Source organism: Notolepis coatsorum (assembly GCF_963971535.1).
Source record: "Notolepis coatsorum genome assembly, chromosome: 13".
NCBI classification, from domain to species: Eukaryota; Metazoa; Chordata; class Actinopteri; order Aulopiformes; family Paralepididae; genus Notolepis; species Notolepis coatsorum.
In genome coordinates this window covers 93,578,557-93,700,452 of record NC_140177.1, presented here as the reverse complement: position 1 = coordinate 93,700,452, position 121,896 = coordinate 93,578,557, and the positions used below count along the sequence as shown (strand labels likewise).

The 121,896-nt window shown below is 43.1% G+C and overlaps 1 protein-coding gene across 1 annotated transcript; it reads right to left on the bottom strand.

Annotated features, from left to right (window-relative positions):
* Positions 1–2,208: 2,208 nt before the first annotated feature.
* LOC311239080 (segment polarity protein dishevelled homolog DVL-3-like) lies at positions 2,209–75,053 on the bottom strand. Its single transcript, XM_084327312.1, has 15 exons — positions 74,494–75,053; positions 68,758–68,827; positions 54,776–54,891; positions 39,077–39,189; positions 36,874–37,009; positions 33,588–33,681; positions 32,794–32,863; positions 28,216–28,355; positions 24,099–24,175; positions 23,307–23,374; positions 22,282–22,431; positions 18,193–18,324; positions 11,644–11,811; positions 11,156–11,356; positions 2,209–2,927 (listed from the first exon to the last, which is right to left on the bottom strand). Exons 1-15 carry the CDS (start codon positions 74,652–74,654, stop codon positions 2,575–2,577), a joined length of 2,049 nt encoding a protein of 682 aa, XP_084183438.1. The 5' UTR covers positions 74,655–75,053; the 3' UTR covers positions 2,209–2,574.
* Positions 75,054–121,896: the final 46,843 nt, after the last annotated feature.

Below are 121,896 nucleotides of genomic sequence, written 5' to 3'. Positions count from 1 at the left end.
AGACCTACCATCTGCCTCCTCTCCTGCTGCAGTGAGGCTGACAGTGTGTTAGAGGGAGTGAGAAGGAGAAGAGGGAGACATTTAAAAAAAATATATATATATATAACACAGATGCACAGATGAAAAAGAATGTAAACTATATTACATTTTTTTTTTTTCATATTTCATATTTGATATTAATTCATATTTTAATATTAGGGAGGCATGGCTTCCGTTGGCTTCCATAATGATTCGCCACTGGTCCACACGCATGCGCACTATGAAGCCCCTCCCAACAAAACAAGGTACAAGCCCTGACGCCCCGCAGTCAAACCGAGTACAAGCCCCGAAGTCACCTCAAACCGAGTACAAGCCCCGATGCCCCGCCCAGACGTTGGGCTTGCGGCTCTGCAGATATACCCTACTCGTTCTGCTCACAGGGGGAAAAGGCGCGGCTGAAATGTAGACGCCGCACCCAGAAGAATATGTTGCGATAAGCTAGAAACGGGTCAACTGATTTGTATTGCACGAATTGTCCTCAGTTGTCGGTTATGATGCTGTATATATATATCCTGTACAGTGTGAATGGGTGTTGATGCAGTGTTTTCCGGCTTGCAGATTCCATCCAATTCAACTGGATTTATCAGCCTTGGAATAAAGTTGTTCTATATTCAAATGAGGCTATTTCCACTTTGATTTAGGTGTTAGGCTTTCTGAAATTGGAAGCACAACTAAGCAACCTCTTGCTTGGGGTTGTCACTCAGAAAAGGAAAATATATATCCTGGCCGGCCCTTCACTGTTCAATGAGGGGCAGTGTGGAAGGGATGCATGCCATGCTGCATGGTTGAGGGTGGAAGACAGACTGGCTTGGTTGTAGCATCATCCTCTTCGGTAGAAATATCTGTACCTTGAGAGTGCCTATATGTTTATATACACAGATTATACATACTAAAGATCAACATGTTTATAATACCAGACATGCAGTTATGGAAAGATGCACGCTTAAAAACTAATGTATAGAGCTATGTCAAACTGCCATTACATCAGACACATATTACCAGTAAGACAAGTTTCAAAAATAAATTAACAGCGATTTTACAGAAATAAATAATTTTATGATATATTTGTCTTTTTTTTATCCAAATTAGGGCATTTGTGTGATGGTAGGGGAGAGTTGGGACCTCTGTGACCTCTAGCCTTCTGTAGAGCTTCATTCATGTAGAGTCAGACAGACAAAAAATATCTTTACTGTCATTATTATTCTTTGTTTTGGTGTTTCTTGTACAATGTGCATGGAAGTATTGGTTTAATCTGATTGTACAATGATTTTATGTTTGAATGTGTTATGTTATTTTTAGAGGACCCCCAGGCAGATCGTTGTTACTGTGGTGACAACTAATGGGGATCCTAAATAAACTAAATACATGTTGACCTGCTTGCACATAACCACACACACACAAACCAGGTTGTGAACGGGTTCATCGGTCTCTCTCACACAGCAAAACATGACGCAACACACAGCAAGTAAAGTCATAAAACTATATTTATAAATAAAAAGACATTTTTTCCTCAATAAAAGAGTAGTGTGAAAGACATGGTAAGAAATCGTTTGTTCACTATACATTATCGCAAGACAGAGACTGGAAAATGCTCTGGTTAAAAACAGATGAAAATGTAGTGTATAAACAGGACTCCTGGAAAAGCTGGAAGTTCATTGTTTAGTGTTTAAAAATGAAACAATTTGCAACCAGCTACGTATATCATAAAAAGAAATGCATTGTTACAGAAACAAGGGTCTTAATTCTCTTGCACTACATACAAACGTATCCCCATTTTCTGTCTCTTCTCTTAAAGTCAAGCAAATATTACAAAATAAAGAATAAGGTTAACGGTTAGTGTTCATTTCTGCTTTCTCTCACTTCGCCTTTTCTCTTATTTTGACACATCATCTGTTGTTAGAGGTCAGTGAGGGGGGTGAGGCTTTTTTTCTCTTCTCTTTTTTATCTCCCCCTCGGTTCATCTGCAGCGGACATGTTTGGGGAGGTGGGGGTGGACAGGAGGGGACGTTCAGATAAGGATAAGGCAGAGAGAAAAGGAAAGAACAAATGAAAAACATCCACATAGGGGGAAAAAAATGCAGTCATCTTCCCCAGCTGTTGGTTGGTTGGTTGGTTGGTTGGTTGCCCCCACCTCCCTCCCTCCCTCCTTCCTTCCTTCCCTCCCTCCTTTGCTCCCTGTCCCCGACATAAACTCTTCCCCCCCGCAGGGAGGAGAAACTCAGAAAGGCGCTTTGGTTCCACCTGCGGGGGGGGGATTCTTCACTGAAGAAAGTATGGCCACTACATCAGGAAGAGAAGCGCAAGAGAAGAGGGAAAAACTCTAAGCCAAGATAAGGGGGAAGGGGGGGCTTGATCCCATTTCAATTCTCAACAATCAAAAGAGTGGGAACCAAGCCACCGAGTAACCATGGCAACTTCCGGAATCCTCCCTCCCTCTTGCCCCTTCTCCCTGTCCTTCTCAGCACTGAAAAAAACAAACAACCTAAATAAACATCGCAATCTGCCATTTTAACGGGTCGGCCTAATGACGCCACGTCACATGACATCAACAAAGAACTCTCCGGAGTTTCCCACGGCCATGCGCAGGGACTGCCGTGAGGCGGTGAGCTCCGGAGGAATGGTGACGAGCTCCCTACCGGGTGGGGCACCGGGGGCTGCCATGGGGAGGTGCACCGGCTGGGGGGGCAGGCCAGGGGGCCCGTAGACGAGGCCAGGGCCATAGGAGAGCGAGTGGGCACTACGGTGGCTGAGGGAACTGCGTACACTGCGCTCACTGGGGGGCGCCAGCGAGCGCTCGCTAGGGGCCCGGTGGCTCCTGAGCTCCGATTCACTGCCACTCCCACCAGACTTCCTGCCCTCCGTCTTACTGCAGTTAGAACCACTGCTTCCTGTGGGGGGGGGGGGGGGAGAGAGAGAGAGAGAGAGAGGAACGTAGAGGGCAAAGAAAACAGGGAGAGGAGAGAAAGAGGGGGAAGGAGAGGTTAAGAAAAGAGAGGGGGGAAATAGAGGTAAAGAGAGAGTTAGGAAAAAGAGAAGAGAAAGACAGAAGGAAGGAGATAAGGGATGATGGGGAACAGAAAGAGGCGCATGGTTAGTGTATCATTAGTCGACAAGGAATAATCCTTGTACAAACTGTCAAAAGCAGAACGAGCTAGTTGAACATGTTCTCCACATATCTTATGCCAGACGTCTTATCTGAGTGATCTAAAGCAGACAGTCTCTCCCAGCTGGGTGCCAGTGGAGTGATGTCAGACCTACTGACCCAGAAAAATGGAAGACTCTCAGGAGAGAAGCATGACTAATACAGATATGGTCCATGTAGATTTATAAATCTTTACTGGCCAAAGGGCTCAACCGTTACTAAAGGGCAATTAACTCCACGACCTTGTTGACCATTAACCTGTTTTTCCTTCAATCCCCTAAAAAAGGAGTTGGCAGACGGTCCACTTAGACTCCCCCTTAGTTGATGAGCCGACAAATCAGTCGTTATAGTTTCAGGCTTTGTTGAAATGCAAAGTTTTGTCAACAAACAATGCCAGTGAAATGCTTCTTCTGCAAGCCTCCCCTAGACTGTTTGAGCATCAGAGAAAAAATAAAAATAACTCAATAAAAATCAATAAACAATAAAACTGTTAACCCTTTAATCGCCGTTGACGGCGCTGAAACACGTCATTCCCCGCCATGCTTATTCTGCCGATGACGCTGGACAGAGTCTTTGATATCAATATTTCAAAAATCTGTGATCGAAATCATATTTCTCCCCCGGAGACATTATATGTACTGGTGAGCCCCTGTCAACTCTCTAACGGTTCAAGAGCGCCATCTGGTGGCCGATCGGCAGATCGCCCAGGGAAGAAACAGGGAAGTGGAAGCTGGTGCTCATTTCAATTTGGTCCGATCACTCGCTATAGGTCCCGGGACTCGAGCTCGACACAATGGATATCGATCCGTTGCCAATAACTCGATAAACAACATGATTTGGACGTATATACTATTATACAACCTGGAAATGGATCGGGTATTTCTATATCCCATAATAGAAAAAATTCTGTTCCACGCTCATCTCCCAACGGCGAGAGGACGCTACGGTGAGTTTCAGCGTTATTTTGTAATGTCTTCTATACTAACTGCTCCAATGATCATATCACCCACACTAGATGAATGATATAACGTTGCCCACGGAAGTATAAACGACCCCCCCCCCCCCATCCGGTCATCATCAGATCATACGTAGTAACTTCTAGAAGTACGTCCATTTGAAAAATGTTATCTCGCGCCGATTGCTATCGAACTGTATACAATCATCAATATAATGCATTTAGGGCTATAAATCACGTTCTGGAGAAAGCTGCAGAAAACGATAAAAACATACTTATACTTTAGACCGTATTTTAGTATGAATATGTGAATGAAAAAGTATAACGTTGCTACACCCTGAACAATAGATATAAGACTTTGAATGGGCCATGGTAATGTCAATTTAGCAATACAATTTAAAAAGTTATAGCCCTGCAAAGAAGGGGAACTTCTCCATGTTAAATAGGGCTGGCGAGGGATGGTAAATTATGAATTTAACCCCGGCGATCAAAGGGTTAATAAACTCAGTTAAAAAAACGAATGTAAGGTCCCGTAGTATAAATAGTTGTAAGTAATGAAAATCATCTAGTCACTGTATTTTCAGCACTGGGATGTCTGTTATCCGCAGAGCTTTTCCATCACTGGATCTGAGATCCATAGGTTAACTCATTCAACGCCAGACCCGATGATAGTCGGGTTAACTCGCCGACCGTTCAGCGCCAATCATGAGTATAGTCAGGTTTTAATCGTTATTTCTTTTATTAGCGATATCCATTCATTTTCATCCATCCAGCCTGATGTTATCATTGGGAATGGGTCTGAGCTCGCAAAAGGGCAAATACCGCCGCCTACGCCTTCCAGCTGGTATTGCACTCCATTAGGAATGGTGTAGTTTCTGGGACGATCCGAGCCGTGCGGGCAGGGTTTAAATACTCTGGCGAGGTAGGCCTATACAACGATGGCATGGAACAGTAACCCCGCCAGCCCGTTCGTGTGTAACGCTCGGTAATGTGCGACGGACCTCCACGAGCAGTATTTGGAATGGCAATGAGATAATTGGATTATTTCTTTTGCATTACATCAGATACCGGGTAAGAACACTATATATAAAAGCTTGCATTGATCGGATATGTCTTTCTACCCCGATCGAAGCTGTCTGTGTGTGTGTGTGTGGCTGTGTGCCGTTGGGTGGGAGGAGGTGGCGGGGGAGCCCTGCGGTCCAGGGCTCTTTTCATTCTTGCATGAGGAAGGATAATAATGATCATCTAGCGTTGATTTCAGGAAGATTCGATAATCAGGCGAAAAATGACAACGTGTTTACTTACCGGTAGTGTATTCCACTAAAGGGCTATTATCGCGTCTTTTCCTGGAATTACTAAGAATCACCAAAACTATATTCAAAACGGTATAAAACGGAAATGTACTGATGAAAAAACAATCCGTTTTGTACATGTTGACTGGAAGCAACTCATTGATAATCGACGGGTGTATTAGACCCATAGCTATAATTTAAGATATATTTTAAGCACTCGCAAATCTCGCAGTCCCCCCATTGATTAAAGGATAACTCCACTATTTTGGGAAATTAGCTTATTTAACATCTTCCCTGGAGTTAGACAAGAAGATACATACCTTTTTTGTCTCTGTGCGTGCATTTTAGCTTTGGGAATAGACGCTCCGTTAGCATAGCTTAGCTTCATCACTGGAAGTGAGGCAGGACAGTAGCCTTACAGTGCCTTACAGTGTATTGCAAGGTCTGACATTGACCAAACTTGATATGCATGACCTTGGTGGGCTCTAGGTCAACTCCTGCAAAGGGGGTCAATGTCAGACTTTGCAATCAAAAGTTAGGGGGCTAATAACCCTTGCCATAATTTCAGTGCGCCCCCTAACTTTTGATTGCAAGGTCTGACATTGACCCCCTTTTCAGGAGTTGACCTAGAGCCCACCAAGGTCATGCATATCAAATTTGGTCAATGTCAGACCTTGCAATACACTGTAAGGCACTGTAAGGCTACTGTCCTGCCTCACTTCCAGTGATGAAGCTAAGCTATGCTAACGGAGCGTCTATTCCCAAAGCTAAAATGCACGCACAGAGACAAAAAAGGTATGTATCTTCTTGTCTAACTCCAGGGAAGATGTTAAATAAGCTAATTTCCCAAAATAGTGGAGTTCCCCTTTAAAGCGGTGGCGTTCTAGCGCCCTCTCGCGCATTAAGCGATGGCGCAGAATGAGTTAATGCCTATGAATAAATGTATATATCACAAACTGAATAAATGTAATTATTCTGCCAACTGTGGTTAGTGCTACCTCTGCCATTTGTTTTAGAGAAGATCTGAGAGCGTGAACATTAGCATGAATTTGTGGCACACGATGAGAGCTGAGCAGGGAAAACAGGGACAGAGTGGCAACATATGGTTTCAGTGGAATTATGTTGCTATAGGGAGCAGATTGGACTGCAGTTGATTTCCTAGATGATTTCAACTTGACAACATACACATTCTGAATGGACTGCATTTGATTTTGTAACAGCTATTGTCATCAGCAAACGCTGCAACAAGAAATAAACTTGGAGGGCGGCTAAGTGGCGCAGTGGGCAAGGCACTCGCCACTAACGCAGGAGATGCTGGGTTCGAGCCCAGCTCTCTGCGTTGCTTCCGGCTTGGCTGGTCGTTCATACTAATACAATTGGCAGTATTAGGGGGTGGGAAAGCCGGTGGGTGGGGATCGGACGTTGTGGACAGCGACTCCTACAGGTCGGTTGGTGCGCCTGTACAGCAGAATCAGGAAGTATCGGGGGCAGTGAGCCTCCCACGCGTTACTCCTCGCAACTGAGAGATTGCGCTGTGCAGGTGAAAAGATGCGACGGCTGCCTCCTCGTGTACCGGAGGGGACACGTGATGCAAGGCTTCGTCCACATTGCAGCCGACCAGTGGGAGGAATGGTCTAGCAACGTTCGAGACAGGGGAGGGAAGAATTGGATAATACGAAATTGGGATGGGAGAAAAATAGGAAAAAATGGGGAGAAAAAAAAGTAGATAAAATTCTTTAAAATACTTGGGTCCAAGCCGTTACCTAAATGGCTGCATTTATATAAATGGCTGCAGTTATATAGCACTCTTATCCAAAGTGCTTTACAACCTGCCCATCAGGAGCAATTAGGGGGTTAAGTGTCTTGCTCAAGGACACTTCGACATGCTGCCCGGGAATCGAACCGGGAACCTCTGGATTTCCAGACGACTGCTCTACCTCCCGAGCCACTGTCGTACATAGCAAGCCAATTCTACTGAAACTGTATATGAAACAGTAAACCGGACTTAAAGAAACGCGTCGGTAGGGCTGGGCGATATGGCCGGGCGATATGGCCTCTAAATGATATCACAATGTTTTTTTTGCTCCATCATGATACACAATATATATTGCGATATTTTGACATTTCCTCTAAAGCACTTTAAAATGATTGATTTAACCCTTTGATGGATACAGTCACGCCAATATGATGATTATATAAACCTCTATATAAGCCTCGTCAATAAACCCCCCCCCCCCTTTCCCCACTAATGGAACTGGTGTCGTGGATCACTCCCTTGTGAGCGTTTCCAGGGTTATTGGCTAACGTTAGTTAGCTTAGCTTAGTTAGCGGCTAACTTAGTTACCGCCTCTCTGTCTCCGGGTGTGTGTGCTAAGGCTGAGCCCGAATGTTCGAACGTTCGTTCGTTACGTTAACATTCGAATTCTAACAATTGGCAGTATTAGGGGGTGGGGAAAGCTGGCGGGTGGGTCCTGGGCGTTGTGGACAGCGACCCCTACAGTTCGGTCGGGGCACCTGCTCAGCGAGGGTAGGATCTGGAGAGAGGTAGTGCGGCCTCCCACACGTTACACTCTCCCAGTGAAAATCTGCGCGGCCAGGCTGGCTGCCGGCTGGCTGCACATGCGTCAGAGGAAAGCATGTGACAGTCTCCTGCCTCTCGGACCAACAGTAGGGGAAAGTGCGCAACAACCAGGAAGGGGGTTGGGAATTGGCATAACGACTAACAGTGGGATGTGAGAAAAAAATCGGAAAAAGGAGGGGGAAAAAGATATAAAAAAAAAATATTCAAATTCTTAATGTTTAATAAATCTTTATATATTTATTTTATGTGTCTATTCATTCTGTTTAAACCAATGGGGGTTTTCTTCACAGTTGCAGATAAAGATTAGGCTACACTAATATTATAGTATTAAAAAAAACTGCTAAGTTATATTCATTAACACTTTGGATGCCAACGACGCTATAAGTCATTAGTTCATGCCGCTAGTTGAGTGCCGCCAACAACATATCGTTTGTTTGTCGTATTTTTTTTTATTGGTGATTTTAATTCATATTTCATCAATCGAGCCTCACGCTAGTGTTGCAGAGTCTCTCTGAGCTCAATTGGGAAGATACCGCCCCCTATCGTCTCTCCCTGTGTAACTGCACCCCATTAGTTTAGACTGATGAAGGGGGGGGGGGGGGGCAGTTTCCTCATTTTATTTTTCCGTCAAGCCAACTGAAGAGACCCAAGTTGATCACTGGCCCGGAAAACACGTGGAATATATATTACAGTACCCAACCCTGAATCAATAAACGCGATCGAATGGCGATCAGGAATTGGAATAATCTTTTTGGATAACATCTGATCTGAGGTAAGGAATCTATTTGACCAGTCTTGGGATAATCAGAGCTTTTTTCACAGATATATCAACGTGTCCCATATGTGTGTGTGTGGCTGTGTGCGTGTGTGTGCGATCAGGAAATGAGAGAATCGATATTTCAGCCCGCTTCTATAGCGTGCATAAGTACACATATACTATCGATAATCGAGCGTTTATTTGAAAACGATTAATAAATAAGTCAAAAAATGACAACGTTTTTGTGTATGCCAGAATATTCCAGTAAATGCCGTTTATCACGGAATCTATATATTTTCCTGAAAAACTAGGGCTTTTCAAAATGCTATAAAACGGAGATTAACCGATTAAAAAACAATCCGTTTCGACAATGTTGACTGCAAACAAGTCATTGATAAACGACGGGCAGATTAGACGCATAGCCATAATTTAAGACAGAGATTATGCGTTCACAACGCTATCATTGAAGTGGGCGGTGGCATTTAACCATGTTTTACCATGTTCACCAGTGGTAATCAAAGTGTTAAAGAAAGTTGATTTAATAAAAAAGAAAGACTAATTTAATCAGATTAATCACTTTATTCAAATTGAGGATTTAGTTTGATATTTTAGAATATTTTTTCATATAATTATTTTTTTTTATTAAAAACGAAGGTTCGAACGTTCGTTCGAAAAACCCTGACGAAGTTCGAATCCCAAAAACAGGCTTCGGGGACAGCCTTAGTGTGTGCGTGCGTGTATGTACGTGACATAAATTGGGCGAGTGTGTCTGTGTGAGGGAGAGAGGAAAGTGTTAAAGTAAGTCTCATCTCAGCCGCGGCGGCTTAGAAACTGACGTGAGGTTTTGTGCAAAACATCACGATGTCCACGGTATGTTTAAAAAGTGTATTGTTAACACTTTGAGAGCCAGTCCGTGTTTTCCTTTTTACCCCCTTGAATGCCCAAATCCACTCCAATGTTAACGTTAATATCGCCTAATCTATGTTTTAAATTATGGCTATGTGTCTAATCTGCCCGTCGCTTATCAAAGACTCATTTTCCAGTCAACATTGTCAAAGCAGATTGAAATCGCTTCATTTCCGTTTGATAGCATTTTGAAAATCACTCGTTTTCGCGGAAAAAACAACCCATTCTATGATAATCGCCTTTTACTGGAATATTCTAGAACGTTGTCATTTGTCGGCCTATTTATGAATCGTTTTCAAATAAACGCTAGATAATCGATAGTATATGTGTGCGCACGCACGCTCGTGCCGTGCGCTGATAATCGATGCTCTTATTTCCTGATGGCTTTTACAGTCAAAACAGCTATATCACATATAGGGGAAACGCTTATATATCCGTGAAAACGAGTCTGATTATCCTAAGACTGATAACATAGATTCCTTACCTGAGATCAGATGGTATCCAAATGGATTATTCCAATTCCTGATCACCATTCGAAAAAATCGATCATTGTATTGATCAACGTGTATACAGTAGAACACATAATCCCCGCTGCTCTTCAGGCTCCGGAGTGATGCCGGTCGATGCCGGCTGCGTGAGTGAGAAGTAAAATGTGGAGTCAGAAATCCTTTCTCCCATTCACTTTCATTGAGTCCAATCCAAAAGGGTGATTTACCATCTGGGAGACGATAGGGGGCGCTTTTTTCACATCTGAGCGCCGGGGGTGCCTGGAACTCCAACGGTAGGCTCGCTTGATGCAATATGATTTCAGATCGCTAATAAATAATAAAAAAAAACGAATAAAACGAATATTCTCGTGATGGGCCTTAACCCGGGGGGTAATAACCCAAGAAAAGCCGTGAGTGGCATTCAAAGTGTTAATGAACTGTACCCGATATTTATTTAATATCATCATATTGCCCACCCCTACGCGTCGGTCTCAAACAATCATGAGTCAGTCCTCTACCCCTCCTAAACCAGGCTAAAGATGGGTACTTATCGGTATCTCAAACCCCACCCTCTTTTCTTGATCCTCCAGTCACAACTGTCGCTTTCCTCAGACAAACAAAGCTCATCCAGCGCATCAGAAATTGAAGCACTGCATTTGACACATGGAAAGATATTCAAGTGAATGCTCTAAATCTATACTGTTCAGTGAAAGTACTGGATCCGGTCGGTACTCCGTATCGGTTAAATGGTTTGGGACTCTGCACTGGTGCCGTGCCGTGGGTGCATCCCTAAACTACAATAAACGAGACAGGTGAGAAAACGCCCGAAACCCCCCCAAAAAAGAAAGTCATTGAAACATACAACCCTTTCTCCAAACATTCTGGACACATTTTTGATTCCGCTGAATTGAGGAAACTTTGAGCAGAGGAATAAGCTTCCTATCCGCCAGGAAAAACATCCTTTGTGGTTTCTTCCCCCTCCGGGCTCCACTCACCACTGTGTTGGCTGCCTGCGCTGCCGTGCTGGGGCGTGTCGTGGGGGGCCTGGGGGTTGTAAGGGTGGGGCATGGGGAACTGGTAAGGCAGGGTCATGGGCCACGGGGCCGCTCCAGGGTGGGGCAGAGGAGGGAGGGTGTCCTGATCCGAGGCGCCCCCGCTGGAGCCGTCGTGGTCATGGAGAGAGAGATGGGTCATGTCTGGGGGGGGGGGGGGGGGGGGGAGAGAGAGAGACCGACACAATTTTGTGAAAAAGGAGATGTAACACTATATTTTACACACCTAGAATACTAGTGCTGTAATAGACCTCACGATCCCCGGAATGAATAGCTTTCGTCTGTGAGAACACACCTTTGCAATTCTTTGAAAGTGAAAGCCAAAAGAATATGTTTTTCAGTCTGAGAGAGGGAGGGGAGGGTGAGGTAGAGAGAAAGAAAAGAAAGAAAGAACTAAAAATGAGAAACGGGAGACCAAAGAGCCGACTTACTTCCACAGAGGTCTCCGAAGATGTAGTAGCACTGTTCAGAGAAAGTGATCTTGTTGACGGTGTGTCTGATGTAGCCGGCTTTCAGCAAGTTGCTGGCGTACTTCCTGGCTTCACGGCGGTCTGAGAACCCCTCCACGTGATGGAACAGCCAGTCCACCACATCAGAACCTGGGGAGACCAACACAAATCATTACCGGTATATATATATGATTTTGATCACAGGGTATTTGCACTTGCAGAATATTTAGAGAAAGCTTGGAATAATGTGCCTTGGCATAGATTCTACAAGTCTCTGGAACGCTACTGGAAGGATGGAGCACCATTCATCCAAAAGATACTCCCTCATTTAGTGTTTTGATGACATCACCCTCAACATAGGGGCCCCACAGGGCTGTGTTCTGAGTCCCCTCCTCTACTCCCTGTACACGCATGACTGTGTGGCTCAGCGGAGCAACAATACAATCATCAAATTTGCTGACGACACAGTAGTGGTGGGCCTGATCTCTGCAAACGACGAGAGGGCCTACCTGGAAGAGGTCAAGGTCCTGGCGGGATGGTGCCAGGAGAACAGACTCTCCCTGAACGTCAGCAAAACAAAGGAGATGATTGTGGACTTTAGGAGGTCGGGGGTCAAGGACTACAGCCCCCTCAGCATCGACGGGGCACCGGTTGAGAGAGTGAACAGTTTTAAGTACCTCGGAGCCCACATATCCGAGGACTTGACATGGACCACACACATTGACAGTGTTGTGAAGAAGGCACGACAATGCCTCTACTTCCTCAGGCGCCTAAGGAAGTTCCAAGTCAGTCAGAAGATCCTTAAGAACTTCTACTCATGTACAATAGAGAGCATCCTGACTGGCAACATCACCTCCTGGTTTGGGAATAGCACTGCACAAGACCGAAGCAGACTACAAAGAGTGACACGTTCAGCGGAACGCACAATTGGAGGGGGGCTTCCCACCCTCCAGAACATTTACAACAAGCGGTGCAGGGGTAAGGCTAAGAGAATCATCAAGGACTCCAGCCACCCGAACAACTGCGTCTTTGAACTGCTGCGGTCAGGCAAGCGATACCAGAGTCTCAAGGCGAGCACAGAAAGACTCAGAAGAAGCTTCTATCCCCAGGCCATCAGGCTGCTCAACGAACAATAAACACTTAGCAACAACCATCAAATGCACACAGCACACACATCCACACACTCACTTTAAACAAACACACTGCAGCACCCACTCTCCACACTTTAGATCACCTAAACACACTTTATATTTATTGATAAAGGATTTGCACTACAACTCGTACACCTTACTGTAAATTGTACCTAAATTGTACCTCATCCCATTTCTGCTTTGCACTATATAGTATTGTATATTAGTATATTGCATAGTATATGGTAACTCAGTTACTTCTAGTCTGCATCGAACATTGTACATATGTCTATACTGAACACTGGGACCTCTATTTTTACTTCTTTTACATGCTACTTTATTTTATTTCATACTTATCTTGTCTAGCACAGTCTCTGGAGCGTAACAGTAAGAAGCATTTTGTATAAAAGTATTCTGTACTTCTGTATGACAACTATTAAAGAAACTTGAAACTTGGTGGAGTGCTTTTTAACACGTCGGTCCAAAATCTCCAATAGTTCTTTTCAAGTCACTTCAAAGATATTTTCCTCTTGCCATCTTGATCCAAAACTAAGATCAACTGGGCCTGCTCAGCATTTTTATACATGCCGCAGAGCAAGACAGGATGTCAATTACTTTATTGTATCATGCAGTACAATCTCTGCATTTGTTGTTTCTCATTTACATTTAGTCATTTAGCTGATGCTTTTATCCAAAGCAACTGACAAGTTCTGTACAACAAGTCAGCAGGAAGGGTACAACTCTGGCAGCTAAGGCTAAGTGATATTGTTTGTCAGTGATAACAGTGTCGAACATGAGTGTTACACTCTTGAGTGCATAGTAGTATAAACATATTAGCACAGTAGGTAGTAGTATAGGCATAGTAGATAGTAGTGTAGCCATAGTCACAAAGTACATAATAGTAAAATACAGTAAGAAGGTTAGTAGTTTTTTCTCCACTAATTTACTCAGGTTTTTCCTTTTTTTATATAGCTTTATTAACTCATTCCGGGCCAACAGCGCCCTCTGCTGATGGCCCTTCCGTGCCAACGCTATATCCAATGGAGAATAGGACTTATTTGCGAGTGCATAAAACATATCAAATATAATAGCAATAGATCTAAATAACAGTGATCGTCAATGAGTTGCTTCCAGTCAACATGCACGAAACAGATACTTTTTTCATACATTTCCATTTTATACCGTGATGAATATCAATATATTTCTAGGGCGTTCTGTCTCATCTCAATAAACTCCAGCAAATCGAGCTTAAATGTATTTCCTTAGAAAGCGTGCCATTTGTCGCTTGATTTATGAATTGTTTTCAAATAAACGCTACATTATCGATAGTATATGTGTCCTCATGCACGAAGAGAAGCGGGGTCTGAAAAATCGCTTCTCCGTACTTTGGTCGACACGAACCTCACACACACGCTCCGATGGCGGAGAAAGGAACATCTGATTACCCCAAGATTCGTAACATAAAGGCCTTACCTCACATCTGATGTCATGCAAAAAGATTAATCCAATTCCTGATCGCCATTCCAAATATCGATTGCGTCCATTGATCCAACGTTATAGTCCAAAACACATAATTGAATCTGCTTCCAGTCCCCCCAGTCAATGCAATAGTATCCAGCTGCATGCCCGAGAAGGGAAACCCGGACCGGAGTTTTTTTTCTGATGCACATACCCAGCCAATCCAATCCAATGATGTGCAATACCATCCGGGAGATGATAGGCGGCGGTATTTGCCCTTTTGCAAGCTCAGACCCATTCCCAACGATAACATCAGGTTGGATGGATGAAAATGAATGGATATCGCTAATAAAAGATTAAAACCCGACTATACTCGTGATTGGCACGGAAGCGATGGCGAGTTAACCCGATTATACTCGTGGTTGGCACTGAATGGGTTAAGGTAAATGTTTCCCAATTCATTGTATTCTCATGACGTGTTTTGCCAACCAATTGGCCACAGCCATTTAATGATAATCACCTGTTTTGATTAAAATAACCTGTTCTTGGCCGACCAAGATGTCTGTGATCGAATACTATGAATAGACATGTAGCAATATTACCTTTTCACTGCAGATATCGATTCAGAGTACTAAACTTTTAAGTATAACAATTAAATCTTTAACAAAAAAACTTGAGAACAGAGGAAAGGAACAAAGAAACAATAGAAAGGAAGGAGTCTGTATAATAGTATATATATATATTAGTGCTGTCAAACGATTAAAATATTTAACTCGATTAATCGCATGATTGTCCATAGTTAACTTGCGATTAATCGCAAATTAATCGCATTTTTTTTTTAATTTTTTTTTTTACCTTAAACAGATCTTTTTCAAGTTCCAAGTTTTAATACTCTTATCAACATGCGAGTCAACAAATGCTTGCTTTGTGCAGCCATTTAACACAAAAGGATGACCCTCATGCATTGCAAATTTGCATCAAATTCAAAACAGAGTGATGCACAAAATAACTTAAAAGAAAATAATAATTTAAAACAATGAATAAAGTGTGCATGAAATAATAGGGGAAAGAAAACGTTAGGAACTTGTTACATTCACACACACAAGGGCTGATTAATCACACACCCCCCTCTCTCCCTCACACACACACTCTCTAGCTCTTTTTCTCTTTTGCCCCTTCCTCATCTCTCTCACCCCCCTCTCTCTCTATATCTCACACACACACACACACACACACACACACACACACACACACACACACACACACACACACACACACACACACACACACACACACACACACACACACACACACACACACACACACACACACACACACACACACACTTCAGAAACAAACATAGTATCAATGAGAGCATCAATAATACACCTGAGTGAGGTCTAGTAAAAAAAAAAAAAAAAAAAAAATTTTTTTTTTTTTTTTTTAGTTAATCTTGAGTTAAAAAAATTAGTGGCATTAATAGAATCGGGAGTTAACGCGATATTAACGCGATATATTTGACAGCCTTAATATATATATATATATATATATATATATAAAAATAACAAAAACTAGAATATGATCGATGATGCAATAAAATGGTACAAAGCACAGTTCTAAGGAGGGCATAATAGGTCCTCTGTGTCCTCAATTCAGGGTTTGTACACCTTTTCCAAGGCAAAATGCAAGCACTTTTCAAGCATCTTATGCGGCTGTGGTAAATTAAATATTTACTCAAAATGATTATTTCACTTCTTCCATCACATTAAATCAGATGTTATTGTGCTAAACAACCAAAATTATGTAGACTTGGCATCATATATAACTGATATATAGCTGAGCCGATGTGTTATGCAGTATGCCGTGTATGTCATAAATGTCATGATGAATTGAACATGGGGGACCCTGATGTAAACAAGACGAAAGTATTGCTCTGGTCTGCATCCCCTTAATAATTGTGTGTATTGAGCCGTACTGTATTGTACCCATTCTGCAATCTGTTAATAAAGTTTTCAGGGAAGAGAAATGAGGAGCTATCCCAAATGTGGTGAGGTATGCCACTTTATTCTCCCCACAAGTAAATTGCTTTGCTATCTCACTGTCAGGAAACATTGTTTGAAACATGGCCCCCATGTCATTACATGAATGGTAGGAATAGTGGCTGGTTACAGCTTTTGTTGGCCAGCATATTTCAGCTTGAAGTGTTGGATTAGAGGTAACAAATGATTTAATGGTGCCTGTGGTGTTGCTGGTTGACTGGTTCTTGGATGAGCCTGGGGATGGTAGAGGGGCAACTCCACTGCAAGCTCCTCCACTGGCTGCTCTGGCTCTCACTACACTGCTGGTTGTTGATGTGGATGTAGCTGTGCTGCTTGATGCATTGCTTGTCTGCTGGAAATAATCCACTAATGCAGGACCTGGATTTAGACGTGCTTTCATCAGAATTTGATGCTTCTTCCCTAAATAAAAAGGAGCAGCATGTTATAAATAAAACAAAGTGTTTTATTAATTTAATCTCACTGGTTGCACTTAACTTTAAGAGTATTTATTGTTTAATGTTGACATCTAATCTAAATGGATCATTATGATATTATAAATGTATATTTCATTTTCATTTATAGGCTACTGCCTATGAATTTTAGACTGAGCCTAATGATGGCCTGGAATGAACCAACTACCTTAACATTATTATCCATGTAATTAACTGTAAAGGTCACGTTAGCTGTTCGATTGCATATTCCATAAATAAACATGCTAAAATTGGCCTGGCTCGTCACGTTTGATTGAAAACGTTATTAACAGATTGCAGAATGGGTACAATACACTATGGCTCAATACACACAATTGTTAAGGGGATGCAGACCAGAGAAATACTTTCGTCTTGTTTACATCAGGGTCCGCCATTTTCAATTCATCATAACATTTATGACATACACGACATACAGGTAGACAGTACGTTACTGCGTTCCAGACTACAACTGCTCCACACCAGTTCCACACCAGTCTCCGTAAATGTTCCGTTATAAAAATAAAATACCATTTCAATACACAACAAGTTTTTGTGTTTTGAAATACATGAAAGGAAATTAGCTAATGTTGATTTGCCTAACGTTACATGCTACAACACTGCGGTGAAAAACAGAGTCCGGTAAACACGAGTTTGTAATTCCATTAGTGTATTTTGCCTGTTACTTGACTATTTCGATTATTGAAGTGGTATTTTTATAACAAACATTTACGGAGACAGGTGTGGACTGTGGAGCACTTGTAGTCTCGAACTTAGTTACCTGGCGAGCCAGGCCGAGACACGTTAATAACACCCATGGCTCAGTGGCTCACCTTTCAACGTGGCTCGAACGTGCAGACTCCCCCAATCCCCATGGTAAAAATCTTCAAGTCCTTTCTGCATATTTTGCACACGGCTACTCGAGGATGTTCTCCTCTGAATTATATTTGATATCTCCGAGCCAGAGCTCATTAAAACGGCAGCCTCCCGGCATTTTGGCCACACACACGCGCGCTGTTCTCAGATGGCACAGGTAAAAACACTACGGGGTGGGGCCGAGCCACATTTCATTTTGCATGAAAGGCGAACGCAAAATAGGCTCGCGAGTCGCTCCGACTTATTTTATTTCTTTGTCTAAAAACCAAACTATTCAGTCAGATAGCGATTTATTATTAAAGTATAAAATGCAATTACAATTTCAATAACTTTCCAGCACTTTATACACAATTCAAGCACATTTAAAACCTTGAAAACAGCACATTGAAATACAAGCATTTTCAAGGATTTCCAGCACCCGTACGAACCCTGTCAATTTAACATTGTACTTATTCAATCCATCATCCCCATCGGATGTAATCTAATTCTACGGTAGAAAAAGTGGTCCGCTACTAATTTTAGAATGTGATAAATGGCACAATAAAAAGGGACATGCCGTACCGATGAAGGCATTGGCAATGGTGATCTTCAGCCACATTCTGTCTCGCACCTCGAGGCCCGACTCTGGAGAGGCCATCGCCTTAGCAACCGTTGCCATGTCGCTGTGGATGGACAGGTGGAAGTCATCAAACCCTGCAGGAGAGAAGATGTGGACAGTTATGTTAAACAGACTAGACTCAAAACCCACTTCTAGGTATTAGCTTTTCCCTGATGTACACCGACTCATGCCCTGTTTGCCTGTGTGTTTGCTTGTGTGTCCTCCCGTGAATCTCCTGTGATTGTTGTCTATATGTTGTCTAGATCAGTGGTTCTCAACTGGTCTAGCCTCGGGACCCAACATTTTCCTTAGTCATTAAATACATTGGGGACGAACCACGGATAAATCCGTGTTTCGAATCCATGCTTAAAGGACCAACCACGGATATCTCCGTGGCAAGGTTGTTTTGGCTTTTATTCCATTTTAATAACCTATTCAAGGTCGCAGCGCGGCACTGCAGATGTACCCTACTCTTTGAATTCGACAAAGTGCATTACCGGCCAGATCCTCTTAGGGGCGCTATCTCGATAATGCAGTGTTCCCTGTGGCAGAAGTTGTCTTTTTTTTTCTGGATTTCCAATGTAGTTTTCTACCTACCTGACCTATAGCCTGTTGCACGGAATACGTTTTGGATCGCGGATTTCACGACGCAGTAAAGGAATTTATCATCAGCCAATGGACATATCGATCTACCAGATGGCGATCGATAACTGGGAAATGCTCGGGGGGATCCAACCGGCCCACGGTAAGATCTTTTTCACGTAAATTACATGCTGATCAGGGCTTGTTATGATACTCAACCAGCCGATCAGCGTATGTGGCTACTGAGACGAACACGGTTATTGGTAATCAATAATCAGAAATGACGTCCCCCGCCCCCCCCCCCCTTTCATGCATTCATGCTTGACGATCGTACCGATCATATGCAGTTTGAGTTTTAACTGTAGCTTCTGTATAACCGAAATGCCATTGGATATAACGTTAGTAGTAGGGATGCTCGATATTGGCTTTTTTACCGATACACCGATATTGTCCAACTCTTAATTTCCGATACCGATATCAACCGATACCGATATATGCAGGGTTCCCCCCCCCCCCAATTTTTTTTTAATAATTTCAGGTAATTAACATTACATACCGGTATCTCTTGTTGTGGAATTAACACAACATTATGCATACTTTTGACAATAAATAAAATCAGAATTTGCTCTTACTTGCTTGCCTGTGTAAATAAAGGTTATAGAAATGTAAAAAAAAATGAATAAAAACATTTATTATCTTTTTTTTTTAAACCAATACCGATATTTTCCGATATCACATTTTAATGCCGATATCGGCCGATAATATCGGACATCCCTAGTTAGTAGCTATTAGCCCTTTATCCAGCCTTCCAGGAAATATACTAGATCCCGTATAACGCTTATATTCAAGACGCTATAAAATGAGAACGTATTGATGACATTTTTTTTTCTTTAAGCCATTTTGAAGGGACGGTTTATGGTCTCAATTGACAATGAGAATGGACAGATAGCAATACTATAAAGTATAGATTTAGCTCTACAAACAGCCCCACGGACTGTGCAAGTCTGTTTACATATGCTGGCCGTCTACAGTGATTTTAGACGCATCCAAATGGCCGCCAATGTGTTAAGTCGCGACCCAACTTTTTTAACCACTATGATTTATTTCAAAAAAATAATTGCAGTAATACACACTATTTCATGCACTGCTAAAAACCCAATGAAATAAAATAATAATAAATAATATGCTTCTTAGCAGATTCCTTAGCTTAACATAACAGACCTACGTTTGGGGGAACTAATGGGATAACTGGGGTTGCAACAAAAGTGCAACTAGGGCTAAAAACCCAATGAAATAAAATAATAATAATAAATAATTATGCTTCTTAGCAGACTTCTTAGCTTAACATCCCAGGGAACTAATGGGATAACTGGGGATGTTGTTTGCTCCTGACAAGAGTCTCAAAGTCTGGGATGATGGTAGACAAAGCAACTCTGAGGTCATGCTCAATGTCCAATCTGTTCCTCTGCTTTGTCTTCAGCTGGACCAGAGCTGAGAAGCCACTTTCACAAAGATAGGTAGTGCAAAAAAAAGAACCCATAATTTTTTTTTTATTATTATTTTTTTTTTTACACACACATTTACACACACTCAAAATGGCCCTGCGACCCACTTTTGGGTCACGACCCACCAGTTGAGAAACACTGGTCTAGATGTATCTATGTGTATCTACCCTCTGTACAGCACTTTGGTTGACATGTGTCATGTTTAAATGTGCTCTATAAATAAATCTGATTGATTGATTGATTGATTGATTGATTGATTGATTGATTGATTGCTTGATTGATTGATTGATTGAGAGAGCCTCATGTTCAGACCTGGTCACCAAAACGTGGAAAAGTTTAATAATGGAGAATAGCCTGAATATACATTAGAAATTAATGAGATGTGGTTTAAAAAATAACAATAACACACACATTGCAGAATATTTCAATCAGAGTTGTAGAATTTAACTGTAGTTTTGGTAAATAATCTCAAAGAATTATGTGAAATCCCAAAATGTGTTCTTTTCATGTTCATTCTGCATGAGCACATTTTCTTTTTTTATCCACTTTTTCTCCCCATTTTTAAATTTTTCTCCCATCCCAATTTTGTATTTCCAATTCTTCCCTCCCCTGTCTTGAACGTTGCTAGACTATGCCTCCCACTGGTTGGCTGTAGTGAGGATAGAAGCCTTGCAACACGTGTCCCCTCCGGTACACGAGGAGGCAGCCTGTCGCATCTTTTCACCGCAGCAGCTCAAACTCTGTGGTGAGGAGTAACGCGTGGGAGGCTCACACTGCCCACGATACTTCCTGTTTCCGCCGCACCGGCGTCACCCAACCGACCTGTAGGAGTCGCTGTCCACAACGTCCAATCCCCACCCACCGGCTTTCCCACCCTCTAACACTGCCAATTGTGTTAGTATGACGGCCGGCCAAGCCGGTAGCAACGCCGAGAGCTGGGCTCGATACCAGCATATCCTGCATTAGTGGCGAGCGCCTTGCCCACTGCGCCACTCAGCCGCCCTGCATGAGCACATTTTCTATTCTGCTCAAAAGTAATGCTCTGTATGCATATCACAATAAATCTGATGAATGGGTCTTCTATTTTGGCACTGATCTCAATGAAAAGCAATCGACTCAATCTCAACTCTGACTCAACCGGGTGTTTTGAGTTTGTTTTGGACTCGATCAGGGTATCGTTGACTTCAGCCCTGATTACAATCAGGCATGTGATTGTAACCGACAACGAGAGATTTGTCATCTCTTTGTACAGGGATTCAAATTTTAAAAAGGATCCACGTCCATTTCGGTTTGAATTATGGCATTGTGTTCAAATAAAAGGAATTCTTTTTGAAAGCAAGAACTCCCTATCCCAGCAACAGATTACCATGGAAGATGAGGTGAGCGTCGAGGCCAAGCTTTTACAAGAAGAGTTATGGCGCAGATGGAAGTAAAGGGGCTAAACAGGGTTACGGTTGGAACAAAGACAGTCGTTGGAATGCAGTGAAAATAAGGCAGGGCTTCTCCGACAACAAGACTTCCCAACACGTCTTTGGCTGTATTACTGCATGTAGTCCAGGGCTTAAAAACGAACACCATCCTGGTGAACTCGAGGTTGTGGCCGGTAATTATGTTAATTCTACTAGCTGCTTTGGCAGGTAGCCAACTGGTATAGCCTGGTGTCATTCTGGATCCTCAAGCTACTTCAGGCTCCATCAGAGCATACAAATAATACTCTCCTGTGTTTATGCTCTGATGAAGGTCGCAGAGAAAGAATAATGAAAATTGAACTGTGTCTAAAGTTCTTTCTCTTGTTATGGACTTGACTGCTACCTCTAGCATTTCAGAAAGGATGGTGGACGTTCTACTTAAATGTAAAGAACTGAAATCGTGAAATATCAAATGGACATTCTAAACATTCAGTGAAAGGCCTCTATTTTGAGAGGGTCTCTAGAAGTCCTGAAGCAACACTTCTCTCTCTCTTACGTTCAGTCTCTGGTATGGAGCTGCTGATGGAGGAGCTGGTGGAGGTGACTGTGCTCATGGAGGGGCTCATGCCGTACGCCGGGTACACCCCCGTCATGGCTGCTGTGTGGGACACCCAGGCAGCAGGGTCTATGGGCCGGATCGGCTCACCTGGAAGACAGAGGGGGGAGGGGTTGGTTAGGAGATCAGCTTGATGAAGGCTAGATATCGGTGCGGCTGCAGTCATATTTAAATCCTTGTATCTCCTGAAAGTCAGATTTTCAGGAATTATTAAAAAAAATAAAATAAAAAGTATGTTACAACCTTATGTATATTATAGGTTCAGATAGATAGTAAACTGAACAGCGAGGATGGAAAGCTAGGGTTTGTCGGGTGGAAGTAGGATGCAAAGGATTTATAGCACGGTCGACTTTATCATTATTGGGAGAGTTGGGGATTTCTTAAGCGGAGTTCGCGAAATGTGGTAAATGTCATGAGATGCCGGAAGAAGCAGTGAAAGGCAGTCAGTGGATTTAATTGAGGGAAAATAATGTCAGCTGGGGGCCAAAGTAAACAAAGGATACAAATATTATATTGGTATCAAGAATTATTCTATTTTTGACATAGGATAACATAAGGAAGTTCAGCGTGTGGATATCATGGAGGGGGTGGTTCTGGAACACTGGAACTAACTGTTGAGCCTTCACGAGGTGTCGTGGGCCTAATTTGATGAAACACCAGTGAAGGGAGATGCCCACTTGATAACCCTGGTGATATGCTGGCTCTCGCTGCCTATCTATCTAGGCTACATGTTGAGATGTGGTGGCCATTGGGGGCCATGTCATGTGGTAGTAGGGTATGTAGCATCGGCATTGCCAATACCTGGAGTTCACATTTTACCCCCCCCCCCCCACACACACACACACCTTTGTCTACTATGAGTAGCATGTTTGGTAAGGGGATTGGGTTTCTTGAGCATGTATCCTTATCATTTAGATAGATCGATAGATCGATAGATCGATAGATAGATGGTGTTTAATACTCACTCCTGGGCAAGGCGAAGCAGCTGCGAGGGTTCGGGTCCCAGCACTTAGCTACAGTCAGTGTGATGGGCCTGACAACAAACAAGAGTTCACACACACAGGCAATTAACACAGGCTTGACAGAGTACACACAGTACAACTAAGTACAGGGTGAGACATTAACACTACCAATCAGCCAAATGCTAGTACATTTTGGCTTGTGGCTTGTGTTTTAATTAGTGAGTATTTCAATATGATGCACCCTGCCAAGTCTGCTCTATGTCTTGTCTATGATGTCAGTTCTCTACAATATCAGAGGAAATATGCCTTTTGGGTTTATTGCGTTTATACTTGATTTTAATGGATGTGGTGACTTTAGAGCATCTTAATATTTATTTTAATTGTCAAATCAACTCATTCATTGATTGAGTGAGTGAGTGAGTGAGTGAGTGAGTGAGTGAGTGTGAGTAAAATGGTAAATGGCTACATTTATATAGCGCTTTTATCCAAAGCGCTTTACAATTTGTTCCTCACATTTTACACATTCACTCACACACCGACAGCGGAGGCAACCATGCAAGGTGCCAACCTGCTCATCAGGAGTAATTAGGGGTTAAGTGTCTTGCTCAAGGACACTTCGACACGCTGCCCGGGAGGAGCTGGAATCTAACCGGGAACCTCCGGATTACCAGACGACTGCTCTACCTTCCGAGCCACTGTCGCCAGTGTGTGTGTGTGTGTGTGTGTGTGTGTGTGTGTGTGTGTGTGTGTGTGTGTGTGTGTGTGTGTGTGTGTGTGTGTGTGTGTGTGTCTCACCCTGGCTTGTGCACTATGTCCCTCAGTACTCGAACTGCATCATCGTTGCTCATGTTCTCAAAGTTGATGTCGTTCACCTATAAGAATGTAAAAGAAACATTATAATAATGTTATGATCTCAAAGGGTGCAAAAGAAAACGTATGATCTCTAGGGGTGCATAAAAAATATGATATGATCTCTAGGGGGTGCAAAAAAACTATGTTATGATCTCTAGAGGTGCATACAAAATATGATATGATCTCTAGGGCAGGGGTTCTCAACCTTTCTGCTGCCAAGGCACCCCTGTGTTCAATAAAATATTCCAGGGCACCCCTACATACGATAAAGACTTTTCCGGTCCTGTCTTTTTTGCTACAATGATGACAAAAGTGCTTGCTTTCAAAATAATGTTTACAGAAAATAAGCACTCAGTGGAAATTTCTAGCTCAATGCGATGTCTGCTGCTGCTGGCTAATAATACGGTCAATACGCAGGGAGATCTTTGACAAGGCAACACGCATGTCATCCTCAAGGCTCAACTTGGTCCTATATTTTGTTTTCAGAGCTGTCATGGATGAAAAGCCAGCTTCACACAGATATGTGGTGCTGAATGGTATCAACACCTTAACTGCTGCATCATGAGATACTTGGTACTCAGTACCACACTCTGAAACTAGCTCTCCAGGTGGTATCAGATGAGATTTCAATGAGTTCTTCCAAGAGTTTGGATGGAGATGTGTCAGGAAGCTTTGTCTCAATGTTGTCTGTAAAGTTTTTTTTTATCCAGAGTAACTTGGTGATCCGTTTCTGTGTTTTATTAACACCAAGTTTCATAATGATTTTCAGATTTTGAGAAATGGTCAAACTTATCCAAATATGGTATTTTCATGGAAAACAGTGCAGCTGCAACAGATAGCACTTTAGTGATAATTTTCTGTAATCCAAAAAGAGTTTTATTTTTTAATCTCAAGGCACCCCTGGCAGCTCTCTGCGTCACCCTAGGGTGCCGTGGCACCCCTGTTGAGAACCGCTGCTCTAGGGGGTGCAAAAAAACTATGTTATGATCTCTAGGGGTGCATGAAAAACTATGTTATGATCTCTAGGGGTGCATAAGTTAGGGATGCAAGGAATCAACATTTTATCTAATTGATTACACACTTAAAGTACTGTTTTGTAGTTCGTTTTTTTACATAGTCCAATCTATGATAATTGCTATATATTGGTTAATAGTAGCCTGGCAGATACCCACATACTGGTCATACAGTCACTTTCTATTTATTTGGAACATACAGTGAAATCTAGGCCTGCTAAACAATTTTCTATATACATTTTTTTTATAGTTCATGATTAATTCAGCGAGTAATCCTTTACTCTAATACACATTTGCAACGCTAGCATAAAGCGGTGACATGGTTAAAACATTTTCATTACTTATGTCTCATGCCCTACTTGCAATGGACTAGTACTACCCAGGGACCACAAGTCATTTGTAATAATTGTAGTCGTGATCTAAATCCCATGTGAATCTTTCATGAAGTTTGTCACAAAGGCTGAAGTCAACAAATGGTCTTAAGACTTTGTCGACTAATACATTTGTTGATTTAATCAACAAATCTGTAAAATGGCAGTTCCTACATGCAATCCCGCAGACTGACCTCTTTAAAATGTTTGCTTACCCGAGAGGTGCTTAACATTCTTAAGGAAATAACTCATTGAGAGAGAATGGAAAAAAGCATGATTTCGTAAAAAGAAAAACTGTTTGACTAACAAAGTATTGGTCAACTAAGACGAAACTAACCGATTAAATGGACTAAAAACAGGAAGCCCTACTAGACACTTTTGCAGGTAAACAACCAGACTACTTTCTATTCTGAAAAGAAATGTTCCTGGTAGAATGACGACGGTGTCTGAGGAATGTATGGTGGGTTTCCTATCCTGCTTATAAACGAAGTGAGATTTTTTTTTAAAAGGAGTCCATGCTGCCATCTAGAAATACTTTTTAGCACGTGGCCTCCTAACTGTTGTTTTTACTAACCAAGGTCCTGGCACTACAGCCTAAACACACACTTTCCTGGGTCACGTCTCTGGTATACAGCTGAGCAACACCACAACATTTCTGTCTTTCTCACCTAACAACTCACACACACACTCTCACTCTTTTATTACTATACTTATGAGGACATTCCATTAACTACATTCATTCCCCATCCCTCACAAATATACTTAACCTAAACCACTGTCCTCGCCAAACCAAATCAAACAAAACTCTTAACCCCTAATCCTAAAATGGACCCCATTTCAACTATTCAAACAGAGCTAAAATGTTCTCAATAAGTCCTCCCCTACTGTATGTCCAAAACTCACATGGGTCTCGCAAGCATACTTATACCGTTATTTAAAGGTAGAATCTGTAATAATGTCAAACAGCGACCTCTTGGCAAAAGAGCCCCCCCCCTTGGTGTTGCATTCTGTATTCCATGTTTTGTTTTGGTCTGATGTGTGGGTTAGAGTTGAGTCTCTATATGAGAGGGGTTGCTAGTGCTACTGCTGGCCATACCTCAGGCTCTGGCAAGAGAGGTCTGGAGAAACTCACAGTATAATGAGTTACTAAACTCCAACCCATACATCAGCTCAAAATAAAAAATGTAAACAAAGTGCAACACCAAGTGGGACTATTTGTCGCTGTTTGGTGACATTACAGATTCTACCCTTAACCTGTAAATTATCCATAGTCATGCAGAAAATGTACAATTATCTGTAACTCTCCTATATGCAGATTATTTGCTTATAACGCTCTACAAACGTCCTCATGGCAACATTCCTAAACTCACACCGGTATTCACAATTTTTGTAAATATAAGTACACACACCCTCATATCCCACAAATACACACACCCTCATATCCCATGAATACACACACCCGCAGCAGCATGTCGTCTGCCCCCCCCCCCCCCCCCCCACACACACACACACACACACACACACAGTTGCTGGAGAGCCAATTCAAGTAGTCTCACAATTTAAATATCTTGGTATTATCCTTGACTCTACATTATCATTCAAAAAGCAGGTAAAAAGAGTAACCCAGACTGCCAAATACAATTTGTCAAATTTCAGATTCATGAGGAACTGTTTAACATCTACTGCTGCCCTTCTTTATATGAATGCAATTATCATTTCCCGTCTCATGTACTGTATGACTAGCTGGACCCATGCAAAAATCACAACCATTCTCTCTCTGTATAAACAGGCCCTCAAGGTGCTGGACCGAAAACCATATACTTATCACCACTGTCACATTCTCAACAAGTACAGAACCTCAGCTGGGAAAACCTCACGAAATACACTGATGCCTGACTACTATTCAAGATCTTACCCTCAGTACTTTTATCAAACAAAAAACATCTTATAATAGGTCCACAAGATCTACCTAGAGGGGACTGTACTGTGCCGTTTAGGTCCAGCTCCTTCAGTCAGTCCTGTTTTGTAGTCAGAGCCACTCAGTTCTGGAACACCCTACCAACTGAAATAAGACACTGTGCTACCTACCACACCTTTACAAAAAAACTCAATACCTGGTTATTAACCAATCAAACATGTAATCACTTTTAATCATTTCATTGTGTATTTTATTATTGCTTTTATTATTTGGTTGGAAATACTGTGTTGTACTGTTAATGTTTCTGTTCTAGGTGTATTGTCGGTCTCATAACATCTTGCCAAAAGGACTACAGTTACGAATTAGCCAGCTGGCTAAAACTGACACATTTACAGAAATGTTTATCAATGTGTACTGTCCTTTTTAAAAAATAAACTCAACGCGCGCACACACACACACACACACACACACACACACACACACACACACACACACACACACACACACACACACACACACACACACACACACACACACACACACACACACACACACACACACACACACACACACACACACACACACACACACACACACACACACACACACACACACACACACACACACACACAGCAGCAGCATGTCACCTGGCTCCATGCGGACACACACACACAGCTGCAGCAGCATGTCACCTGGCTCCATGCGGACACACACACACACACACACACACACACACACACACACACACACACACACACCTGCAGCAGCATGTCGCCTGGCTCGATGCGGCCGTCTGCCGCCACGGCTCCTCCCTTCATAATGGAGCCAATGTAGATTCCTCCGTCTCCTCTCTCATTGCTCTGGCCCACGATGCTGATACCCAGGAAGTTGTACTTCTCTGTAAGAGGAGAGGAGGAGAAGGGAAGAGAAAAGAACAGATGAGATGAGAGGAGAGAAGAAAAGGGGAGAGGAGTATAGCAGAAGAGAGGAGAGTATAGCAGAGGAGAGAAGAGGAGAGAAGGGGAGAGGAGAGTATAGCAGAGGCGAAAAGAGGAGAGGAGAGAAGGGGAGAGGGGAGTTAGTGGTTGAATTTACACAATCCCCATTCAACATAGTGCAGCGATGAGGACCACATAGACTAGGGATGTGCAACGATATCCGATTAGATGTTTTAAATTAACCAGATATTCTTAAAAGGTTAAATAGTTCATTCACATTTCTTATATATAATTTTGTATTAATCTTATCTGTAAAAATGTTAAATAAAGTGAACATGAGACAGTGCATTTAGAGGGAGTAAATTAGAGAGTAAATGATTTCTGTCAAAACTAGCATTTTTATCGCAGCCCCAGAAAAGATTTTCATCTATACTAGCTCTCCTAAACACATTAAGACCTTTCACTACACTGGGCATGCACAGGCCTCAGTGTGTAGTACTTGAGTTAAGTTCTAACAGTGTGTGCCTGTGTATTAAACTGTCAATGGGGAAGATGAATTGAGTGCGCGTGAAGTAGCCTACTATAAACTGTGTGAAGTAGGCAACACGGTGGAAAACTTAAAAAAAAAAGACAGGCCAAAGCCAGAAGAGAGCTGGCGATTATCAAAGGACTGGTTGGCCATGGATTATCAAAGGACATACAATACTGATCAAGAAAGACCCTGGGAATAACGTTATGAAGTAGCAAGAGGCAGATGGCTCCATGGCTGTTTTGTGGGCTGTTTCAGACAAATTAACAAAATGGTATGGTACGCATGCTTTTTATTGCCATTCTCTGAGTAGTGTTGATGATCAATAAGGATGATTGACGATGAGCATCACTGTAAACCCCACAGCTAGTGGGAATTTGTGCTGAATTGTGAAATTAGTTTGGTCAATTATAAGTCCCATCGTTGTGGGCATGTAGTGTTTACTTGGCTCCATTGTCATGTCAGAAGATGCAACTATACTGCATATGTATATACAATATCGGTGCAGATGGTGATGTTTGTTTTGGAAGTGAGAGTGGTTCTGTGTCATAATTTTTACAATCTGTCTCCGTCTGTTCACACTACTAAGCAACCACAGATTTAGTAAACAAAGATGGGGTCTGTACTGTACTGTGGACATGGGTTTCACCAAGCTAACCAGTTTTCATCCACTATGACCACTTGACCACTATGCACATCCCTAATGTAGACTAACCAATGAACATAATAAAATATATGTTATATATAAATAAAATAATCTTGTGCTTATTCAAATTAAATTCCCTTTGAGCATTTAATGAGGCTGATTGGGCAGCTTTTGTTTCCCATATATTCCCAAATGTGCGAGCTTTCTAGGGCTGTCTTAAATACTTTGAAGCTTCACGATCGATGGCACAAGCTTCGAACATAAAAAAAAAATCGAAGTTAAAAAAGAAAAAGAAAAAATATCTTTTTTTCAAAAACAAGATTTTTCAATTTTTTTTTTTACTTCGATTTGTGTGTGCGCGTGTGTGTGTGTGAGAACTACCCATCCCAGTTAGGACAGCCGAATCCCGTCCAATCTTTCGCCGTCGACTAAAGACTCACTTCTTCAACCATTATCTGAAATGATTTAAAAAAAAAAAAAAAAAAAAAAAAAAAAAAATCTAACCATGACTAACCTTACTGTCATGCACTTTTCCTAATAAACTAACCTACACTGTAACACGCAACACTTTGATAAACATTGTTACTCAGCTGATAGAGTTGTACCCTTCTTGCTGTCTTGTCGTACAGAACTTGTAAGTCGCTTTGGATAAAAGCGTCAGCTAAATGACTAAATGTAAATGTGTGTGTGTGTGTGTGTGTGTGTGTGTGTGCGCGTGTGTGCGAATGGGGCCATTGGGTGGGGCCGCGTGAATATTAAAGGCAACCAACTTGTGTTCAGCTTTTCGTTCAGCATTTCTCTGATTGGCCACACGGCCAATCAATCAATCCACTAGCACACGCCTTTGCGGCAAGAGAGACGCGGCAGAAGCGCTGGTCGAACCAGCGGTGTTCTGTTGTGTGACTGTACTACAGCGGTGTTCTGTTGTGTGACTGTACTAAACTCTTCCACCACATGACCGACATTTGACATACAGTACACCTCCTATCTATGTTGGGATTATGTTTGGTCATGACAAAACAATAAAAATCGCTACTGTTAGTAATGCTGCCACCACCCACTTCAATGACAGAGCTCTCATATTTGCGAATGCATAAACTATATCTTAAATTATGGCGATGTGTCTAATATGGCTGTTGCGAAGTCATTGATAAGCGACAGCCATATTAGACACATAGCCATAATTTAAGATATAGTTTATGCATTTGCAAAATATGAGAGCGCTGTCATTGAAGGGCTTCTACAACGGAGGAACGGCCGCTGCTGCTGCTGGAGCTGAACAGAGTCAAGACGCGGGCGGCGCACGGAAGCCGGGGATAAACCACCGCGTCGCCCCGCTGGCGCTTCAGGCTCAGCAGCCTCCACGGGCGAAATAACATATAACGTTACAGTTCCACACTGCGGTACAGTGAGTGTCTAATATGGCTGTCGCGAAGTCATGCCTCTCCCTCTGAAAGCCCATCCACGCTGTGTATCATAGAGACATAGAGCACTGGGTTTTATCACTGGAGATATATTTCTCACTCACCATTGTATTTTGCGCCATCTGACAATATCATAATGATGTGTTTTCTATATTATATCCACAATCATTCATCTAAAAAATTGTATGGGCTTTGATTAAACATGTAACCTACACCTACTGTAACTTACTGTACCTCTGCTTCCTACAGCACAGCAGGTAATGGCGTTAATCAATGGAACGCGAAACATAATAACGTTACGCTTTCTAGTTCAGCGCATTTCATAACTGTATGGGCTTTGTTTATACACGAGTGAATCTGGTAGTTGGTTGTTAAAAACGCGAAACATAATAACGTTACGCTTTCTAGTTCAGCGCATTTCATAACTGTATGGGCTTTGTTTATACACGAGTGAATCTGGTAGTTGGTTGTTAAAAACGCGAAACATAATAAAACGCGAAACATAATAACGTTACGCTTTCTAGTTCAGCGCATTTCATAGCGCTCCACTGCTACCGCAGCTGAACACAAGTTGGTTGGAACAGCAGCCCAACACAAGTGCGTTGGAACAGCAGCCCAACACAAGTGCGTTGGTACACAAGTTGGTTGCCCGCGCTGCCACTCGCTTGCTCCTTGGATTTCATTTGGGACGTGGGACGACTGCCGCTTGCCTGCGCGTGGGGGCGCGGCCAATCAGAGAAAAGCCGAACACAAGTTGGTTGCCTTTAATATTCACGCGGTGGGGCCGGGGGACAAATACACTGGAGGAAAGTAACCCAGCTCAGCACTGCCCAAATTATATCATCACTATTGCCTGTTTGAAGGATATCATCCTCAAATACATATACACCTACATGCCTTGTAGAATTCCACACATAAGAAAGAAAGATACTGGGATGAATAAACAAAATAGGAAATAAAATTTAGATAAGGTGCTACTGAGATGTTTTGGTGAGTTCTTTGTTTTTTTGTGGAAGTTGCCCTTCTTAAAAATGCATGAACATTCACTGATAATTGGTCTGTAGTGGAGTCTACAAGGTCTACATTGCCGGACCATGTAGAATCCGGACCTTGTAGACTAGACTGACATAATTCTGTGCATAGTTTAGTCTACACAGGCCATATTTCAAATAATCAAAATCTTACTTCATTCATCTTAAACATTCTTGATTTGGGGGATTGGTAGTTCCCATGAAATCTGAAGTTGTTCAAACGACAACAGCGATCCACCTTGAATTAAATCACACAGCCGAGTGAAACCTTGTTGGCTCAGTCACGAAAGGGGCTACTTAATTAATTAATCCAACCCACTTTATTTATAGAGCACATTTAAAAACAACAACGTTTTTTTTTTTTTTTTCTCTAAGCTTCGAATTAAAATCGAAGCTCGGCCCCGAAGCTTCGATTGCCAAAAAAAGCTTCGAAGGTCAGCGCTAGAGCTTTCATCATCATAAAAGGTTATTATTTTCTAACAAACTTTTTTTGTGGTTTTGTAGTTTGTTAGGATGCAAAATCATGTCCATTAATCCATTTAGACCTAAAACGCCTGCTAATAATACATTATGTTTCCCCGTTTCAATGGGTTAAAGGCCGACCTGCTTGATCACATGGCTTTGTTTAGAAAGTTTGGTTTGTTCGTCAATTAGGCAACGTGAAACATAACCGGACCAATAAAAACTGAAGCAAAAGTAACTATTTCACTTTTGATTACGGAGCGTTTCAAACAAACGCAGGTGTGAAAGTGCCCTCAGACTACTTACCCATGTTGAGTGTGACGGTGATGATGTTGAGAGACATGGTGGAGTCTGTAATGCTGCTGAAAGAGGAGGACTGCAGGAGGAAGAAGAAACATTCAGTTAATTTGCACGAAGGAACAAAGATAGAACAAATATTGTGCAGGTGAGATTAAAGACCCCTAGAGGTATCTCAACTAAATATTAGTAACGGTCTAACACTGTATTCTGATACAAGTACAATGCAAAAAGGAACGTCCCCCCGCTGTACTCGTGTCAGATTTGACAGTTTGACAGTTCACTGGCGTGAAGAAATGCAAGTGCGTTTGGTCAATGCAATGTTGACCAAATCCAAAAACGAGACCATTCCTTAAATACAACCTTTTCACTAACTGTAGCCCACAGAGCATTCTTAACAGTCCCATTTCATATGAATTGTAATGATATATCATGTGCTCCATCACGTAGTTGAAACATTTTCAATTAGCGCATAGCGTTCGGGCCATCCCAAAAACAAGCTGCGCCTGTTTGCGTCCATTGACTTTGTATGTTTCAAGTTTCACGTTTATTTTGTTCAAGTTTATCGGTTTACATTGTAGAGGAGTTTTTTGTTTACTTTCCTGGCTCCACGCCCTAGAAGCATCAACAACACAAGTAGTGCAAAAATTATTCAATAACTCTTGAAAATTATTCTTTAATTAGCAACATATAAAAAATAAGCAGTATAGTGCTACATTCCGTTTTTGCGTTGTATTTGAGCATACTATAAAACTCTCCTAAATGTCATCTTTCAGATAGATAATGGTGTGATTTGGTCTAACCCTGTCCATGTTGGAGGTCTTTGCGGGTTTCCGCCGGCGACGCCGGTGGCGTCTCATCAGGCGAGAGGAGCTCTGCTCAGTGGAGCTGCTGAACCTGGAAGACGAGAAAGACAAAACAACGTAAAAGCACAGTAACACCTTCAATAACACACTCAGAGATGTGATTAACCTTCTAAGACCTGCAGGAGTGTCGGTGGGACTTCCAGAGGCTGTAGCTAAAGCTAGAGTGAAGATACTGGTATCATATGAAACTAGACATACGAAGGTATCCATTTGGTGCCAACCAGGTCATGCTTGCTCGTCGGGACGGGGGCTAAATAATGCAAAGTTAGCTACATTTTGGCGAGGGGTTTCTCTGTTCAAAGGGGTCTCTAGACCTCTCACCTCAAGATATCCAAATGAAAATGGATTCTATGGGTAGCCACGAGTCTACCCTTTACATACACACCCACGTTATGCTAATTCCATGCCGTTTTGAGCAAGAACCATGCAGTTATTTGCATGCAGTACAAATGTGCTATTCTAAAGATTGTGTATTTGACCCTTTCTGCATACTGGGGTACAGTCTTTCTTGGAATTGCATGAATTGGGTACGACTCTTGAGACAAAAAGCCTAATTCTATTCACATGTGATGACGTCCCGATAGTAGCCATTCCATTGTAGTGAGAACATTATATAAATAACAAATTACCTATTGTGACCTCTAGGATAATCACAGCTAGGGCTGTGGACAATAACCGCATCAAGGACGGCTACCGAGGAGTGGAGCTCATTACCGTCACCCGCGGACATTCTTTCTTTCTTTTCTCTTTTCTGGTGAAAGTTACATGAGTGCATATGGTGTGCGATATGAAATGTAAGCTTATCACAGGGTTCCCACAGACGTTGCAAAATGAAATTCAAGGACTTTCACAATTTATTTTAAAAGGATCCAATTCACTTTTAAATTAGTTTTATTTTTTTTGGGGGGGGGGGGGTCGGATCCCATATTTATTGCTTAAAACCAATTTCGGACAACTAGTTACACTTTAGATAACATTTATTAAAAAAAAGCAATTTCTTGATTCAGAACAATTTTATCATGCATGAACAAAACTTTCAATGCGACTGGTTGATTTGAATTCCAAGGATTTTTTAAACACCTTGTTAAAAAATGGGCTGTTTAAGGAATTCCAGGAATTGACTTTTTTTGGTAAAAAAAATCAAGCACTTTAAGCTCTTCAGGGACCTTGTATGAACCCTGTTATCATATAAACACAATAATCATTGTTCAGTTATCATCGTCTTCCATCCTATGTTCAAGGACTCCTGGAGAAAACACTTCAGCGTTGCGTGCGAGGTGGAGGGACAGTCCGTTAAACACATGTCCAATTATAATTAACACTTTCTAGGCTTGAGTACTTGTGATATCTACAGGCAATTAAACTATCACCCAAACAGGATTGTCTTTCAATGTGGCCACTGCAGGTAGGCATAGCCTGAATCTCTCGAGTCCAGTCAGGCTATTTGCTGACGGAATGACCTGATCATAAGGATAGTGGCTACAACTACTTGAGCGTGCCTAGGCCTGTACACGCTGGCCAGAATGGAGCTTGTCTCACTCAGTACGGACTTTGCATTAAGGGGACTGCTCTGCTTAGAGTTCTAGTAGGTGGTCATTCTCAAGCTTTTAAACTTGAGTGAGTGAGTGAGTGAGTGAGTGAGTGAGTGAGTGAGTGAGTGAGTGAGTGAGTGAGTGAGTGAGTGAGTGAGTGAGTGAGTGAGTGAGTGAGTGAGTGAGTGACTCATGGTTTTGGCGTCTTAACATGGTATTTTTGACCATTTTGATGAGCATCGAAAATACGCTTTAATCATAATGTTCTATGCCCTTGTACACTCTAAACTTTCACCCAGCAAATTGACCACCCAAGCAAAAACCTGGGAAAAGACAAACCTGGTGTGTGCCTCTATGAGCCATTTCACCACTGCAGGGTTAAGTGGGGCTAATGTTGTTTGTATAGTCTCGTGCCTGCCTATAACCAAGTTTAGTGCATCAGTACAACTGAAGCCATGTACTGAAAACAATATAACTTGTGTTATTTATTTTTTAACAGTCCATGTATTTGCAGTTCTAACGTCAATCTCAATCATTTGTAATGTGAATATGATACATCAAGAAAGTACTCAACCTGTACTGTCTAACTATAAATGAATACAACACTTTAACTTACCATGTTTAGAAAATAATATTAAAAAACATTGTTCCTCTGAAAATGTCTGAGGTACTTAGAGAGTTAGATATTTTGTCAGTAAATTTTGAGTTGGGTATTTTGTCATCGTAATGTACCGGTATGCTAAATCCTTCTGTGTGGCAAAACTCTAAACTTTCTGGAACTTAATGTTCTATTGTTGCTGTTGCTAACTTCACCCATCTGGTACATCAAGCAGGTTTAAACAAATGGCAGGAATAATTTACAAATACAATTAAACCAGGATTTATTTAATTAGAAGCATTTACTTAAAATTATAATCCAGCTAACATCTCATTTCTACTGGAAGCTAATTGTGAAATAGAAACCACATGTGGAAATTCAATGCCATGAATAATATGAGAGCTCTCTCTGCACCCGTTTGGTCCTGCAATGAAAAACCACAGTATTTGTAGTTTTTTATTTTTTTTCAGACAAATTAAAGGGATAATTGTGATTTATTTTTGGAACCCTATCCCTATTTCCTACTTACCAATGATCCTGTCGAGTCCTTTCTCAGCACAACCCATGCTGTTCCTTATACTAACTCTAGCTAATTCACCGCAAACCAATGCAAAGTCAATGGGGTTGTGCTCCTGTCTGTACAAGCCAGCTGAGGCTCACTGAAATTGACTCCACACAGTGCAGCACAAAGTAGATTTCAGTGAGCTTCAGTCAGCTTGTACAGACAGGAGCTTGAAATCATCGACTATGCATTGGTTTCTGGCTAACTATACAGAGCTAGTATGAGGAACAGCATGAGAAAGGACTCTACTGATCGACATCGTCATTAGTAAGTAAGACATCTGAAGTCTGAACTACCCCTTTAAGGTGAGACAGGAAGACCTTGAATAAAGCATAAAGCAGTTTTCTAGAGCACAGTGCTAATATATACACTAATATAATAAACTATTTAAAAAGAAAAATGTACCGGTAAGTACAGTATTTGCTTCCTAGTCTGCAGTTTTCGAAATTAGTGATTGAATGAGTGAATTACAGAGAGACAGATAGACGGAGACAGAGAGACAGAGAGAGAGAGTGTGTGTGTGTGTCTAACCTGCTGGTGGCGTCATCGTCCTCAGAGTCGAAACAGGAAGTGGACTCCAGCTCGCTGCTCATGAAGGAGGAGCAGCTGTCATACTCTGGCCCGCCCCGCCCCGCCGCCCGCGACGAGTAGCCATTCTGCCTCACACCTGCAGGGGGCAGAAGTGTGCACCGTTGTTTTCAGGTATTTATTGCACCCTTTCAGGTGTGCAATCTCACATGAGGATGGAATGGGGGAATATATTAAAAGGACAATTTGGGAAATACACTTATTTGCCATCTCCCCCAGAGTCAGCTCATCTCTGTGTGTCAATTAGCCCCAAGGAGTGGTCCAGGTGCAATGCTAGCCTAGCTTAGCAACTTCTAACAACTCCAATACTGATGCAGATATGAAATTTATATCCCGTTGATATTTCCCAAAATGTAGTAATGTTCCTGTAATGTAATGTATGGCTGCCCCCATGTTATGATGTCATCATAATCTACCCCACAACTCTTTAGCGGTTAGCAAGCGTCGGGCTAACATTTGTTACCAGGTTTTGACAACATCAGGAGCTAAAAGAAAAGCTGACGCATCCATGACATGTGTTCCCGGTAACGTTAACATCGCTCATATTACAAAGCAAGACAGTACGACACAATCTCCCTTGGCTAGACGTCTACTGCAGTGGTCTAATGAGGTTTGCATGATTTTGCTTTCAAAATAAAAGCGTGAGAAGGTTTTTATTTAGTTTTTTTATAGAATGTTAAGCGGTTATCTTACTATGAGACCCAATAAATGCACATGGGGGCACTAACTCTTTGGTCATGCCATAAGCTGCAGCGATACTGGTCCAATGAGCTGTCTGCAATAGAACAAATATTAGGTTTGGAACTAGAGATGGACCCAGTGTCCCTCATCCCGGGCCTCCCAAGCAGATAACATCAAGGAACAACAGAATGTACTGTATTCTTACTTATGCTGCGAGGAAGAACATTTTATTGCCATTGCCATTACCTCTAGTGCCATTAGAATACCTTACATGCATGTTTCTTTCCAAAACAGACCACTTTAATAAAATGTGGGAACCCTATCTGAACTATATAGATCCTGGTGTCTCTGCCTTCATGCTGCAGGGATTTCTTTGATTGTTTATTGTGCGCATTACTAATGTAACCACTGGTGGTGTATGTATGAATCTGAGCAGCTTGTTGGTTTGTTTGTTTTTAGTGTTTAGGCTTTTGTAAATTTAACCTCACGAGCTCCACATATTATTTCTATCTGACTTTTATCGTCACTTACTTACGTCTTCGTATGAAGTCCTTCCCCTAGACTCAGTTTGGAGGAAGGATATACCAGACTTGCAAGTAGATTTTGATTGGGCTGAAGTCTGGGCAAACATTCGGCTATCGTCACGCAACCAGGATCATCAACAGATTAATCTTAATTTTATTCATAGGACTTACCTGACTCCTATACGACTGAACCGAATGGGACTTAAACAAGACTCTCGATGTTCCTTATGTTTAAACGGTGATAGTGGTACATTTATGCATATGTATTGGGAATGCCCTCCCGTTAAGATATTTTGGGTAGAAGTAACCACGCTATTGTCAGAATATTTATTTCTGACAATACCTGTACTGCCTTCTGTATTGTTGCTGAATAATGTCTCTCAGTTATCACACTTTGTACATGTAAAGAGGCTAATCTTGTCCGGTCTTACGGCTGCCAAAAAACTAATAGCATCACGCTGGATTCAACCGGATAAAATGTGCCGGAGGGTATGGATTCTTACCTATCTTGATGTGATTTATCTAGAGATATCTACCGCACAAATTCTAGGTGTTAATGAAGCCAGCATAGCAATCTGGTTAGATGTGGTGGAGAGGATAAAGCATTATATGAACTTTTAGTCCTTGGTGTCAAACGGTATAATAGATGCTATCCAAGAGGGGGTCCTGTGGGGGGGGGGGGGGGGGGGTGAGAGCGAGCAAGAGCATAGTATATGTATTGTATTGTAATTAATTTGTGTATATTTTTAATCTACATCTATTTTGATTTAAAAACTGGGCTGCCATTATTGTTAGTATTATATCGGTAATAGTCCTGAGATTTATAGTGGATTTCTACTGTTAATGTTTGTGTGTAATGTCAAAAATAAAAAAAATAAAACATTTGTTCAAAAAAAATATATATATATATATATATATATATATATAAATAAAAGACAGACCATGTTCGTTGTTGTGTTTCCGTCTTGGCCTGTCCCTCTCTCTCCTCTGGGACACCATGGAACCCGTCTCCGTGTCGTTGTCCAACGTGTCCCGACTGCTCGCTGCCTTCCCACTGAAACAGAGAGACGGAGATGGAGACAGAGTAAGAGGTGGTGGCAGAGAGATAGTGTCTCTCGTTGCTTTCATCAAACAGAATAATTAAAAGGCACACTATGCTGGTTGAGATGGGGGAGGATTTGTTTACTTCTGCAGAGCCTGTAGTTTACGAAACATCTTTATTGCAAAGGTATTATTGTTTGTTTCGAGTTGAGAAGGAATTGAATGAGAGAGAAAGATGGAGAGAAAAACACAAATGATAAAAGGAAGGGAAGTAACAACTACAGGTAGGAAAAGGGAGGGGAACATGTGGCCCATCACAGGAAGTCCTACTTTTTCCATTGAACTTGCCGAACTCTCTTTTTATGGTTATTATGCAGCACAGAGGGGCTCTTTTACGATGTGTAAACAGTTTACAGAACCAAACACACAAGATGTACCGGTATATATTTTACAAATAAATAAACATGGAGCTAATTCTAGGAATTCAATTTCCACAGGCCTAGCATGATAAAGACGGGCATAAAATGAGCACAACATTGGCAGATCAAGAGCAATGCATAAAGTGCAGACATAAAATAAGCAGAAAATATATAGCAGAAAAATAGACAAAGTAAGTAAGTCATAGAACATTAAATCACGAAGTTTTTCATAGTATGATCCAACATCTTAATAGGCCTATTTGGTGTTATCACCAATACACACAAAATTAGGGCTGTCTTAAATACTTGGAAGCTTCATTCGATGGGCATGGGATTCAAATGGGAAAATAAAATTTGAATATATATAAAAAAAAAAATAAGAATCTATTTTTTATTTTTATTTTTTTAAGTCAACTCTGCCTCTCTTTGTTAACACATTGGGCGCCGGGAGTACCCATCAAAGTACCCAGTCTGCCACCGTTGAAAGCCTATGGAGATGTTTACCTTCTTTGCAGGGCTATAAGATTTTAAATTTGATTGCTATATTGACATTACTATGGCCCATTCAACATCGATTATCTATCGTTCAGGATGTGGGAACGTTATATTTTTTCATTCAGTGCAGTACCGGCCAGATCCTGGTATTGGCGCTGTCTCAAGAATGCAGTTTCCCTTGTTGCAGACCGGGTGTCACTTTTTTTTCGCTCCGGGTTAGCTTTTCTGTTAGCCTAAAGCTATGGCTTCACCAGATCGCCTGGAATACGTTTTGCGATGCCGAATTCAGTATGCAGTAAAGGAATATAGCATCAGCCAATGGACATATCAATCTACCAGATGGCGATCAAATAACTGGGAAATTCTTTTTGGAATCCAACCGGCCACAGGTAAGAGCGATTTGACGTCAATTTCAGTCTGATCGGGCCTTGTTCTCATAGCCATCCACCCGTTCAGCGTATGATGTTGCAATAACGAATGCCGTTATTGGTAATCAATAATCAGAAACGACTTCCCCCCCCCCCCCCCCCCCTTTCATGCATTCATGGTGGAACATGATACCGATTAGGGATGCTCGATATTGGCTTTTTTACCGATAGCGATATACCGATATTGTCCAACTCTTAATTTCCGATACCGATATCAACCGATATCAACCGATATATGCAGGGTTTCCCCCCCCAAAAAATGGAATAATTTCAGGTAATTAACATTACATATCTCTTGTTGTGGAATTAACACAACATTATGCATACTTTCGATAATAAATAAAATCAGAATTTGTTCTTACTTGCTTGCCTGGGTAAATAAAGGTTATAGAAATGTTAAAAAAATTAAATAAAATGAAAACCAATACAGATATTTTCCGATATCACATTTTAATGCCGATATCGGCCGATAATATCGGTAGGCCGATAATATCGGACATCCCTAATACCGATCATATGCATTTTGACTTTTAACTCTAGCTTGTGTAGGGCCGAAATGCCAATTGATTTAACGTTATTAGCTTAGCGCCCTATAACTAGCTTTGCAGGAATTACCCCAGACCATTGCGGTATATAGTTCATATTCACGACGCTATAAAACGGGAACGTATTGATGAAAAAGTTATTTCTTTATGGCATATTGAAGGGAAGGTTTATACTGTCAATTGACAATGACAATGGACACATAGCAATAATATAAAATATAGATTTAGCTCTACAAACAACCTCACGCACAGTGACAACTTGTAATGAAAAGCTGGCCTCAGAGTGGGATTAGACGGGCCCCAATGGCCCCGAATGTGTTAACTACAACAAGTTTGTTATTTAATATGAGGTCGGACTCAGCACTGACAGATTTGTGTTCATTGTGATGCTTTTATAAAGCTCCAAATGACGGCTTACAATATTTCATGAAAAAGTGTTTCGTTTGTCTAAGATTTAAAAAGGTTTGAACTTTACAGCACTGACAATTCTCTATAGTATTTTTTATAGTGTCCCGACCCATATAAAAACATGTCTTAATAAAAAAAATTGTCGAATTCTGCCTTTGTCTCTATTAACTATAAATATTTATATAATTGTTTGCTTTATAGACGAAGGTTGCAACATAATTATGTAATGTAATGTTGTTGGCTGTGTAACGGAGAGCAGCCGCCCGACTCATTAATTTAATTAATTAATCCAATCCACTTTATTTATAGAGCACATTTAAAAACAACAAAGTTGAACAAAGTGATGTACAAGTCGCCTAAAAAAGAATAATAATAATTTTAATTATTTATTTTTTTTATCTCGAAGCTTCGAATTAAAATTGAATCTCGGCCCCGAAGCTTCGAATGCCAAAGAAAAATTCAGAGCAGATGTTTAAATTATTTTTTACATGTTTAGTGCCGTCTACTTAAAGTTGTATTAATTTTTAGGCACAATAAATAATAAGAAAGCCCAGAGCAGTAATTCGCTCTTAACTGGTTCTGCGCCAAAAACGAGTATACTCTTTATTGCCATCCAACCGTGGAGCGTCAACCACGAGTATACTCGTTATTGGATCAGTTTTTCCTTTATTCGCTATTGCCATTCATAATTCATCGGGGCAGCCTGTGCATGCTGTTCTGAATGTGTCTGAGCTGGCAGACGGTCAATACCGCCCTCTAACGCCTTGCGGCCGCTATTGCACTCCATTTGAAACCATGTAGTTTGTTTTCTGGGCCGAGCTGAGCCGTGTGGGCGGGGTTAAAATACTCCGGCGAGGCAAGCGCTTACAACGATGCATCAACTAGGCTGCCCCCCTCCTTCATATGCAATGCCGGATAACGTGGGACAGAGTACCGCGACCAGTACTTGGAATGGCGATCAGATAATTGGATACTTTTTTTTGCATTACATCAGAGACAGGGTAAGGACACTATATATCCAATCTTGCGTTGATCTGATATTTTTTTCTCCCGCGATCGAAGCCGTCTGTGTGGAATGTGTGTGTGCTGTGTAACGTTGGTCACATCACAGCACGCAGGGGCGCCCCGCTACAAGCCCCCTTTCATGCGTGCATGAGGAGACATAATAACGATAATGTAGCGTTGATTTCAGGAAGATTCGATAATCAGGCGAAAAATTACAACGTGATAACTGGATTTCACTAAAGGGCTATTTTCGCATCTTTTCCTGGGATTACTCAGAATCACCCAAACTATACTCATATTCACCACGGTATAAAACGGAAATGTACGGATGAAAAAACAATCAGTTTTTTGCATGTTGACCAGAAGAAACTCACTGACAATCGACAACGTTATTAGATCCATAGCTATAATATTTCATATAGTTTAAGCACTCGCAAACACGCCATTCTCTCCATTGAACAAATCGATGGGGGCGGCTAAGTGGCGCAGTGGGCAAGGCGCTCGCCACTAGTGCAGGAGATGCTGGGTTCGAGCCCAGCTCTCTGCATTGCTACCAGCTTGGCTGGTCGTTCATACTAACACAATTGGCAGTGTTAGGGGTGGGAAAGCTGGTGGATAGGTCCTGGTTGTTGTAAACAGCGACTCCTACAGTTCGGTCGGGGCGCCTGCTCAGCGAGGAAATGATCTAAGGGGGGTAGTGTGACCTTCCACACGTTACACCCTCTCAGTGAGAGTCCGCGCTGCCAGGTGAAAAGAAGCGGTTGATTGGCTACACATGTGTCGGAGGAAGCATGTGATAGCCTCCACTCTCCCAGACCGACTGTAAGGGGTAGGTGCGCAGCGACCAGGAAGGGGATTGGGAATTGGCATAACGACTAACATTGGGATGGGAGAAAAACGGAGTAAAAAGAAGGGGGAAAAAGATTTTAAAAATATATATAAAATAAATAAAAGCGATGGCAGACAACGGCCCAATGACCGTAGCGCCCTCTGGCGTCCAATGTGTTAATACTTCACTTCGAGTTTCATTACAAAGTTCACACGGCAGGAATATATTCAATCAACTCAATGGTGTAGGACAGTTATATGGCAAATTTTGTAATAAAAGAGTCAAATAGAATAAACAGAGTAAAGTAATGAAATAGTGCAGTGAAATAAAATAATTATTATCTACAGTACAACAATCACAAGCAGTAGAGTGTATTAAAAGGCTACGGTGAAGAGGTACGTGTTTAGCTTACGCTTGAAAATATTTAGAGATCTAGCCTCCCTAATGTCCATAGGTAGGGTGTTCCATAGCTTTGGTGCATAATTTGCAATGCTTCTCCCGATTTTCTTTTGACAATGGTTGGGAACCTTCAATAAACCAGTAGTAGATGATTTTTTTTGTATCCACTTTTCTCCTCCTGTTTTTTCTGTATTTTCCTCCCATCCCAATTTAGTCGTTATGCCAATTTTCCTGGTTGTTGCGCGCATGTGCCCCCCACTGGTCGGTCTAGGGAGCCCTGAAGTCGATCACATGCTTCCTCCGATACATAGGCGACAGGCAGCAGCCTCTTTTCACCTGACAGCGCGGACTCTCATTGGTGAAGTGTAACGCGTGGGAGGTCACACTACCTTCACCATTTCCCTCCCTCGCTGTGCAGGCGCCCTGACCGACCTGTAGGAGTCGCTGTTTACAATGACCAGATTACCACCCACCGGCTTCCCTCCCGCTGACACCGCCAATTGTGTCAGTATGACGGCCGGCCAAGGCGGAGGCACCGCTGACAGCCGAATTCGATACCAGTGTCTCTGCGGTGGTAGACAGACGCTTAGTCCGCTGTGCTACCCGGCCGCGCCCAGTAGTAGATGATTGAAAAATATATATATATATATAGAATCAAGTACATTTTCTTCCTGTATTGATCACTCTTAATCTGGATATAAAATCAGCCTCTCTGTTTGGTGTATTAAAAAGCTAAAGTGAATGTCAATCAGCCCTACATATTGATGCCTGGCCGCCTATTATGATTTACAGTGTTATGATGTTTTTTTAAGCTAGCTGGCCAACTGTTTACTACTATAATCCCAACTACCTCAACCAGTAATTATTGATGCAATTTCACTTAGCATTGAAAAGGTTGTGGCTCTACCTCCTGTTCTAACTTGATGATAACATGTTATGCTGAGGTTGGTATTACAGGTTTAAGGGAGGAGGGAGCCGGCTTCCTTTAAAGGACCATAAGTCTTTTTGACATGTGGGTCCCAAGTCTTTCTTGCCTTGTAGGGCTACTCGATTATGACAAATCACTATTATTTTGATTGATATAATGGGTCTGCTGATGGAGACTCAGTGTTCAGGGTAACAGAGCATGAGGTGAGACGGATCTTTAAAAAAGTGAATATCAGGAAGGCAGCAGGACCGGACGGCATCCCCGGCCGCGTCCTAAAAGTCTGTGCCGACCAACTGGCCCCGGTATTCACTGACATCTTCAACCTGTCCTTGGAACAGGCTGTCATCCCCACCTGTCTGAAGAAGTCCACCATCATCCCTGTACCCAAAAAATCTACGCCTGCTTGCCTCAACGACTACCGCCCTGTAGCCCTCACCTCCATAGCCATGAAGTGCTTTGAGAAGCTAGTGAAGGGCTACATCTGTTCCTCCCTCCCCATCAACCTGGACCCCCTGCAATTTGCATATCGCCCCAACAGGTCCACGGAGGACGCCATAGCCCATGTGCTGCACACAGCAGCATCACACCTGGACAAGAGGCAGGGGAACTATGTGAGAATGCTGTTCATCGACTACAGCTCAGCATTCAATACCATAGTCCCCTCCAAACTCATAGCCAAGCTCAGGGACCTGGGCTTGAACTATGACCTCTGCCAGTGGGTCCTGGACTTCCTGACGGGCAGACCCCAGGTGGTAAGAGCAGGCAACTGCACCTCCTCATCCATCACGCTCAACATAGGGGCCCCCCAGGGCTGTGTTCTGAGCCCCCTCCTCTACTCCCTGTACACACATGACTGCGTGGCACAGCGGAACAACAACACAATCATCAAATTTGCTGATGACACAGTAGTGGTGGGCCTGATCTCTGCCAACGACGAGAGGGCCTACCTGGAAGAGGTAGAGAATCTGTCACAGTGGTGTCAGGAGAACTGCCTCTCCCTGAACGTCAACAAAAGAGGTGATTGTGGACTTCAGGAGGTCGGGGGTCAAGGACTACAGCCCCCTCAGCATCGACGGGGCACCGGTTGAGAGAGTGAACAGTTTCAAGTACCTCGGAGCCCACATATCCGAGGACTTGACATGGACACACATTGACAGTGTTGTGAAGAAGGCACGGCAACGCCTCTACTTCCTCAGGCGCCTAAGGAAGTTCCAAGTCAGTCAGAAGATCCTTAGGAACTTCTACTCATGTACAATAGAGAGCATCCTGACTGGCAACATCACCTCCTGGTTTGGGAATAGCACTGCTCAAGACCGTAGCAGACTACAAAGAGTGACACGTTCAGCCGAACGCACAATTGGAGGGGGGCTTCCCACCCTCCAGAACATTTACAACAAGCGGTGCAGGGGGAAGGCTAAGAGAATTATTAAGGACTCGAGCCACCCGAACAACTGCCTCTTTGAACTGCTGCGGTCAGGCAAGCGATACCGGAGTCTTAAGGCGAGCACAGAAAGACTCAGAAGAAGCTTCTATCTCCAGGCCATCAGGCTGCTAAACGAACAATAAACACTATGCAACAACCATCAAATGCACACAGCACACACACCCACACTCACTTAAACCACACAAACACACTTTATATTTATTGATAAAGGATTTGCACTACAACTCGTACACCCACTGTAAATTGTACCTAAATTGCACCTCATCCCATTTCTGCCTTGCACTATATAGTATTGTATTAGTACACTGCACAGTATTGTATATTATATGGTAACTCAGTTACGTCTATTCTGCATCGAACATTGTACATATGTCTATACTGAACACTGTGACCTCATTTTTTTTTACTTCTAATTTACATGCTATACTATGTTATTTTATTTCATACTTATCTTGTCTTGCACAGTCTCTGGAGCGTAACAGTAAGAAGCATTTTGTATAAAAGTATTCTGTACTTCTGTATGACAACTATTAAAGAAACTTGAACTTGATATTAAAATCACGATTATTCATCGATTTGGAAACATCACAGGGCTTGACGCTTACTTGTTTCCCACAAGGAGCACATGGCCCACTCTTGAATGAAAAATAAAGTTTATCTTAACCTGCTGTAACCTAGTTTGACAAGAATATATCAAAGGAAGCTTATTAAATTAATTAATATTGCTGTGGATGATAACGCATTTTGCTCATTTATTTCCTAAGGAAGGAGACAACTGTTGCCAAGGAATCAATGTTCAACTTAAATCACTGCTCAGTGACATTCATCCACTCTCTGTGCTCACCTCCCACTTCATAGCTAAAGTGAGATTTTTTTTATATGGGGTGTCTGTCTGGGGATGAACTGTGGCAGGGTGCTTTGTGAACTTGCATCTATTATCCTTCATTTGGGTTAGGGATGGGTGTGAGTAATAGATTAATCTATTACTCGTAGCTATGAGAAAAATCACATCACATTTTTTCACATGTATGTGTAAGATTATAACTGTTGGTTTCCTTAAAGGGGACATGTACTGCTATTCCTAGCACTATTTGGGCAACTTTACACAATTCCTGTTAGTCTATTGAAGACATCTGTAAGGTTTTTTTCAAAAAAAATGCATTGTTTTATATTTCTAATCAAGTACTCAAAACCATAATTTTTCAGCTTCAAGATTTCAGGCTGTTATGGCCTGGCTCCGCCCATAAGCACTTTGAGTGACAGTCAGTCCACACAGTCTGCGACTGGTAGACAGAGAGAGAGACAGAGAGACAGAGAGACAGAGAGAGAGAGAGGGGGGGGGGGGGGGTGCGAGAGAGAGAGAGAGAAAAAAGACAGGCCGTCTCTTCCTTTCGTTTTTTCTCTCCCTGCGGCAGCTTGTGGGGGGGGGGGCCTCCCTTCCTCCCCTCTCCCGTGTGGCGCGGCAGGTCCCCCCCCCCCCCCCCCCCCCCCCAAGTGCTCCCTCCCTCTCTCTCTCCCTCTCTCTCTCCGTGTCCCTCTCTCTCTCCCTCCAGTGTATGCAGAGGTGTCGGGTGTCACTCTGCCTCGCAGTATGAGGAAGTGGTTTTCCACTCGCTGTCTAGTCTAGGTATATTGTGGGCGGGCATTAGCTACAACCACAGAGCCAATCACATCACTGTCTTCTACCCAGAGAGTAACATCATTCAGGCCTTCAAATCAGGATGGACTAATTTACTGGAGCAGGAAATTATCTGAGCTGAATCAGAGCAATCCGCCAATATGGTATTTAGACACTAAAACACATTGATACTAACTCCTATTACTATAATACAATGCTAGAGACTGAAAAATGACATTTATAGTACATGTCCCCTTTAAACATATAAAAAAGAAAAAAGAAAAAAAAATCTTTTCATAAAAACTATTAACACTTTGATCGCCATGGTTAAATTCATAATTTACCATCCCTCACCTGCTCTATTTGTCTATGGAGAAGTTCCCCTTCTTTGCAGGGCTATAACTTTTTAAATTGTATTGCTAAATTGACATTATTATGGCCCATTCAATGTCCTATATCTATTGTTCAGGGTGTAGCAACGTTATACTTTTTCATTCACATATTCATACTAAAATACGGTCTAAAGTATAAGTATGTTTTTATCGTTTTCTGCAGCTTTCTCCAGAACATGATTTATAGCCCTAAATGCATTATATTGATGATCAAATACAGTTTGGTAGGAATCTGTGCGAGATAAAAAATGTCAACTGGATGTGCTTCTAGGAGTTACTACTTATCATCTGATGTTGACCGGATGGGCGGGGGGTCGTTTATAATTCTGTGGGCAACGTTAGATGATTCATGTAGTGTGGGTGATATGATCATCAGAGCAGTTTGTGTCGAACACTGTAATGCTGAAACTTACCCCAGTCTCCTCGGGCCGTTGGGCGATCAGCTTGGAGTAGACATTTTGCTATTATGGGATGTTAATCTAGATGAACCATTTCCAGGTTGTATAATACTATATACGTCCAAATAACGTTGTTTATTGAGTTAGGGCGAGCGATCGATTATCCAGTGTGTCAAGATGGAGTCCCGGGAGCTATAGCGAGTGGTCGGACCGAATTTGGATGAGCACCACTTTCTGTTTCCGGTTTGCTGTTTGGGCGATCTGCCGATCGGCCACCAGATGGCGCTCTTGAACCGTCGGAGAGTTAAGAGGAGATCAACAGGAGATCTCAGGTCCCCGGGGGAGAAATATGATTTCGATCACAGATTTTTGAAATATTGATATCAAAGACGTGTTACGGCGTCTTCGGCAGAATGAGCATGGCGGGGAAAGACGAGTTACGACGTTCCCGGCGATTAAAGTTTTTTTTTTTTTTTTTTTTTTAGTAATACACGATCACTCAAGTATAGCATGCGATCAATCGGTCTGGATTTTTCTTTAAAATGCCCATCCCTAATTTGGGTACCCCTAATATAAAAGACGAAGGTCAGCTGTCAGTATATTGTTATACTAGAGTGTCTCACATAGCCAGACCTCTTTTCATGTCCATGATAGTTAGTGCTTGTGCAGCACAGGAGATATCAGGACCAGAGTGTAACGTTAACACTAATCACGGAAGACCGCAAGACGACCACGTTAGTTGCAAATGCAAGTCAAGAGCTTGCGCTGTCAAGCCCTGCATCATGTGACAACGACTGAATTAGTTTTACCCTTCTTCTTAACCAAAGGCTGCCTTTCTGTAATCTTCTACAAAGACGTTTCAAAATAACTGGAGAAAGGCACCGTCCCTCCCTCCACACTAGCAGCACGAGCTGAAACTACTATTTGGGCTTGAGGGGGAGGGAGCAGAGCACACAGCTGTGAAGGGAGGGTGCGCTGCATTTACAACAAAGGACCAAATGAGCAACACGGCATGCAGCACAATAATAATTTTATGTTGATCTTGTTTTCATGATCGTGGGAAGCCAAAATCTTTTCATAATATTTTATAGTTACTGAAACAATTTGGTAGATATTTCTTGCCAATTCATCACTGCCATTGGCTTCCAGTTTATCTGAAATGTATCTTAAACACCACATAACCTGAAGAAAGTCACCACATTTGACAGAAATGTCATGCAAACATTGTCAATAGTTGCCTGAAAGGTTGCCATTGTGATATAATATTATATCCGAGGAAGGATTCCATTTCTCCCTTTTTAGAAACTGTACTAAGGCACAAATTAGAGCAACTTTTCTTTAAATGCACCTCCGATGTTAGCATGGCCTTTAAGTCAGATGTGGTGATGCTTGTGGGTTTATGTGGTGTTTAAGACACATTTTAAGATACAATATAAGCATATGGCAGTGGTGAATTGGCAGAAAATAAAAGTGTTCAGTAATGGTAAAAGATTGTGAAAAAAGAAGGGCACCTTCCTTTTTGTATCAAGGCAAGAATGACTTGGAACCCACATGTCAAAAAGACTGGTATGGTGGTCCTTCAATAACTAACGGAACGTAAACCAATCCCGGTCACCCTCTTTATCTGGGAACGCCCAAACCCAACTTCGGTCACGCCCCATCTTGCGCGGCATTCTGGATCTTTCCTCACAGCCCCACCAGATTTTGACGTCGAAAGGTAGGTGATATGAAATCATACTTATTTTAGAGTATATATATCAAATTTCATGAGTATTCATCTATATTTAGTCATCTAAAGACTACTAGATGTGAACGTTTGTACCACTGCAACGTTATAATTGTTCGAATGTGTTCAGGGCGACGCTGTTTCCCAAGTAAAAGTAGCATCCTGTTCCTTAAACATGAACTCCCACTCGCCCCAAGATGAAGTCAGATCGTTTGTTTATGTTGCTAGCATATATAGCCAGTGTTTTGTCCGACGAAATGTGTTGTACATTTGTAATCTTCTTAATAAGAGATCTAAGTTTGTCTGAAGTAGGGTGACCAGGTAGTGATGAACTGAGGTTGCGCGAAAATAATCGAAGGGAGAACAATAATTGTCGCGGGGAAAATAATGAACTGGTTTTCTCTCTCTCTCTCTCAATCTCTGTATAAAAAAACATCTGAAGCATAGACAGACAGAGTGACAAAGTCCAGAGACAGCACAGCAGACACGGTAGGTTTGTGTGTGTGCTTGTTTGTTTCTCTACAGGTGAATGGAGGTGTGTGTGTGAGGCTGCCATGCTGAACTGGGTGAAGGTAAGGTTGTGTGTGTGTTTGCATGTCTGGTAATATTTCGGCATAATCATTTTGGTTTCATGCTCATTCATATTCAAGTTCATTAACAATAGGCAAGATCTTCTTGATACCTTCCATTGTTCTTCATCTTTTCATCAGAATTTCACTCATATCCAACAAACCATAGCAATAAACTAAATTCATCATTGAGGTCAACAACCTCCTTATCCATATTCAAAAAACAATTCAAATCTAATTTAATTTCATCATAAATCACTCACATACAGTAAGTTCCCTCCTAGCACTGTTTTTTTTAAATAATGTGCTAAATAAATCAAATAAAATAAACTCGTCAGTCGTACAATAATAATAAAGTTCATATTATTTTACTTTCTTGTTTAAAATATTTTTGTGTGTTTGCAGAGCATGCCTAATATCCGGCAAATGCGGAAGAGGGAGAGGAAGGTGCGTCTGTGGGCCCCGGAGGCCATGGACCAGGCCGTTGCAGAGGTCAGAGCAGGCAGGTGGAGTGCGAGGCGGGCAGCCACGTTCGAGGTCCCTAAGTCCAGCCTGATCCCGGACACCATTGACCGTGGGAGGGCAGTCTGCGCCAAGAGGGGGGCCATAGAAGACTACTTCAAGCTCCTCACCACCACCTTGGAGGAACATGGGCTGAGGGAGAAACCCCGTCATATTTACAACTGTGACGAGACAGGGTTTCAGATGGACTCCAACCGGAGGAAGGTCGTTGTGCCCCGTGGGACGAAGCATGCCTACAGGCAGGCCCAGGGAACCAGGGAACACATCACGGTCCTGGCCTGCCTCAAGAGTTCACCCGAAGATCTGGAAAGGTCAGGAGGAACACCACCAAGGCCCGCCTGCTCACCGCCCAGGAGATGACGGATGCCATCGACGAGACAGAGGACCGCGCCGCCCGCGCCGAGGCAGGAGCTCTGGCCAGGGCAGACCGACAGCGGCAGCGGGCTGAAACATCAAGGACTCCCACAACCTCCTCCCGTACCCCGCGTGGCGGCTCTCTCCACAGCCGCAGAAGAGGAGTGTATGAATGAAAAAATTTATAAATATGTATGGTGTGCTGTAAATAGTTGATATTGTTCTAAGTTATGTTTATTATATTTTTTATATATTGTTTATAAAATGTTAAAAAGTGCTGGCTGTTGTGTTAAATTTGTCATATTTTTGTTGAAAACACATGTACTCTCAAATGTTAATGTGACAAGTGATTGTGATTAATATTTTGTTTGTTAAACAAATAAAATGGGGATGTTGTTTGCTCCTGAGATGAGATGGTAGACAAACGCTTTATACACTACCTTCCAGTTAACACTTTGATTGCCGGAAAACGCTTTTTCACGTCATTCAGAGCCATGCTAAAGGTGCAGAGGACGCCGTAACTCGTCTTTGATATCAATATTTCAAAAATCTGTGATCGAAATCATATTTTCTTTCCGGAGCCCTGAGATGTGCTGGTGGGCTCCCACCAACTGTCTAACGGTTCAAGAGCGCCATCTGGTGGCCGATCGGCAGATCGGCCAAAAGGGAGGGGCGCCCCAAACAGGAAGTGCTCATCCATATGAGCTCCGGGCACTCGCGTCCGGTAGCCGGACTCCATCTCAACACACTGGATGATCAATCGCTCGCCCTAACTCAATAAACAACGTTATTTGGACGTATATAGTATTATACAAGCTGGAAATGGTTCATCAGGATAAACATCCCATAATCGAAAACGGTCTACACCACGCTGATCGTCCAACGGCGCGAGGAAGATCCGGTAAGATTCAGCGTTATTTTTGAACGTGTTCCATATAAACTGTTATGATGAACATATGACCCACACTAGATGAATGATATAACGCTGCCCACGGAATTATAAACGATCCCCCGCCCATCCGGTCATCATCAGATCATACGTAGATCATTCTAGAAGTACGTCCAATTGAAATTTTTTATATCGCCCCGATTGCCATCAAACTGTATTTCATCATCAATATAATGCATTTGGGGCTATAGATCACGTTCTGGAGAAAGCTGCAGAAAGAGATGAAAACATACTTATACATTAGACCATACTTTACTATGAATATGTGAATGAAAAAGTTTAACGTTGCTACACAATGAACAATACATATAGGACTTTGAATTGGCCCTAATAATGGCAATGTAGCAATAGAATTTAAAAAGTTATAGCCATGCAAAGAAGGGGTACTTCTCCATAGACAAATAGAGCTGGCAATCTATGGTATATCATGAATTTAACCCATGGCAATCAAAGTGTTAACAGTAGATGGCAGCATTGATTTTAAAGGATGAAAACAGGTTCAAACAAAAGAACTCCATTTCCAAGATCTTTTTTCACAGTTCAGCAGGTCAGTAAAAGGTGACGAAAATGCGATCTGAACACAGGAGCGTTAAACTATGAATGCGCCCTCACGTCACCTCAGTACAGTGACCGTGAATGGCCACCTAATTATCATAATTAAAGTGCATCATTAGCATTATGTCTGTTGTCTAAAGGGAACTAAAATGGTACAATTAAGTTTTTAAATGTCATCCGCATATATAGGACAAATTTGTAAAAAACTCCAATGAAAACGGCGCAAGGTACGTAATATTCGCTATTGTTATGCAAATGTGATAGAATCCTATAAAAAGGTGGAGGCACTTGGGCACCATGACGTTATAAGGCTCAAGCTGGCACAAGGCACTGTGTACGTTTAATTAATTACTGTAAATCAGGCAAAGTGGCCTGTAATCATATTCCGGGATTAATTAACCCGTCAAAAGATCTTGCTCAGCCGAGCCTAAACGTAGGACATTAGCCACTAACTGAGCTGCAATTACATGGTGAATGTGCATTTTAATTGGAGTTCAATTGTGATTTATTGATACAAAAAAAGTACACAAGACAACATGTTCTACTTTAATGAGCACAAACCAATTATAAATAACGCTTAAGACCATTTAGAAAAACACCCGGCTCTTTCATTATTCTACCAGCCAAATGTAATTTTAAAATAGAAGAAAAGCCTAAATTAATATTTTGTCCATATGGGCAGCCCTAACCAACCTTAACCGCTGACCCAAAAATCCCAGCTTTTCCCCCCCGATTACGGATGGTGCTTTTGTCGATCAACTTATTTGTAGTCTGAAATGCATCCCCAATCTCACTTATAGAAATAGAAAGATTAAACAGATATCTACGGAGGATCTCTCCATTTATTTGATTTAAATCAACAACACAGACAAGCGTCTTGAGTCTTCCTTCAACTACATTATAGCTAAGCTAGTCCTACACTAGCAAAAGTTGCTTTAACTTTCAATAGATAGATCTATAGATCTACATGCCTTGATTATGTCATTATTGAGCTTAAAAAACACATAATATTTGACCGGAAGAATTTCTCCCATTTGTCCGGGACATTGAAATCTTCCAGGACAAGTGGACCGGAGACCCTCTCACACACACACAGAGGCCACGGTTAGTGTACTGACTGGTAGGAGACCCTCACACACACCGAGGCCACGGTTAGTGTACTGACTGGTAGGAGGAGACCCTCACACACACACAGAGGCCACGGTTAGTGTACTGACTGGTAGGAGGAGACCCTCACACACACACAGAGGCCACGGTTAGTGTACTGACTGGTAGGAGACCCTCACACACACACACACACACACACACAGAGGCCACGGTTAGTGTACTGACTGGTAGGAGACCCTCACACACACACAGAGGCCACGGTTAGTGTACTGACTGGTAGGAGACCCTCACACAGACAGAGGCCACAGTTAGTGTACTGACTGGTAGGAGACCCTCACACACACAGGGGCCACAGTTAGTGTACTGACTGGTAGGAGACCCTCACACACACAGGGGCCACAGTTAGTGTACTGACTGGTAGGAGACCCTCACACACACAGGGGCCACGGTTAGTGTACTGACTGGTAGGAGACCCTCACACACACAGGGGCCACGGTTAGTGTACTGACTGGTAGGAGGGGGGCCGGGAGTCTCCGATGCCTCCGGTCCTCTCCAGGGGAGGAGGGGGCTCTAAGCTGTCCGCTACGGAGCCTCCGTCTGAATGGGCACCGTCTCCTGACACCAACTGTAGACAGACAGAGAGACAGGTCAGACAAATAAACACTGCTGGGTTAGATATGGCTGCGTTAAACACTGCTGGGTTAGAGACTGCTGGGTTAGACACGGCTGGGTTAGATATGGCTGTGTTAAGACAGGACTGGGTTAGATATGGCTGTGTTAGACACGGCTGGGTTAGACATGGCTGGGTTAGAGACTGCTGGGTTAGATATGGCTGTGTTAGAGACTGCTGGGTTAGATATGGCTGTGTTAGAGACTGCTGTGTTAGACATGGCTGGGTTAGAGACGGCTGGGTTAGATATGGCTGTGTTAGACATGGCTGGGTTAGACACGGCTGGGTTAGAGATGGCAGGGTTAGATATGGCTGTGTTAGACATGGCTGGGTTAGAGACTGCTGTGTTAGATATGGCTGGGTTAGAGACTGCTGTGTTAGATATGGCTGTGTTAGACATGGCTGGGTTAGAGACTGCTGTGTTAGAGACTGCTGTGTTAGACACTGCTGGGTTAGAGACTGCTGTGTTAGACATGGCTGTGTTAGATATGGCTGTGTTAGACATGGCTGGGTTAGATATGGCTGTGTTAGACATGGGATGGCTGGGTTAGACTGCTGTGTTAGACATGGCTGGGTTATAGACTGCTGTGTTAGACATGGCTGGGTTATAGACTGCTGTGTTAGACATGGATGTGTTAGACATGGCTGGGATAGATATGGCTGTGTTAGACATGGCTGGGTTAGACATGGCTGGGTTAGATATGGATGTTAAGACACGGCTGGGTTAGATACAGCTTGGTTTAGGGCTGAGCACAAACGTTCGAACCTTTGTTCGTTACGTTGGCATTTGAATTCTCAATCAACATTCGAATTTTTTATTTTTAATATATATTTTTATGCGTCTTATTCATTCCGTTTAAACAAATGGGGTTTTTCTTCACAGTTGCAGATAAAGATTAGGCTACACTAAAACTGATGAGTTATATTCATTAAAGAAAGTTGATTTAATAAAAAAATAATCTAATTTAATCAGATTAATCACTTTATTCAAATTGAGGATTTAGTTTGAGGATATTTATTTAAAAAAGACATTTAAAAACGTTTGATTTTTTTTTTTATGAAGGTTCGAACATCCATTCGAAAAACCCTGACGAAGTTCGAAGCCCAAAAACAGGCTTCGGGGACAGCTCTACCTGGGTTAGATGCAGCTGGTTAGATACAACTGGTTAGATACTGCTGGTTAGATACAAATGGTGAGAGACTGCTGGTTAGATACAACTGGTTAGAGACTGCTGGTTGGCTACAGCTGGTTAGATACAGGTTAGAGACAGCTGATTAGATACAGCTGGTTAGAGACAGCTGGTTAGAGACAGCTGGTTATAGACAGGTTATATACAGCAGGTTAGATACAACTGGTTAGATCCAGCAGGTTAGATACAGGGTTAGTTAGATACAGCTGGTTAGATACAGGGTTAATTAGATACAGGTTAGATACAGCTGGTTAGATACAGGTTAGATACAGCTGGTTAGATACAGCAGGTTAGATACAGGTTAGATACAGCTGGTTAGATACAGCTGGTTAGATACAGCTGGTTAGATACAGCAGGTTAGATACAGCTGGTTAGATACAGCTGGTTAGATACAGCTGGTTAGATACAGCTGGTGGGTTAGATACAGCTCAAGCATTGGCAAGAACAGCAAGACGAGAACCACTGTTTGGTGTATTACTGTTCTCAAGTCTGGAGATCTATATGTGGTGTGTCGTCACTAATAAAACTATGTATGGGAAACACTAAAACACAAAAGATAGATAGACAGGTCATCCTGCCATTCCTCTGTGAGGGAAAACATGACTGTGTTCCGGGAGGGACTCCAGGGACACTCTGAATGAAATGTTCATCTTTAGTTAGGTTGGGGTGAGTGATCTCCAGTAAGGTGAAGGTAAGAGTTAGGTTCATACACAAAAGTTGGATGTGTTAGTTGGTTGGATGTCTTAGTTGAAAGGCAGTTGGATGTGTTAGTTGGTTCGATGTCTTAGTTGAAAGGCAGTTGGATGTGTTAGTTGGTTGGATGCCTTAGTTCAGGGAGGGGCAACTGGCGGCCCGCGGGCCGCATGCGGCCCTCACTGATGTTCCATGCGGCCCCAGGCCAATATAAAAAAAAAAAACTAAGAAGAGTTGGCAGTCGACTATGGCTCCTTTCGATCGATTAGTCGACTATTTGACTAATAGGGGTCAGCCCTAGTGTGGACATATTCAACGCTGTTGAAAGTGCCGCAGCAATATGGGGGTTTTGATAAACTGTCGGCTGTTGTTACCGATGGAGCACCGGCAATTAAAGGAAAACGCACAGGATTCGCCGGGCTTCTAAGGCAGAGTGGCGTTGAGTGTCCAATGCTGCACTGCATTATACATCAGGTAAGTTCGCTAACATAATTTCCATCTATTGTGGGTCACTAATAATGACCAATGCGAGTCGAGTGTAGTCAAATTATATGCGAGAGTCGTTAAATCGTTTTTTTTTTTTTTGTATCTGATATAGGAGGCTGTGCCAAGAAGCTTGACTACAGCCATGTTATGGATTTGGTTACCAAGGTTACCAATCTAATTTGTGGAGGCAACAGGTCACTAAACCATAGAAAGTTTGTCTCCTTTTTGGAAGAGATGGACACTGATTATGGCGACTTGCAGCTACACACAGAAATCCGATGGCTGAGCCGTGGGAAGTGCTTGGAGAGGTTTTTTGCGGTGCGTAAAGAAATCCCCACATTCTTGGATGAGCAACTGACGAGCGACACAAGCGCATACTGCACTAAACTCAGAGATACAGCGTTTCTCTGTGACATGGCCTTCCTCACGGATATCACTTCGCACCTTAAACTGCAGCTTGAACTGTGCGAGCTACAGTCAGATCCTTTTTTTCAAGCAAAGAGAAATGAGAGGGGAATTTCGTTTTGGAAACTGCTACCTGAGCCCCGCTTCCCACTCCTCAGGGACTTTGCCCTCTCTATGGCCAGTATGTTTCGGAGCACATACATATGTGAGAGCAATTTCTCAAACATGAAGCACATCAAGTCAAAGGAGAGAAACAGGCTGTCAGATGAAACATTATTTCATCTGATGCAGATCGCATGCACAAACATTGAAGTTGACATTCCTGCTATTGTGCGCCAACAATAGCAAGGGTCTCATTAAAGACAGGGGGGGGAGGAGATGATGAAGAGGTGTAGAGGGGGGGAAGGAGATGATGAAGAGGTGTAGAGTGGGGACCATTATTATTATTATTATTATTATTATTATTATTATTATTATTATTATTATTATTATTGACCCACTGTGGGGCGAGGGTGAATGTCATGCCAGTTTGATAAAGGGTCAATGGGAGGCATGTACAGTAGTATTGCACTTTACTTTACTTGTTTACTTTTGTAGTGTTCAGATAACACTATAACACAAACAAGCATTCCTGCTGCATTTCACTACAACAGTAAATCAAAAGTGCAATAATAAATGATTATTAAATGTATAAACTTTTATCCTGCTACTAAACAAAACATTCCTGAGTGCTTCATATCCATAACATGCATTTCAGTGTTATGATTTGTTTAGTAGCAGGATAAAAGTTTATACATTTAACAAAATCATTTATTATTGCACTTTTGATTTACTGTTGTAGTGAAATGCAGCAGGAATGCTGCTTTGTGTTTGTTGAGCAGTGGGCTTTAAGTTCATACATTTATTTTATTAGAAGGCTTAATTATAATTGATCATGTTTGTATATATTTGGGGTTACACAGCAATACTTTTAAATTCAGCTGTTTATAAATTCATAAAGTTGAAATTGCATTACTAAATGCATTTGAAATGGAATAAAAACAAAGTTACAACAAATTATAATTGTTTATATACCTTATTTATCACATCTGTGACTATTATGGGCTATTTGAGTGATGGGGTACTACTGGCGGGACTGCCGATAAACAATGCGGCCCCCCAGATTGATTGTGGACATTTTGTGGCCCTCACCATATACAAAGTTGCCCACCCCTGCCTTAGTTGAAAGGCAGTTGGATGTGTTAGTTTGCCAATAACACACAGTTGGATGTGTTAGTTGGTTGGATGCACTTCAAGCTGCTTCCACATGGAGGCAACTTCTCTCAATCATTCCAATAATACACAGTTGGATGTGTTAGTTGGTTGGATGCACTTCAAGCTGCTTCCACATGGAGGCAACTTGTCTTTTTTGTAGTTGTGGGAACTACTTTTTCTGGCGGATGGTTTTTTCAATAAATCTTCGATTAATGTGTGTTTATTGTATAGCAATAAGGTTGGATGAATGTGGCAGTTGTATAAAAGCATTACACCACTTACAGTCGTAATTTGTGAACAATAAACCATGCCTAGGGGGGTCTAACGACCACCCCTAGGCATGGTTTATTGTTCACAAACCACTCCTGCGTGTGATGTAATGCTTAAATAAATGAATACAAATTAAAACTGTTAATATGCCAACATTAGCAGGGTTGCTAGTTTTCAGTTGTAGTACCTGGGCTAGATGTTTAAGCCAGAAAAGAAACGGAAAAATAGAAGGATATTAAAGCTAATATAAAAAGTTATATCATCTGTTCCCACACCCCCAGCGTCTCTTGCTCTGGTTACTGACTGTGCCAGTTTTCTAATAACCAGGCAGGTGGCCGACAGTGATTGATGGTGGGAAGACAGGCAGCAAGAAATAAATGAAAGGGGGGGGATATTATATATAGATATATACTGATACTACTATGAGATATCTGGCTGATAAACCCTGCTAAAATAGAGTACCAGTATCAGAGAATTTCCCCAATGGTAAAATATCACACAAAGAGCCATGTGTAACACACATTTGTCCGGCAGCGACTTAATCGAATGGTCTAAATTTATATCTAATGGACTGGATCAGTACTCTGCATCGGCCAAATACCTAATGTTCAGCACTCATAAACGGTATCGACCAAATACCTAATGTTCAGCACTCATAAACGGTATCGACCAAATACCTAATGTTCAGCACTCATAAACGGTATCGACCAAATAACTAATGTTCAGCTCTCAGACGGTATTCACACGGTTCATTGTATTATCAACACTGAAATAGTAGCATTGGAGCATCTCCATTAACCAAATAATATCCTTGATCAATGAAACCCCATAAAGATAAACTCTCAGCACTCAATAAGGCCCGACACACAGCGTCCAGTAACATCCAGACACAAAAGCCTCTTTCTCTCCTTTGCAAACTCCTGCCTCCTCCCACCCTCTGTGACTCAATCTTCTTGTTAAGATGCCATGCAGCGAGGTTCTTTGTTGGAGAGAGTATTTTCTGCCTATCCTGTGATTTCAGTTGCCTTAATCCAATCTCTCTTTGGAGAGGAGAGTAGTGGGCAGGCCATTCCCTTCAGTACTTTCTTCTTTGTTGAGTAAGTCACTGGAAGGCAGAGAGAGAGATACAAAGTAGGGGGGACAGGAGAGAGATATTCTGGCAGGATCTGATCCTCATTGACCTCATTCTGACCTCCGACAAGTCCAAGATCTCCAAATAAAGGGGTTATAGCATGCGGGTTAAGTGATCATTATATGATATTCTGTACCCGCAAAAAACTAAAACAAAAGGCTGGCTGCCACAAAACAGTCACATCTAGAGACCTCAAAACCTACTCTAACGAGGCCTTCAACCTTGAACTGGAGAGTCTGGACTGGTCAGATGAACTCAATGGTACACTGGTTGAAGAAACATGGCTTGGCTTCAAAACCAAATTCTCAACAATACTAAACGACATGGCCCCCCTAAGAACCACCAGGGTAAAAAATCGCGCTGAGCCGTGGATGCACTCCGAAATACTGGCCGCTATGAAAACCAGAGACAAAAAATGCTCTGAGTTTCGTAAAAGTCAGTCAAAGCTTACTAAAAGCACGAGCAGTGAACTCCAAGCCCACGTGACTGAACTCAAACTAGAAAGAAACAGACTAAGAAACGACGTAAACTCCATGATCAAAACTGCAAAAAAGAATTTCATCAATGACAAAACTGAGGAAAACAAAAACAAACCATGTGAACTTTGGAAATTACTCAATAATCAACTAGGATGCAGTAAAAAACTCAAAACCAGATTCTCAAACATAAACATAAAAACGGACAACACGCTCATCACAGACAAGCTGGATGTAGCCAATTACTTAAACATTTTCTTCACAAACATAGCCACAACACTGGTAAACAAACTACCCTCCCACTCAGGGCGTTATGGGGTAGAACACATAGTAGCTTACTACAAAAACCTAGGGGTCCGCAAGGACGACTTCAAGCTGGAAATGGTAACAACAGATGAGGTACTCAATAAACTGAGCGCCCTCCAACCTAACAAGTAGGGATGCCCCGATCGATCGGCCACCGATCGTTATCGGCCGATACTCAGTATAAATATGCAATCTGTGAATTCCGATAATTAGTCATATTCGCAGATAGCGGAAACCGATCAAGCGAAGCTCTCACTCGCTGTCTGTCTCAGACACACACGACCTGCAAACTGCCGCTGCTCCTCCTCCCTAGCCCCGCCCGCCCCGTGTAGAGTTTGTAAACAAAGAGGTGCGGCTCCTCTGCTCGAGTCTGTAGTGCACTGCATTCGACCTGCGCTAACGTTAGCTACCTAGCTATCGTTACTGTTTAAACAAAATTACCCAGTCAACTATTCACGTTTAGTAGGCATTGTCTAACGGTATTTAGCCGGCTAGCTACCGATAGCTCCTGATATCAACAAATGATCCAGAAAGTCTAGTAGTTCATGTTCATACCTCAGTTAGCTTGCGTTAGCTGACGTTCGTTTACTGTTCAAAACGAAATGTCCCATTGAACTAAAGTTCTGTCTTAACGTCATCTAGCCGGCTAGCAGTAGCTACAGATAGCTCTTGATATCAATGTCTTATAACATTGATTTAATGCGTATTCGAGCTGAGGGCTTGCTGAATGTGAAATGACCAAAGCACTTAACGTTACCAATGGGGTCCCGCTGCAGCGCCGGAGAATCCTTTTTGGAGCTGGGCTACTAGAGTACACACAGACAGTGGAGCTGTTTGCAGATAGTGAGCATTTTGACTTGTTGCGTGGTAGCGATGTCTCGCAGTCGCAGATAATACAAGTACAAGTCTAATTATATAATATATATATTTTATAAAAAAAAAAAAAATTTATATAAAATCATTTTTAATTTCTTTTTAATCAAAAACAATCGGTATCGGATCGGTATCGGCCGATATGGCTCATGACGATCGGTGATCGGTATCGGTGGCAAAAAACGTGATCGGGGCATCCCTACTAACAAGGCCACTGGCCATGACAACATTCCCTCCAAATTCCTCAGAGACTCAGCAGCCGCCATCACCCCAATCATCACACACATAATAAACCTCTCCATAAAACAGGGACACGTCCCCAAGGACTTCAAAATTGCGAGGGTGACCCCTCTGCACAAAAAGGGCAGCAAATTAGACCCAGGCAACTACCGCCCTGTTTCTATTCTCACCTCCATCTCGAAAGTCATGGAAAAAATAGTCTATGAACAGGTCGAAAAGTACCTAGCGGAAAAAAAATCTAATCTACGAATTCCAATCTGGCTTCAGAACATCCCACTCCACTGACACATGCCTTCTCTATTTGAATGACCACATCAAACAAGAGGTGGACGCAGGCAAACACTGCGGCATGGTCATGCTGGACCTACAAAAGGCCTTTGACACGGTCAATCACTCCATTCTGATAGACTATCTTGTCTATCAGTGAGCTGGATGCAATCCTACCTTGAGGGGAGGGAACAGATGGTGGAGGTAAACAGTACCCTATCCCCCCCCCTCACAGTGAGCTGTGGTGTTCCACAAGGAAGCATACTAGGACCGCTACTGTTCCTAATTTATGCAAATGACATGTCGTCAGCTTGTGACTGCAACTTGTTCCTGTTTGCGGACGACTCAGCCCTGCTGGTCTCTGACAAGAACAAGTTACAGGTTGAAAAAACCCTCAGCTCGGAACTAGGCAGAATCTGCATATGGCTCGCTGATAACAAACTATCATTACACATGGGCAAAACAGAGTCCATTCTCTTCGGTTCAAATAACAAACTCAGCAAGACCGACGGCTTCTCAGTTACAGTGGGTGACAATATTGTCACAAGGAAAGATGAAATTACCTACCTGGGTTCCATCCTAGAGGCTAATCTCTCCTGTGACAAAATGGCATCCAATGTAATAAAAAAAGTCAACCAACGAACTCGATTCTTGTACCGGATCTCCTCTCTGGTAAACAAGAATACCCTGAAGACTCTGGCAGGAGCACTCATTCAGGGGTACTACGACTATGCTTGCACCTCATGGTACCAAAGCACCTCAAAGGCGCTAAAAACAAAAATTACAAACATCTCAAAACAAACTGGTCAGACTACTGCTTGACCTTACTCCTAGAACCCACCTCACCCCTGCCCACTTTGACAACCTAGGATGGCTTAGAGTAGACGACAGAGTACAGCAACTTGCAATGGGCCTGGTCTACAAGATACACTACACGACCACGTAGGCCTGTTGCAATAAGCAATAAATCAATTTATCGCGCAATAATGAAAATGAATGCAATGATTTTGATGGGCGCAATTAATTGCTATTTGCGTGTTTGTTTTAATGAGGCGGGAAGTGGGAACCAGTACCTCTCCGTGTGGGGAGGCGGGCCGCTGACGTTACTACAGAGTACAGCACGGGAGCTCCTGTGAGCACCATGCGTATGTTGGGCAGTAGCAACGCTACATAGCTTAACTACATTTCTCAGTAGCGTGATGGTAGCGTCGCTCCTTTTGAACCAAGTAGCGTTCTTTGTAGTGTAGCTATTTTTAGACCCAAGTAGTGATGTAGCGTGAACAAACGCTATACGCTACTGCCCGGAGAAACTGGACTGCTAAATAAAGATTAAAGATCTAGCGTTGATGCTATGACGCTTCCTCCTCATCGTTGATTGCCTGTAGTAGCTGCATCTAACGTTAGTAGCTAACGTTAAAACTAACCTAAAGTTAGTTGTTCACCAACAATCTCAACATTTGTTTTATCATTAGCTCAAAAACACAGAACCGGACGACACAAGTTGTCCGCTCATAGGTTCTGCTAGGATAATAACAACAACACTTCCGGTCGGTGGGTTTCAAAATAAAAGAGCAAAGTCTAAAACACCGGAAAAGACGTTTATTTTGTACAGCGTTTTCCTCCACGAGTACTCAAGTACATCATGTGATCAATCTATCTGTTTTTTTTTGCCCATCCCTAGTTTATCCTGTGCTGAAAAGTCTCCATTCCAATAGAGATAGTATATATTTGTGTTTATTTGATTATTGTTGAGCTATATTTTAATCGAGAGTAACTGGTAGTGTAGCTTACTACATTTTCCAAGTAGCTTGCCCATCACATAATCCGCGAGCCACAGTAAACAAACGCGAGCCACAATTAGGGTGACCAGGTGTCCCGCTTTTGGTTGTATACTGCACAGCCATTTTACCTAATGTCCCACGTCCCTCTTTTCGAAGCAAAAAATAAAAACATGGGTCTAAAAGCCCCTTCCTACAGTAAACGTAGCAACCTGCCTCTTGTCCACACACATTGCTCTGCTCGTTTTATCATTGCTCTCACGGAGATAAAACTGGGAACGAGGTTACTCTGCTTCTGACGCTACCTCATATCTGATTGGTTAGGTAGTAATTTAGGATATTTAAAATGTCTTCCAATGTTAAATAAAGGTTTATTGCACTTTGAAACGGTTTCCTTGCATTATTATGCTATTATCATTATATTAGTAAAAAAAAAAAAAAGTTGATTGAAAACTTTTGGGAAATACATTTCTCAAAAAAATTATTTCTCTCAAAACCGCAATAATATCACTTATCGCAATAATTTCTGGGACAATTAATCGCCCAGCAAAATGTGTTATCGTGACAGGCCTACGACCACGGTACCCATGTACATGTCAAAATACTTCCCAAAGGTCAGTGAATACCACGATCACAACACCAGAGGGAGCTCCACAAATCATGTTAAACCCAGATTCGGCTCAAATAAGGGACTAAACACGTTTCGCAATTATGCCACATCAATGTGGAACGCCCTACCCAAAGCTGTAAAGGAATGTGGATCACTACCCACTTTCAAAACCTCTCTCAAGGGACACCTACGGGAGACTGCAATTCAAAACTGGCCCCTGTAAATATCCTAACCCAACCCCCTCCAATGTACAGTCATTTACCTAGTATGGTTGTCAATAGTCCAATGTACAATTTTGTTTGTTTGTACAGTGTCTCCTCCCCCCCCCTCAATGTACAGTTTTGCTTGTTTATACAGTGTGTCCCCCCCCCCCCCCCCAACCACCTCCAATGTAAATTACCCAGTATGGTTGTCAATATCCCAATGTACCCAACCCTCCCCACCCAACCTCCTCCAATGTACAGTTTCTACGTCAAATGTATATACTCCCTTTTCTTGACTCCTTCTGTATCACAAACAGTACTGTATTTGCAAATCTGGTATGTCATAAATGTATAGATGTAGCAGTACTGACTATCTGTATGTCATGTATGTCATATATGTCCTGATGAATTGAAAATGGGGGACCCTGATGTAAACAAGACGAAAGTCTTTCTCTGGTCTGCATCCCCTTAACAATTGTGTGTATTGAGCTGTACTGTATTGTACCCATTCTGCAATCTGTTAATAAAGTTTTCAATCAATCAATCAATCAATCAATCAATCAATCAATCAATCAATCAATCAATCAATCCCAGGCCAGCAGGGTGTATGTGGCTCCAGAGCAGCAATGTACAACAACTCCAGACTCTCGTACTCCATCATTCTGTTCATGCACGCTGACTTTGTGAAGTTTTCTACGCATTATAAACAATATAATTCACTGTGCACAACTACAGTGTTCACTTCAGTATCATTATTTGTCTTGAAGTTAATACACTTGGGTTTTTTTGTAGTCTAAGCCAGTGGTTCCCAAAGTCGGGGTCGAGACCCAAAGGTGGGCCGCGAGCAGCCACGGGAGGGCCGCGAGATGATAAAAAAATCCATTTTTTTTCTTTTTTTTTCAGGCCACTGAACTTAGAAGCAGGCCAGGACAGTGTTTCTAGTTGTATTCTAAAATTATATTCTATTGTATTCTAAAATGTGACTATATGGTTTTATATTAACTTAATAAATAAATAAAAACGAAAAATCTACTTATTTCAACAAACATTTCAAACTAAATAACAGATTATGCACATAAAACGCTGAAAACAACCGAAGCAACAATAGTATTTTAATGAGGCTATTATTATTATCATTATTATTTTGCAACAAGTTAGCCCTCTCATAAATAGCACATATAAATGAATAACTAACTTGAACTAACTTAATAGGATTGAAGTGATATTTGGCTTAAAAAAATCGGTCGCCTGGCAAAAAAAAAAAAAAAAAGCCTGACGATGTGCATTGGGCCGCAGCTCTCTGACGCCTTATTTTCTGGGTCCCGGCATGAAAAGTTTGGGAACCCCTGGTCTAAGCACCTGTGTGCTTTCCGTTATGGAACACAGGGATAGCTTTAACCATTTTTCAGGTTGGTTTTTTTTCCCCTCAGGATTCGATTTTGGAATTCTAGAACTCCAGATCTTTCAATGACCAGAAGCCATTTGTCACATGATCATCATCTTAATCATTCAAAATTATATTGCATACTGTAATATAATACAAGTTTGGAGAGAAAGAAAAATAATTCAATGTTGATTATGAAGATTAAGATGACTTGGACTCCACTTCATGAGAGGATCTTTTAAATATAGATGTGAGGGTGTGTACACATAACAAATCAAATTAAGTTTGTTTTATATGTAGGCTTGCACTTAAAATATAGCAGTGTGTTGAAAGCGAGCAGTAGCATTGTGTGTGTGTGTGTGTTATTCCTAACACATCATTATGTGTTAATGATATTATCAGTGAGATGCAGGGCTTCTCCCTTCTCCCCAGAGACAGAGCATGTTGTGGTCACTGGCAAATCCAACAGATGGGTATTATTACCCCCCCCCCCCCCCCCCACACACACACACACACACACACACACGCACACTCAAAATGAGCAATTTAGCTGAACAAACGCACTGACTAAACACAAACTAAATTCAGCAAACATGCAATGTCACACTGGGCTGTATAGTCAACCCAAAATTAGAGGTTGGAGTGAGCTGAACTCAGTTGGACGGGAAAAATAGCCACATTCTGGGTTTTTATACTCAAATTCCATTCTTTAATAATCGTGAAAAGTGGCCAGGTTGTCAATTTCCATCCAATAGCATTAAACAGTCCCACTTCCCTTCTCCAATCATATACAGTCTTTCTATTGGTCCAGAACGATGGATTAAAGGCCAACATCAATATAAGTCTTCATGTTGCCATAATCTTTAAATCATACTTGCAGACTTTGAAGCCCCGTCTGTGATTTTCTTTGTACCATATCAGTGTGGGGTATATCCACAAGAGATTCTAGAGATTGAAAATACGCTTTTTGGAAATGTCTTAACCCACTGAAACGGGATGTTGGGGTGGGACTTAAAGGCACAATCAGTAATCCAAACATAAAAAAGGTTGAAACACCCCTCTGTTCCAATTTACAACGGGACATAGGGCTGGGCGATATGGAAAAAAATCATATCGCGATAACGATATGATAATTTTATTTTATTTCTCGATATCGATAATTATCGAATTGTTATAAGTATATAAAAAAAAAAAAAAAATTTAACAACAGGTGTATGTTTATTTTGCAGCAATTCTTTGTCATTGCCGCCATCTTTAGTGTTACATCCCCTCACACTCCAGTTCTCAGGCTGCAGCTGGTTTAAAAGCTAAAGTAAACCGGCTTCTCTGCTGGCTGTGGCTCCAGAGGAGTTGAACAGTTCTGGCTCTGCTAGTTTATTTTCGATCTTTTGGCGCTTTTTTGGTGGACAAACCACCGCACATGTGCACTGTGACTCGTGACTGGAGTCTAGTTCTGCTAGCACACATAGCCTACTGTGTACAGACTGTTTCAAAATGTATTTTAAATTAGAAAGCAAACAAAATAAATGGACAAGAGAAAAAGAAATCTGAATTTGGTCAGTATTGTCATTTGGACAAGCAAAGCCATTACTTTAAGTTGCAGGCAAGAAAGACAAGTCTGTCCACTGTCTCTGGTTTTAAAACTGCCCTGTTGCAGGTTAATTTTTTTTTTTTTTTTTAAATAAAAAAAAATAAAAACGATTTTTCGATTTTTTTTTTAATTTCGATATTCGATATTGATTATTAAAATATATCGCGATATTTATCGTTATCGTTATATCGCCCAGCCCTAACGGGACAAGACAATTATTTTCAATCTCCAGAATGTCTTGTCAGTCACATCACACATGTGCAAAACCCCTTCTTACTCAGACTTACATTTTTGAGAGTGCTATGTAGCTATTGGGGCAGACCCAAATGCTTCAAAGCTTCAATCGCTGCCATGGTAATCAATGTCAAAATTACTATTCTGCCTTGTTTGTTTTTTTACCACTCCAAAAATCACCATAAAATAGCGTACAGACATAATAATCCTACATTCACTTTGAATATCTGTTCTTCTTAGACAGGGACATCATAAGAACTTTCGGAAAACCTATAAATACATTTACCCACTGCATTGAAACGTTTGCGCATGGGAAGAGAGAAGTTTCGCTTATTCTATGATAATTAGTACTGAAGCTTCAAAGCTAAATAAATAGTAATGGGGGCCACCCCAACTAGCCATTATTCCAGTTTTGTGTCATCAACCTACCCATGATACCACACGTCCATTGAAACAGGGCAGCTTGGCGTTGTCATCTGATATTTCTTCTTTCACCACCCTGTGTAAAAGATAAAGCTTCGACTCAGTACATCATTGATAACAACACGCAGCATGAACACAAAGCTCAAGGCTAACGCCCTCAAACACTCTGCATAAGAATAAACGCTAACGATTTACATTAACTGGGCCTTAAGAACACATTAACTACTCATCATGTATACACACATTACGCTTATTGAAATGACACAGGTTATAACACATTCATCATAACACAATCCATAAGGCGGTAGGGCTTACGAGAGTATTTCCACAGCTTTCTGTGGCCATTAACAGTAGCCCACTTATCATCCTAATTACTTAGTGAAATACACAGGAAGGTGGGGACCAGGGGAGGAAACTAACTTTTTGGCTTACCAGCCAACTGGCGGGTATCTGATTTTTTTTACCAGCCAAATAGATTTTTTACCAGACAAAAAAAATCGCTAATTGTGATAATTACTTCTTTGTACGTCTTAGTCTAAATTGATTTTCAATCATAGTAAATTAATCACACTGTCTCTACTCTTCAAAATATTACATCATTAAATCACATATTAACATGAAAGAGGGAACTATTCTGGACTGGGTTGGGCTGAACTGGGCAGTGAAAGATGCTGGGTTGGGCTGGTCTAGGTTATACTGAATGATGAATTGAAAATGGGGGACCCTGATGTAAACAAGACGAAAGTCTTTCTCTGGTCTGCATCCCCTTAACAATTGCATGTATTGAGCCGTACTGTACTGTACCCATTCTGCAATCTGTTAAATAAAGTTCTCATTCATCACAGCTCAACTACTAGGAATGTGTGTCTGACTCTTAAGTGCAGGAAATATTCATCAGAAAGGGGGGACATGATGGAGGGAATGGAAAGAGCAGGTTTGACAGGAGCAGGGTTGAAGGGATTGATTGATTGAAAAGTTTATTAACAGATTGCAGAATGGGTACAGTACAGTTCAATACATACAATTGTTAAGGGGATGCAGACCAGAGAAAGACTTTCGTCTTGTTTACATCAGGGTCCCCCATTTTCAATTCATCATAACATATTGGAGTGTGGAGGAAGTGGACAAGGCATTAAGCAAACAGGACTGAAATGGGGGACCCTGATGTAAACAAGACTAAAGTCCTTCTCTGGTCTGCATCCCCTTAACAATTGTGTGTATTGAGCTGTACTGTATTGTACCCATTCTGCAATCTGTTAATAAAGTTTTCAATCAATCAATCAATACTGGGTTGGGCAGTGAAAGAACCAAGCATTTCACTGTAATGTAATAGCTAAATAAAACAACTTGAACTTGACTTGTTACATTTGCACTCTGGTTGTATGCCAAATGTATTCTGGTTGTACTGTACTTGTGCTGTAAGATGACAATACATTGGAACCGAATCGACAACGCTAGGGGTTCAGCAGGTGTGTTCTGAATGCCAAATATGACAACATCACCGTTGTGAAGGGCATATGGGCGAGTGGTGATATGCTGGGAAACCCGGTAATAATAAAATGTCACTCGGCTGCATTTAAGCAAAGCCGCTCAGTATAGTCGTCCACTATGTTGAATGCGCGTTATGGTAGCTTGTTACATGCTAGGTAGCTAGCCGGCTAATGCTGGTCATTCTCATCCGACTCGAAGGAGACGCGTCGCGTGCTGTTGTTCGCCCCCATGTCAGACCGCACCGATATCCGAAAGCGACGACTCACTCTACATGCAATTATTTTCATCCACTCATGTGTTTTTGTAAGTTTGTCTACGTTGTCAAGCCGGCTGCCGGTGGCAGGAGTTTGTAGGTCTGCGCGCAGTGGTCTGTCCACTTCCCCTAGATGGGCGGCATCTTCTAGAAAACGAGTGTTCATTGGAGGAGCTTAGAGCGCATCTGTACAACGATGATGTTCATTGGTTATGGTCTGATTATTATGTGGCGCAAATGGGAGGAATCAAGGGGGGAGTCAGAGTTCGGCTTGTGCCAGTGAGCGAATCAGCAGATTGCAGAATGATTTTTTTGTTTTGTTTTGTAATTACTAGTACTCGCCAGACTGGCGAGTGCTCTTCATGAATTACTCGCCAAACGTAAAAAATACTCGCAATTGGCGAGTAAAGTGGCCTAATTTCCTCCCCTGGTGGGGACCCATCTACTAGGGGTGTGGACATTTCTCTATTCTAAGATACATCGCGATGCGGACGTGGATGATTCAGCATCGATGCAGTGACAGAACATAATCGATTATTAAAATAAAAAATGGAATTAAAAAAAATGTACTCTCTTGCTGGCTTTTATGTTCTTTTACAATGTAGTAGCTCTTTGGGATTTGCTCCACAACTATAAAGTGCCCTACAAATCAAATATATTATTATTATTGTTGTATTATTAAAGCTAGTGCTCTGGTCATGCATCCACTCAACTAATAGAAAATACAGCATCAGGTTATTCTAAAAGTATTGATACTAATACTAATAAAGAGTATTGAACCATTTTAACAGCTGGGTATCGAGATACCTTTCTAGTATCTGTATCATGCAACACTAGTAAAGACATTTATTTTGACATTCTGATTTAAGAACTTTCTAAATAAAAGTAAATTTATCTGACTGCTTGTATTAATTGATGAAAAAGTATCCATGTGCAGTAATATAGATTATAAAATTGAGGATGTAATATATTATTGAGCTGCATTGAGATGCATCGTAGAATGTAATCGAGGACAGCTGAATCGTAATCAAATCGTGAGGCCAGTGAAGATTCACAGCTCTACCACCTACTAGTGATGCACGATATATCGGCGGCCGATATAATATCGGCCGATATGGGCCAATATTAAAAAAAATATATATTAAAAAAAAGAAAATCTCATTTTACATATTTTGGCCTTAAATAGTTTCTAAATATCAGTCATTTCTGAAAATAAGTTACAAAAGTAAAAAAAAAAAAAAATGCGTTTTGGAAAATAGCTTTATTTGATTATCATAAAAAAGTGTTTTCTATACAGAGATATCGACATTGGTAAATATCGGTATCGGCCAGAACAGCAATATTAATATCGGTTATCGGTATCGGCCACAATTTTCACATCGGTGCATCAGTACCACCTACCATCCTAATTACTAGGGCCAGATAAAAATATTGAGAAAGAAAAATGTTGAATTGTTTTGTTTGAACGATACGAAATAAGATTCTTAACATTCAAAGATCAGCCTTATAGTTATAATCCATGCCTTTTAATCCATCCATACATTCAGTGGATGCATTGTGTGACGATTTCCACCAAATGTTATTTCTCAGCTCATCTTGCAGATGTCTCTAGTTGGCCTTGAGCAGAACTACTACAGAAACTCAGTTGACTCTTTTGACAACTATCTGGCAGGTGCCGGCCCCCTGAAGCCAGCGCCATCAAACCTAACTGAACCGATATCTAATTGAAATGAATTGGAATCAGGACCTTGTGATTCTGAATTGAATCTGGTAATCAGTCCCGATACATAGGAAGATGATGTCACTGTATACGTACCTCACATGATTCAATTAGGCTATGTGTCATGAATGTGTTATGATGACACTGTTATATTTCACAAGCATCGTGCATTCACAGAAGAGTAATGAATGCGTTCTGAATGTCCAGTTCATGTACCAAATAATAAAACCTCCAAGGAACTCAGGAGTCAGGACAAAGCATAGGTGGTAGTGTCCCCACAACGGTGTTCTTTGCACAGATATAGGGGGGTTATGAAAAGTATGGGCTAACAACTTTAAGGAACAAATATTAGGGCATTAGGACACATTCAGAATCCCCAAATCAGAAAAAAGCTCCTTCAGATACACCAGGCAAGGGCGGGAAAAACACAGTAGAGTTTAACCAGTAGAAAAAATAAAACTTAACCAAACAGTTTATTAGGCCAAGAAAATCCTCTGTGCTCATGACAACAGCAAGGTAGTTTAATCTGGATAACTTCCAAAATTGGATTAATTCTCTAAAGTTTAGAGTCTAAACCTTCCTTACACAGATAAGACTGAACCTTGATGTGTTTCAGCTCATATGACGATGGCTAATGTAGGCCAATACTATTGTAGTAGTATAAAGTAATATCAGTAAAGATTACATATTTAAGGCAGCCAAACTATAACCGAGTTCTTAGTAAATCCTCAAGTCAAACAAAGCAAGCCGTAACATATTACATTCCTATCTAACTAACCAGATGTAAATTGCCACGTTGTAATTTGGCTTGTTTGACAAGTGAGATTATGACACATCTCGTTAACTGAAGGGGCTCTGGCCTGCATTCTTGACCCTAGAAAAAAGAGGGTGCCCGCACCTAGCCTACTAGTGCTAATGTAGGATTAGAAATGCTGTTTACACAGGCAGCAGTCTGGATAATAGCCCATATTCCCATTTTATACACGATAAGACTTTAAATGCATCTTCATGAAACATTGTCAGAGCATCCAATAGTATACCCAAGGTGAATAACTTCCAGTGGAGTTATTGTACCAATGTGTCGGCCCTCTTCAGGGATGCAGGATAGGAGCCTATCAAGGCTAATGTAAGATATGATATTTGCATTAAATGTTCTGTTACAAAAACAAAATACTTTTGTTTCTATATTAAGAGATATTGGGTGTGTGCACATCAGCACATGTAAACAAACTCTAAGACTGTCAAGAGTTACTTGACATGTTCCAAGTGCACTGCTACTCTGAGAAGGTTGATACAGGCCTATCTGCCCTGCTGTCTTTTCTTGTCTAACAAGTTACCATTCTCTAGCAGGGTTTCAATCCCCCAGAGGTCAATAAGAGTTTCAATGGTGTATTTAAACACCCCACCCCTATTCACAGTCTAAGCAGCTTTGCTCCTTTCCCACTTTGCAAAGCTCCAGAAGTCGTTGCTCCACCCCTGTTTGAGTTGAGCCCAAAACCAAACCAAGGAAACCTGCATGAGCTAGTTGAAAATTACCACCACTTTTTTTTAAGTATGAGACAAGGAGAGGGTACTTTTTCGGGAGACGTATTAAAGTGACTAACCTAGTACTTGTCAGCCATGTTTTAACACAAAAGGACTTGCTCATAAAGCTGCCAGAGTGATAAACAGGGCATTCCTGTGTCCAACTCTGCATTCCTTGGAGCTAATAGACAACAACAGCAGGGCCCTGCTGGGCTGATTGGCTGACTGCTTCTTTCCATTTTGACGTTATGAAAGCTATTGTTAACTGTCAGCATGACCCAAGTTAACTTGCTATTCAAAGTCCTAGTAAATAATTTCGGTTATTTGCTGTATTGTCAATTCGGTCTTCTCGTCCTGATGGTCAAATCTTAACGAGCTTCTCGATGACATTAAATTGGCGTCGTATTAAAATGATTAAACACCAACAACATGCGTCAGAAACTAGACAACAGCAACCAGCTATAGCCACATTACACGCAATGTAAACAAACAAGCCAGTGATCCAGAAATAGGTTCGGTTGCTAACGTTACCCACTCGTTATAGCAGCTGGAGCTAAACTAACAAAGGAGCTGCGATGCTCCGGGCTAACGACAAGACAGCTAGTAACAGACTGATGACAAGCAGCCAAACAACTAATGTTAGCTAACGTTAGCTAGCGAGCTAATCGCATGTATGTAACGACAGGGGGTAGGCTAACAAACATTAGCAACCTAAACAAGCGTTCGTATGTTGAATTTTTTTTGGCGTTTTTACCCGAAGTCATCGTCCATAGATTTGAAGAAAAACTTGTAGTTGGGTTTTTTGAGGACATTCTTGAAGTCCGCGAGGGTGACTCGGTCCGCGGGCACGGACAGCTTCACCAGATAGGGTGTCTCCTGGTCGTCCAGGTGGTAGATGATCTTGGTCTCCCCCATCTCGGGCTGCGGCTGTGGGGCGAGGCAGGCGGGCAGGGGGCATCAAGCCACGGTCTCTCGGGCCCCCGGCTCCCCGCGGCGCTGCGGCTGCTGCTGGACCGTGAGGAGGGCTCCCTCTCCGGCTGTCTGTCGCTGGCTGGCTGACTCGCAGCGGATCCCCGTCTACGCCGCCAGCTCGATACGCCTGCTTTTTCTATTCAAACAGCACCTTGCTGCTCCTCCACAAAAGAATATCCAACAGCGGGCTAAAAAACGAGTAACAGTAGTTGTTCCTTAATGGTATCAAGCTTAAAATAAAACGACGAATAATAGAAAACGACGGCGAAATAGTGAGAAAATACATAAAAGATAAACAATCCTGGGTGGCTCGGTTTTCTCACTAGCTGCTGCCAAGCTTGATACTTTGTTGCACACGAAGCTCTGTGTCGTCACAGTTTCTTTGAGCTGAGCCTGTCTAGGAGGTGCTCCCTCTATCGGCGAGGAGGAGAGAGGCAGGGCATGGAGAATGCTAAAGATAAAATAAAAGGATGAGAAAAACTGTCATCTAAAAAACGATTACATTGATCGTCGACGTGAATTGCCTCTTACAATGCAGATGTACGTAGATGTGAACCAAAACCCACAATCATGATAATAAAAAATAAAAAGATATATACAGTATATTGAAAAGAATTTTTTGAAAATTGTATTAGGCATACTTTTTGTGCTTGGGAACTGGTAAGACTTGTCTCTTTGTATTAGGGGCCGGCAAGCAGTAATGGTACCACCTTCAGACTCCACTTCCAACAATAAGCCTACTAGTCTAGATGGAAACATAGGTCCACCTGCATAGGGTGGATTTTTTTTCACCACCTGTTTTTTCTTAATCCTTGAAGTGTCTATTTTAAGATGCAGCCAGGTAACCAGTGGCGTCGCGTGGGTAAAATAACAGGGGAAGCCAAAAAAAATTATAAAAAAAAAAATTATTAAATATTTTTATTAATATATATATATATATATATATATATTTTTTTTTAAGTCAAGCAGTCACCATGTACACTACAGTATGGCTCGGCGGCCAGTCAAACTTTATTTTTATTTATTTAACAGATTGCAGAATGGGTACAATACAGTACGGCTCAATATACACACAATTGTATAAGGGGATGCAGAACAGAGAAAGACGTTTGTCTTGTTTACATCAGGGTCATTAATACTGCTGGAGCATTGGTTCATTTTTGGTCCGATTTTTCCTTGCACGATTTTGCGCGCCGCGTGGGAGCAAATTCGAGACACATATTCGGTTGCAAAAAGGTGTCCCACGGTCTCCTCTATGTCCGTGAATATTTTCACGCGGATCGGAATCACGGCGCGTTTCGGCGAGTTTATTCCACGCTTTCTGTTTTCCTTTTCTAAGCATTTTCGGGGCTACATGTGAATGAGTAAAAGTTGCGGGACGCCCAGATGTTTCCACGATAGAAAGCTCGCGTGGATCCCATAATAGGCTCACTTAATACAGCGTTTTTAAAATCACGCGACATTTTCAGGGTCGCAAGCCGACCTTTTCCCCTCGTTTTCGATGATGGAAGTGATTTAGGAAAAGCTTCGGCACGCCGAGAGGTCCCCGTGGATTTAATCTCGCGAGGATCGGGGCAATATTCGGCCCGTGGGAACAGTTACGGATTAATACAATGTTCAGAGTGCAGAGGGGAAAATATGCTGAGTGTTTTCCTCACAGCCCCGTTTTAAACTTTTAGGGTGTGGCAGTCAGCTCGAATCTGATTGGCTAGGATCGGATTTGGACTCTATAATGCTGGAAGCCTGGAGAAAGAGACCTAGGGGGTGCCTCTCTCCTATACTAGCTGCAGTGAGCACAGTGAGTCTGACAGTGTGTTAGAGCAGTGGTTCCCAACCTTTTTCCCCCCAGGGACCCCCAAACATCTCTGATGAAATTCGCGGACCCCCTCCTAATAAGATACCATAAAATACGTTTTTTTTTTCATTTTAATAACAAACTGCTTATACACAGGCATATGCATCACAATTAGACCCACTATGCTTCTTTGACTTGTGCCTTCAATCAACAAATCTCATCTTGCACCATATGCATTTCAAAATGTTTGGCCAATATTCAAATGCTGTATTCATCCTCTCAAATCAGGCCCTAATGGTGAACGGTTTGCATTTATGGAACAAATCAATGCAACAAATTAAACTAAATATGAGACAGGAAATTCCAATCAGTAGCACAGAGAATCTGTCCTAGCTGGGTTTAATACCTTTTTTTGTCATTTTAATAACAAACTGCTTATACACAGGCATATGCATCACAATTAGACCCACTATGCTTCTTTAACTTGTGCCTTCAATCAACAAATCTCATCTTGCACCATATGCATTTCAAAATGTTTGGCCAATATTCAAATCCTGTATTCATCCTCTCAAATCAGTCCCTAATGGTGAACGGTTTGCATTTATGGAACAAATCAATGCAACAAATTAAACTAAATATGAGACAGGAAATTCCAATCAGTAGCAGAGAGAATCTGTCCTAGCTGGGTTTAATACCTTTTTTTTGTCATTTTAATAACAAACTGCTTATACACAGGCATATGCATCATAATTAGACCCACTATGCTTCTTTGACTTGTGCCTTCAATCAACAAATCTAATCTTGCACCATATGTATTTCAAAATTTTGGCCAATATTCAAATCCTGTATTCATCCTCTCAAATCAGGCCCTAATGGTGAACGGTTTGCATTTATGTTGAATAATCCACTGTAGTAAAAATATCCTCACCTCGAGTGGTGGTAGTAAGGTTGACTGACATGAGAATGTCCTGCTTCAGATCCTCATTTTCAATATATTGCACATAAACGATGAGCACAGCCTCGTCTGCAACAGTTGTAGTTTCATCAAGTTGTATGGCAAATGGACCCTTTCTAAGCTTTTCTGACAGCTGCTGCTCGCAATCACTTGACATCTTATCAATTCGGTCTTTCACTACATTGTTCGAGAGTGGTACTGATTTTAGTTTATCCGCCACCTGTGGGCCGCACAGCTTCTAAACCATTTTGATGCAGGCTGGTTTGATGAGCTGCTCGCCAATATTGTGCGGTTTCTTTGCTTTTGCAATTAAAAGCGAACACTCAAAGGAGGCTTCGGTAGCCTTCTGTAAATCACTGCCACCCCTGCTCCACGCTACTCTAACATCAACAGGCTTGTTCGCCTTGAGAGACTGTTCTTTCCTCCGGAAAAAAGTCTGGATCCTTCCCAACGGTTTCTGGGTGCTTAGACGCCTGATGTCTCTTTAGCTTGCTGGGCTTCAGGCTCGAGTTTGCCAACTTTTCTCCACAAATCACACACTCAGGTCGTTTGTCTGGTCCCTCAGTGAAGCCCATGGTGATGTAATTTTCGCGATTGCTGTAGGTCCTAACTTTTTTTGCAGATGAGCTGCCGTCATCTCCTTTTCGTTTGTCACACATTTTCGCCTCTGGCGGCTGACTGCAGACGAGCCGAGAAAGTTAACTAGCGTGCTAGGCTAGCTACAGAAAGTGATACAGTCAACTGATTCGCGTTTTAGCGGCTACCCGGTAGCCTACTGTTAACGTTCAAAAATCATGTCTAGATGTTTATTTATTTATCTTTATTTTTTATTGTAGTGGAGAGACTATTCATGCTTCTGATGATAAAAAAAAAAAAAAAAAAACTCAAATCATCTGTGGTCTGGCGGACCCCCTGCGCCCCCTGGCGGACCCCAGGGGGTCCGCGGACCCCAGGTTGGGAATCACTGTGTTAGAGGGAGTGAGAAGGAGAAGAGAGAGACATGTAAAAAAAAAAAAAAAAAAAAAATTATAACACAGATGCACAGATGAAAAAGAATGTAAACTATATTAAAAAAATTTATATATATATATATATATATATATTTTTTTTTTTTTCATATTTCATATTTGATATTAATTCATATTTTAATATTAGGGAGGCATGGCTTCCGTTGGCTTCCATAAGGATTCGCCACTGCAGGTAACAGGTTGAAATAATGTCCCACGGTGTTGAAGTTAGAGGTTCTATGTAGGATTGTTAGTAACTGTCTAACTGCATATATAACTGTTTCCACTAGAGGGCGCTCTAGGCGGAGCCACTCAAGATACCACCAGGTGGCGAGTATAAATAGAGATGTCTCCTCCCCCTCTACCTCTTTCCCCACCAGCCTCTCTCAGTGAGAGGAGAACTCATGTGCTGCTGCTCATACCATGTGAATGAATAAACCACGCCGCTTAAAGGCTAAAGATAGAAACCATGCCTCTTGACCACATTATTGTCGCCCTATAGCTGGATTCTGTCAACAGGTTATGGGCCCAGATCACGCCGGGGTGAAATAATAAGGGTAGCAAGCTTAGCTAAAGTATAGGCTATGTTAGCACCGGGAGCACCGTGTGGCTAGACACTAGGCCAACAAGAGCTAAAGTTACGCCTACCATCAACCAAGAGGATGGCGACCAAGGGAAGGAGCAAATGGCCCTCATTCAATGGAAAAGCAGAGGACTACGAGCTCTGGGAAGAGTGCATGTTATGCTGCATGCACAGTGCGGGACTGGAGGCGATGATCTTGACAGCCCCCACGGGACCACTGATGGCGGAAGAGCAAGCCCTGGACGACCAGCGTAACGCAGACGCGTACTGTGAGTTAGCGCCACTGCTCGATGACACAAGCTTGGGGCTGATATTCCGCGACACTAAAGACAAAGGCCGAGAAAGCCTGGGGGTGTTGAGAGAGCATTACATCGGGCGAGGAAGACCCCGAGTCGTGGCCCTCTACATAACACTAACGGGACTGAGGAAGGGGCACACCGAATGACCGAATACGTCATCAGAGCTGAGCAGTCCATGACGGCATTGAAGAGTGCAGGAGAAGCACCAAGCGATGGGCTAATGATGGCGATGGTGATGAGAGGACTACCGGAGCTGTACAAACCGCTCACACTCCTGGTAAAACACGGTTCAGCGGACATGACGCTGGGACAGTTCAAGACCAAGTTAAGAAACTTCACAGCCTCAGAAGATACCCACCCAGCCGCCGCGGAGGCGGGAGAGAGGGTGCTGAAGGCCCGAGCGACGCCAAGGGAGAGGACCAGGACCACGGCGGAGCTGGCGTGTTGGCGATGCGGAGAGAAAGGCCATCGGAGAGGCGACTGCACAAAGACTGTCTGGTGTAGCTTCTGCAAATCCACGGGGCACACAGACAGAGCGTGCATGAAGAAACATGACCAGAGCACGCGATACGCGCATGGACAAGATGACGGCCATGGACGAGACGGCGGCCATGGACGAGACGGCAGCTACGGACAAGATGGCAGCTGTGGACAAGATGGTGGCGACGGTCGACATGAGACGGATCGAGACGACGCCTGGAGAATAACGGGACAAGAAGACTTCGCTTTCAGGGCGCGGACAGCGTACAGTGCATCGCCAGGCCGGCGCAGCTGCAGCGGGCCCAGAGGAAGGGACTGATCGTGGACACAGGTGCGGCGTCCCATGTCATCAACGACAGGAGTCGGTTCAAGAACTTTGACAACACTTTCCACCCGGAGAGGCACAGCATGGAGCTGGCAGACGGGAAGCGCACCTACGGGTTGGCGCAAGAGAGAGGAGACGCACAGGTATGCCTCACGGGCAGTGGGGGGCGCCGGCGTACAGTGACGTTAAAGAACGCTCTCTACGTACCATCGTTCCCACAATGACTATTCTCTGTAATAGCTGCTACTGCAAGCGGTCCCAAGGTATTCTTCGATAAAGGTAAAATGTTCTTGTAGAGCCTGACGGTACACGGTTTGACATAAAGATGTACCAGAGAATGTATTATCTGCAAACAGAGTGTAATGACAACGACAAGTGTAATGATAATAATGATATGTGTAGCGTGACAACCAGTCACGATATTCAGACATGGCACGAGATTATGGGTCATTGTAATTATGAGGATTTACTGAAACTGCAAGCAGTGACAGACGGCATGCACATTGAAGGTGAAAAGCGTAGACCTGACAAAAAATGTGTAGTGAGCAAAAGGGGGAAGTTTACTCAATCGAGAAACAGAAATCCCACAGAAAAAGTAAAGGTACCACTTGCACTAGTTAACACGGATCTAGCCGGTCCAGTAAGCAACGAGTCCATAGGAGGCTTTAGATATGTACAGTATTTTACAGATGTGTGCACAGGAGCAGTGTTTGTTTACTTTCTCAAAGCAAAGAGTGACACACTCCAGGCCACGGAGAAATTCTTGGCAGACGTAGCCCTTTATGGTAATGTAGGATGCTTGAGGTCCGACAACGAAACCGAGTTCACAAACAGAGATTTCCAATCACTGTTGAGAAGGTACAAGATAAGACACAAGACGTCATGTCCATATCCCCCACACCAGAACGGAGTGGCAGAGCGGAAATGGCACACCCTTTTCGAAATGGCTAGGTGTAAGCTAGTAGACAGTAACTTACCTAAGAGCCTATGGCATTATGCGGTGCAAGAAGCTGCTTACACCAGAAACAGGTGCTTTAATAAGCACACGGGCACCACCCCGTATACAGCACTGACAGGAAAGAAGTGTAATCTAGCTAGAATGCACCAATTTGGATCAGTGTGTTATGTGTACCTGCAGGACAGGGGAAAGCCTGAGTCCAGATGTGTAAAAGGACTCTTTGTAGGGCACGACAAGGGAAGCCCTGCTTTCCTAGTTTATCATCCCGGTAAAGGGAGAGTGCAGAAACACATGCTAGTCAAGTTTGTCACAAAGACAACATGTGAGAGCGAGACACAGACAGAGGAGCCAGAGCTGGACTCCAGAGTAAGGTTTGTAGAAACAGAGACACATCAGCCCAGTGTACTTAGTACGGTCGTGCAGGCAGACAGTTAGCCACCCCCAGAAGGCGATGACGAGGAGAACCCGAGGGTGACGTCAAGTGCCCCAAGCAGTGGGAGGTATCCCTCAAGGGAACACAAACCCCCAAAGTATCTGACAGACTATGCCCGGAAAGGGAGTGACGAGGATGACAGTACACTTACCACCATTGATTACTGCTACAGGGTAGTCAGTGGGGTACCCCCAACCTTTAAAGAGGCCACAGTGTCCCCCGAATCAAGTAAATGGGAGAGAGCAAGGGATGAGGAGATGAGGTCCCTAGAGGACAACCACACCTTTGCTCCAGCCAAGTTACCAGAGGGCAGACAAGCAGTGGGAGGTATCCCTCAAGAGAACACAAACCCCCAAAGTATCTGACAGACTATGCCCGGAAGCGTGAATACTTTCGACAACAAATGTTTGTTTCCGCGTGCGAGTTTTGCGCTCTGATTGGCCAGGTCATGTGACATGTGCGCCAATCGGGACAGCAAGTTCTGCGCCTATTTCTGGGTCTAACAGCCTGCAAACTACCTGGCGTTCTATCGCCATGCTCTAAGACAAACTCTAACCTTAACCAACTTCAAAAGAGTGCCTAAGCTTAACCGTCGAAAGAAGGGCAGGCGTTCTATCGCCATGCTCTAAGACAAACTCTAACCATAACCAACTTCGAAAGAGCGCCTAAGCTTAACCAGTGTAGACACTTGCGGTCCCACGATTGGGCGTACATGTCACATGACCAGAAATAGCCTGGCCAATCAGAGACGCTGAAACAAACATTTGTTGTCAAAAGTATTCAGGCTGCCCGGAAAGGGAGTGACGAGGATGACAGTACACTTACCACCGTTGATTACTGCTACAGGGTAGTCAGTGGGGTACCCCCGACCTTTAAAGAGGCCACAGTGTCCCCCGAATCAAGTAAATGGGAGAGAGCAAGGGATGAGGAGATGAGGTCCCTAGAGGACAACCACACCTTTGCTCCAGCCAAGTTATCAGAGGGCAGACAGACAGTGGGAGGGAAATGGGTGGATTCAACCAAGTTACCAGAGGGCAGACAGACAGTGGGAGGGAAATCGGTGCATTCAATCCAGGAGGGTATTGAAGGCCACGACAAATACAAAGTATGGTTCATAGCTAATTGCTTAAATGCTGAAGGAGGGTACTCCCTGTTTAAATACTGAAGGAGGGTGGCTACACTGCTTAAATGCAGCAGGAGGATACTCCAGGTTTAAATACGGGAGGAGTAGAATCCGGGTTTAAATACCTGAGTAGAGTCCATGTTTAAATACTGAAATGGATCCTATGTTTAATTCCATGTTTAAATACTGAAATGGTTCCCATGTTTAAATACAGAGGTGGATGATTTACCATGTTCTAAATGATTTAATTATGTGGAAAATATCCTGAGATGTTTTGACTGATGTAAGAGATAGAAAAGCTGTGGGTAGCCTCATTTGTTAGACAACCTGTACTCGCCCTGACCTATGTTTTGTAGTGAGTAAAAATTGTCACAGTATTTTGCTGACCCCACAGAGAAGCATTGAACTACGTCAAAAACATGTTTTTCGTTACCCCAGAGGTGCAGCAGACGAACAGCTGTGTTTCAGAAAGGGCATCAAGGGTTTAGAGCATAAAGCCCACAGTGATACTATCAGCCTGTGAAGCCGAGTATATGTTTCTAGCTATGACAATGCAGAAATGTGTTTATCTAGATCAACTGCTCGAAGTGATGGAGATAACATTATGAATATATTGCCTATTATGTAGTAGGTAGTTGGAATGTATCCTCTATCCTGAACACTGTGACCTCATTTTTTTACTTCTAATTTTACTATGTTATTTTATTTCATACTTATCTTGTCTTGCACAGTCTCTGGAGCGTAACAGTAAGAAGCATTTTGTATAAAAGTATTCTGTACTTCTGTATGACAAATATTAAAGAAACTTGAAACTTGAAACTCTATACCGAATATTGTGTTTTTGAAGATGAGGGGCGTTTTGTTAACATCATTTAAAAATGGTGAACACCTATGTATATATGAAGACTGTTGTTTATGAGGGCAACCAGGGAACCATTGTGATAGCTAGGAACCCAGTGTGCCGACATAGATGTAAACATGTCGATATAAAATATCATCTCATCAGATCTGTCATCAGAGAAGAAAGAATGACACTGATTTATTGTCCAACGGACGACATGGTAGCAGACACTATGAGGAAACCTGTTCCCAATTGAAATTGAAGAGATTTGCAGAGGTCATATTTAATGTGTAAATATTGACTGCCATACTCTATTAATGTTTTGGATTATATTATTTCCTTTGTAAAATGTTTTTCGGAGAAGTTATCCAGTATGCTAATACGACCCTAAGTGGGAGTGTTGAAGTTAGAGGTTCTATGTAGGATTGTTAGTAACTGTCTAACTGCATATATAACTGTTTCCAGTAGAGGGCGCTCTAGGCGGAGCCACTCAAGATACCACCAGGTGGCGAGTATAAATAAAGATGTCTCCTCCCCCTCTACCTCTTTCCCCACCACCATGAGAGGAGAACTCATGTGCTGCTGCTCATACCATGTGAATGAATAAACCACGCCGCTTAAAGGCTAAAGATAGAAACCATGCCTCTTGACCACATTATTGTCGCCCTATAGCTGGATTCTGTCAACACATGGGGTTTATTTTTTAACCCTTTATTACACCTATCCTGAACCAAAACCTGAAAAAGAAGAAAAAGAAAACAGCAAAAAAATGCTTAAAAAAACGTATATCACCTCTCTATTTTCCCTTTTTACTCAAATGTAGTGCATTGGACGAGATCGATTTAGGGTAATATTGGAAATAATATTGTAATAAAGATTGTGTCCATGCTGTTATGCCCTAAATATTGTAGATTTTGTCTAAACATGGCCAAAAGTGGAAGACGAATGTGAAAAGACTAATTTGTCCTACATAGACAAAAATGAACACATTTTCCTATACAATTTGAAATCCAGTGAAATATGTTTTGTTAAGGTTGAAACAAAGTACTATTACAGTACATTTTCTCTGTTGGCACAACATTCAAACCTAAACTACTAATCATCATCATGTTCATCATCGCCAAAGAGATCGTCAAAGTCTATCTCTCCAATCTCCATCCATCTCTTCCTCCTCCTCATCACACTCGTACTCTCCATCCTCCTCATCCACGTTACGTTCATTCAAGGGTACTACGACTATGCTAAAAAACAAATTACAAACATCTCAAAACAAACTAGTCAGACAGTGACTACTGCTTGACCTGACTCCTAGAACCCACCTCACCCCTGCCCACTTTGACAACCTAGGATGGCTTAGAGTAGACAACAGAGTACAGCAACTTGCAATGGGCCTGGTCTACAAGATACACTACACGACCAAGGTACCCATGTACATGTCAAAATACTTCCCAAAGGTCAGTGAATACCACGATCACACCAGAGAGAGCTCCACAAATCATGTTAAACCCAGATTCGGCTCAAACAAGGGACTCAACACGTTTCGCAATTATGCCACATCAACGTGGAACGCCCTACCCAAAGCTGTAAAAGAATGTGAATCACTACCCACTTTCAAAAACACTCTCCAAAAACACCTACGGGAGACTGCAATTCGAAACTGGCCCCTACAAATGTCTTAACCCAGTTGTACAGTAAATGACCAAGTATGGCTTTGTCAGTATTCCAATGTACAGTGTACAGTGTCCCCCACCCCCCCCTACCCAACCCCACCTACCCAACCTCCTCCAATGTACAGTTTCTACGTCAAATGTATATACACTCTTTTTCTGGACATTTTTTGTATCACAAACAGTACTGTATTTGCAAATCTGGTATGTCATAAATGTATAGATGTAGCAGTACTGTCTATCTGTATGTCGTGTGTGTCATATATGTTATGATGAATTAAAAATGGGGGACCCTGATGTAAACAAGACGAAAGTCTTTCTCTGGTCTGCATCCCCTTAACAATTGTATGTATTGAGCTGTACTGTACTGTACCCATTCTGCAATCTGTTAATAAACGTTTCAATCAATCAATCAATCACGTTTTACTAATACTATACTATTCTTAAAGTGGCCTTTCCTTTTGTAAAGTGACCATAAGTGTGAGCGTGTGCAGCATGAGTGTGTGTGTGCTCATGTTAAAGTGGCTGCTAGTGTGTGAGCCAGTGGCGTCGCGTGGGTAAAATAACTGGGGATGCCAATTTTTTTTTAATCAATTTTTTTATATTTTGTTTTATTAAACTTTTTTTTGTATACATATATTTATATATATATATATATATATATATATTTAAGCCAAATAATATTGTGACAAAATAAAAATGCACACTAAATAAAAATACACATTTCAAGTGTAAACATACAGCTATACTATTCCATGGGCTAGATTTAATAAGATTCAAGCTGAGTAAAGCTCTTCCCACACCTCCAGGGCGGCAAATGCACAGAGGCCAGCCAGAGTACTTAGTTTGCTGACGGCAGTGGCGAATCCTTATGGAAGCCAACGGAAGCCATGCCTCCCTAATATTAAAATATGAATTAATATCAAATATGAAATATGAAAAAAAAAAAAAATTAATATAGTTTACATTTTTTTTCATCTGTGCATCTGTGTTATATATATATATTTTTTTTTAAATGTCTCCCTCTTCTCCTTCTCACTCCCTCTAACACACTGTCAGCCTCACTGCAGCAGGAGAGGAGGCAGATGGTAGGTCTCTTTCTCCAGGCTTCCAGCATTATAGAGTCCAAATCCGATCCTAGCCAATCAGATTCGAGCTGACTGCCACACCCTAAAAGTTTAAAACGGGGCTGAGAGGAAAACACTCAGCATATTTTCCCCTCTGCACTCTGAACATTGTATTAACCCGTAACTGTTCCCACGGGCAGAATATTGCCCCGATCCTCGCGAGATTAAATCCACGGGGACCTCTCGGCGTGCCGAAGCTTTTCCTAAATCACTTCCATCATCGAAAACGAGGGGAAAAGGTCGGCTCGCGACACTGAAAATGTCGCGTGATTTTAAAAACGCTGTATTAAGTGAGCCTATTATGGGATCCACGCGAGCTTTCTATCGTGGAAACATCTGGGCGTCCTGCAACTTTTACTCATTCACATGTAGCCCCTAAAATGCTTAGAAAAGGAAAACAGAAAGCGTGGAATAAACTCGCCGAAACGGAAAAGTGTCCCACGGGCGCGCCGTGATTCCGATCCGCGTGAAAATATTCACGGCCATAGAGGAGACCGTGGGACACCTTTTTGCAACCGAATATGTGTCTCGAATTTGCTCCCACGCGGCGCGCAAAATCGTGCAAGGAAAAATCGGACCAAAAATTAACCAATGCTCCAGCAGTATTAATGACCCTGATGTAAACAAGACAAACGTCTTTCTCTGGTCTGCATCCCCTTATACAATTGTGTGTATTGAGCCGTACTGTATTGTACCCATTCTGCAATCTGTTAAATAAATAAAAAGAAAGTTTGACTGGCCGCCGAGCCATACTGTAGTGTACATGGTGACTGCTTGACTTAAAAAAAAAATATATATATATATATATATTAATAAAAATATTTAATATATTTTTTTTTAATAATTTTGTTTTGGCTTCCCCTGTTATTTTACCCACGCGACGCCACTGGCTGATGGACCCGTTTTAAGGTGTGGGAAGGGCTTTAGTCAGCTCGAATCTGATTGGCTAGTATTGGTTTTGTACTCCACATACATGAATCACATGGTGGAAGCTGGATAAAGACATCTAAACACGTTTCGCAATTATGCCACATCAATGTGGAACGCCACCTGAAGAAACACACTCCTCAATGTCAGTTTCAGTATTTAATAAAAGACAAAGATGAAGACACCCTGAAACAGACACAGACACAGACACAGCTGACAACGTATATCATGAATACACAATAACACTATAGTAACACATAAATATATATATCTATATAATGCATATATAACAAAAAACAAAAAAATTCATCTAAAGCATTAAAGGATTGGTCAAAGATTACAGGTGTAAATGATTTATGGCGTTCACTTAATCCCACGACCCGAAAGTACTCTTGTCGATCGGCGAGACATAACACATTATCCAGAATTGATTATGTCTTTGCATCCCCGAGACTATTTGATAAATATGAAGTGGAAATGATACCCAATGCACTATCAGATCACTGTTATTTACTCCTAAAAGCAACATTTGGTATACTATCTTCCAGGGCCCCAAGATGGCGTTTTAATTCGATGCTGCTTAATAACAAGGAATTCATGACACAACTCAAAGAAGCTCTCACAGTATTTCTACGGGAGAATGCAAACTCGGTGCAAGACCCCAGAATAATATGGATGTCGGTAAAGGGTATGATCAAGGATTTCACTGATAGATTTTCCTCCATAATGCGCAAGAATCAATGCACAAAACTGTCTGAACTGGAAACGCTTTACTCAACGTTATTGTAACTGAGGGGTACAATTCCCTGACTGTATTGATAAGTATGGTATCATTAAACCACTACCGTCTTATGTACATTCCTACTGGCCATACAGTACACAGGTATCTAATGATGAACACTTCCCACAATGACTCGGTTCCACACAAAACTGGATTTAAGTATTTATTAGCAGCAATGATAGTACATAATATACTTTACTTTGGATGCGCTTATAAGGCAAAGGAATGTGCGTAGGCAAATCAATAACGTATGTCCATTCTCATATTACGCAGGAGATAATAATACAACCTGAATCTTAGGAATTATATCCATGGTACTCTAGTAATATAGCGGGAGATACTGGTAGGGTCCCTCCGGTTGTAAGCCAGCAAGGGTAGAGGATTTGTCGGTAGTAGAGTCTGGGTCAACGACGATAAAGAGACTCCAAGTACAGGAGACAGTGCAATAATCTCTTGATCCGCAGACGAATACAGCTGTTCTCCGTAGCATGCCGCTCCGCATGGAAGAAAGCTAGCCGGCCTCAGGCTTCTGAGAGGCGGACTCGACGTGGCTCCTCACAGGGTAAATCCCACACAATTGTGGGTGTCGGCGATTCTCCGCTCCATCAATTACAGGACCAAAAGCAAATATAATCCAGCCGAAAAGGCTATGCAGTCGTCGGTAGGTTATCCAGTGTACATAATCCACACGGTCCTCGTCTAGGGCCCCTCGGGTGAAAACGCCAGGGTAAGCAGCCCAGCCTGGATAAGCACTCTAGCTGGTACGAGGAAACGTTGGTGATGCTGGTCACTGTAGAACGGTAGCCGCACGATACACTATACATAAATAGACTATTACTGACTTAATAGAATAGGTCGAACTCGACGGTACAGCGTTAAACTATGACACTTCAGTTATTAATTCGCACGCGGTCTCAATGCTCTATTTGGGGCCAAACAGGCCATACTTCACCGCACGTTGTATCGTGGGTGAGGCTTCAACTTATTGGGTAACTCTACTTCTGTATTCACCTGCGCCGTATTTATACGTTAGGTGAACAAACTAGTACCAGCTTTATTCCTGTCTCATATCCTTGCACAGAACCGTTCATGTCCAGGCAAGTCCCCGGCGGTGACTTTGAACCCGACCTTGGAGGTATGGCAATGGCGCCTGGTGGACCGCTGTCCAATAGGAGAATGAAATATTATGGTCTGTACTAGGCTAAAGGGATATTCCGTGTATATGTACAAGGAATATACAAGGGATATCAAACGATATACAAATATTATGCAATATATATCAATCAATAAATATATATATTCGGTTTAATCTGATCCTTCGTAACAGTTATTTAATTCTTTAAAATACAACAACTCAACTAGACTAGAAAATCAAGTTAACGTACTAAAAACAGAGATCAATGCCATATACAGACAACAATCGGAAATGCAAATACGCAGCACAAGACAACAGCAGTACTCCCAAGGTTCTAAACCTTGTCACCTATTAGCCATGCGATTAAGAATTAATGCAAAATTTGCAGATATAACTGCCATTAGAAAACAACAAGTACTTGAAACAGACCCCAAAATAATAAACGATACATTCAAAGAATTCTACTCCGACTTATATAAATCAGAATTGACCTTTGATCAAAACAAAATGGACACATATCTTAATCAAATTATTCTCCCTAAACTTTCGGAGGATGACGCTAAACAGTTAGAAACACCGATCACACTAGAGGAACTCAAGAAGGCCATATCCGAAATGAAAAATGGTAAGGCTCCTGGAAGAGACGGTATCCCATCAGAAATGTACCTTTCTTGTTGGGACATAATTGGACCCTTATTACTAAATATGATCTTATACTCAGTCAAGGAGGGGAGCTTCCATAAACACGACAATATTGCACTCATTTCAGTCCTTCTCAAAAAAGACAAAGACCCCACCGAGTGCGGTAGTTACAGACCCTTAAGCCTCCTCGGAACCGATGTCAAACTGTACTCTAAGGTATTAGCCATCAGATTACAAAAGCATATGACGTCTTTAGTTCATCCGGACCAAACTGGCTTCATAAGAGGTCGCCTGATCACTGATAACATAAGATGAATACTGCACGTACTAGATGCAGACAAAGAAGACACCATACCTAAGGCGATGCTGTCCCTGGATGCTATGAAAGCCTTTGACAGGCTGGAATGGTCGTATCTATGGGCAGTATTAGAAAGGATGGGGTTAGGAAAAGGATTCATTGATATGATTAAAGTATTATACAAAGACCCATCGGCCATGATTACAACAGGTACATTCATCTCCAAAATCTTTCCGGTATCACGCTCAGCCAGACAGGGTTGCCCTCTTAGTCCCGGACTATTCGATCTATCATTAGAGCCTTTAGCACAATATATAAGACAATCCCAATCCATAGAACCAATCGTAATCAAGGGCACACAACATAAAATTAGTTTATATGCGGACGACGTAATATTGTTCATGCAAAGCCCCAACACCACATTGCCTCATCTACTCAAGTTGATTGAGAACTTTGGTGATTTATCGGGATTTAAAATAAATTGGCCGAAGTCGGCTTTCCTTCCACTTAACACCCATGCAAAAAAAGATACAACCCTCCCAGGTGAGATACCTATGGTAAAACATTTTAGATGCTTGGGTGTGGAAATATTTCCCACCATAAGACAAACGGTGAAGCACAATTACACAAAAATACAGAACAAAATCAAAGACGACCTGGACAGGTGGGCAAAACTTAAAAACTCAGTACAGGCAAGGGTATCAATAGTTAAGATGGATGTACTACCTAGAATCAACTTCATCAGTTCAATGCTACCGTTACCCCCTCCAGAGGGTTACTGGAAAAGATTACACTCCTCCACATACAAATTTATTTGGAATAACAAACCACCTCGCATAAAAAGATCCACCGCACAGAGAAATAAAGCAGACGTGGCATGGCAGTTCCAGATTTTTTCCAATATTTTAAGGCATACACATTAAGACCATTTACAATATGGTTTGATCCCCAGGCATTGGTATCCTGGAGAAAATTGGAAGAAAACATAGTAGCCCCACATAGACTGAAGGACATAGCACACACTAAACTACCAATCAAGCACTGTGAGCGGAAATTTGGCCCCATAATTACCCATGCAATCCGGATATGGCGTGAAACACAAAAAAAATATCCTAACCCACAAAAATGGCATAATCACACTCCCTTATTCAATAACAATGCACTCTTAATTGAAAAACGTCCTATAAGATTCCCTATATGGGAAGAGCAAGGCATATACTCATTAGGGGATATTTTTAACAACCAGGGTTTTTGTAGTTATGGAGAAATATGCACAAAGTTTAACCTCACCGGGTCCACATGGCTTTTTTACATACAGTTACAGCTATGTTTGAAGTCTCACGGTGTTCCATTAGACATACCAGTTGAACACCACAGATACCACAAATTCTTCTATGAAAGAGAGACATCGAGAGGTTTTGTATCAGGTTTTTATTATCAATTACTAACGTCCTCGTATGAAACCCTCCAACTAGACTCTGTCTGGAGGAGGGATATACCAGACCTGGAAAGTGACTTTGATTGGCAAGGAGCATGGGCAAATGTCCGTCTTACATCAAGGAACCCGGACCATCAACAAATCAATCTTAACTATATTCACAGGACATACTTGACTCCTATAAGACTGAACAGAATGGGTCTTAAACAAGACTCAAAATGCTCCCAATGTACAAATGGAGACGAAGGGACATTTATGCACATGTATTGGGACTGCCCACCAGTTAAGGCATTCTGGAAAGATGTGACCCATCAATTATCAAAACTCGTATCTTGGAATATACCAGTACACCCCTCTGTATTACTATTGAATGATGTTTTTGAGTTTGCAGTAAATCCACAGCTAAAGAGATTGGTTTTATCGGGTATCACAGTAGCTAAAAAACTGATCGCATCACGCTGGTTTCAACCGGAAAAAATGTGCCGGAAGGTTTGGTTTCTTACATATCTCGATGTGATTTATCAAGAAATATCTACAGCAAGAATTCTGGGTCTCAACGAATCCAAAATGTCGATGAGGTTAGAAGTGGTGGAGAGAATAAAAGCTAGCTTATAATGGTAGTGTCTGGTTAGGAGTGAGGGATAATGGAGGTACTATCCAAGGAGGGGTCCGGGAGGGGGGGGTTCGAGCTGGAGCATATGTGTGTAGGGTTTTAGATAATAGGTATTAGGGGTATATCCTGTATAAGGCATTGGTATAATTGGTAATTTCGTTGGATATACACTGTATACGGTAAAATATTATTATAGACTTTTTTTGTTTTCTGTTTCTGTACTTGCATGTCATTTTAGCCACCTTAATTGTTAGTTTCATTATGCATTGTGTGTTGAGTACTGACTTTTAATAATTTTTGTTTTGCAATAATAAAAAAAAAAAAAATAATGCATATAATATAATATATAATATGTATGAACAGACTAGTAATGGTGCATAAGCATCTCACATGAATGACTGAACGAACGTCTCTGCAGTAGGCGAAGTGAAGAATGAAAACTAAGATGGCCGCTCAGCAATAACAGCGCAGTGCAAGGCATATCCGGTTGGATGCTGGTAAGACGCTGCCCTCTAGTGGCCGGCGATAAACTCTTCATCCCCCCCAGACTGGAAAGCTAAGGGTCGGAATAGATTAACGGTCTAAATCCTGTATCCAGCTGCCGGACTCGGGCTCGTAACGTGCAGGCGGCCTCTTCACGCGGCCCGGCCGAGTAGGCAGGGGCAGCGTGGGTGGCGACCGTGGCATCGGGAGCGGCTCGCCCAGGAAGGCACCGGCAGGAACGGTGAGGTCAGAGGCCGCCCCATCAGCAGGCGCCGTCGGGCAAACCCCTGGGGCATCGCGGGCGGGGGCTGACGTGTGGGGGCCGGGGTGGGCACAACGGGTGGGGGCAGATGTCCCAGGGCAGTAGGTGGCGGCGACGGCGCAGCCGACTGCTGATGGGCGCAGGGTGTGGCCGGTGTGTAGGCGCGGAGGAAACGCCGGTTGCGCAATGTCAGACGTCCCAAACCGTCAACCCTGACCTGATACTGGTTGTGACCCAGTGACTCTACCACCACACCTGACCTGTCCCATTTGTGAGGGCTCGGGCCCTGCTGGTTCTGGAGGAATACTCTCTCGCCGAGTGCCAACGGGCGGAGCGGTCTTGAGTGAGTCCCCAGAGACTCGGTGGTACGGGACATACGGGTCCGAAGGGCGTCCTCCTTTGCCGCCCATGCCTCGCGCCATAGCAGGCGGATATGCGGGTTCGAGAACTTCTCGAGGCGGTTCACGAAGGAGAGCGAGCCCTGAAGGGGGCGGCCAAAGATGATCTGCGCTGGCGAGAGGTTGCAGTCGGGGTCAGGTGTGTTTCTCAACTGCAGCATCGGGCGCAGGAAGCGGTCCTGATCAAGGCTGCCCGACGGGCCCGTGTTGGACATCAGGAGGCGCTTAGCAGCCTTCACCGCCACTTCTGCCCTCCCGTTCGACTGAGGAAAGCTGACGGAGGACACACGGTGCTTGACGTGCCATAGGCGGAGGAAGTCCTCAGTGTGGCTCGCCTTGAATTGCGGACCGCCGTCGCTTGAGAGCTCCTCCGGTACGCCGAAAGTGGCGAAGAACGAACGGAGGTGTTGGACCAGGCCCGCTGAGCCTGCCAGGGCAGTACCAGCCGCAGAGCTCAGGACCTCTACCCAGCCCGAGAGCCGATCCCCATCAACTAGGTAGTGGCGTCCCCCATAGTCGAAGAAGTCCGCAAACACCGCCTCGAACGGAGTGGATGGGGGTGATGATGGCAGGGGGGGTGTAGCCGCCTGTGACGGAGCATTGCGGTTGCAGTCTGCACACCCGTCCCTGGTGGCTTGAATGTCCCCTGACATCCCGGGCCAGTAGACTATCGCTCGGGCATGCTGCCCCATCGCTGAAGTCCCCTCGTGGGCGGCGTGGAGATGCCGAAGGACTCTCTCACGGAGGGATGGGGGAACCACGACGCGGTCCTGATAGAGCAGGACGCCGTCCTGTGCATAGACGGACTCACAGACCGATGACAGGCTCGCCAGGGCGGGGTCGTTGACGTCAATTCCACCCTCCTGCACGATGAGGCGGAGGAGGTGGCCAAGGCCCTCGTCAGCCGCTGTCTCTTGTGCGAGGAGGGGCCAAGAGACGGCACCGAGCTCTCGTGCATCGTCACGGATGGAGGCCATGAGTGCTGATTCCACGGCGTCAGGCTCGCTCGGCAGCCACAGTGAGATGCCGTTCGTCGAGCCCGAGGGGGAAGGGTGCCTTGAAGTGGCGTCAGCGGCATAGTTGCTCTTGCCAGGCAGATGCACAATGTCAAAGCGCCACGGGAGGGTGCGCTGCTTGAGTCTAAATAGACGCAAGTTCGTAATCTCATCCAGCGTGCGGTCGCCAAAGATCTTCACCAGAGGCTTGTGGTCGGTGACCACGACGAGGTTGTCGGACCCCTGCGTGAAGTACTGCGTCTGTTCCAGACCCCAGGCCATGCCAGGGCCTCTCCTTCGACAGCCGCATAACGCTGCTCCGCAGGGGACAGGAAACGCGACCCCGCGAGGGTGATCCTTCATCCTCCTGAACAGCAGTCCGGTATGCCCGAGGCACAGTGACAGTGCTGCTGGAGCAGGAAGTAGCCAATACCGAGCTTGGACCAGTCAGGGCGGAGGCAGGTATGCTTCTGCATGTCGTAGATCTCCACGCCCTCACGGATGGCCCCAATTATGGCCTGCTTGGACGTCTGGAAGGCCTCCTCCAGAGCGGGGGACCATCGGAACACACAACGTGGGCTGAGGAATGGCTTGAATGGAGCCATCGTCTCACGCAGCTGGGCATAGTTAGCCACCTGATTAACAAGGCCAAACCAGCTCCTGATATCCGTCGTGGAGCCCGGTGTAGGGAAGTCCCGGATGGCGTCCAAGTATTTCGGGAGTGGTTCGATGGTAGACTCCGACACCCTGAAGCCAGCGAAATCTACGCACCTCTCCGCGAATTGAAACTTATCCGGGTTCAACACGATGCCTGACCGGCCGACACGCATGAGGAAGTCGATGGTCCTCCACCAGTGTTGCTCCAGGTCAGTGTCATAGTGGATGGTGTCATCCACACAGCGTTCCTTGCGCTCATAGTCCGAGAGGACGGCGTCGAACCGGCGGTTGTAGCCATCCCCTGACGACAGGAAGCCCTGTGGTGCCCTGGTGTAGCGCCAACGGCCGAAGGGCGTGATGAAGGTAGTGAGGTGGCGATCCGACTCACGCAGGGGGAAGCTGTGGTAGCCGTTCCAGGCGTCCGTGACGGTCTTCCAGGTGCCCTTCGGGACGCGGCGTGCGAGGTGGAACGGAGACTCATGGCGAAGGTTTCACGTTGGCAGAACTTGTTGAGGGGGGAGAGGTCCACGGTTCTGCGGAGGGAACCGTTGTGCTTCCGAGTGACTACCATACGATGGCACCACGTGACAGGCTCGCCGTATGGCACACATTCAATGACCCCAAGGGCCTCATCCCGCAGGAGGTCATCGTGGACCCTCCGCTGCCAGTGTAGAGGCACGTTGGCCGCGGTGTGGCATGCCTTGGGTGTAGCTGCGGGGTCCACGTGCATCTCGATAGGCGGTCCTTCCATGCATGGCAATGCCCGATGAGGGCAGGTGTTGAACGTCGACGAGGCATATCTCTCGAGTAGCCAACCTTTCATCCGGCCGTTGTTCTCTGGCGTACAGGGGAACGGCAGTGCCGCGGGGCGTGCGGGGGGGACCGTGCGCTGGGAGCATGAGCACTGTGCGTCCTGGGGGTCACCTGGCCCTATGCAGCCGCCGTTGGTTGACCTCGTAGCATTGACGGACAACGGCTAGTCTGGCGTGTCAGCCGTGTCAGGGCCGCGCCTGTCCCTGGGCCCCCTTGTAACGTCGTCCGACGGGAAGCTCATAGGCAAGAGGCCGAGGTTGAGCAACGACTCGTAGGAGAGGAACATGGCCCGGACTGAGCTGCTCACGTATACCATGGAACGGCAGGACGTAACGCGCCCCCCCGCTGCAGGTCGTCGAGAGCCTAGCGAAGAACGCCCCCTCGATGGCTATGGGGGATCGATTGGCGGCTGACAGGCTGAGGCTGACGGGTCGCAGGTCGTCCTGCGAGAAACCGCAGGCCAGGAACTCCTCCAGAGACCAAAGGTCCGACTGCGCGCCAGTGTCTGCGACGGCCGATATCCGAGCCCCGTTGGCTGGGCCCCGGTTGCTGGTGCCATCCCTCAGTCCGACTGGCATGTCCACCGAGATGGTGATCAGTGCTCTGGGGTGGTCTCTCAGCCTGGCTCGTTTCCATTCGCCCTTGGAGAAGATGTGGTGCTCGAGTTTGATAGGTGCAGGCCTGTTGACACAGCCATGCGACGTAGGGGCGTGGCGTCAGCGATGGCTCCTGCAACGTCGGCCAGGGCGGGCTCCAGCTTGCACCGATGAGACCTGGGAGATCAGCTCCGACCCCACGGCGGCCTGTTGACCGTCGGATGGTGGTTGTTGACGCCTCTGTTGTCGGCGGGCCCTGTAGCAGCCGATGCACACCTGGTGAGGCTTAGGACTCCACCCACGAGGCCCCTCCGTGAAAATGTTAAAGACGCTCTTGCACTCCGGGCATGACGCTCGTTTAGCCCTGTCCGCAGGGCTCGGGGCGGGGCTCGTCTGTGGAGTCGTCTTAAGGCGCCGGAATGACGACATGGCTGACAGGGAGGATGACGGGAGAGCGTTACGGGCCATCTCTTTGTTCTCGACGAGCACGATCACCTCGTTAACTGGCTTGACCAGGATGTCAGTCGTCCCCAGCGTCTCACGGCGTATGTCCGAGTCATAAATGCCATTGAGCAGGACATCGCGGATAATGTGGTCGGTGTAGTCGACGTTCGCACCACACACGCATGCCGCACTATATGCGCATGTCTCTGCTTTGCCCCGCACTCTGGCAGCGAGTGCGCGGAATGTCTCGTCTCGTTCCTGTCGTAGCTGAAGTAGCTCGGTGCGCAGGACACATGTAGCGACCGGGATGACAGCCAGAGAGCGCATGACGGCAATCAGGTCCTGCAAAGGTCCGGTAGCGGCGCCGGGGGCGGCTTTCAGCAGGCTGTCTCCAAGCACAGGCCCGGCGCACTGAAACAATTGGACGGGGGCCTGGGCATCCTCTATGCCTGAGCCGGTGCAGAATACGTCCCAACGTCGGATGAACACATTCCATTCCTCTATTGACACGCCCACGTCAACCCTGGGCCGATCGAGTCTCGGGCCGCGAGGGGCTGGGGCCTGGGCCGGCGCGGCCATGACAGGCGCTGCGTGCTGGTGGGCAAGTCCATGATTGTTCAACATAGCAATGGCGAGTGCTTCAGACACGTTGCCGGATGTGAACTCACAGGCGGGGACAGAGCATCCAGCGACGACCATGGTGTCTTCATGAAGAAACACACTCCTCAATGTCAGTTTCAGTATTTAATAAAAGACAAAGATGAAGACACCCTGAAACAGACACAGACAGCACAGTCAGCTGACAACGTATATCATGAATACACAATAACACTATAGTAACACATAAATATATATATCTATATAATGCATATATAATATAAGTAAGGGATAATGTATAGCTACGAGGTCATTGTCGCAAAATAATTGACCGACACAGAGTTTAAAATACCGAGCCGCCTCGGCGAGGTGTTTTAAACGTCAGTGAAGGTCAATTATTTTGCGACAATGATCGAGTATAGCTATACATTATCCCGCTTATTACATGGCTAACTTACTAACAATATACCTAATTCATTTTACATCGGGTTGCCAGTCGGTACATCGACTGGCAACACTGGTTCTGGCTCCGCTGAGTGCTCGTCGCTCCGCCCCCCAGCAGCTTTCCCGGCAGCCGGCAGTGTCTGATTGCACTGATGTCAGTGGGCTTGATTGCGAACAGCTGCGCACAGCGGTCATTATTGTCCCACAGCGGTCATTATTGTGTAATATCGGACCTCTGACGCGCGCTATTGACCAATCACAAGCAAGCATTTCGGCGAATGTGAAAACGCCATGTAATAATATATAATATGTATGAACAGACTAGTAATGGTGCATAAGCTTCTCACATGAATGACTGAACAAACGTCTCTGCAGGAGGCGAAGTGAAGAATGAAAACTAAGATGGCCGCTCAGCAATAACAGCGCAGTGCAAGGCATATCCAGTTGGATGCTGATAAGACGCTGCCCTCTAGTGGCCGGCGATAAACTCTTCACTACCCAAAGCTGTAAAGCAGGGGTGTCAAACTCATTTTCACAGAGGGCCACATCAGCATTATGGTTGCCCTCAAAGGGCCAAAGACCGTATAAATGTTAATGTAATGTAAAATAAATGTAGCTACACATTTACATATTGTTAAACATGGTGTTTCTGTATTTATTACTTATTCAAGTTATACATATTGCATATTCATTTGCATAAATGTAAAAATATATGTTAGCTTATGTTATTTTAACAAATAATTTTAGTTTATCAGAACCCCATATTACTCCACCAATCAATGATCAAACCATTCAAGTAAATAACAAAGAAGAATATCATCAAATACAAGCTATGACATTAAGTTTGTTCAAAACCTTTTTGTCACAGTCAAGAGGGGCAGAACTAACAACTGTGAGCTGCAAAGAACACGTGGGACAGATGTAGCAGATGTTACAAAAACAAATGGCTGCACACAACCTTGCAGAGGCCATACATCCAACTAATGGAAGATAGTTTAATTAACTTTAATTAACAGATTGCAGAATGGGTACAGTACAGTACAGCTCAATACACACAATTGTTAAGGGGATGCAGACCAGAGAAAGACTTTTGACTTGTTTACATCAGGGTCCCCCATTTTCAATTCGTAATGAAATTGCTATTATGTGTCTGCATGAACACACAACTGTAACTGTACTCAAAAATAACAAAATAAGGGTTGTCTCAGTTCACAACTATATTGGTCAAGTTTTGGGTGGGACTTGTTTGCGTCCCTACAGCTTCTTATTCAATTGAGCGAGATGCTCGGTTATGTCACACAGCCAGTTTGCATCTGACAGTTCAGACAATATTTCTTCAACCCTTTGTTACCTATTCCGCCTGGATCTTTTTTGTATTTTGGGCTGTAAAATTGTCAAAGAATGTCTGAGGAGTAAGTGCTTTTGGCTTTTTTCCTTTGTTACCTCAGATGTTCAACATACATGTATGTGTAAGAATGTGTAATAACTAAGGCTGTCAAAGTTAAAGCTTTATTAACGCATTAACCCACAATTATTTTAACACTGCTATGTTTTAACCCAATATTAATGTAAAAAAAAAAAATGTTTTTTTTTTTTTTTTACCTGAGCTCTTGGGGGGCCACATCAAATGACGTGGCGGGCCGGATTTGGCCCGCGGGCCGTGAGTTTGACACCTATGCTGTAAAGGAATGTGAATCACTACCCACTTTCAAAAACACTCTCAAAAAACACCTACGGGAGACTGCAATTCGAAACTGGCCCCTACAAATGTCCTAACCCAGTTGTACAGTAAATTACCAAATATACGGCTTTGTCAGTATTCCAATGTACAGTGTCCCCCCCCTACCCAACCCCCCCCCCCCCCCCCCCACCTCCAATGTACAGCCCCCACCCGTCCACCCAACCCCACCCCACCCACCCAACCTCCTCCTATGTACAGTTTCTACGTCAAATGTATATACACTCTTTTTCTGGACACTTTTGTATCACAAACAGTACTGTATTTGCAAATCTGATATGTCATAAATGTATAGATGTAGCAGTACTGTCTATCTGTATGTCATGTATGTATGTCTGCTTTTGCGGGACAATGCGGGACAGGTGAGGGGGGAAAAAATATATATATATTTTATTTTTTTATTGCTAATTAAAATTCAAGACATTTATTTATTATTTAAATGCCGTTATTTCATATTCGACGCAGATGGTAGGCTATATATAGCACATTTAGTTATTAATCTTATTAAACTGTCACCAATCACCTTCTCAGCCGCTACTATGTCACCAACATCTTTATTTAATCACACTTTCATCATTAAGCAGGTAACCATCAATCTTGGTATCCAAGCTGATAAAATCACTCCATTAATAGAAAGAGAAGGAGCTAAGTCTTTTCAGCCATCTTTTCCTGAGCATTATTAGCAGTGAAGTGTAGAAGAGAGGCGACGGAATGCGATGGTTGATCTTCACAATATAATAATGTTTTTATTGTGAATAGCGGATCACTCAGTTGCTCATAGCAAACAAAAAGGGTGAGACCCAAAGTCTCCACAAACCCTATAACGCATAGGCGGCGGGTGAGCTGGACATTAGGGTAGGCTATAGATCGGATGAGACTCGCACGGAGCATGCAAAATTGTCCCCTTTTCTTTTTTGCTTGCACGCAAACGGTGCTGTCCAGGTTCTGATGTCACCCACGTCGTCTAGGACTCTAGGCTACTACAGCGAGCCCCACTCATTTCATATAGTGCAAATTAATTGTTCAAATGAAGGCATCCAATATGATTAACCATTGTCTCACCCAGTGGCGGTTGGAATGCCCCACGGGCCCCGAGGCGAGATTGACAGCTCGGGCCCCCCCCCCCCCCCCGATATTTATTGTATTATTACATTTTTTTATTTTTTATTTTTTCCAACATGAAACAAAACATATCACAATACAATAATAATAATACGTCAAATGTATATACTCTCTTTTCTGGACTCTTTTCGTATCACAAACAGTACTGTATTTGCAAATCTGGTATGTCATGTATAGATGTAGCACTACTTTCTATCTGTATGTCATTATGTTATAATGAATTGAAAATGGGGGACCCTGATGTAAACAAGACGAAAGTGTTTCTCTGGTCTGCATCCCCTTAACAATTGTATGTATTGAGCTGTACTGTATTGTACCCATTCTGCAATCTGTTAAATAAAGTTTTCATTCATTCACCATGACATGTTTAGGTATTTGGCCAGATCCAGCTTGTCTGTGATGAGAGTGTTTTCTGTCTTTATGATTGACTATCATCATTAGATATTTCAGTTTCGTTATTACAGTAGCTGGCTAACAGTACTAACTGGCTAACAGTACTAACTGGCTAACAGTACGTTAGTTGACTAATACCAGAGTCAGAATTGGGTAATAGGCAGACTACTGGCAGTGATGCGACCTATGTTACCACATAACTTTTGTCATCTCTGGTACTATGCAGTGCACTATGCAAAACGGCAAAGAGATAGGTAATGTTCGTTTAGTGCCAAATTACCATCATGATACACCCTCACATAATTCACAAAGTGTTCACGTGCGCCACCCATGTGGTAACCTAGAAATACCATAGATTGTGGCTAGGTGGTAACGTATATGTTTTCTATGATCACTATGAATTGAAAATGGGGGACCCTGATGTAAACAAGACAAACGTCTTTCTCTGGTCTGCATCCCCTTAACAATTGTGTGTATTGAGCCGTACTGTATTGTACCCATTCTGCAATCTGTTAAATAAAGTTTTCATTCATTCACATTACGTTAGTTAGCATCCAAGCTACCGTGATAAGGTTAGTAGTTAGCTTACCTGCAATAATGTTGTCATCGTCCTGGACAGATAAGACTTGTTAAATCATAATATATCCACACTTTGTGCTGGTCCTCGGTAAATGTCCCCTTTAGCTGCTCGGCGTCGTCGGATTTTAATACACCATGGTAGCGGTGGTGATGTTTCAGGTGACTTATTATGTTGGACATAGCTTGTTGCCCCTATAGCAACATTAGCAAGCGATATTTTTCTCTGATGTCGCGTTCACGTTACGTGGGAAGAAGCGGAAGAACCAGAGGACATCTCGTTGTTACAACTAGGAAGCCTTCACGCATTGACTCGATCAAAACGCCCACATCCATACTTCCGCAATTCGTGACGCGAAGTGGGAGATATCAGGGTCTATAAAAAATGAAATCCCATATGTCCTAGTAGGAATTACAACTAGGAGGCTGACGTGAATGGTTTTTCCCAGTCGGAAGCTGGTTTTTCCGATTCTTCCCACGTAACGTGAACGTGGCACCTCCGCGCTGCTTGTGAGACTTACGTGGCTACGTCACAGCCAAGGAAAGGGAGTGCTGGATTTGTGCAAAACACCCTGTTCCTAAACCACACGCTATCAGTCGTACTCGTACCACAGTACTGGCAAAACGGGAGGAGCCTAGAATCAAAACAAACGCACCAGTCCCAGTTGCCGTTACCAGTTGCCGTTCGATCCAGTCCCACACGCGAACGGCAACTCCATTCAGTCCCGGGCCTGGGCCCGGGCCCCCCTCCCGCCAGACGGTGGGCGGGCCCTAAGGCAGCTGCCTCTGCAGCCTCGCCTATAGCTCCGCCCCTGGTCTCACCTTAATGCAACAAACGTTTCGGATGCGCCTCATTGGGAAAGGCCGTTCACAAGTTGCGGTGCCGATGGCAATGAAGGAAACGTTTTCCGTAATTTGGATCTCATCATGCTTTGAAAACAATGTACATAGTAGCTCTAAAAAGTTTCCACCGTTTGGTTAACTCTGACTCAGTCTCATCAATGTTCATGCCCTCGTAGAGCAAGCCCTTGGCCCCAGGTGATCCACACTCTTAAAAAAAAATGTATTTTTACGGGACTTTCAATGTATTATTTTACAGATTACTTTTGTTTTTCTACTTTAAGTGTAAATGCCATAAAAATACAGTAAATGCCATAAAAATACAGTAAATAACCTTTAATACAAATATTAACCATTAAATAAAGGTTGTAATCTGTAAATTGATTTAATAAGAAATTATCTTTTTTTTACAGGATTATTCCATTGCTTAATTGTCTTGAATGTTAAATTACATGTAAAACATCTAGAATATACATAATTTTACTGTATGTGAAAATAAGGCAACTTTCTGTTTTTTTGCTGTTAAACTTTAAATGTAATGTTAAATAATGTTAAAAAAGAGAATAATATAATTAAAAAACAGTAAAAACCTTCAGTTATTCTACAGGTAATTCTTTTTAAATACATGTATTTGCTTAATTGTGTTGAATGTTAAATTACATTGAATTGTATGTAAAAACACATAAGATACTCATCATTTTACTGTATGTGAAAATAAGGCAACTTTCAGTATTTAAAAAAATTACGATCAAACTCCTTCAATAAAGTGACAGAACTTAAAGTTCAGCAGTGAAACACTGTTATTTCACAGGTTTTTCCTACATTTATGATGAAACACCTTCAATTAAGTGACATAACTTAAAGTTCAGCAGTGAAACACTGTTATTTTACAAGGTTTCCCATAATTATTACAATCAAACTCTGTCAATAAAGTGACAGAACTTAAAGTTCAGCAGTGAAACACTGTTTTTTCACAGGTTTCCCCATTATTATTACAATCAAACCCCTTCAATTAAGTGACAGAACTCAAAGTTCAGCAGTGAAACACTGTCATTTGACAGTATTTTCCTAAATTATTACGATCAAACTCCTTCAATTAAGTGACAAAACTTAAAGTTCAGCAGTGAAACACTGTTATTTTACAGGTTTCCCCATAATTATTACAATCAAACTCCTTCAATTAAGTGACAGAACTTCGTTCAGCAGTGAAACGCTGTTATTTGGCAGGTTTTTCCTACATTTACGATGAGACACCTTCAATTAAGTGACATAACTTAAGTTCAGCAGTGGAACACTGTTATTTTACAGGTTTTCCCATAATTATTACAATCAAACTCCTTCAATTAAGTGACAGAACTCAAAGTTCAGCAGTGAAACACTGTTATTTCACAGGTTTGTCCTACATTTAAGATGAAACACCTTCAATAAAGTGACAGAACTTAAAGTTCAGCAGTGAAACACTGTTATTTCACAGGTTTTTCCTACATTTACGATGAAACACCTTCAATTAAGTGACATAACTTAAGTTCAGCAGTGAAACACTGTTATTTTACAGGTTTCCCCATAATTATTACAATCAAACTCCTTCAATTAAGTGACAGAACTTCGTTCAGCAGTGAAACGCTGTTATTTGGCAGGTTTTTCCTACATTTACGATGAAACACCTTCAATTAAGTGACATAACTTAAGTTCAGCAGTGAAACACTGTTATTTTACAGGTTTTCCCATAATTATTACAATCAAACTCCTTCAATTAAGTGACAGAACTCATAGTTCAGCAGTGAAATACTGTCATTTGACAGTATTTTCCTAAATTATTACGATCAAACTCCTTCAATAAAGTGACAGAACTTAAAGTTCAGCAGTGAAACACTGTTATTTCACAGGTTTTTCCTACATTTATGATGAAACACCTTCAATTAAGTGACATAACTTAAAGTTCAGCAGTGAAACACTGTTATTTTACAAGGTTTCCCATAATTATTACAATCAAACTCTGTCAATAAAGTGACAGAACTTAAAGTTCAGCAGTGAAACACTGTTATTTCACAGGTTTCCCCATTATTATTACAATCAAACCCCTTCAATTAAGTGACAGAACTCAAAGTTTAGCAGTGAAACACTGTTATTTCACAGGTTTTTCCTACATTTAAGATGAAACACCTTCAATTAAGTGACAGAACCTAAAGTTCAGCAGTGAAATACTGTCATTTGACAGTATTTTCCTAAATTATTACGATCAAACTCCTTCAATTAAGTGACAGAACTTAAAGTTCAGCAGTGAAACACTGTTATTTCACAGGTTTTTCCTACATTTACGATGAAACACCTTCAATTAAGTGACATAACTTAAGTTCAGCAGTGAAACACTGTTATTTTACAGGTTTCCCCATAATTATTACAATCAAACTCCTTCAATTAAGTGACAGAACTTCGTTCAGCAGTGAAACGCTGTTATTTGGCAGGTTTTTCCTACATTTACGATGAAACACCTTCAATTAAGTGACATAACTTAAGTTCAGCAGTGAAACACTGTTATTTTACAGGTTTTCCCATAATTATTACAATCAAACTCCTTCAATTAAGTGACAGAACTCATAGTTCAGCAGTGAAACACTGTTATTTCACAGGTTTTTCCTACATTTAAGATGAAACACCTTCAATAAAGTGACAGAACTTAAAGTTCAGCAGTGAAACACTGTTATTTCACAGGTTTTTCCTACATTTACGATGAAACACCTTCAATTAAGTGACATAACTTAAGTTCAGCAGTGAAACACTGTTATTTTACAGGTTTCCCCATAATTATTACAATCAAACTCCTTCAATTAAGTGACAGAACTTCGTTCAGCAGTGAAACGCTGTTATTTGGCAGGTTTTTCCTACATTTACGATGAAACACCTTCAATTAAGTGACATAACTTAAGTTCAGCAGTGAAACACTGTTATTTTACAGGTTTCCCCATAATTATTACAATCAAACTCCTTCAATTAAGTGACAGAACTTTGTTCAGCAGTGAAATACTGTCATTTGACAGTATTTTCCTAAATTATTACGATCAAACTCCTTCAATTAAGTGACAGAACTTAAAGTTCAGCAGTGAAACACTGTTATTTTACAGGTTTCCCCATAATTATTACAATCAAACTCCTTCAATTAAGTGACAGAACTTCGTTCAGCAGTGAAACGCTGTTATTTGGCAGGTTTTTCCTACATTTACGATGAGACACCTTCAATTAAGTGACATAACTTAAGTTCAGCAGTGGAACACTGTTATTTTACAGGTTTTCCCATAATTATTACAATCAAACTCCTTCAATTAAGTGACAGAACTCAAAGTTCAGCAGTGAAACACTGTTATTTCACAGGTTTTTCCTACATTTAAGATGAAACACCTTCAATAAAGTGACAGAACTTAAAGTTCAGCAGTGAAACACTGTTATTTCACAGGTTTTTCCTACATTTACGATGAAACACCTTCAATTAAGTGACATAACTTAAGTTCAGCAGTGAAACACTGTTATTTTACAGGTTTCCCCATAATTATTACAATCAAACTCCTTCAATTAAGTGACAGAACTTCGTTCAGCAGTGAAACGCTGTTATTTGGCAGGTTTTTCCTACATTTACGATGAAACACCTTCAATTAAGTGACATAACTTAAGTTCAGCAGTGAAACACTGTTATTTTACAGGTTTTCCCATAATTATTACAATCAAACTCCTTCAATTAAGTGACAGAACTCAAAGTTCAGCAGTGAAACACTGTTATTTCACAGGTTTTTCCTACATTTAAGATGAAACACCTTCAATAAAGTGACAGAACTTAAAGTTCAGCAGTGAAACACTGTTATTTCACAGGTTTTTCCTACATTTACGATGAAACACCTTCAATTAAGTGACATAACTTAAGTTCAGCAGTGAAACACTGTTATTTTACAGGTTTCCCCATAATTATTACAATCAAACTCCTTCAATTAAGTGACAGAACTTCGTTCAGCAGTGAAACGCTGTTATTTGGCAGGTTTTTCCTACATTTACGATGAAACACCTTCAATTAAGTGACATAACTTAAGTTCAGCAGTGAAACACTGTTATTTTACAGGTTTTCCCATAATTATTACAATCAAACTCCTTCAATTAAGTGACAGAACTTCGCTCAGCAGTAAAAAGCTGTTATTCGGCAGGTTTTTCCAAAATGATTACAATCAAACTCCTTCAATTAAGTGACAGAACTCAAAGTTCAGCAGTGAAACACTGTTATTTCACAGGTTTTTCCTACATTTAAGATGAAACACCTTCAATTAAGTGACAGAACTTAAAGTTCAGCAGTGAAATACTGTCATTTGACAGTATTTTCCTAAATTATTACGATCAAACTCCTTCAATAAAGTGACAGAACTTAAAGTTCAGCAGTGAAACACTGTTATTTCACAGGTTTTTCCTACATTTATGATGAAACACCTTCAATTGAGTGACATAACTTAAAGTTCAGCAGTGAAACACTGTTATTTTACAAGGTTTCCCATAATTATTACAATCAAACTCCGTCAATAAAGTGACAACTTAAAGTTCAGCAGTGAAACACTGTTATTTCACAGGTTTCCCCATTATTATTACAATCAAACCCCTTCAATTAAGTGACAGAACTTAAAGTTCAGCAGTGAAACACTGTTATTTCACAGGTTTTTCCTACATTTATGATGAAACACCTTCAATTAAGTGACATAACTTAAAGTTCAGCAGTGAAACACTGTTATTTTACAAGGTTTCCCATAATTATTACAATCAAACTCCGTCAATAAAGTGACAGAACTTAAAGTTCAGCAGTGAAACACTGTTATTTCACAGGTTTCCCCATTATTATTACAATCAAACCCCTTCAATTAAGTGACAGAACTCAATGTTTAGCAGTGAAACACTGTTATTTCACAGGTTTTTCCTACATTTAAGATGAAACACCTTCAATTAAGTGACAGAACTTAAAGTTCAGCAGTGAAATACTGTCATTTGACAGTATTTTCCTAAATTATTAGTTCAAGTTTCAAGTTTCAAGTTTCTTTAATAGTTGTCATACAGAAGTACAGAATACTTTTATACAAAATGCTTCTTACTGTTGCGCTCCAGAGACTGTGCAAGACAAGATAAGTATGAAATAAAATAACATAGTAAAATTAGAAGTAAAAAAAAAATGAGGTCACAGTGTTCAGTTTAGACATATGTACAATGTTCGATGCAGAATAGACGTAGTTACCATTCAATATACAATACTGTGCAGTGTACTAATATACAATACTATATAGTGCAAGGCAGAAATGGAGAAATGGGACGGGGTGCAATTTAGGTACAATTCACAGTAGGTGTACGAGTTGTAGTGCAAATCCTTTATTAATAAATATAAAGTGTAAGTGTGTTTGTGTGATCTAAAGTGTGGAGAGTGGGTGCTGCAGTGTGTTGTTTGTTTGAGTGAGTGTGTGCGTGTGGGTGTGTGTGCTGTGTGCATTTGATGGTTGTTGCATAGTGATTATTGTTCGTTTAGCAGCCTGATGGCCTGGGGATAGAAGCTTCTTCTGAGTCTTTCTGTGCTCGCCTTAAGACTCCGGTATCGCTTGCCTGACCGCAGCAGTTCAAAGAGGCAGTTGTTCGGGTGGCTCGAGTCCTTAATAATTCTCTTAGCCTTCCCCTTGCACCGCTTGTTGTAAATTTTCTGGAGGGTGGGAAGCCCCCCTCCAATTGTGCGTTCGGCTGAACGTGTCACTCTTTGTAGTCTGCTACGGTCTTGTGCAGTGCTATTCCCAAACCAGGAGGTGATGTTGCCGGTCAGGATGCTCTCTATTGTACATGAGTAGAAGTTCCTAAGGATCTTCTGACTGACTTGGAACTTCCTTAGGCGCCTGAGGAAGTAGAGGCGTTGTCGTGCCTTCTTCACAACACTGTCAATGTGTGTGGTCCATGTCAAGTCCTCGGATATGTGGTTAAGCGTTGGGCCGTGACGTCAGAGGAGTCACTCCAAACTGCACTTGGATGCACAGACTGGAGTGTTTTCCGTGATAACACAGCCAATATTAACGAATACACCGAAACGGTGATTGACTATGTCTGTACTCTGGTAGAAGAAACAATCCCCTCGACCAAAATTAAAATCTACCTAAATCAAAAGCCCTGGGTAGACAAATCCGTCCGTGAGGCTCTGAAAGTGCGCACATCAGCATACAACACCGGGCTGGTGACAGGCAACATGGAAGAACACAAGATGGCAAGATACAACGTCAGGAGAGCAGTAATAGAGGCAAAACGGCGTTACAGGGATAAAGTTGAACTTCAGTTTGAACAGGCTGACTCTAGAGGCATGTGGCAGGGCCTCAGAACAATGCCAGACTACAAAGGCACCCCCCTCAAACTGAACAGTGACATCTCCTTAGCAAATGATCTCAATTCCTTCTATGCAAGGTTTGAGGCTGTGAATAACAACACCAGCCTACAAACCACGGCAATGGGGGGGGGGGGGGGGGGTCTGCTGATGGAGACTCAGTGTTCAGGGTAACAGAGCATGAGGTGAGACGGATCTTTAAAAAAGTGAATATCAGGAAGGCAGCAGGACCGGACGGCATCCCCGGCCGCGTCCTAAAAGTCTGTGCCGACCAACTGGCCCCGGTATTCACTGACATCTTCAACCTGTCCTTGGAACAGGCTGTCATCCACACCTGTCTGAAGAAGTCCACCATCATCCCTGTACCCAAAAAATCTACGCCCGCTTGCCTCAACGACTACCGCCCTGTAGCCCTCACCTCCATAGCCATGAAGTGCTTTGAGAAGCTAGTGAAGGGCTACATCTGTTCCTCCCTCCCCATCAACCTGGACCCTCTGCAATTTGCATATCGCCCCAACAGGTCCACGGAGGACACCATAGCCCATGTGCTGCACACAGCAGCATCACACCTGGACAAGAGGCAGGGGAACTATGTGAGAATGCTGTTCATCGACTACAGCTCAGCATTCAATACCATAGTCCCCTCCAAACTCATAGCCAAGCTCAGGGACCTGGGCTTGAACTATGACCTCTGCCAGTGGGTCTTGGACTTCCTGACGGGCAGACCCCAGGTGGTAAGAGCCGGCAACTGCACCTCCTCATCCATCACGCTCAACATAGGGGCCCCCCAGGGCTGTGTTCTGAGCCCCCTCCTCTACTCCCTGTACACACATGACTGCGTAGCACAGCGGAACAACAACACCATCATCAAATTTGCTGATGACACAGTAGTGGTGGGCCTGATCTCTGCCAACGACGAAAGGGCCTACCTGGAAGAGGTAGAGAACCTGTCACAGTGGTGTCAGGAGAACTGCCTCTCCCTGAACGTCAGCAAAACAAAAGAGATGATTGTGGACTTCAGGAGGTCGGGGGTCAAGGACTACAGCCCCCTCAGCATCGACGGGGCACCGGTTGAGAGAGTGAACATTAGAGTGTCCTTCAATTAAGTGACAGAACTTAAAGTTCAGCAGTGAAACACTGTTATTTCACAGGTTTTTCCTACATTTACGATGAAACACCTTCAATTAAGTGACATAACTTAAGTTCAGCAGTGAAACACTGTTATTTTACAGGTTTCCCCATAATTATTACAATCAAACTCCTTCAATTAAGTGACAGAACTTCGTTCAGCAGTGAAACGCTGTTATTTGGCAGGTTTTTCCTACATTTACGATGAAACACCTTCAATTAAGTGACATAGTGACACTTTATTGAAGGTGTTTCATCTTAAATGTGGGAAAAACCTGTGAAATAACAGTGTTTCACTGCTGAACTTTGAGTTCTGTCACTTAATTGAAGGAGTTTGATTGTAATCATTTTGGAAAAACCTGCCAAATAACAGCGTTTTACTGCTGAGCGAAGTTTTGTCACTTAATTGAAGGAGTTTGATTGTAATAATTATGGGAAAACCTGTAAAATAACAGTGTTTCACTGCTGAACTTAAGTTATGTCACTTAATTGAAGGTGTTTCATCGTAAATGTAGGAAAAACCCGCCAAATAACAGCGTTTCACTGCTGAACGAAGTTCTGTCACTTAATTGAAGGAGTTTGATTGTAATAATTATGGGGAAACCTGTAAAATAACAGTGTTTCACTGCTGAACTTAAGTTATGTCACTTAATTGAAGGTGTTTCATCGTAAATGTAGGAAAAACCTGTGAAATAACAGTGTTTCACTGCTGAACTTTAAGTTCTGTCACTTTATTGAAGGTGTTTCATCTTAAATGTAGGAAAAACCTGTGAAATAACAGTGTTTCACTGCTGAACTTTGAGTTCTGTCACTTAATTGAAGGAGTTTGATTGTAATAATTATGGGAAAACCTGTAAAATAACAGTGTTTCACTGCTGAACTTAAGTTATGTCACTTAATTGAAGGTGTTTCATCGTAAATGTAGGAAAAACCTGCCAAATAACAGCGTTTCACTGCTGAACGAAGTTCTGTCACTTAATTGAAGGAGTTTGATTGTAATAATTATGGGGAAACCTGTAAAATAACAGTGTTTCACTGCTGAACTTAAGTTATGTCACTTAATTGAAGGTGTTTCATCGTAAATGTAGGAAAAACCTGTGAAATAACAGTGTTTCACTGCTGAACTTTAAGTTCTGTCACTTAATTGAAGGAGTTTGATCGTAATAATTTAGGAAAATACTGTCAAATGACAGTATTTCACTGCTGAACTTTAAGTTCTGTCACTTAATTGAAGGTGTTTCATCTTAAATGTAGGAAAAACCTGTGAAATAACAGTGTTTCACTGCTAAACTTTGAGTTATGTCACTTAATTGAAGGGGTTTGATTGTAATAATAATGGGGAAACCTGTGAAATAACAGTGTTTCACTGCTGAACTTTAAGTTCTGTCACTTTATTGACAGAGTTTGATTGTAATAATTATGGGAAACCTTGTAAAATAACAGTGTTTCACTGCTGAACTTTAAGTTATGTCACTTAATTGAAGGTGTTTCATCATAAATGTAGGAAAAACCTGTGAAATAACAGTGTTTCACTGCTGAACTTTAAGTTCTGTCACTTTATTGAAGGAGTTTGATCGTAATAATTTAGGAAAATACTGTCAAATGACAGTATTTCACTGCTGAACTTTAAGTTCTGTCACTTAATTGAAGGTGTTTCATCTTAAATGTAGGAAAAACCTGTGAAATAACAGTGTTTCACTGCTGAACTTTGAGTTCTGTCACTTAATTGAAGGAGTTTGATTGTAATCATTTTGCAAAAACCTGCCAAATAACAGTGTTTTACTGCTGAGCGAAGTTCTGTCACTTAATTGAAGGAGTTTGATTGTAATAATTATGGGAAAACCTGTAAAATAACAGTGTTTCACTGCTGAACTTAAGTTCTGTATCGTTAGTGGCTTAGCTTGGCATCGCCTTCTGCACTATCTCGCGTACGTGCACGCGTACTGAATAAACCACAAATGTACCTCTAATACCAGTATTAGTCTGACCACACCCCTCATCAGCTTACCTTCATAAGCAGGTGTGTGGTCACCTGCTCTCCTCCTTCTCGCTTTCACCACAAGGAAGAGGTGCCTCGGTAGATCCCCACACTTGACACCATGATGGAAGAAATTGGATTAGGAACAGCTTGGGAAACAAGGATACGTTGACATCATATCTTTATTTTCTCTCTCACTATTTTCGAGAAAATACGGCGATATTGTCTTCGTACTGGAGTGTCTAGAAGATGATGATCATTCTACAAACCCTCCACCGGTTTTCGTATTGGGAGCACGCCGCTGCATGCTTCTCAACTGCAGTTCCTTGCTGTGTTTGTTGGGGTGAAACCTGTCAGGCCACAGCTGAACTGTCGGACATGCCGCTGTTGTGAGGAGCGGTGCGTTCCAGGTTGGGTGAGTAGTGTTTGCTGGCGGGCTCCACTTGTCTGTTAGTGCTATGGGGGCTACTAGACAAAGTTTATGGAAACCGGCCCCAGGCTAGGGTCCTTTGTTTAGCCGTCTAGGCGACAGAAGGCCTTGGTCTGGCGACCATTATAGTTTTAACTAGTGGGCCGCGACCATTGACACTGGTGATCCCTGTGTGTTCTGGACGAGTGGATTCTCTCTGTCACCGTGTTAAGACCCCATCTTTCATATCCAAATGAGAGTATTCCTTCACGAGGGGATATGTGCATGTAATGTGCGATAGCGGCAGATTCATGTTCAAAGTCAGCTATACAGGCCAGTTGGTACTGTGCTGATTCCGCCGGACGTGTTATTGTCACCGTTGTGAAGCGGTGTTGACGTCTTGTTTTCTCTTTTCTCTTAAAAAGTGAGGAGGGTGCAGAACGGCGGCCTGTCTGGGTGAGTGTTATGTCATTGTTTACATGTTCATAGCTTACGGTTAGCCGGTCGGTGGCCTGGCGCGGGGTAGCTTAGGCTTCTCGCGCGCCGCCGGGAGCTCGCTCCTGATCGCGTGCGTCGTAGATCGGCGTCTCGCGAGCGGAAGCGATAGCACCCGCACGGTTGGAGCAGCCGTTAGCTTGATGCTATTCTGTTGAACGTGCTTTGATTTTTAACATGTTTTACACTCTTGACCACGACGTCATCTTTGACAGGGGATGTTCGTCAACCCTGCCTGAGCCTAGACGGGGATTGCGTCAACAAAGAGGGCTGTGTTCTACGGTGGCTTATGACTGCACTTCGCTGATCTGCGTTCCGGGCAGGTACGGGGTTGGCCAGACCCTCATAACACGTCTTCTGGTTTTACCTTGCTAAATGTATTGTGAATGACGGTGTTTTTTCCCAAAACGTGTGTTGTTGCAATGCATTTGAGATACGTTGCGGGTTGTGTGTGAGCTGTTTTTGTCACTGGCAGTAGCTTCTCTGTGCAGGTCGTGATGTATTGATCTGGTTGTTGTGTGAGAAACATCATGGTGTTTATGTGTACCGTGTACTCACTACTAAGGCAACTAACCTATGAGGCTATGCTTGGTGACGAGTGAGTAAAAGAATGTTCTTTCTCAGACTGTAATGACAATGGACAGTGAGTTCACACATTAACAGGTTTTCCTGTTTTAACTGGCCGTATTGAGGGTAAAATAGGAGGATTGTGTTTTTCCCCCCCCGGTTCCCTGGGGACTTTATCACCTCCTATCAGACATGTTGTGCATTAATTGTGTCTTTTGTGTGGTAGGGATACGATGTAACTCTCAGCTTGATTGCTGAGGTTGTGCTAAATCTGCTGGAGAAACTTATTTCCTAAAGGGAAATTGGTTTGGTTACTGTCATGTGTGCTTAGCAAGGCCTGTGGTCGATACTAATCAAGAATGATGTATTCTCTCATTGTGATGATGATGGGTTGTGTGTGTCATGTGACCTACAACTGGGTTGTACTGACCACAGAAGCACATGTGTATGTTGGACCGGGGTTCTTAGAGCCCTCTCTATTCTGTGTTTTTCCTTAGTAAAAATCAGATAGCAGGTTAGCTCGTGCGCTGTGTGGAGCTGTGAAACGCTTCATAGGGTTGACTATGACTGTGTCATATTCTCTTTTTGTCGTTACGTCGTATCATGGGTGTGGGGTCGTAAAGGGGTGAACTGGTAACCTTTCCTCTCCCCGTTGTTCTGTCGGTCAGGGGTACACCCCCTGTCCTTCAAGGTTCCCGTCACGTGGCGGTTCGGCACGTTACGGGGGGGGGGGGGGGGGGGGGGGGAGGGAGTTCCTGGTCCCACGGCCTGGTATATTGGGCGTGTGCACCGCAGGAATTCCCCCGCCATAGAGTACGTCACCGTGCGCGTCTCTGTTGGTAGGACTTCCGTGTGCTGTTCAGGTCCATGTGATGGATCTGTTTTCAGGGGGGGTGGTCAGGGCTCCTCCTCACCAAGCGCCTACTCAGGCCTTCTGTGAGTTCGGACTCCTTCTTCCATGTGATCCATGTGAGGAAGCCTCCATCAGAGTACAGAGCCTTCCTCCTCAGATTGTCAAAGTGAGTGGACCCTCTAGAAGGGTCCTTTTCTATTGTATGTATATTCGATTCAATTCGTTTATTGAGTGTGTATGGGTTCGGTGCCTCTTCCCCGGAGGCCCTAAAACCAGTTTTTTACATGGCTCAAGGTGCAATATATTCTTTTCAATCTGTACAGCTCGCGTGGGAAGTCTCTCTGGGGATCCCCGTCTCTTTCCTATGGGAGGGTGGTGGGATGTAAAAATGTGAACATTTTTTACCCCGGCTGTGTAGACTGGGATACATACTGTTGATGCTTCCTTCTTTCTATTCCAGAAGTGTTGGAGTTAGGGAGTGTCACACCCCTCTTGTCGTTCCCCTGGGCGCCTTGGGGATTCAATGGCAGGTCTAAATAGCCTGTTCATTGATGGGGGTGTGTCCCGACGCACGTATAGTGCTAGCTCGCTGTAAACAGGCGATTGACTGGCACGCCTTAGTTGCTTGTGGTTGAAACAGCGTTTTTATAAAGCAACTGAGATGGGGGTTTTTCCTCTTCCGGCGACCACATCCCATGACCTGGGTGGGTTGTCGACGGATCCTCGTTCATGTCTGGGGGATGATGACGGGATGGATCTGAACATATGTAGTGGGGTCTCACGCCCTTGGGGTGGGCCACCAGGCGCGGTTCGTCCCGACGTCTGGGTGGCGCCTTCTTTTCATGTTAAGATCAACACGCATATCTGCCCTTTTCCTGGGGCATGTCGGCGTGGTTAGGGCACGGGACTGGTTCTGGTCACGCTGGTCCAGATCAGTTGAACCCGTTGTCCGCCGGGGATGCAGATCTGCTGTTCTGGTACCCTGAGGGACTTGGGCTTTTTTCAGGGGGGAAAATGCCAGGTCGGTCTGGGTGTCACAGGGTTAAGCGCTATGGAGACCCTGGTTGGGTATGTTTTTACTCAGCACTGTCGTCATGGCTTACAGCCATGCCATTCTGTACGCGCTCGATCTCGTCGGATCTCGGCCGCTACACAGGTTGGTCCTGGTTAGTACTTGGTTGGGAGACCGCCGGGGAATACCAGGTACGGTGTGCTTAGGGGCTGGTTCTCCATTGTTTTTCGCTCCTCTCTCACGCATGGCGAAGAGGGGCCTGTGGGGGTGGTTTTTTGACCTCCTCTGGTGACCCTGTGCTTCCCGTACCGCCAGGCCCGGTCCGAAGTGATGTTTGCGACCCGTAGGCCTGGGTTAACCCTTTTTGGAAACTGAAACACTTGTACTGCGGTATAGCCGGTGTATACCCGCAGGTGTGTTTTGGAGTTTTTTCTTGAGGGGTTATAGGAACAACCACCGCATTGGGTAACACCGAGGTGGTTGATTCCCTGGTGTGTTGGAGCAGTGTCAACTCCCGGGTTCACCGGTTGAGGGTGCCCCTGCACGTTCATGACGTCTGCCAATCGTGTCAGCCTTCTCTGCCTCGACCCCTCTGGGTGGGGGTTGTTAAATGGAGGCTTGGTCATGCAACACCGCCAGCTTACGCTCCTTCCGCCGGGGCGGCTGTGTTCAGCTGTCCCCTCTGGCGCCTGTCTCGTCCGCAGTCTCCAGGCTAGGGTTAACAGCCTGTTGCCTGGTTTTTCCCCGGTGCGCTGCCTGCTTCCGTTGGTTAACCTTTTTTGTGTGCTTACGGCCATGCTGACTGCCTATTCTGCAGGGTCAGTGTGCCAGGCGGTGTACTATTGGGGGGACGGGGCCCGCTCGGCTTACTGGCCTGGTTGGTTCCGCCTGGGAATACCAGGTGCAGTAACTGAGGGGCCTTTGTCCGAATACGCTGGCGATGTGGGGGGCGGGGCACTACGTGCCCACCTGGTGGGGTCTTGATGCTGGCATCATGGACTTCTCCGGGCCCCCATTCCAGGGAGTCCAGTCCTTTTGGTGGGTCTGGGTCTTCCTTCGTGCTCCGCTGCTACGGCCTTGCCACGGGGTTGGGTTTGCCCTTGACCCCGTGATTCTGGGGGCAGTAACGAGGTTGTTCCTCCGTTCGTTCCCGGGTGGCATGCGGGTTGTGCGTGTGTGTAGTCGTGGGTCAAGCCACGGTCTGCTCACCCTGTGCGTTGAGTTGCTTGAGTGCCTCTTCGCACGGTCGGGTCCGTCGCCCTCCCGTGACGTCCCTAATAGGGGGGCTACCCTCCATTAGGGGGGGTCGGGGGGGCTCGGCCCTCCCTGTTCTGATGGTTTTGGGGGGCTGTCAGCGGGGTGTATTTGTCAGCCAAGTGGCTCCGCTTGGCCTCCCTTGTGCAGAAGGCGATGCCAAGCTAAGCCACTAACGATACAGAACGTTAGGTTATGACTATAACCAAGTTCTGTTAGTTAGGGGCGATGCTTGGCATCGGACGCCGCTGCAGCCCTTGTCCTCACCTTGTGGTGAAAGCTTGGGAAGGAGGAGAGCAGGTGACCACACACCTGCTTATGAAGGTAAGCTGATGAGGGGTGTGGTCAGACTAATACTGGTATTAGAGGTACATTTGTGGTTTATTCAGTACGCGCGCACGTACGCGAGATAGTGCAGAAGGCGATGCCAAGCATCGCCCCTAACTAACAGAACTTGGTTATAGTCATAACCTAACGTTATGTCACTTAATTGAAGGTGTTTCATCGTAAATGTAGGAAAAACCTGCCAAATAACAGCGTTTCACTGCTGAACGAAGTTCTGTCACTTAATTGAAGGAGTTTGATTGTAATAATTATGGGGAAACCTGTAAAATAACAGTGTTTCACTGCTGAACTTAAGTTATGTCACTTAATTGAAGGTGTTTCATCGTAAATGTAGGAAAAACCTGTGAAATAACAGTGTTTCACTGCTGAACTTTAAGTTCTGTCACTTTATTGAAGGTGTTTCATCGTAAATGTAGGAAAAACCTGTGAAATAACAGTGTTTCACTGCTGAACTTTGAGTTCTGTCACTTAATTGAAGGAGTTTGATTGTAATAATTATGGGAAAACCTGTAAAATAACAGTGTTTCACTGCTGAACTTAAGTTATGTCACTTAATTGAAGGAGTTTGATTGTAATAATTATGGGGAAACCTGTAAAATAACAGTGTTTCACTGCTGAACTTAAGTTATGTCACTTAATTGAAGGTGTTTCATCGTAAATGTAGGAAAAACCTGCCAAATAACAGCGTTTCACTGCTGAACAAAGTTCTGTCACTTAATTGAAGGAGTTTGATTGTAATAATTATGGGGAAACCTGTAAAATAACAGTGTTTCACTGCTGAACTTAAGTTATGTCACTTAATTGAAGGTGTTTCATCGTAAATGTAGGAAAAACCTGTGAAATAACAGTGTTTCACTGCTGAACTTTAAGTTCTGTCACTTTATTGAAGGTGTTTCATCTTAAATGTAGGAAAAACCTGTGAAATAACAGTGTTTCACTGCTGAACTTTGAGTTCTGTCACTTAATTGAAGGAGTTTGATTGTAATAATTATGGGAAAACCTGTAAAATAACAGTGTTTCACTGCTGAACTGTGACAAAGTGACAGAACTTAAAGTTCAGCAGTGAAATACTGTCATTTGACAGTATTTTCCTAAATTATTACGATCAAACTCCTTCAATAAAGTGACATAACTTAAAGTTCAGCAGTGAAACACTGTTATTTCACAGGTTTTTCCTACATTTATGATGAAACACCTTCAATTAAGTGACATAACTTAAAGTTCAGCAGTGAAACACTGTTATTTTACAAGGTTTCCCATAATTATTACAATCAAACTCTGTCAATAAAGTGACAGAACTTAAAGTTCAGCAGTGAAACACTGTTATTTCACAGGTTTCCCCATTATTATTACAATCAAACCCCTTCAATTAAGTGACATAACTCAAAGTTTAGCAGTGAAACACTGTTATTTCACAGGTTTTTCCTACATTTAAGATGAAACACCTTCAATTAAGTGACAGAACTTAAAGTTCAGCAGTGAAATACTGTCATTTGACAGTATTTTCCTAAATTATTACGATCAAACTCCTTCAATTAAGTGACATAACTTAAAGTTCAGCAGTGAAACACTGTTATTTCACAGGTTTTTCCTACATTTACGATGAAACACCTTCAATTAAGTGACATAACTTAAGTTCAGCAGTGAAACACTGTTATTTTACAGGTTTCCCCATAATTATTACAATCAAACTCCTTCAATTAAGTGACAGAACTTCGTTCAGCAGTGAAACGCTGTTATTTGGCAGGTTTTTCCTACATTTACGATGAAACACCTTCAATTAAGTGACATAACTTAAGTTCAGCAGTGAAACACTGTTATTTTACAGGTTTTCCCATAATTATTACAATCAAACTCCTTCAATTAAGTGACAGAACTCAACGTTCAGCAGTGAAACACTGTTATTTCACAGGTTTTTCCTACATTTAAGATGAAACACCTTCAATAAAGTGACAGAACTTAAAGTTCAGCAGTGAAACACTGTTATTTCACAGGTTTTTCCTACATTTACGATGAAACACCTTCAATTAAGTGACATAACTTAAGTTCAGCAGTGAAACACTGTTATTTTACAGGTTTCCCCATAATTATTATAATCAAACTCCTTCAATTAAGTGACAGAACTTCGTTCAGCAGTGAAACGCTGTTATTTGGCAGGTTTTTCCTACATTTACGATGAAACACCTTCAATTAAGTGACATAACGATAGGTTATGACTATAACCAAGTTCTGTTAGTTAGGGGCGATGCTTGGCATCACTACTGCACTATCTCGCGTACGTGCACGCGTACTGAATAAACCACAAATGTACCTCTAATACCAGTATTAGTCTGACCACACCCCTCATCAGCTTACCTTCATAAGCAGGTGTGTGGTCACCTGCTCTCCTCCTTCCCAAGCTTTCACCACAAGGTGAGGACAAGGGCTGCAGCGGCCGTCTGATGCCAAGCATCGCCCCTAACTAACAGAACTTGGTTATAGTCATAACCTATCGTTCTGTATCGTTAGTGGCTTAGCTTGGCATCACTACTGCACAAGGGAGGCCAAGCGGAGCCACTTGGCTGACAAATACACCCCGCTGACAGCCCCCCAAAACCATCAGAACAGGGAGGGCCGAGCCCCCCCGACCCCCCCTAATGGAGGGTATCCCCCCTATTAGAGGCTTCACGGGAAGGCGACGGACCCGACCGTGCGAAGAGGCACTCAAGCAACTCAACGCACAGGGTGAGCAGACCGTGGCCTGACCCCACGACTACACACACGCACAACCCGCATGCCACCCGGGAACGAACGGAGGAACAACCTCGTTACTGCCCCCAGAATCACGGGGCCAAGGGCAAACCCAACCCCGTGGCAAGGCCGTAGCAGCGGAGCGCGAAGGAAGACCCAGACCCACCAAAAGGACTGGACTCCCTGGAATGGGGGCCCGGAGAAGTCCATGATGCCAGCATCAAGACCCCACCAGGTGGGCACGTAGTGCCCCGCCCCCCACATCGCCAGCGTATTCGGACAAAGGCCCCTCAGTTACTGCACCTGGTATTCCCAGGCGGAATCCCATCCAAGTACTAACCAGGCCAGAACCTGCTTAGCTTCCGAGATCGGACGAGATCGGGCGTGTTCAGGTTGGTATGGCCGTAAGCCGAGCGGGCCCCGTCCCCCCAATAGTACACCGCCTGGCACACTGACCCTGCAGAACAGGCAGTCAGCATGGCCGTAAGCACACAAAAAGGTTAACCAACGGAAGCAGGCAGCGCACCGGGGAAAAACCAGGCAACAGGCTGTTAACCCTAGCCTGGAGACTGCGGACGAGACAGGCGCCAGAGGGGACAGCTGAACACAGCCGCCCCGGCGGAAGGAGCGTAAGCTGGCGGTGTTGCATGACCAAGCCTCCATTTAAAAACCCCCACCCAGAGGGGTCGAGGCAGAGAAGGCTGACACGATTGGCAGACGTCATGAACGTGCAGGGGCACCCTCAAACGGTGAACCCGGGAGTTGACACTGCTCCAACACACCAGGGAATCAACCACCTCGGTGTTACCCAATGCGGTGGTTGTTCCTATAACCCCCCAAGAAAAAACTCCAAAACACACCTGCGGGCATACACCGGCTATACCGCAGTACAAGTGTTTCAGTTTCCAAAAAGGGTTAACCCAGGCCTACGGGTCGCAAACATCACTTCGGACCGGGCCTGGCGGTACGGGAAGCACAGGGTCACCAGAGGAGGTCAAAAAACCACCCCCACAGGCCCCTCTTCGCCATGCGTGAGAGAGGAGCGAAAAATAATGGAGAACCAGCCCCTAAGCACACCGTACCTGGTATTCCCCGGCGGTCTCCCAACCAAGTACTAACCAGGACCAACCTGTGTAGCGGCCGAGATCCGACGAGATCGAGCGCGTACAGAATGGCATGGCTGTAAGCCATGACGACAGTGCTGAGTAAAAACATACCCAACCAGGGTCTCCATAGCGCTTAACCCTGTGACACCCAGACCGACCCGGCATTTTTCCCCCTGAAAAAAGCCCAAGTCCCTCAGGGTACCAGAACAGCAGATCTGCATCCCCGGCGGACAACGGGTTCAACTGATCTGGACCAGCGTGACCAGAACCAGTCCCGTGCCCTAACCACGCCGACATGCCTACTCCAGGAGAAGGGCAGATATGCGTGTTGATCTTAACATGAAAAGAAGGCGCCACCCAGACGTTCGGACGAACCGCGCCTGGTGGCCCACCCCAAGGGCGTGAGACCCCACTACATATGTTCAGATCCATCCCGTCATCATCCCCCAGACATGAACGAGAATCCGTCGACAACCCACCCAGGTCATGGGATGTGGTCGTCGGAAGAGGAAAAACCCCCATCTCAGTTGCTTTATAAAAACGCTGTTTCAACCACAAGCAACCAAGGCGTGCCAGCCAATCGCCTGTTTACAGCGAGCTAGCACTATACGTGCGTCGGGACACACCCCCATCAATGAACAGGCTATTTAGACCTGTCATTGAATCCCCAAGGCGCCCAGGGGAACGACAAGAGGGGTGTGACACTCCCTAACTCCAACACTTCTGGAATAGAAAGAAGGAAGCATCAACAGTATGTATCCCAGTCTACACAGCCGGGGTAAAAAATGTTCACATTTTTACATCCCACCACCCTCCCATAGGAAGAGACGGGGATCCCCAGAGAGACTTCCCACGCGAGCTGTACAGATTGAAAAGAATATATTGCACCTTGAGCCATGTAAAAAACTGGTTTTAGGGCCTCCGGGGAAGAGGCACTGAACCCATACACACTCAATAAACGAATTGAATCGAATATACATACAATAGAAAAGGACCCTTCTAGAGGGTCCACTCACTTTGACAATCTGAGGAGGAAGGCTCTGTACTCTGATGGAGGCTTCCTCACATGGAAGAAGGAGTCCGAACTCACAGAAGGCCTGAATAGGCGCTTGGTGAGGAGGAGCCCTGACCACCCCCCCTGAAAACAGATCCA

Excerpts from the sequence above, each read along its gene's own strand:
- LOC311239080 (XM_084327312.1), bottom strand. The coding sequence starts at position 74,654 with ATGGGGGAGACCAAGATCATCTACCACCTGGACGACCAGGAGACACCC. Across the intron at positions 39,190-54,775 it reads TCCCGGCCCCCCTCCTACCA|TGGGAAGGCAGCGAGCAGTC; the intron begins GTCAGTACACTA and ends TCTCTGTTTCAG. Across the intron at positions 11,812-18,192 it reads CATTGCCAATGCCTTCATCG|GTTCTGATGTGGTGGACTGG; the intron begins GTACGGCATGTC and ends TGGTCTCCCCAG.